Source organism: Loxodonta africana, chromosome 7, assembly GCF_030014295.1.
Source record: "Loxodonta africana isolate mLoxAfr1 chromosome 7, mLoxAfr1.hap2, whole genome shotgun sequence".
In the NCBI taxonomy this organism is placed as follows: Eukaryota; Metazoa; Chordata; class Mammalia; order Proboscidea; family Elephantidae; genus Loxodonta; species Loxodonta africana.
Window position 1 is genome coordinate 49,087,832 of NC_087348.1, and position 144,179 is coordinate 49,232,010.

Genomic DNA, 144,179 nt, shown 5'->3' on the forward strand with positions numbered 1-144,179 from the left:
CTTACACTAGGAACCCGGAGCGCGTATCAGGATTGGGGAAAGATGCTATGGACTGAGGATTCTTTGGCTTCAGAGAAGACCATCCATTAATCCAAGAGCAAAAAGCCAAGGTAGATTAGTAAGCAATGTCACCACATGAATCTTGAAAGATAGAGTACAAGCTGAAGACTGAGGCAGCCAGACTGACAAAGATGGTCACCCACTCACACAGCTGTGGCAGGGACAGGGCAGATGGAAACGAGCACAACTGTGCGGGCTCCCACCTTGTACTTTTCTAGCACTTACATGACCTGGATGGAACATTCCTCTAGAAACCAGCAGGACCTTCAGGATCATGATTTCAATAACATGGCATGGAATTTGGGACTGAAAACTGGATACCACCAAACAAATGTAATGAAGTATGTGTGACGCCACCAGATAATTCCTGCCCCCAACAAATGGAAGGGACCAAATGACCTGGCAGGAGCTAGGGAGGAAACGAGTCACAGAAGCTAGCTGGCTCCCAGCCGCCACACCAAGCCACTCTCAGTGGCTGCCACTTTCCCACTGGGTTCGTGGTTGGTCAGCCCTAGCCACACTGCCCACCCTTGGCCTTGATGCCAACACTGTCCAAATTCTATCTGGCAGCCGAGATTCACCAGATGAAACAAGGTACAACTTCCACATCCGTGGATTTAATGAGCCCACAGGCAGTTGGTCTTCCCTGGGTGTTTATTAAAAATAGATTCTCTATCCCTCCTTCAGCCCTGCTAGCCAAAGGGGCCTTTCCCAGCATTTGTTTCCAAGCTGATGGAGTAACAGGTCTTGGGGACTCAGATGTCACAGCCTACTTCAATTAAGGCCCAGGCTCTTCTGGGACATGGGGCAGCGGGCCTGCTGGAGCCAGGAGGGGATGGACACAGCATCAGCAGATGATGTGCACTCCGGCAACAGTGGCCGCCACGGCCGCCTGGCTAGAAGAGTTGCTGCTGCTGCTCCAGGCTGCAGGGTCAGTTTGTTTGTCATCAAGTCCATGATGAGAGACCCAACAGTCCATCAGCAGCCCCCTGAGCATCACCAGAAAGCTGTGCACTTAAGGGTAGGAGGAGGGACAATGGTTGGCATGGGAATGAGCCAGAAAAGCTGGGCCTGGAGCAAAATATTAACTAATGGTGCCACTGGTAGGAGAGGAGAGACGGATCCTTGGCAGTGCTAGAGGAGTCTGCCCAACCCACTGAGTCCTAGGCAGACCACTCCCTCCGGGAGTGACATTGCCTTAAGCTGAGCTCGGCCCACTCAAGGATGTGCCCGTAAACTGAATTCATGGCCAGCTTCCTGGTTTGATGGGGGCCCTGGCTGCTCTTAACCATCAGGCCACGACCCACTCCACTCAGGGACAGTTCAGGAAGCCAGGCTATCTCCTTAGGAGTATGCCGACTGATGTTCAAGTTTTATCTCCACTATTTCTTCCGCTTCAGTTTCATATCTTTTTTGTTCTTTGTATCTCTGTTTTTCTTCAACTTTTTGATCTGTTTGGGTTCTTGTTTGGCTTCCAACTTCCTTTTCTTGTCGCTGGAGAAAAAAACAGGAGTAGAAAGAGAGAGGATGAAAAATGCAGAGATCAAAAACATCTTTCAGGCTACTTTGCTTTGTCTGAAAAGTCAGTATTTCCATCACCTACAACTTGAGGTGAAGCTGAACCAGACAAATGTCATCTGCACGCCTATTAAGTGCCAAGCATTGTGCTGGGTCCAGTTCCTGCCCTCACCCAGCTCTCAGTCTGGAGGAACAAATCTCTATCTTACACCTGAAATCTGAGTTCTCTCCAAAGTACTGTGCATTCCCCTCACCCAAGACCTCAAGAAAAACCTGAAGCATCACAGAGAAGAGTCCTTCCCACCACCCTGACCACTCAGGGCTGCCCTAGAAACCAGACATATTATTCCAATGATCCTGAAGACAGCGCCTTCTACAAAGCATGAGACGCCAAGGAAAACCTGGCAATGCTTTCTGTTGTACTGCTGTTTTTATTATTTTTCCTAAATGAACAGAAGAAACACAAAGGAAGAGCAACTCAGGTTACACATTTCAGGTGGCCATTGGATTCCAACACTAGGAGTCTCTCAGCAGGTGGCCACACTCCTTTCCCCCTTAGAGGTTAAAGATTCTCTCCAATGGCCTTTTGCTCTGGGAACAAATACCTCCCTGTGAGAGGGTGAAGAGTTCAGTCCAGAGGCGATTAACAAATCCCATGAATAAAATAACCTCTCAGAAAAAACAAGGACTCAAAGAATAAGGACAGATATTAGTGCTTTTGCCTCAAAAACCGCAAACTTTCACATCTACTCAGAGCCTTCAGGTATAGGAACTACCACACGTGCTGGTTTCCATTCAGGAGGCTCCTCACTGGCAGCAACAGTCAAAGGAATAGCTGGGAAGACCAAGCTCTGGAAAGAGTACGGAACTGGGCCATCTCAACACCAGTCAAAGCCACCATGTTCCAGATTGTAGCCACCACGGGCCCTGTGCTGCATTAACCAGTCTACAGACCACAAATCACAACACACTGACGATGGCCCTTTGCGTCACTTCAGAGAGCATCTATGACACGAGGCAAGCACCGAGGCTGGAACTTTCAAGATCCTGCAGTGGCTCATGGAGTGTCCAGAAGAGAATATCTGTGTGGTTCCTACAGTCACAAAATTTCTTCTTTCCAATAAGCTCTTCAGGAGACCCTGTTGGTAACTAGGACAATGCCAAGAACTCACCCTGCTCACCAACCCCTAAGCCAGCTATGGAAGCCTCAGCTCCAGGGGCTCAAGAGCCTCTTTCCAGGGAAAGCGTCAATGAACCATTCTGATCCACAAATTTACCTCTCTGCAAATAACAAGCTTAAGTGAAAGTTTTCAGAGAGGGCGGCCCCCAAGACCTTTTCAGAAGGTTTGGAAGGTCAGAACTATTTTCATAATCCGAAGACATTATTACCTTTAAAACTTTCATTCTCTCACAAATGTGCAGAGTCCCCGAGGCTATGAGATGAGTGATGGCACAACCAACCGAATGTAGAGGCAGACATGCAAATCCAACAGCCTTTGATGCAGCCAGGCAGTAAAGGGATTTGCAAGTATGTAGCTGAAACAGTGCCACTCTTCTCATTAAAATTTTTATGAACAACAAAGAGCCATGAGTCTATATCATGGTTAATTCTGCATATTTTTTAAGTTTCTCAATTTTTAATTTCTAATATAGAAAACAGAAATAGATATAACCCACATAAACAAAAGCTTGTTGGAGTCCTCAATAATTTTTAAGAGTATAAAGAAACTCCAAGAGCAGAAACATCGAGAGCTGCTGGCTAAGAAGGATAGTGTAAAACAATGGCTTTGAGTTGGACAAGCCTTGGTTCCGATCCTGGCTCCACCTCTTACTGGCTGTCTGATCCTCAGACAAGTCATTTAACTGCTTAGAGCCTTGGTTCCTTCATCTTCAAAGTGATGGTAACTAATGGCCACCTCCTGGTGCTGTTCTGAGGATGGGACGGGACAGCGCACGGAAGGCACACAGGGACGTGCTCAGTAGATGGTGGCTCGCAGACAATTCTCTCAAACCCGCACTGACAGACCCAAGGCCCCACATGTCTGGTCAGTGTGTGAAATGCAGAGGCCCAGGCCTAAGTGATGGTCCTGCCTGACCTGTGGGAGACATGCTGCAAAAGCAGAGAGCTGGGGACCCTAAAAGGAAGAGACCGTGACTTTTGTTTCAAAGCTTCTGCTCCACCGTCCTACTTCCTAGTAACATTGCCTCAGAGAAGCAGAGAAGCTGGAAGGCCTCTCCTGTCAGATGTACAGCAGACTTGAGGCCCTCACCTCTTCAGGCTGACAATGGAGGCATTCTGCCCAGCTTTGTTCAAAACTTCATTCCACTCTTCGTCATCCCCACGGATTATGTATCTAAAAAAAGAAGGGAAATATCAAAGCCTGTGTGAAAGAAGAGGGAAGTGTCTAAAAGAAACAAAACATAACAACATTCTTATCAGACACTTCCTGCCATGAAGGCCTGCCTGGGCGAACCGTGTCAGCGTTTGAAGAGCAGAAGGAACACAGGCTGGTGGAATGGTTGAGAGATATGTGTCTTAGCTCTAGGTCACAGGACAGAAACTTCACAGGAGCGAGGATGGTCACCAGGACAGCCAGCAGGAAGTGAGAGGGCAGTTGTGTACAGAGGCATTAACGCCCACCAAAGCAGCCTTCAGCCACCACCCCCCACCCCCCACCAATCTCCTTGCTCACGCCTATCTCCAGGCCTTTGCCCACATGCCCCCTGAATCATGCCCCTACCCTGCCTCTTTCTGATCTAGCAACTCCGGTAAGTCAAGATTTTAAAACTGCAAAGCTGAGGGCAGACACTGGAGCTCACTGCCCCAACCAAGGACCTCCTCGGACACCTCCGCCTCACTTGTCCAACAACAGTCATCACTAACGACCTACTGAAAGAGGCTCAGAGGCCACTCATTCTGGAGCTATTACTCACATCAATCCATGGGGGTCGGGGGACAAAGACAGTTCAGAGCCAGGGTTTTTTCTTCTTCAAAAAAATTCACACACAAAAGCCAAATATAGAAAAACCAAAACCAAACCCATTGCCACCCAGTCTATCTGTGACCATTAAAAGTGGGTGCCCGTTCACTCAGCATCCCCTTTCCCAAGGGACCCCTGAGGCATGAGTGTGGAACCCTAATGATCTTGGGAACACAATGTGAAAATCCAAGTGGCAGAGTTGATTATTCCAATTCTAGGAAAACCAAGTCCTCCAAAATCATGCAAACAGTGAACTAGGAAGTTTTTAGCTGTTAAAAACCAAAAAACCAAACCCAGTGCAGTCGAGTCAATTCCGACTCATAGCAACCCTATGGGACAGAGTAGAACTGGCCTGTAGAGTTTCTAAGGAGCGTCTGGCGGATTCGAACTGCCAACCTTTTGGTTAGCAGCCGTAGCACTTAAACCACTATGCCACCAGGGTTTCGTGCTTCTAAAACCAATCCCGTGAAACACAGCTTCCAGGAAACCCAGGATGTGGATAAGAAGACAGCTGCAGACAGATCTGAAGCCAAGGCCGAGCACCGGAAGGGGCCTTACTCAGAGAGGTCCATGTTCTTCAGCTTTCCCACTTCTTTCTTATGTTTCTCCTGGAACTCCTTTGCTGCTTCATCCTATGGTCAAGGACCCCATTGACAGAGTAAGTCAAACAGTGAACCAAAACACAGAAAAAAGTGCGGAGGGGAGTGGGCACAGAGTTTAACAATGACAATAAAACATTCCCTTCTCTTCAGTTTACCCTCAAAACCACTGTAAACCAGACCAGTTGCCATGGAGTTGATTCTGACCCGTGGTGGCCCCGTGTGTCAGAGCAGAACTGTGCCCCACAGGGTTTCCAATGGCTGTGAACCCTGGAAGCAGATCACCAGGACTTTCTCCCACGGCGCCTCTGGATGGATTCAAACCACCAACATCTCAGTTAGTAGCCGGGGGTTTAACCATGTGTGCCACCCAGGAACTCCATCAAAATCATTATAGGCAGCTCTTATTGTTTTAAAGTATAGAAGCATGTAAAAAATGCACCTGGAAAAGTCTAAAGGACGAAGAGAATGCTGACAGCACTGCACTCCCACACAGGGCAGGGGGACAGAGAACCCGCAGTGACGTCCCCGGAGCATGATGCCCACTCAGACCTCTGAACACCACTCAGCTCCGTCCGTGCAGAGGACAGGCTGCATCCACAAGCCAAAACTGACTGAGGGGCCCGCTGGGATTCTCAAGGCCTACGGCAGGATCGTACCAGGTCATCAGTCAGTGTCTTCATTGTCGGCTCCATGACCACATCCTTCACGGCCACCATCTGCTCCTCAATGGCCTTTTCTTGCACTTCACTAAAGAGCTACAAAAGACAGGGCCAAGAAGCAGAAGATGAAGGAGAAGCAGGGGCTCAGTCACTCCTTGCCGGGTCATTTAGTGTCTTAAAGGGAAGTGTGCATTCTAAATACACAAAGCACCGCTCTACATCATCTATGAGGGCACGCACTCATAGTAAAAGAATAAATGCACAGACTGGACACACATCAAATTCCTAACAGTGGGGGCCTCTGGGAGAACACAGAACATTACGGATACAGGTGAAGTCCCCTATTTTGGGGGGACGTGACTGTGTGTGAAGATCTGAAGCAAGTATGGCAACTGCTAACATCTGTTCATCTCAGGGGCCGGAGTTTATTATATTATTTAAAGCAGACCAAGATCCTGCCCTCAGGCAGGAGTTACCTTCACGACTTTGCGTATGATCCGGTTGAAAAGTCCCATCAGCTGGCCCGACGGCAGGTCAATCTCCTTTTCCAGCTGGTCCACAGACTTATGCTGCAGGCCAACCCCCAACAGAAGGGCCTGGAGGGTGAGAACCTGCTGCAGCGGCCGCCAGGACAGGCTTCCCCCATCAAGGGGTACTCAGAACCAGTTATTCTCTTTTGACCACAGCTATCTGGTACAAAACAAACTGGCACTGCCTATTTTGGAATCTTCTCTTTTATCCTGTTACTGAAAATACCAAGAAAGGTTCCCACTTACTGAGACCCACGAACTAACTTCTTTTATCCTCACAAATACCTGCTTCGCAACGACATTAAGAGTTCAGCGTGTTTCTGACCCTCTACTAAAGGATCGGAATAAGTATCAAGGCAACGTGGTGGGGTGGAAAGAATATGGACTCAAACTGCAGCTCTCCCACTCACTCACGTGTGGCTGGGGCACATTACTCGACTTCAGACCCCAGGTTTCCTGATCTGTAAAACAGGCAGACCACTACCCACCTAAAACTGTTAGAAATTAAACACACAGCACAAAATTGTGAAAAAGCACCTAATCCAACGAACACCAGCTCCACAAACACCAGCTTCTCTATTCCTCCACATAAGCACCAGATAACCTACCGACTGGGCAGCAGACAGGGACAGGTCCCCCAGCTGGTTCAGGAAGTACATCCGTGAGATGGCTGGGATCATGTCCATGATGAGATGGTAGTCCACCATGTTCCGAGAATACATCTCCAGCCTCTTCAGGTCATAGGGGAGGAAAAGCGCCTCCAGCTCCTCCCGCCTCAGGGCTAGACACACAACACTGGTTAGCCTGACACCCCAGGGCCTGACGGGATGCATGACATTGCGCACATAACAGCCCCCCAGACGGTACCTTAAAAACTGCCCCTACACAGGGCGTTCATCCAAAGGAGGGCAGCACGGCAGCCGTCAGGCCTGCCCGGCGATCTAACGACCCCGCCCCGCAGCACACCACCCCATCCCTGCCAAAGGGGGAGGCAGCTCTGGGCACACAGGGAGAGGGACAGCTGGCATGTGACCCTTGCTCAGAGCTCTCGCACCAACACATCAGACACAGGAAAGGACGCCCATGCTCCAGGGTCAGAGGAACACCACGGTACTTTTCCCCACTGGGCCACTTCTCCTCAGGACCCAGCTTCACGGAGACCGTGTGTGCTCTACAGAGCTCCAGAATCACAGATTTTCCCACCAAAATATAACTGCAAAAATACATGCACGCACACAGACAGCAACACAAAGAAACCCACGTTGTAAATACTAATAATCCCTAACACGTTTGTTTGTACTTAAATATTCAAACACAGTGTACACGCCCAGGCCACTTCGTGTGGCCACAGACAGCTGGCATCTCCTTACTACAGTTTCACAGATGAGAAACCGAGCCTCAGAGATTCAGTGAGTCACCCAAGATCACAGGGTTTAAATGGGTTCCAAAATGAACCACCTTTTTGAACTTATTTAACATCTCTGAACTCAAATCACATCCCCCAAGGCTTGTCATGAAGAAGGGACACGGGTGACAGCGCATCTCGGGCCAGGTCTGAGCCACCGCAGGGGGCTGATGAGTAGGACGTGGTCAGTGAAGGGGCAGGACCAGAACCAGGTCCAGCACTCTGCCTAGAACACCAGGCCTGCCTTTCGTAGAACCAAGCCACCACCAAGGCCTCCACCACAATGCCTAGCCAGCTCACCTGGCTGGGCCGGTTTCCCAATATTCCTGTTCTGAATGATGTTCAGAGCCAGCGCAGGAGAGAAGGTGCTGAACTGGTAGGAAAGCAAGGACAGGAAGCGCCTTCGGAAATCTGTCAGTAGAACCACGCAGAGTTAGAGGTCTGGTGACCGCACCCATCACCACGCATCCCCCACTCCTCGGTCACCTTTCCAAAAGGCCGAGAGCCAGGCTCCCTGGTCAGTCTCGTCCTCTTCGGTCAGTGTCTTCAGCATGATGCAGGAGTGTTCTCCGGTCAGGTCATTCTGGGAAACACACATTCCTAACTGGCACCAAAAAGCCCCTTCTGTGAAAGCTCCCTCACTGGGAAAGGGCAAGCGTGCCGAGAAGGTAGGCTCAGGTTCCACAGCCTCTCGGCTGGAGACACGCCCTTCACAGGACAGCCCTCATCTTCACACTCCCACTGACTCACTTCAGACACCCTGCAGCTTCCTTAAAGGTGCTACAGAAACACCATGTAGCTACTCTCATCTTCAGGGCGGGACTTTTGCCCTGGACCCAATGAAGGAGCCAACACGGATCCCAACTCTGGCCACTTAGCTCCATCTTCTCCTATCCCAGCCCAAACCACCATATCTTCTCTCACCCATTGTCCCACTGGTCTCCTTGCCACCACTCTTATGCCACGACACCCATGTCTACCCAGGAGCCACAGGGTCTCTCCTGTGTCCCCACCTACACCCCTCTGCCCCTTCCATGAACCACCCCTCTCCCTCCGAAGGACTCCCCCCACTGGCCTTTTGTTCCCTTCAGTTCACCAAGTTCATTTCCACCTCAGGTCCTTACATGTGCTGCCCCCTCTGCCTGGAAATGCTCTTTTCCTCAAGACTGTCACATGGCGGGTTCATTCTGATCATCCAAGTCGTGGTTTGAAGGGTAACCCCCTCAGAAGCTCAATCATCTTGTAATTTTCGTGTTTTTTCTTCATGGCACATATCACTATCCATTCGTTCACCTCTGTCGTGTACTTCCGCCCGTGAGGAAATAAGCTCACGGTTTACCTTGCTCACTGCCTGATTCACTGCAGGTGCTAAATATTTTTTTAATGAACTGCAAGTCACATGACTCTTACGTTCCTTCAATAATCCTCTGTGGATCTCTGTCATCCACATATTTATATCCCTTCTTCAGATACTAACCAGTCCGCACAACTGACCTCCTTGCCTAAATCCACCTTTTTACAAATTCAAGAGAAGCCTCCAGGCCCCAAGATTCCAGAATCTCATGAACAAATGAGTGCATGTGCTCCTTGCCACTCTGTAAGGAAGCACCAAGCCCGGCACACACCAAGCACGCGTTGCCCAGTTGTGGAACAGATGTGTGGTCAGGTGGTCTTTCACTGAGGATGGGTATTTGGGTGTCCATCAGAATAACCCTCTTCAGAAGCACAGGAGCCATTCCTGCTTGGAGCAGCGCAGGAAAGAGGTGCCAGTGCTCCATCAGCAACCGTAATTGCAAACCCTCCTCTGCCAGACGCCTCACTCACCGGGGTCTGCCTCAGATACACAGGAACAAATCCAGCTCGTTTCCAGAACCTGCGAAGATGCAAACAGAGTAGGTCACTGTATGCGCCTTTGGGAGGGGCTGGCAGGTAAAGATGACAAGGCCCAGGAGGAACAGGCAGTCAACAGAGAGCTGACAGACACACCAGCTAGAAAGAGAGCCCCAGACACAGGTCACAGAACTCTTCTTTTTCACGACACCAGTGCCAAGGGGGTGGAGCCAGGGGGAGAAGGGCTAGCAGGCACTTACTTGAGGAGCCTGGGGGTCAGGCCATAGGAAACACCCAGGTAGTCCAGGCGCTCGGCAGGCCTCTCATTCAGCTTGAGGAGTAAGGGAGGCAGGTCCTTCCGCGGAGTGATGACCTCTTCCAACAAGCTGACGGCCTGGGAGATGCCAAGGAGAGAACACAGTTCACTCAGCAGGGGGTGAGGATGGTTAGGGACAATCTCAAGCACCCGTGCCACACCAGGCTCTGAACTAAACACAGCAAAAATCCAGCAGTTCCTTGGTTTGTACCCGTGTTTTTAATAATGTGAGTCAAGGTCCCTGGGCGGTACAAAAACCAAAAGGTTGGCAGTTCAAACCCATTCAGTGGCTCTGTGAAGAAAGAGGCCCTGATGATCTCCTTCAGTAAAGATTACAGCCGAGAAAACCCTATAGGACAGTTCTACTGTGTAACACAAGGGTCTCCTGAGTCACAAATCGGCAACAAAAATGTGAGTCAAGTGGCCACTGCCAATAATACCAAACACCTAAACACTCATGAAATGACGCTGCTCTGGCTGTGGAACGCAGGAAAATGGCTACACAGCCGAGAAAAGCTTCATAGATTCCCAAAGAGGCAGAGGTAGGGTTCTGAGGATGGAATCTGAAGATCCAGCATTAAGTCCGGTTTCTGTCCCCCGACAGCTCCGTGACCTTGGGAAGTGGCAAAGCTCTGAGCCTGAACTTAAATATAAGCCCCCTCCTCTCTCCCAAACAGGCACATTGTGAGAATCAAACGAAAGAATGCATGTGAAAAGCTGCCCCGCTGTCACAGCTACCAGAGCTCTCCATTCCTATACCATCATCCTGTCCACCCGCCCAAGGAAAACAACCCCTTACTAATGACAGAACTGCCTTAGTCTGGGCCTCTGACTAAAAAGGGGAGTGACTGTGGCAGTGGCTTTCAGAGTCAGGTGAGCATCAGAATCGCTCGGGGGCTTGTTAACACAGACTGCTGGGCGCCACCCTACAGTTCCTGATTCAACAGGTTTGGGAAGAAGTTCAAGAACTTGCATCTTCAACATGTTTCCAGGGGACGCTGGGGATGCTGATCTGGGGCCACACTTTGAGAGCCACTGGTCTAGGGATCTCAGCTTAAGGGCTAGGCTGGAAAAAGGACAGCTTCCCCCAAATGGGAGGAAACCTGCTACTGCTCAGAGGGTCCAGGCCACAGGACAGTTCTTTCTGATGCTCCTCAAGACAGAGAATGAGCCTCCCAAGAGCCAGGAAACACAAGTTTTGCCAAAAGACACTTACCTCGCTACTTATGGTGCGAATTTCTTGTGACGTCTCAATGACTTTCTCCTCAAGACAAGGGAATTTGCCTTCATAGTACATCTGCAGCAGCTGCAGGGCTCGACTGCCATAACCCATCTATGAGCAAACGTGGAGGGAAGCAAGCAAAGGCAGAGAGATGCTCTGAGTCTGCCTCAGCCATTTCTGCTCCCCTAGATTACTTCTAGAAAGCCTTCACTCCATGTCAAACTGCACTTGGCAAAGAGAACTGATGAAATCTCTCAATGATGTCAAAGCAGAGACCTCAAAATGGAAAGTAGTGTGACCCCAGCTCTTACACTTGTCCAGCCCAGCAAGAAGAGCCTATTTGGCACTCGAGGGCAAGGATGGCTGGTTGCGCTTTCTGGTTCATCTATCAGCAAGCCCCAAAGAGGAACAGTTTCTGTGCCTCTGTCAGGAACTCAGGTTTGTACACCTGACTCCTCAGTGGGGATTTCCAAGACATAGAGAGTAACTATGGAAAGTAGGTCTGGCTCACAAGTCCCCTGTTCTCACAAAGGAAAAGTGTCTGTACCATCATCCTCTCCACCCACCCACCCACCCCGGCCGAATTCTCCATGGCAGAGAAGTGCCTGCTTGCTCCTCAACAGGCTTCCTGGTCAGACAACAGAGTGTGGCTGCCCCCAAGAGCTGACAGCATGATAGCGGAAGCTAATGATGGCATGCCCAGTTCAAGAGGCATGAGGACACGTTACCCCTTGATAATCTGGGTGAACGGCGATGCGAACAACCCTTCCACCAGAAAGACCACCGAAGTCTGGGTCTTGGAACTGTGTGGGAGACATAAGCCAGTAACTTAGCATCACAAAGCATCCTCTGACACCGCCAGCTTCACTGACTCAGGCATGCCTGGGAAAGGGCGTCACCTGTTCTGACACCGTCCACGGGATCAGGTCCCCCGAAGCCTTCTTGCCTCGAGACAAACTGCTCAAGATGGACTGGCGTGAGATCTCCCCTTCGAGGCACACCTGTGGGGGAAGCAGGGCAGTGCAGACCCCAAGGTGGCTCCAGAGCAGATATCGTCCCCGTTTTGGTTTTTCTCTGACTAGATGGCTGTTTCCACCAGCCTTCAGGCTTAACCCTGTAAATGACCCATCCATTCCAACAGAGGTCTTGTGGGGATCCTGACCACTGGTTACTAACAAGGCAGAACACTGCCGTCCTCCTGGCCCAAAGTGTGAAAGCCTACATTGTGCCTCTGTGCCCAAGTGGGATGCAGGGAGGCTCACGCAGCTCTGCAGAGTGGAGGTTCATAGTAACTTACACGTCCAGTGGGGGAGAGGTCAAACAATTTACAGTACTGCATATATATCAAACACCGTGCAGCCTTTCAAAATTACGTAGATAATATTTTATAAACTTTTTTAAAAAAAAGGAAGATTATAAAACACTATGCACCCATATTTGTTAAAATATATATATATAGAAAAGCATAAATACATGTATGACTATACTTAAAAGTAGGATTCTAGGTGTTAAAAAATTGTTTTTTCTCAACTTTACCTTCTAATTTTACAATAATCACGTATTGCTTTTTTAACAAAGGGATGAAAACAAACCAATACAAAAGTTCTGTTTGTGCGAAGAGCTGTTAAGTCAAAATTAAGAGTGGCCAGTTCTGATTTTAACCATCAATGAACAGTGGGGCTTTGGGTTTCTGTTGGTGGTGGTTTCCTTCAGCATACCCTAATCACCTGCCTAGATAATCCCAGCCACATGGCTTCAAGCCAGGTATTGACAGCTGCCCATCCCACCCTGAAGTTACTGTCATTAATCCTTTATGCATAAGTGGGTCCCAAAATCAATGCCACAAGGAGGCCCTGCTTCTGTACCTGGATGACGGCCAGCACCTCTGGCAGGGCATTCTGGGTGGGGGGCACAGGAGGCAGAAGGCAGAAGAGGTGGTGGGCAGGTGCATCTGAGAGCATCTGGAGGTCATTGGGAGAGTTCTGTGGGGCACAAACGCCAGTCAGTGAGAACCTTCTCTTGTCCTTTGGATGATGCAAGAGGCTGGATTGAGACTCATCTGACACCTGGAGGACCGCCTTCCCCGAAACCAACTGATGAGCTGGAGCCCAGCAAAGCGCCTTTCTACTACCTTGGCAAGCCTGGGATTCTTCATACTTGCTTAAGTGGGACTTAGCCTCAAATGCTACTGTCATCTCACCACGGGGCTGAGGCTGCAGTGGTAGAAGAGAGCATCTTACTTAGCACTGCTCATTTCACAGCCGGGAATGGAACTTTGTCCAGATAAGAGGCTGCTATTTCAGGAAAAGCTGTCACCACTTCTAACACCAACTCCTTAGCCTCCCGCTAAAGGCTGTTCATAAAAATGCTACTTGAACACTCAGAAAGTACCCTTTCCAACATGCCCTTTAGTTTTCCAGAGTTTTAGATACTCTAAACCATCAAACTCGTTATTCTTTAAAAAAGACCTAGAGGCCCAAAGCTGGTCTCGGGCCACGCAGCATCATGGGGTAGTGACTGATGTAGCTCAGTCTAATGGTTTAGTGGACAGGCAAGAAATGCAAGGATGCCAGGAGGGGACAAAACTTCACAGTCTGTACAGCTAACACACACAGAACCACATGCAGGAGTTCCCTGCTCTGTATGCAAAGCTGGAAGCCCCAGACAAGCCGAAACAACAGGAAACGCAACCCCTCCAGCCAGATCACAGCCCTCGCTGTAATCACAATCTTCAAGTCCCAACCAGCAGGTAACGCAAGATGTGAAAGCAAGTAAAAGGGGACTGCCAAGTGCGGAAGCTCACAGCTGAAATTCACCCAAGGGTGAGCTGCAGTTACCTTGTAGTGAGAAGCCACATACAGGGCCATAAGCCGTTGGAGGAAAACTTCGGAGGCCTTGTGGTAGCAAAAGAGGGTATCTCTATTAACAAAGTAGCTGGGTCTAGAGTTAAGCAACCAAAACAAACCAGAGAAATTCCGAAACAGGACATAGCATTTCCAGTGGTCACCAGGATGTGTGGGCTTCCCTCAGCTTTGGAGGAGCACAGTGTCCTAAGCAGAAAAATGACACTGGGGCAGGAAGAAATGGGAAACTGAAAAGGTTTGACTCTCCCCTTTCACTAGAGCAGTGTCTTATGGGACAAAGGGCAAACCCCTTTTGTTTAATGCTTTCATCGCTCCTCTCCCTTCCGCAGGGCAAGTCAGACTCAGAGGAGGATACAGTTCACAGGCTTCAGGCAAGGGGCAGCCTGAGATGATCCGAGTAATGTTGAGACAGTCCAGGCACAACACGTCATTGAGCCACTTCTCCACCGCGTCCCCAGGGGCATATCGGATTGACTCCTGGAGGGAAACCTCATGCAGCATTCGCACTGTTACACACACACACACACACACACACACACACACACACACAGAGGGGAAACAATTATTAAGTATGTATTGTCTAAACTATTCCAGTTTATCTCTGTCACATGGCACCCAGATAAATACAGCTCCAAAGTATAAACAGGGCAGTTTCAGACTGTTTCAGTAGATGTGCAACATGTTACCAACCCCACAGGGACCTCACTAAGTCAACGCAACCACACCTAGAGACAGTGACAAACATGGGCTTGCAGCCCCTGTAAGAAAAGCTACTTCTCCTACTGGGGACTCAGCCTTTGTGCCTGATGGGGGGAAGGTTTGGTACCACCCGCTGCGTCATGAGGGGCAGCAAGGGTCCAGCAGGAGTCTGAGGGGACTTGCTGTGAATGGCAGGGCCCAGTTCAGAGGTCAGGGGGTACCTGATGCCAGTCTGGCTGTTGTCGTGGTCTTGTTCTCAGCCGTTGTGCTAACCTGGCTCTGGGCACTCTGTTGGCGAAGCTGCTGAATTAGCTTGAGGGACAGTGACCGGCCGGTGCCCTCATAGCTAGGAGTAAAGGCAAAGGTAATCAGGCACCAGGTCCCAAATCCACTCTCCAGGAGGGGACAGAGCCTCCGTTCTCATCCTGCTGACACACCAGACTCCTGCTCCCCAAGGATAGCCTTGTCCATCTGAGGACTACCAGCACAGCACACACAAGCCCCATGAGGTAAGGCGGTGTGGAGCCTCGGCTCAGATTTCTCCTTTTGCTTACTGGATTTTTTTTTCTTTCTAATTTTCTATAGCAAACATGAACTAATTATTTCAAATCAAAAAAGATTTTGTGCTACTATAAGCCTGCTTCCTTACGTTAATTAGTTACTTAAACACTGTATTTTCACATAACTCTAAGATACAAGACATTGGTACTGTTGCCATCCACATATGTTAAAAAACTTGAATGCGGCCTAAAGACAGAAGGAGAGACATTCAGCACATGGGTTACGAAACTTTTGGTCTTATGTTGCCCATTTCATGTCAGGCCAGAGGCAAATTACAATTTATTATGAAGAGGCAGGCTCCTATTTGCAGAAGGCCCAGGAGAGACTGAAGCCATCCCAAAGAAGGGTTCCAACTTGCCTTCCCCAGCCAGGCCATATTCATTACATGCCACCTAATCTGCACTAACCAACCATGGGATCAACAGCTCTTGCCAGAGGGCCTTACCCATTGATGGTGGATGCCATGAAAACGAGGTATGGGCCAAGCAGGCTTTTTACCAGGGGGAGGGGGATCGCAGCTGCTTCATCGATCACAACAAGTTCAGCCTGGCCCAGTTTCACAGCATCTGCAGGGTGTATATACTGCAGGGAGGAAAAGTTTAGATCATTAGCTTGGCCAACAAACAGCATGTCTGTGACTACTGGTGACTCATCATAAAGCCTCTCTCTTTCCTCCCTCTCCCCTTTCCCATTTCTTCTTTCTCCCATTCCTCTTTTCCATTTTTCCTTGCCAGGGCAAAATGGAATGGGCTTAGAGTTAGACACCAGAGTCAATCAGAGTTCAACCACTTATTGTGTGACCCTGGAAAGGTCACTTCATCTCAGAGAGCCTTGGATTCCTCTTTTGTACAACGGAGGACATACCTATCTTATGGTTGCTACTAGAGAAAAAAACAAGGTAAATACAGTCATGTGCCACATACCATCCGTTTGGGCAATGTCCATCTGTATATACACTATGGTCCCATAAGATTTTTTTTAAAAAAAGGGGAAGCAGTTCTTTTATTATTTCCTCCTAATGACTTTAAAGACTCTAAACCCAGAATCTTGCAGCACTGGACCACAGGTGGGACACAAGCAGGGAAGGCAGAAGACAAGGTTCTGGGCGCAGGCACAGGCTCTTGGGCTTTGTCAGGAGGGCAGGCAGGCAGGCAGGCGGCAGCAGCGCCCTGCAGAGCCAGGGATGCTCCTGTTCCTCAGACAGGTATAACAGCTGGCGGGGTGGGGCGCTCTTGGCTTCCTCCTCACACACTTTCTCTTGCTCCGCTCCCGGAGGCTGCTGCCCATTCCTCCAGCAGATCCAGCAGCAGCAGCGGCAAAGGGGACAACTGGAAGGAGGCTCCCACAAGGTTTTAATATAAAAGGCTTTACAGGGGTTGGTTCATGACTACAGGTTTTACGTAAGTCGGACATTCTTAACCCAGGGATTGCCTATGTATAACATGGTCCTCACACAACAGCCACATCACATGACATCCTATTTCACAAAACGTATCATGGACGTTAAGTGACACATGACTCTATATAAAAACGCTTTGCCCAATGGCTGGCTTTAGTGTAGCTAGATGGTTGCTCCCTTTCCTTTCCCTCTTCTTTATCCTCTCTCATGTTTCTCCTCAACCTCAGATTAGCTGCTGGTGAAGACTTGGGAAACAAAAACTCAACAAAACAAAAAATGCTGGCATTAAGGTAAATCAGTACAAACACTTGAAGGGGCAATTTGACAAAATCCAGGAAAGCTGGAAATCTGCATATCCTAAAACCAAACAATTCCACTTCCAGAAATATAGAAACAATCTGTAGTATATTTATCTAGTGCTTACAAGTCAATCAACTAGATCTACAAACTTCAATCTGGACAAATCTTGAAAACAAAATTTTGAGTAAAAAAAGGCAAGCTGGAGAAAGGCAAGTATGGTATGTTACCATTTACAGATACATAATTAGTAAGAATATAAACAAATGGATTGGAAGAAACACATCAATCTCAAAATGGCAGCGACCTATGAGAAGAGAGAAGGAATGCGACAGGGTAGGGTACAAGACGGACTTCAACTGCATCTGTGACACTTTAGCTCTTTAAAACAAAAATTAAATGAGTTTTTAAAATATGAAACGAATACAGCAAAATGTCAACATTTCTTAAATCTGAGTGTTGGGTGCCTGGTGTTATACTGGTCTCTGCACCGTGCATTTGAAATATTTTGCTACAAGTAAGATTTTTTAACTGCTTTGCTAGAAGTTGATGCATCAGGGAGGCAGCAGCCTCACTCATTTCTTGAAGCAAGATACATATCCTCAATAGGGCCCCACATCTTGGATACTGATGGGGGAAAAACTAAACAAGCGCCTGACAAAAGCAGCAGAGAGCAGCCGTCTAGGCGAGGCACTGCAGACTTTAATCTAATATTCTTCTGTTTTTCAATCTCCAGCAAGAAGAAAGAGGCCCCAAAGGGACACAAATGGTGCCTCATAAAGTAAGGTCACCTCCTCTCTGTTTAAACTCCAGTCTAGAAACAAAAGGACTCTGGTAATACGAGAGGCCATTTGATTACAAATCCAAGGAGGAGAGAGGGCTGAGCCAGGGCATTTCAGGCAAGTGTTTTCCTTCTTCATTTTGTATATTTTTCTTGCGTTTTAACAGGTCTCCATATTCTCGTTGGCCTCACCCCCACATCTCCTTTCAGCTGAGAAAATCAGGCAAAAGTGGGAAGAAATGTACAGAATGAAGAGATTCTAGAAAGAGACCTTGAAGGAGATTAAAATAAAAAAAAAAAAAAGGAAGATTCTTAAGGTCAAGGGCATAGACATTCAGCATTATTTTTAATTTGGACTCCTTGACAGGCACATCCACATTTAAATTGTGAGGGCAGAAACTGCCAAGTTCCCGTGGCCTACTTCCCACCCAATCCGAATCCAAAAATAATCGATGAACCCACTCCAAGGGCACACAGTTCTCAGTCCCTTCTGCAGGCCTGTCACACTGATGCCTCTTTTACAGATTTAACCAAATGGAGCCTTTGGACAAGTACAGACCGTTCAGGCTTACACAGCACTGGAGATTTACAGAGCTTTCAGCAAAAAAAAGCAAAGCACTGTTTAAAAAGGAAAATGGGCCACTGGCTGAAGCACAAATTCAGAGAATATTTTGCAAAGCTTTTTTTTCTTTTAAATGGCGAGGTTAATGTTCTAGTTATAGACAAACCACTTTAGAACTTTCAGTAACAAAGCAAAACTACAGCTGATGTCAGAACAATGCCTTTTTAAAAAAAAAAAAAAAGCTAATCAGCACACTCACAATCCCACTTATTCGATTTTAGAGGGACAACCTTTTAGCCTGGCTACGTGCATTTCTAGTTTGCTTGAAAGGTTTTCTTTAGGAGAGGCTGAAAATCAGCAAGAGGTCTAAAGGAAACCAACAACACTCTCTAAAGGGCATGAACTTACACGGGACATAACATCTTAGAACCACTTAAATACAGCAGGACGCAGGTCCACACCACAGGGCGGCAGAGCAAGCCTCACCTGAATAGTCTGCCTGTGTTCCCGGAACACGTTCACTCTGATGACTGCTTTGTTAAATTCAGGGTTTAACGACTGAACAATCTCATAATCCAGGTGCTCCTGAAGGGCAGAGAGTCAAAACAATGACAAGCTTTAGAACCTAAATATTAAGAAAAGTAAGAAGGCTCTCTAAAGATTTCACCTGGATTTAAACCCAGCACTGAATCCAAGTAAGATCCTCGTGTCCTACCTGATACTGCAGGGCATCAAATCCTTTAAATACAAATTCAAACAGAGTGTGGAGATTGTCAGGGCTTGGGGAGGTTACAAAGACATTGGAGTACCTACAAAAGAAAAGGAGGATTTTTAAGAAATTAAAAATAAATAAATAAAAGTCTGCTCCCTTCAAGGAGAGCAGTGGGATGCAGGCCCCAAATTCTCATAAAAAGACTAGACTTAATGGTCTGACTGAGACTAGAAGGACCCCGGTGGTCATGGCTTCCAGACCTTCTGTTAGCCCAAGACAGGAACCATTCCCAAAGCCAACTCTTCACACAAGGATTGGACTGGACAATGGGATAGAACAAGATGCTGGTGAAGAGTGAGCTTGTTGGATCAAGTAGACACTTGAGACTATGCTGGCATCTCCTATTTGGAGGGGAGATGAGAGGGCGGAGGGGGTCAGAAGCTGGCGGAATGGACACAAAAAAAGAGTGGAGGGAAGGAGCAGGCTGTCTCATCAGGGGGAGAGCAATTAGAAGTATATAGCAAGGAGTATATAAATTTTTGTATGAAAGACTGACATGATTTGTAAACTTTCACTTAAAGCACAATAAAAATTAAAAAAAAAAAGTCTGCTCCCTTCACACAGGTTAACCTGAGATAATGGCAGGAAATAAAGTCAAGGTATCTTCTGAGGAGAAAAAGTAAAGTAACTCCAGACCTCCCTATATTTTTCTTCCCAAAGAAACATGTTAACAACTTGAAGGCAGCAAGTCCCAGCAATTAGCTTCTGATAACTGTCAAAGCAGATTGCAGAGAGGAGCTGAGGGGAAAACTCCCTCAGTCTGCCCTGCTGGCAGGCTGCTCACCAATCCAGGGCCCTGTTACAAGAGCGACTGCTTCACAGTCATCGCCAGCTATGTCAAGAGGGTTTCAAACCAGGGAGCCAGAGAGCTCAGTGGGTCCGGAGGCCGAGGCCACAGCTCCACGTCCAGACGATCCATGTTAAGTGTAAAGGACTGCTAATGGCTAAGAGGCTAAGTGGTAGCTACTTCACTGGAGTAGCAGAAAGAACAAAGAACACACTCAGCTCTACTTGTGGGGGACCTTGGGTAAGTGACTGGAGCTCCCTGATCCTAGACTGATCCACCTACAAAATGCTCACAGAGCTATTAGGAGCAGCGAGGGAGATAATGCATACAGAAGGAATTACTATATCTACAAAGTTGGAAGCACGTACATTTATCGATAGGTGTGTAAATCTGCCCAGGGCAAAGAACAGAGAGTAACAGCACACTCAAAGGCAGCTTGTGAGAAGAAAACAAGGCCTTCTATATTGATCAAAATGATTAAGATGTCAAATTTGTACTTTTCTCAGTCCACAAAGCTGATCGCATACCTTCTTATCCTCTGAGAGTTTTAACATTTCTTAACCCATTTCTTTGCTTTTGTGTGTGTCTGTGTATGTACACACACATATCTGTGCATACTTAGGGTGGGGTGGGAGAAACAGTGTTGCTGTTTCCAAGTAGGAACCTGAGACCCAGAAAAATCACACAGCGAGCCCAGTCAGTCAGGAACCGTCTTCCAGTCTCCTGACCGCTAGCCCTGCACACTGCCCCCCTCAGAGCCCAGAGTTTCTAAAGGTGGGGAACTGGACCCCCTTACCCAAATGCCACAGCCCCAGCAATGGCCAATCCCAGGGCCGCAGATTTTCCCCTTCCTCGGGCAGCTGTGAGCGCAACGGTACTCCTCAGGGTCTTTTCAGAGATCCCTTCAATGAATTTCAAGATGGCTTTGGCCTATAAAAAAGAGAAACGCTGTTAGGTGAGCCCTGAGAAAGGCTCGTTTCAGCCATTTCTCACCATTTCTCAGCACTGTCGCTGTGGAGAAGTGAGGTTGAGGCCAAGGCTAATTAAAGGAGGCGATTCTTACAGGCCAGGAAGCAGTGGTCAGTATTGGATTTCCCAATCCCCTGGTGATAGCATCTCAATCTCAAGGCTTTAAATACCCATATATGCTGAAAACACCCAAATTTCCATCTCGAGTCCAGGCCTCTTCCCCTGCACACCAGACTTGTATATACATCAACTGCTTTCTGTACATCTCCACATGGATGTCTAACAGATATCGCAAACTCAAACGAATGTCTAATGTTCCCGCAAACCTTCTCCACCTTCCCCATCTCAGTTAACTCTGTTCCACTGCTTAGGCCGAAAGCTCCTGTGTTATCCCCATGCCTCGTTCATCAGCAAATGAGGTTGATACGACCTTCAAAACACACAAAATCCTACCACCATTCCTCACCATCTCCTCCTCTCCCACTTTGGCCAAAGCCACCAGCCTGTCTCGTGTCAGTTATCATGGCAGCCTAATTAGCCTTCCTGCCTCCACTCTTGTTCCCCTACAGTCTATGCCCAATACTACAGTCACGACGATTCTTTAAAAACCAGGCCTGGCGATCCCTCTGGCAGCCGTGCTGAGAAGAGACTACCAGCATAAAACCCTCCACCGGCCCCGTCTCTCGCTACATGGCCTGCACAGCCCTGTGCTGTCTGACCACCATCCTCTCTGCCGCCTCAGCTCCTCCTATCCATCCCCCCACCCCCCCACCCCCTCGCTCTGCTTCAGTCCCATCAGCCTCCTTGCTAGCCCTGGAGCACACGAGGAACACTTCTACCTCAGGCCTACGTGCCTGCTGTTCCTTCCACCTGCAACATCTTCCCTCCCCAGAGAGCCACATGGCTGAGCTCCTCACCTCCTTCAAATTTTTGCTCAAATATCACCTTCGAAGTCAGCCTTCCCTGACTGCTGTCTAAAACAGCAGTGTCTCAGTTTCATCTTGGGACTCTCCTATCCCTCTCTGCTGCTTTCTCCTTTTCTCCACTGTACACACCTCCTTCCACTACACCATGTAATTGACTTGTTCACTTTATTCCCCGCTTGTTTACTGCTGGAGCCTGGTGCCTGGCACCTAGAAGGGAAAGCAAATGCCAGTGGCACCGAGTGAGAGGCTGAGCCACAGTACTGCTCAGGGGCCAAGTTGTGCCCCCTCCTGGGAAGAGGCCTTTGAGACTGGGAAGGCGGCCAGATAGTCCATCCTGGCTTGTTGGGTCCTGAAGAAATTAAGTTGCCCCACTCGCCTAGGCAGTGACAGTCAGAAGACACTGAAGAGATGCAGCCCAGAGCGGATGGAAAGGAAGGAAAGGGAGAAGCTGCAGGAAGCCAGAGTCTCTCCAGATGGAAACACTCAAAGGGATCCAAGTCCTACTTGTCTTAACTTGGCCTTTATGGAACACTGTATTTCACCCTTTTGTTTGTTGCTTAGAGTAGGGAAGTTATAAACTCTGATAAACTATATCTGAAAAAACTCACTGTCACAAAAGGATACCACATATGAACTAAATTTCCTAAAATAAAAAGTCAATACAGAAAAGACAAGCAACCCAAATAAAACATGGGCAGAAGAGCAGATTAGTTCATACACCCAAAAAATACAGATGGCCAACAATTACATGAAAACAGTACCTGGCTCTCTCATATTTAAGGATACATAAAACAACAATGTTATGTTCTCACACTAGATTGGTGAAGGTTTAGAAGTTTAATAGTACCCAGCATTGGCAAGGCTGCAAGGAAAAAGGCATTTTTTTCATGCATTGTTGGCAGTTCCAGACTGGTGGGACACTCACTTTAATGTAGTCACTCTCTGATCCAGCAATTCCTGGACACTTATGCTAGATACACTGCCCAAGTGTCCAGAGATGTACCTGTAAGAACGTCCTAACAGCGCTGTTTGTAACAGCAAAAAAAGCTGGCATCACTCCAAATGTCCGCTAGGGGACCAGTTACACCCTACACAGTGTGGCTTCTTCGCATGTTTAAAAAATATCCATTTATAGGCATAGAAAAAGATTCAGAAGGATAAACAGTAAGCTGTTAATAGTAGTTATCTCCAAGGAGTGAAACTGCCAAGTGGAAACGTCACAGTTTTCCATTTTTTCCTTTTGTACTTACTACTTTTTGTTGTTGTTGTTGTTAAACCACAGGCCATTTATTAGTTTTATAATAATACTACTAGCATTACAGGTTCTTCTCCTCTTCTCTCACCCCTCTCTTCTCTGGTGATGAAGAGAGCCCCAGAAAATAATTTAAAGCAGCCTAGGGACCGCAGCCTGACTACATCGAGAGCTGTGTAGCTGGTGATTATGTTTCCACATGAAACGGGAAACCAGCCTGTTGAGAGTCAGCCCCGAGTGCGACGTGTCACTACAGCTGTTTTCCATCATGAGAGCAGAGCCCCAGAGCCCAGAGGCCTGTGCTACTCATCTGGCTGAAGCTGGACCAGAACCCTGAACACACCTAGCAGCCTCAACAGCCTCTGAGCCGTGCCCAGTCAGGTCCTGCTATGGCCCAGGAACCAGAGAGGCTGAGCTTACCAGCACCTGCCACCTCAGGTGAACACTGAAAGGCATCCTGGAAGCTCCCACCCAGCCTGCTGCTGCTCCCAAAGACCAGGTACTGACCACCACTGAGGGCCCTCATGTGGCCTCACATGGGGACTGGGGCAAGTACAGGAAGCCTCAAAATCTCACTTCTGTAAAAGTCACAATCAACTGGGGTTTAACATGTATCTTTATGTCATCCAAGTTTATCTGAGACTAGGGCATACTAATATATCACTTTCTCTTAGGAAAAACGCTGATGGGGTTCCTCTCCAAAATTAATCCACGTCTCCCTGACCCTCAGCATCCTGAGCTGTTAAGTTGAGGTGGGGTGGAGGTCTTTCCTGGAATTCTGTGAATCCAGACAACACTGAGGAGCCCTGCTATTGCCAGGCAGGCATGAGTGCAAGCAAAAGAAAGGGGCCCTTTCCCCAGGCAGGATCCAAGTCTTGTCTTCACTTGGCTTCTGCTGCTTTCTGCCTGCTGCGTTTTACTTGTGTTGTCAGTACTGGGATGAGGAGTTCTGAACACCACCCTCACCTGGTCTAGGGTCTTGCAGCAGTCCACAAGCACGCCCACAGGCTGGGTGTCCTGCAAACTCTCCTTCAACTCCTTCAGCTCCAGATCAGAGGGCCCGAGACTCTCATCCTACCAGAGAGAAGAGAAAGAGAGGGTTTGCCACAGGAGCATCAACACAGCAAACACAGCCTCCCCCAGATTCCTGGGCCCCTGAGACAGACTCACCGGAGTCTGTGGAGGTAGTGCCTCAATGCTGGCAATGTGGGAGGACAGGGGCAGAATGTTGAGCTGGTCATCGATGACAAGACACTTCTTACAAGAGGCCAGAGACAGAATAAACCTGAGGAGCAAAACCACCGTAATGAGGTGTGGATGAAGGGGGGCAGCAGTGTCTACACAAGAAGGGTGTTTGTTTTTCTTCAAGAAAATCATTTGGCCCCATATGACTAAGAAAGCCAGCATGAGGAGTGAGAGATGACTCAGCCTCCTCTGTAACGAACGTGCTTCATAAAGCAAACAAGAAAACCAAAAACTCCTCACAAGAGACTGATTACAAGCCTTCCTGCTATACACAACCGCCTCAGTTCTCGAAGTCACTTGGCCCTTCCCACATCCTCCCAGGCTCACCCTTTAACACTAAGGTGTCTCATTTTGCTGTTGTTAGCAACCGTTGAGTTGGTTCCAACTCATAGCGACCCTATGTACAACAGAACAAAACACTGCCTGGTGCTGTCTCAGGCCATCCGTATATGGGGAACTCCAAACCCAAGGGCCACCAGTGACATGGGGAAATAAACACACAAATGGATTTACCTTCTATCCCATGGAGAAAAAAACAAGTAAAAGGGAGAAGGGGAGAGGAAAACCCCCTTCGGAAATATAATACAAATGTTCTCACCTGTAGAAAAAGGCGTGTTTGGATGTAAAATTCAAACATCCTCCCACAGCTGCAAAAAAAAGTCTCACCGGCTACTTCCACAGGCTTCTGTTCTATTCAGCAGCACATGGCTTCTCCTTTGGTCTACTCAACCCACTGAGTTAAAGTATCAGATTATTAAAATTAGAAAAAGCTCTAAGGTTCATTGAGATCAGGGTTTCCAAACCTTAGAACTACTGACATTTCGGACCAGATAATTCTTTGTTGTGGAGGAGGAGGCGGCTGTGCTGTAGCATTGCAGGCTGTTTAGCAGCATCTCTGGCCTCTACCCACCAGATGCCACTAGCACCCCCCAGCCCCGGCCCTCCCGCCACTACCCCAGCCATAACAATCAAAATTTCTCCAGACACTGCCACATGTCCCTACGGGGCGAAATCACTCTGGTTGAGAACCACTGATCTAGGCCACAGTTTCTTAAGGTACTGGGGTACTGACTCTGTGGTCAATTAAAACTGGGTAATAGTCAGTTAAACAGGTCTCTGCCTCTGCAATGCTTTTCAGAAGCTACAAGAGGATAATGAAACTCTTCATAAAGGAAAAACAGTAGCAGCGTTTCCTAAAGGTATTTGACTAGAACACCCTTTTGTAACAAGGTCCCTCTTAAAACACTAGTGTTCTGTGAAACACATTTCAGGAAGCAGAGCTTGAAACAAATCCCCCCTTTAAAAGGTAAGCAAGCTAAGAGCAGGGAGGTAAAGCGACTTAGTTAAGGCCTATGAACTAGCCAGCACCAGAACTAAGACAGAAAGATCTAGGTCTCTGGTTCCAACTTTCCACTCCATCTCACCCCTTCCAGCTAGTTTCCCAACTACTGCTGTCAAGAATCCCACCGCTTTGGACTCCTGTACCACCTTCCTCACACAAAAACAAAGCTTTCAGTTGGATCCAAGACGAAAATATTCCTCCCACTATGGCTGATGGCACAGTGATTAAGCACTCGGCTGCTAACCAGGAGGTTGATGGTTCAAACCCACCAGCTGCTCTGCAGGAGACAGATGTGGCAGTCTGTTTCCATAAAGATTTACAGCCTTGGAAGCCCTATGGGGCAGTTCTACCCTGTCCTATAGGGTCGTTAAGAGTCAGAATCAACTCAACGGCAACGAGTTTGGCTTTTTTTTTTTTTTCATGGCTCCCCCACAATTGTAAGGGACTGAGAAGTATGCTACAGACCTAGAGACCTACCGCTCATTAAATCTTCCCACCACATCCTGATGGGCCTCAGTTCTGTATCTTGAATGCACGTCCTAAAAAAGCAAGGCGATACCCGTGAGCATCCAAACAGTGCTAAGGCTCAGGTTACAAACATGAAGATGTTCTGTCAAGCAACCCCGGGAGAAAGGGGATGTCAGAGATGCTGCTGGAAACAAAATCCACTCCTACACACCATGCTGTGCTAACACAGCCAAAAACCATTTGCTGGAACTGGGAGCAGAAACATCCATCGGGGGGAACAGCAGGTGCAGAGGCCCCGAGGTGACAGCAAGCAGGGCGTAACTGAGGAACTTCAAGGAGGCCAGAGTATGAGTGATGGTAGAGGTGGTAGTGACAGGAAGCAGCCACTGAGATGTGAGGAAAGTCCATCTCATCAGATGAATGCAGCTCATCAAACCTTGAGCCCAGTTCTAACGCCACTGCCAAGCGGCTGGGCCATGGGCATGACCCAACACCTGCTTCTCAGAGCACAAATGTGGCAGGGATGATGGAGTCAGCAGACAAGCTCCCCATCAGGGGAGACATGCCGACCTCTAACCATGTCCTCAAAGTGGCCCTTGCTTTGGGAGAAAGCTATTTCTCCCAGAGTCAAAGTTCTCTCTTGCCGAACAGGGAGTGGAACTGCCAAATGTTTCTTCATTATCCATTAAGATGAGGGTCAGCGCAGAAGTTTGCACAGGGTCTCTCTTTTTGCAATAAATGCAATGCAGAACACCATTCTAGAAAATCTAACTGTATAAAAGCTGCATCATATCTGAATCTCACTGGTGTCGGATTTGCAAATGCCTGAATGCAAATGAGAAATTCAGATTGTAGGCAGGCTTGGTGCCACCGATACTCATCTGCAGTGACTTTATGATTACCTGCAGTCAGTGAGCTCCAAGTCCAGAGACTGTACTGACTGCCCAACAGCAGTTCTTACAAGAAAGTGGCCTGCCACAAAAACACACATTGATTTGAACCTCCACAGTTAACTTAAAAAACAGACACTTACCATGGTCATCGTGTACAACTGCCTGAGTGAATTCATGGTCCGCAGGAGGATGACCACCAGCCCACCGCCTTCTACTGTTTCTACAGTCCTGGCCAGCAAGTTTGGAGTTAAGGCTTCAAAGTCCTAGAAAACGGAGGCCTTAGAAAGGGCTGGTCATGCAAATGGTACCCCCCAGGGACATCAAAACAAGGACATGATGATAAAGTAAAAAGAGGGCTTCAGTGCACAAAAGAAGACCACGTCTTCTCACCCGCCAACTGACCAGGACACACAGAAAACACATTCATGGCCCTTAGTCAGGGGCACTACAGAAGACAGCCTAGCCCTTGAGTACAGGTGTGCCTGGTTTTATATGTCAAAAATGTTTCTACTCAACTCCGATAAAATCCTACTTGGAAACAAGTCCTCCAAGTCCATCATGGACTCAACACTTGAATTTCAGATACATCCCACGTGCATTTTCTGACATGTGCATAGATCTACCATGTTTGACAAAACTATACCACATGTGGGAGCAACTGCTTAAAGGAGCCCATCACTGAGGTAACAGCTAAGGGCAATGAGTAAATACTTCCCACCAATCAGTGATCACACCACGTTTCCCTGGATGAAAATGAGGAGGCAAATATTCTCTTTCCTGGCCTGGGGGGCGCGGTGTGCAAGCCAGCACTGTACCAGACAACTCAGGAATAAAACACTGGAACTTCTAGTCATAATTTACCCCCTCATTTCTTAATTTGTATTTTGCAAAGGTATGTTTTATAATTTACATAATCATGAATACATTAGTACATATATACAACACACACAAAAAAAATTTTAGGGTTTATCTTTAATTTTTTTGGTCTTTTTTGTGGAGGGTTAGGTGTCAAAGTAGGAGCCCTAGTGGTACAACGGCTAAATGCTCAACTGCTAACCAAAAGTTTGGTGTTTAAACCCACCTAGCAGTTGCAGACCTGGCAACCTGCTCCCATAAAGATAACAAGCTAGAAAACCCAATGGGGCAGTTCTGTTCTGTCACATGGGGTCACTGTGAGTCAAAGATGGACTCAAAGCCACCTAACAACAAAAGGTGTCAAAGAATAAAACAAATGCGACCAGAGCTGAAAACAAGGACTAATGCAAAGCTTCCTCAGTTAACTTGCCAGGCCAGAGAATACTTACCAGTGTATGTACTCTTAAGGACAAGAAAGTGAGTGTGGGGGAGTGGGAATGCCCTAACAGTTATGCTAATGAAGCACTCTGGATAGGCCATTTGCATCCACAGGTGTGTACCCAGTTGATTAAAACAAATTCCACTGCTCATTGGTCAGGAGTCTTTGGTTAGGTCCAGTAAGGGTCTGGGGTCCTAGGGTCACTTAAAGCTCAGTCCCTGCTTTATCAACTTCAGCTGGCTAGAACCAGTTCTGATAAAACTTACACCATGTTTAGTATCTCCAGGAAAAAGCCCTGGTGGTACAGTGGTTAAGCTCAGCTGCCTAACCGAAAGGTCGGTGGTTCAAACCCACCAGCCGCTCTGCAGGAGAAAGATGTAGCAGTCTGTTCCCATAAAGATTTACAGCCTCAGAAACCCCGTGGGGCAGTTCTACTCTGTCTTATAGGGTCACTATGAGCCAGAATTGGCTCAGCAAGAGTGGGTCTGGTTTTGGTTTTCAGTATCTCCAGACAAGTGCTGCCTTAAATACAATGTTTTGCTTTCATATAGAAGTAAGTGATCAAGTATCCTTTGGAAAAGTAGCCAAGTCTTCCATTAATAATGCTGGGGACGGGGATGTGCAACCTTTCACCTTCCTGTACCACCTGTACCACCTGAGTGTTCTGGGTCCACCTGCTGGTCCCACAGGCTGAAGGAGGTCACCCACCTGGAGGACACACATGCCAAAGGTATTGCCCAGGATCTTGTGGGTCTCGTTGTAGTAGCAGTAGCGAATGTTTGTGGCTGCTACAAAGAGTTCGAAGGGGTCATCTTGCTTTATGCTCAGTGTCCCATTCTTTATTTTCTTCTGCAGCTGTCGCATCCTTTTCTTCCGGTGGCTGCAATCATCCCCATCCCATAAGAGCCAGTTAGCCAGAGGGGCTGGAGAGCTGGGGACAGGGTAAAGCCTCAATGATCACCCAAATAGACCTTCAGAGCTAGTGGGGAACTTGGAAACTGTGAGGCCAATTCCCTCACATGAAAGCTGAAGAGATATTACAGCAGAAAGGTTACTAAGATGGGCTTCAGAGTGAACAGTGACGTGTCTGTGTGTAAACTCTACTGTTATGCTCTGTGACCTTGGGCAAATGTTTCACTTTAAAAGAGGAGCAATGGGAGTATCTAAACCTCACAGCATTTGGCCAGAGCCACAGCTTGAAACCAAACCTAGGTAGCCTTGTTTCCTGACTCTCAAGCCAGTGCTTCCACTACACCATGCTGCTCCCCAGAGGGCTTGGGAAAAGCAGAGAGATGATGGAGTCCTTTAAGAATGAAGATCTTTTCTGAATACATTCATCTCTTTCCTGACTCAGACTGTGGAAGTAAGTCCTCAAGGGCAGTTCTGACCTTGATAGCACTGACAGAAGATACAAGTCTGCAAAGGAATTGGTGAGCCTCTCAGAAATCCCTGAAGGTTTTATTTCGATTTTTCTCTTAAAAACCCTGAATCTCCAACTGTTATTTACCTTTTTCTTTTACAGGAGGAGAGAATAAGAGTGCTCTAGAATTAAGGATTATCGCTGATCAGAACTTTACCATAATTTTCTAACTTAATAGCCAGAACCAAGGCTCTGCACACCCTGGGCCTTCACTTCTTCATCTGTGAACCAAGGCAGTCAGTGAATTCATCTCTACCATCCCTTCTGGCTCGCACCTGAAGTCCATGACTTAGAAGGCAGCATCAGCTTTACCACGATGCACTGCCAGCTCAAGGACCTGACAGTAATGGGGTGGGAAGGCCCCAACAGAAGAGACCCTTCAAAGTAAAATCAGCGGGTTAAATTCGAAAGGCAAGTCTGCCCAGGGAACTGTGAACTGCCTACTTCTGCACCCATCTCACATTTACCAAGGGGTCACTAGTGAGAATCAGAAGCCTGAGGAGCATTAAATTCTGTCAACAAGCGAGAGGCATTATTCTCCATTTATAGTAAAGGTGCTCGCGTGCCCAAGTTGGAAAGACTACATACCACAAAAAAACAAATTATGTTTTAAAACTATGTATCAGTGATAGACACAGAAATGCTAACAGTGCCTGGGTGCTGAGATTACAGGTTATTTTATTTTCATCTTTGTGATTTTTCTGTATTTTTCATATTTTCTACAATGTGACATTTATATTTGTTTTACAGAAAAATTATTTACTCAAAATCTGGTTTATTTTAGGCAGAGTCAGATTTCTTTCAAGCTGGAGGATAGGCACTAGCCAAGTTCAGCCTTTAGTGCCAATTAAAATCAAAATAATTTTAGAGTCTGTTAACAACAAACTCAAATCAACACATATGAACTGAGTTATCTACTATAAACATGTTAGAGCATTTGAAAGTATAGAAACAAAAGGACAAGCAGGAGAGGCCTCCTAACTAATGGAGCTTACCACCTGGGCATAAAAGCCCAGTATAGAGGCAACTACATCCCAAGGCAGAGTGTCACCAGCATCATATGAGGAGGGCAAGTACAAAAGAGGGTACAGGAGCCATCAGGTATGACTGAGGGGCCTAGGAAAAGCTTCCTAGGGGAGGCAGGCCCTGAAAATTGGGGAGGATTTCAGTAGGGAACACAGAGAGGAGAAAGGGGCATTCCAAGCAGAGTAGACAGCAAGAGCTAAGACACAGAGTTGAGCCAGAGCACAGGGTCTGAAGCTCTAAGGTGGCAATTCCAGGATGTGAAACGGAGAAGACGATAAAAGAAGAGATGAGGAATGCATATTTAAGGTGTGTTAAATATGGGCAACTGACTAGTCACAAAGGGAGTACAGAAGCTGGGAGAGCAATCAGAGCAGGAGACAGACACACATTTGGGAATAAAGGAGGGTGAAGAGGGCCACAGCTAAGTTTAGGGACAGAGATAAGATCGAGGGAAAGAGAAGAACTTGGAAAGGTGGTCTGATCGTCACAGAGGTCAAGAAAGAAGACTGTTTCTGAGGTGGACACATGGTGAGTTACAACTCAAGGACTAGCACTAGCCCCCGTCCCACCCAAAACTCCTCATACAGGGTTGTAGGTAGAGATACCAGGTCCTTTCATTGAGAATCTGGAAGAAAGCCAATTTCCAGATGTTGGGGCCTGTCAGATGTAAAACTCAAGTGCTGTTTCTGCCATGGGGACAACAGAAAACAGCCTGTCTGCAGTGAGAAAGAATGGAGCAGATATGTAAAGAGAAGCAGAGATGACAGACTAAGAACTGGGAACATCAGCAAGCACTCTGGCTCTAAATCACCTGAGGTGGAGGTGAAATTATACTCTTTTGGGTTTCATGGACTATTCCCTATATACTTCAGTAAACTTCCTTTGCGCCTAAGCGTGTTTGTGTTGGAGGTCTGATACTTACAACCAAAAGTCTTGATTACTACAACTTCAAAAAATGAGACAATAGCCAGCTGTCACAGACAGCAGTGAACTGTTAGAGGAAGAAGACAGGAGACAAGTTTTTGCATCAGGCACCACTCGAAGAGCACAGCTTGATCACAGTGGTAGAAGCAGAAGGCAGACAGTAACAGGAGTGGCTAGGAAGTGTAAAAGGCTTCTGTCTTAAGGTGTTTAGCAACAAAAATGAGAAAATACTAGCCTGAGGACAAGGCTGGATATGCAGCTAATCATTTCGAGAATGGGGAAAGCTGAGGCATGCTTATATGAAAAAGAAAAAAGTTAAAAAGGTGTATAGAGTGGTCAGAAGAAAGAAGATAGAAGTCTGAGAGGTGAGAGAAGAGATCCAGAGTAGATAAAGGGGTATGTTTCAGACATGGGGAGGCAAATCCTTCTCAGACAAAAAAAAAAGGGAAGAATGAAAACAGAGTAGGGAAAGGCAATTGAAAGAATTCGCATAACATGGGCTTGGTCAGCTTAGACAAGTAGAAAGCAAAACTGTGTGCAGAGAACATGGCAATGGGCTGGGGACCCAAAGAGCAGGAAAATGATGTGAAACTTACTGCCAAGAATAAAGAAGGGATGTCAGTTCTATTTATTTCTCCATTTGGAAGTGTCCTCAGAGACAGCACCTCCACTAATGATCCCTAAAAAACCATCAAGGAATCATTTCCTGGCACTTAACAGGCAGGAATTTTAAGCGGGGTAAGACACACAAAGGGCCAAGCTTACCTGCTAAACCCCAGCTCTTTCTTATAACACCACAGTACTGAGGGACGAGCCTTCACAGTTGCTTTGGACAACATGTGATGGAGTATCACCACCTGCCAAAGAAAGAAGTTACAGAATCTCAGAACCAAAAGAGAGTATTCATCATTTCCAAAAAACAAAGGAAGGTTCCCATTAGGCATTTTACTTAAAGAAAACCAGCTCAAGGGGCCTTAATGTCACTATAGGCTGAAACCCCAGAGGGACACAAAGTAACACAGGTGTGTTTACCAAGTCTTACCTGATCCTTTCCTCGATCCCCGACTACAACAAAAAGAGACCTCTGCCGCTCAGCTACCCCATTCTCAATGAGAATCCGGATTCGGTTATCTACCTTCTTCCGATGCATGGCGAAAGGCTGTCACTAAAACGGACAGAATGGAAACACAAATGGATGTGAACGCCAGATTCTGGATTAGGAACGTTAACTGGCTTCCTCCTATGGGGCTCAGGGGCTGTGCTAGGCATATGTATAAGTTTCATCTTACTTAATTCTCAAAACAGTGGCATAGGGAAGAAATCAGCCTCACGTTGAAAATTAGGAAACTGAGGTTTGGGAGGTGAAGAAAACACTTCTTCAGCCTAGGAAGTCAGCAGGGAAACTGGAATTCACAACTCTACTGAGAAGTTAAAAAAATCGGAAACTTAAACATCAAAAAATATGTATATGTAGGAGAACGACTTAAATGTATAATGGTATATCCATGAAATAATAACGGGCAGTTATTCCAAAAACTACCTAAAAATATTATATAGATGCTTAGAGAAAACAACACAGCAAGAGAAAGTATGATACTTTTTTTTTTATATACATATATATACAATATACAGAGAAAAAAAAAACTGGATAAAAATGCCACAATGTTGTTATTTCCAGATGGTGGGATTGCAAGTGATTTTTATTTGTTCTTTTAGTTTTTTAATTCATGTTATTAACAAAATTAGGAGAAAAAAAGCAAAGACTATTTCTGTGATGAAATGTGTTTCATTGTTTCTTCAAGAGAGGGAAAACCTAATAAAGACTCATACAAACAAATCTCTAAAGTTAAGTGATTATACAAAAAAAAAAAACTGCACAATTACTATAATAAGTACACCAAAGAGACATCAAGAAATCAATTCTATTACTGCAATATAAAGGTAAACATAATACACTTCTTAAAACTTACAATTCCTGCTGCATTCTAAGTGTTGTTGGGTACCACTGAGTCAATTCCAACTCATAGCAACCCCATGTGACAGAGCAGAACTGCCCCATAGGGTTTTCTAGGCTGTAATCTTTATGAGAGCAGAGGTCTTTCTGCTGAGGAGCTGCTGGGTGGGTTTGAACTGCCAACTTTTCAGTTAGCAGTTGACCACTTAACCTAAACCTTAACCTTAACCATACCTTAAGTGTCCCCTGTAGCCTCCCAATCCAAGTATAAATCTTTAGCAGCTCTGTCTTTACTAGAAAACACTATGTCACCATCAACAGTCCCTGCTTTATCAGGAAAGATTCAAGTATAAAGAATTCAAGTATCACAAGGCAGACAAGTGATGGAGACAGAATCACACTCAGGTATGCCTGACTTCAAAGCCCGAGCTCTTTCCTGTTCACCACCTTGTCCTGCTTGGAGATCTTGTGTTGAGGGCCACAAAAAGATTCCACAAAACTCAGTCAACACCTCATTACAGAGGACTGCTTTTTGCTCTAGTTGCTGTGCTTCAGAAGCAGTACCAGATAAGGTCCTTAGCTTCAAGGTACTTTCATTCTCCTTGGAGGAGGTATTTAAGAGAAAGAGATGAGAGACAACTGAAGACACATAAAATAAGATGTAAAAATAATAGCTACAGCCAGCGGTCTGATGAAGGAGAGATTAGTGTGGATGGAGTTGCCATGGAAGGCTTAATGGACAAGGAGGGCCTTGAAGTAGAGGAACGATGATTATTTCTCCTTCACTCATCTATCGTTTAACAAATACAGATGACACACCAGTCTAGAAGTACTAGTAAACAATCTTGAATGTGACTACTGAAAAAATGATATAAAGAACAAGCAGAGTAGCAAAGGGCGCGAAATCAACAGACCGCCTCAGTTCAACGCCCAGCGCTGCAACTAGGAACTGTTGGAACGCTCCGCGGAGGGCGAAGTGCTGTCACCCACCTACCTCGCTCCTCCAGCTAATGATCCCTTAAGGATAGGATTCTAGCAGCGCTGCCTCCCCACCCCCACCCTCGAGCGACAATCAGCCCGCCCGAGAGTGGCTACACTTTGGGGAAGAAGGGATCCTGTCATCTGGAAGCGCCCGATGGTCGGCGTTGGCCGGTGCTCGGATACAGGCTTCGTCCTCGGGACGGTTCTCTCCCGGCTGCGGGAGGACACGGACGCCGACCTCGGCACCCCTCCCCAACCTTCCCGTGATGGGGTACCTGAGGCTGCAGCCCAGAGGATCCTAGTCAGCGGCGAAGCGGAAGCACGTGAGAGCAGTGCAGCCCCAGAAGTGAGGAGGGTTAGCGGATGCCCGGCCGCCTGCTCTCGGATGTCAAGAGCGACGAACATTCAGCTCAGGCGTTGGAAGGCAGTAAAAGCACGCGAGGTAACACGCGGAGAGCGAAAGGGACCTTCCTCGAACCCTGTCGCAGAGTGATGACGTCAGAAACCAGCGAGACGCTGCTGCCACTCAACTCCCGCTTTGCAGTTTGGGCCACTTCTCGCGATAGCTGTGGTGCCGAGGCAACTTGTGTCTTTAGTGTGTCATTCCTAACTAAACCAAAAAAAATCTGATGCTGTCGAGTGATTCTGATTCATAGAGACACTATAGGGCCGAGTAGAACCGCCCCATGGGTTTCCTAAGCTAATCTTTACAGAAGCAAACCGCCACATCTTTCTCCCACGGGGCGGCTGATGGGTTCAAGTCTCCAACCTTTCCGTTAGCGGCCAAGAGCTTTAACCACTGTACCACCATGGCGCCTTATACCCTAGCTACTAAGGGCAAAACACAGATGTGAAATTTAGATTTATCTTCCGCATCCCAAAGCATGTCGTTGTGCTGGGGCTAGTGTGGGTGTCCTGACACGGTTGGGTGCAGCACCCGCTTCTTGTGACCCAGGGTTTCACTGTTAACCTCATTGTGCGAGACGACTGGCTCCAAGAATATGTGCACCATTTTTTGATCCCCTTATTTCACCTCCCATTGTGACGTGAGATACGGAAACTCATTGATTTCACCTGATCCTCCCTCTACCCCGCAATATTGACACCTTGTGGAACCGTCTGGAATTCCGTAGTTTTCCATCCATTACAGCTGCTATACTTTGCGCGCTTTCCTTAGAACTCAAACTGGCCCTCAAATGACGCGATTCCTCTGAAAGCCAGCTCTGGGGGTATTCCGTTGTACAATTACTTTCCCCAGGCAAACTCGTTGAAGCCCTTGACTCAAAGTGCCTCCAACACATATTCTGTACTTTTACATTTTTGTCTTCGTCAGATTACTCAACTTCAGTTACACATATCCAACTGCTTGGATACTTCAAACTCATAATGTACAAATAAATTCATTATTCCCCCTCATCCCTGTAAACCCCTTCCCCAACCACCCACACCCCTAACTCTTCATGTATTTGTGGCCACCACTCATCTAGTCCAACTCCGTTATCAAACTCTTTTCTAATCAATTGTCAGTATGCCAGATACTATTTTGTCCACGAGATAGTGACCAAAAGTACTAGGTTTACATGGTCCTACTTTTAAATGCTATTAACCAAGTACCAAGTAAAATGTGAGATTCTGTAGAGGGGCAAGAAAGGCCCCCAAGATGGTGACAATGGAGCAAAAGACCTCAATGAATAAAGAAGGAGCCCCAAGAATATTTGAGTGAAAAGCCTTCAAGGCTTAACAGACATATGACAAAGGCCAAGATGGGAAAAATCTTAACAATGCAGCCAGTGCGGCCACAGTCCAGTGAGCAAAAGGGAAAAGGGCAGAAAATTAGGCCACATAATACAAGGCTTTCTTGAACACAGATCGAGAACTTATTCTAGATTTGATGGAAAACCACTGGCGTTCAGGGAGCAGGTGTGACAAGACCTAATTAGCCCTCTTTTAAAAAGCTTGCTCTGGCTGTGGTATAAAAACTACACTACAGAAGGGTAAAAGTAGGAGCAGGGAGAACCAGAACCATTTTAAGTTATTGCAGTTATCTGTTCTAGGATGGTAATGCTGTCTGGCAGTCACAAGTGCTACATGACACCCCATGTATTTTAAAGGTAGAACCATGTGCTTTTGATGGCGGATTAGATACAGGGTATGAGAAAATCAGTTTCAATCTGAAATCCTCGAACATTCTGATCAAGATGTTGACTCTGGAGTTCAGGGCCTAGAAATATTTAGAAGTTGCTAAAATGCTAATGAATTCAAAGCCATGGGATTGGATGACATCACCTAGACAAGTCTGACAACCCAGACGTTAAGAATTCAAAGGATAATGAGCAGTGGCCAGGTTTGAGGCAATTTGTAGAATCCATTCACCCCACCCTACCCATTTGTGTTATAAGCATCTCACATGGGCTTCACTGCAACAGCCTCCCTACAACTCCTACCCATACACTCAGTTCTCAACACTACACCATGTTTTTTAACGGCAATTTTATTAGGTAACCCATCAACTTCCCACCCGCCACAGCTTAAAAACCTTCGTTTCCAATTGTTAAGCGACAAAACTTAACATGGAATGTAAAACATAAAGCCCTGATTGCAGGCCTTACCTGTTTCTCCAGCCTGTTTATAATCTTTACTTTCTTTCCACTTGGGCCAAGTAGCCTTCCCAGTCACTGGAGGTAAGCCTTGGGACATGTTCTTCTCTTCCCCTCTTTGCTTAGTTTATTACATTTCTCCTTCAAGTCTTAGCTCAATTATCCCTTTCGACCAAGTCTTTCCTGATCATTTTAACATTGTGGTCTGTAATGTCATGGCCTTCACATTTATCATAAACCATTTTTTGTGTCACCAGTATCTCTGAGCAGGAACCACCGTGATTTTGTCCACTCAATGTCTAGCACTGAGCCTGACTGGCAAATAGATAGCCAAAATTGTTTAAGTCTTAGTGGTTCATTACAAAAGTTCCCGAATATAAACACTAGAAAGAAAACCAGTACTTAGAAAAAAGGAATATACTAAAAACTTGACCACATCAGGGACAAATCCCTGATCTTTCACAGCCTACACTCAAAAAGCAGGCTGCTACGTGGACTGGATTGGGCTTCAGAACAGTTTAAGAAGATATTAAAATCCTGACTGAGAGAATGTAGTAGGAGCCTAACTTTCTCTTGAGACTAGGCTACCAAACAGATTTCTTTAATCCTTTTCTTCCCCCCTCAAAAGTAATATTACTTCTTAAGACATTTGCTGGTTGGTTGGTATACACAATTGAAACAGCTCTCTCTCAAGGACAATAAGGAATCAGATTTTAACATGATTTAATGTAATGCGCGAGTCCTGGTGGTGCAGTGGTTAACAGCTCGGTGGCTAACCAAAAGGTCGGCAGTTTGAATCTACCGGACGCTCTTTGGGAACAGTATGAGGCTGTTCTACTCTGTCCTATGGGGTTGCTAGGAGTTGGAATCAACTTGATGGCCAACAGGTTTGGTTTTATATGGGGGGTTTAATCTAATGTGATTTAAAACATTGACTAGTTTTTTCCAATACTTCTGCAGAATTCAAAATGTGAAAAGACACAGAGATGAGTCTTAACAACTTAAAATCATTTTCCTAAGCTTTCTTTCCTTTTCCATTCTATAGAAGGGAAAAGCTCAAGGGCAATACTGATTCTTTACAATTTATAGTTTTTAAAACAAAGTGCTTAGTAAGAACTCAAGTGGCATGTGGATCAGGAGCTTAAAGATGAAGTAAAAGGTTTGAAGTTAGTGCTTACCTGCATCCCATTTTCCCTAATACTGATATGTTCTTGAAAAAATAGTAAACAATCCAAAAAATGTTAAGACACTTAGGAGGCCACCTGCTCCACTACCTTCTACATTTTATGAATTGGTTGTCAACTGCATCTCAGTTAATAAGCCTTCTGAGAAGCAGCCCACATTCTCTTGTCTCCTCTAAATGGGAAAAGTCTCCATGCAAAAGAGCTGCATGTGTAAGAAGACAAAAGAACTATATATGCTAATACATTTTAAGGGTATTTAGTTTAATAACAAGATATATTAACTGGAAAAAAAAACTTATATTCTTAGGAATATTAAACAAAAACCAAACCCATTGCCTTCAAGTCGATTCCAATTCATAGCGACTCTACAGGACACAGTAGGACTCCTCCAGAGTTTCCAAGGAGTGCCAGGTGGGTCCGAACTGCCAACCTTTTGGTTAGCAGCTGTAGCTCTTAACCACTACGCCACCAAGGTTTAGGATCTGGAAATAAAACTGTCCTAACCAAGATAAATGATGACGTCCTATCCTAAATTTTAAAAAAGAAATTCATTACCCATGTGAGATGATTGATACTGTGCATCTATAAAAGTCTTCTGTATGGGGAGTCTTACTACAAGAAGAAGCTACACAGACATGTGTGACAATTACTCCCTTACAATTCTGCTAAAATATGTATTTGATCAAACAAAGGCTCTCTGCATCTAGGATGAGCACTCACATATTATAAAGGACACTTAATACCAAGACTCACATCTTGATGAGATAAAAAGTTCTCTGCTCCATAATGAGGCACTTCTTTAAAAAATATAGTCTGAATTGAGACATAAAAGCTTTACATTTAGACTATGATGACAGAATGCAAAAAAAGTATACTATTTGAAAAAGAACACTTCTTTTAAAAATTCACATAGAAATAAATCAATTAGCTACTAAACTTTTACACATTCACATCTTCACTAAGGTACAGAAGTTTGAAAGCTGAAAGGAATTTCTTCCCATCCCACCTCGAAACTGATTCATAAAGAACGTCACTATATGAAGAACTTATTTACTTCAACTTTGTAATGTTAAATGTAATTATTTTCTACACAGACAATTAGCATAACATCAACTAGAGATTACCTACTAAACTACAAATATTTTATCCGCTCCCCTAAAATACAGCTAATACATGGTTGTGGTACATCCCAGGCAGATGTCATATAAAGCACGCAAGAGGAGGTGCTAGCAAAAGAAATACTCATTTACAAAAGTAAACAGAAAACCCTTCCAATATGATGTACCACAACCACACAAGAAAAGTCAAGAACTCATTTTATTTTAAAATAAACATTGAAAGATCTGCCCCCAACTCCCCTACAAAACTTTTGAATGTGGAACGTTCAACAGCCTATCATTTTAATAGGGTATAAAACCAGCAGAAACTCCAGCAGTCTAATGGTGAGTATATGAGAATAGTTTTGTCTTTTTAAAGAAGCTAGAAATGGAAAACCATTCCATGCTCATGGACTGAAAGACAACAATACTACCAAAAAATCTACAGATATAATGAAATCCTGATCCAAATCCCAACAACATCCTCTAATTGGAAAAACTAATCTCCAATTTTATATGGAAAGGGAGGAGGCCTTGAATAGCTAAAGCAACACTGAAGAACGAAGTAGGAGGCCTCACACTTCCAGAACTCAAAATTTACAGCCAAGGTAATCAGAACAGCCTGGTACTGTTTCCACGACAGACACACAGACCAAGAGAAGAGAAATGAGAACCCAGAAGTAAATTCACTCATCTATTGGTAGCTGATCTTCAACAAAGGGTCAAAGTCTTTTTAACAGGGGAAGAACAGCCTCTTCAACAAATGGTGCTGGCAAAGCTGGATACCCATATGCAGAAAAATGAATCAGGGTCCACACCTCACATCATGCACAAAAACTAAGTCAAAATAGATTAAAGACCTAAATGTTAAAGCTAAAACTGTTCAAAGTTCCTGGAAGATAACAGGGTCAAAGCTAAGAGACCTACTTTTCAGCATAGTTTATCAAACAAAACTAAAAATGCACAAATGACAGAAAATAAATTAGGTAATTGTGACCTCCTAAAAATTAAATATTTATGTTCATCAAAAGGCTTTACCAAGAGTAAAAAAAGAACCTACAGACTGGGAAAAAAAATTTGGTAACGACGTATCTAAAATACATAGAAAACTTCAACAATTCAACAACAAAAAGACAAACAATTCAATCAAAAAATGGGCAAAGGACACGGACACTCGCCAAAGAGGAAGTTCAGGTTCCAACAAATACATGAAAGGATGATCGCTATAATTAGCCATTTAAAATGCAAATCAAAACTACAACGAGATACCATCTCACCCCTGCAAAAATGGCAATTATCAAAAAAAACAGAAAACAACAAATGCTGGCAAGGTTGTAGGGGGATTATAACACTCTTATACATTGCTGGTGAGGCTGGAAAATGGTACAATCACTATGGAAAACAGTATGGCACTTCTTCAAAAAGCTAGAAAGAGAAATACCTTATGATCCAGCAATCCTACTCCTAGGTATATATCCTAGAGATATAAAAGCAGTAACAGGAATAGACATAAGCACACACATATTCACTGCAGTATTATTCACAATAGCAAAATGATGGAACCAACGTAAGTGCCCATCAACGGATGGATGGATAAACAAACTATGGTGCATACATACAATGGAATACTTCACAACTATAATGAGGTGTCCAAGAAACATAACATGGATGAATCTAGAGGACATCAGGCGAGTGAAATAAGTCAATCACAAAAAGAGAAATATTGTATGGTCCCACTATTATAAAAAGTCAAGAATAGATATACACACGGAAGCAAAGTTCTTTGATGGTTACCAAGGATGGGAAGGAGAGGGAGGGGGAATCGTTTCCTAGATAGTAGATACTTGTTACATGTGGTGATAGGAAAGGCAATCCCAAATATGGATGAAGTCAGCACAACTTGACCAAAGTAAATAAGGACACCAAGAGGTACACAGGAAAAAGGGACAATTTTGGTAAATGCCGTAACATATACAATTTTACAACAGTAAAAACAACCAAAAAATATGGACGCATGTATGTGTACAGGAAGGCATATGCGAGTAAGTGTAGGTGCATATATAGGTGTATCTGTAGGCATATGTATACACACGTTTGTGTGTGCTGCATATATATCCACATATATAAAAAACCACATATGGGGCACAGTTACAGAGGCTTCCTAGACACATCTGAACAATTCACAAGAATGGTTTACTGGCATAACATAATTCACGAAGATAATGTTCTACATCCTAGCTTGGTGAGCAGCATCCGGGGTCTTAAAAACTTGTGAGTGGCCATCTAAAATACAACTATTGGTCTCTACTTGTGTGGTGCAAAAGAGAATGAAAGAAATCAAAAGCTCAAAGAATAAAACTAGTCCACGGGACTAACAGCCCACACGAAGAACAACCTCTTCTAATCTGAGACCAGAAGAACTAGATGGAGCCCAGCTACCACGACTCACCGTTCTGACGAAGGACACAATATAAGGTCCCAGACAGAATGGGAGAAAAATGTAGATCAAAACTCAAATTTCTAAAAAACACCAGACCTACTGGACTGATAAGAGAATAGAGGAACCCCCAAGACTATCACCCTAAGATACCCTTTGAACTTGGAATTTAACAATATCACCCGTGAGTAATGTGCTCCCTTCAACAATTAACTCTATGAGACCAAGCGGTCAACAAATCACCCAAAAGCAAAGATGAGAAAATGAGGAGAAGGGAAGCTAGGTCAACAGAAACAGAACAGAATGGAAAAAATGCCAACGTCGACACACTGTAAAAACTGTAACCAATGGCATGGAACAATCTGTATAAAAATTCTTAAAGGGAAACCTAATTTGCTGTGTAAACTTTCACCTAAAACACAGTATTATTAAAACAAAATAGCTGAGCATCTACTGGGAAAAATCCTTAGCTAAAGGCTGAAAATAAAATTCAATTTCTGCACAGAAAATAACATTATCTTAGTAGCCTTTCCTTCATAGATGGGATTCACTCTCCACGAAGTCCAAAGGGGATTCAACAAAAGCAGCATCAAGTCCATAGGCACACAGAACTAGTGCTCAAACTGCTAGCACAAATTCCAACACAGTACATAAAACTAAACTACTGAACTGTCCATCTTCATCAAACCTGTGATTCTCTCTATGCATCTAAGGAAAAAAATGACCACTTTGAATCTGAATGCCTCCACAAGAAAAGAATTCAATTAGGGTTAAATTAGAGAAAAGATAATAAGCACAAGTACTACAGGAAGAAAAAAAAAAAAAAAAAACAAATAGCTGCTAGAAATAACCATAAAATTTGTGACACTAACAATGCATGGGGGTAAATCACATAAGCTGCTAGCTGTTGAACACCAGTGTTTCAAGATACAACTTTTATAAACATGTTTTATTTGTTTTGCTTATACCATCAGAACTGAAACTACTGACTTGTCATTTCCCTAAAACAGGGAAACCAATCTAAAACATACTGGTGCTTTTCAAAAGATAGCAATTTAAAAGGGTGGTAGCAGCAGGCATTTGATATCTCTTTCTTTTAAAAACCTTCAGGCTGCAGGAAAGACATGTGACCAAAAGTGTTATGATTATCCATCAGAGATTTTCATCAGTACCTGTACCAATTTAGGTGACAATACAGCAAGATTCAAGGATTAGTGACAGACAATGTACATGTCATAAGGAATGATATAAAGTACCAATCCTTACAAAAGTCATTGTCAAAGAAACTGTTAAGTGTTCAAAAGGTATCTAAATACTTCACATTAAATACAGAAGAGGCCATCCAGATTATATCCCATATTTGTTGCATATTTTTCAAAAAGTGCCAATCAAAGCCTCATTTTGCATTTTGGCTTTGTCTTATACAATACCAGCTGTTAAAAAGCAATTTACATGTTTCTGTTTTTAACCACAGTCGTTTGGCCAGATGATGAATAGTGCGGTGTCAAAGCTGGGAGCCAGCCTTATGTGTGTGATTAAGGGCCCATGCATAATTTGGTATGCATCTAAATGTCTAGCGCTCCAATTTAACTGGAAAAGTTCCTTCCATCTTCCTTTCATAGGAAATGTTTTAGTTTTGTCAATTACCACTGAGCAACACTAGGGCTGATTTGTAGATTTTATCCAATGTCAAAAAAGTCAATCTTGCTTTTTCCACTTCTACTATGGAGATATTATCACCCTGTAAGGTGTATGTTTTACTCCTAAGCAAGGGTGAGGTGTTTAAGACTCAAGATGACGCTTAGGACAGAACATGCAGAGTAAAAATAGTTTCCTTCCATATCCAGGTAATATAAAGCTGACAATTGTAGTAGTCCTGTCTTTATGGGATGAAAACAGTCCCTTTACAATAAGTTTCCTGAAAGGGAGAACAAATAGATAATAACTCTTCTGGTAACATTATGGTACACTGGCCAGTGTGTTTTTGGCGATTAAACATAATCCTGTGAATCAGATTAATTCACTTGCTGAGTGTTCATTTGCGGCATCCCTCTGTTGGGTCTTGGGGGCCCTCCACGACCTAGAAGACAAAAATGGCATTTGGTTTTTCTTTCAAATATTACTTGTTTTGCCTTCAAGCAGATTTTCATCTGAAGTCAAGAAGCATGTGGGCAGCCTGTCACCACATTATTAGGTTTAAGAAGTCAATTCTTCAGTGTTCAAGTTTCACCTGTCCTGGAAGTTGTCATGCGTAAATTTGCTCATGTTCTCTACTAGAAGAAGAGTAGAACTAATGGAGTATTCCACCAGTACTCATTCATTCATTCATTCAACAAGTATTTATTGAGTGCCTACTATGTGCCAGGCACTGTCATCAGGCGTTGGGAATAGATACAGCAGTGAAGACAGACAAGGTACCTGCTCTCATGGAGCTTACATTCTAGTGTACACTCTAGCTTACATTTCAGTAGTAACACCACACTATCAAAATTAATAAAAGCACCAGAATGAAAACAGACCTTATTATCTAAACTGTTAAAAAGAAACTACATAACATTCAAAATTGTATAATGACTTGTAACAGATAAAATAACTTTTTACATGCTGTTAAAACAGATTTTTCGCTATCAGTTAACTCAACTTTCATAGAATATGCTACAAGGTGGGAAAGAACATAACCTACATTCACATGCAAGTATTCTTTGATACTTCAAGTCAGTAATTCCGAAGTGATCCATTTAATTAAAAAAAAAAAAAAAAATGCACCTTTTTGCTGATCAATTTCTCCTGGTATTCAAATCAAAATACTTTGTAATTCCTCCTTAATATACATTGTATACATGTTATGGCCAATATCTAGAGGAATTCTGTTCAATAATTAACTGCCCACAAATCAGAGAACCATTTAGAACTTTAGATTATGAAATGCTAGCTCTGTTAAGTAGGTTAACTTCGTTCCCAAATAGGAAGTAGTTTTCCTACCTCAAAAGGTAAACAAAACAAAGCAAAAAGCTCTAAAAGACTACAACTTTTAATTATGGTTCAATAAGTTAGTTAGGAAGCTGGGAATTTTGTTTACAAGTGAGAAATAACTTGATACTTATATCACTAATAATAATCCAAAAAGCAATGAAATTTCAATTTGTTCTATCACTTCTAAATGGTTCTCTAAATATAACTACACCTTATCTGGCCATTAATGGGTTTCTGGCCCTAAAATATGCATGTTTCAAAAATGAAAGAGGAATAATAAATTTATATAAATGTTCATTCTCATTCCAAAAATGTCTTACAAAAATGTTTAAGTACTTCCTAAAAACATTTAGCAGGTTTCTGGACCTGAAAAATAATTTCCTGTTGGAAAAACACTTTTTCTGACAAGAAGAAAATGTTTTAGTTTTCAAGACAGTTTATATAGTAACAGGGAAAATCATTCAAAAAATTAAAATTTGGGTTCGAGATTAAGTTTTAGAAACAGATCATTTCATTTTATCCCTAAGCAACAAATGTGGAAAGGATAAATGTACTCCTAACATGTAACCTACATGCAGACTATGAACAGCTCTTCCAAGGCCAGAACAGAAGCTCCAGTTAGGAGCTAGGATCACCACCACAAAATATTACCTCGTGGGGCTCCCCGTGGTCCACTCTGCCCAGAGCCTCGCTTGAAATTCTGCTGATATCCATCCTAAAAGACAAACTAGTTAGTACTGAAAAGAAAATCTTATTTTTTTTTGAAAGCTTACCCATCTATCTCTATTCTTAAGAGTTACACTTGCAGAATATAGAATCATTCTTCCTTAATCTCCCAGACATTTCAGTTTATTACAGATAAAAAGCTATTAATTGTACTTCTATTATTCTTATGAACATTTATTTCTCTGCTATTAAAAAAAAAAAATTGCTGTTTAAGACTTCATTATGAGTACCTACTGAGTGCTAAGAAAAGGAAAAGCCATCATTTCCCACAACAAAATATCATGTAAAAGGTACAAATTTAGTCCCAAGTTACTTCACGTAACTGAGGTCCATCATGCAACATCATTCTTGTTCATTAGAGTATGCAGGTTAGATTTATATTTTAAAACTGCTTCACCTACCCGCTGATAGCCAGAGTAGTCCCGGGGAGCACTGAATTGAGACTGCGTATAACCACTGTTTGGAGTGTTAGAGAACGATGGACGGTAACCATCATATCCTCCTAAAATTTAGGACAAGAAAATAATTTTCTTATCTTCACAAAGATATTGTGCTTTTTAATTATTAAGCAAAGGAAGAACCGAAAAATTTTTAAGGTCATGCTCATTACCCAAATTAATCTGTGATTTCCTATCCTGAGCCAATCTTTATAAATTTCTGAGTACTATCTTAGAAAATAAAATTTTCACCTAACCATGTACACATAAAGAAAAAAAAATTAAACCAACCAACAGAAAATACAACCCCTACCCCCCAGAGGATAGCAGTAGATGTTTGACCCTAAATAAACTTACCCCCAATATTATCATATAAGCAACTATTACAACATACCAAAAATACTTAGGTTATACGTAAGAGACTAAGGCAGAGATACCTATCTTTCCCCAACATAGTTCTATTTATTTTGCAAATCAGAAAAGAAATTGAAATAGTAAAAGGTCATCAAACTTGATTTTTTTTTTTTTTTACCTCTGAATCCATTGGCAGGGCCTCTGTATCCATTCATCAAGCCTCTAGCACCACGGGAGCCTCCACGAGATACACCACGGCTATTGTAATAGGGCTGATTGCTACGTGGAAATCCAGTGTTCTGCTGGGGAGGCTGCTGGTGGTTACCAGTCACTTGGTGGGGCTGGTCCTGGGAACCATGGTAAGTGCCAACCACTACAAGAAAAAAAATATATATATACATATATACACACACACACGCAGCTCGCTATTATTTGTTCTCTCACACTCTTTCTGATTAAGAAATGTATCATTCATATACATGTGTGTGTATATATATGTATATATATTAAAAAAAAAAAGAAAAAAACCAAACTCGTTGCTGTTGAGTCAATGCTGACTCACAGTGACCCTATGGGACAGAGTAAAACTGCCTCACGAGGTTTCCAAGGAGAAACTGGTGGATTTGAACTGCTGGCCTTCTGGCTAACAGCCAAACTCTTTAAAGTCCTCAAAATTTAATTCTGTCTTTAAAGAAATGTATTAACAATAAGGAAAGTGACACACTAATGAAGCCCCTATCTTTCTCATACTCATACATCAAACTAAAGGGGGATAAAATTACCTAACGACATCAAACTTCCGAAAGCATGACAGACTATTATCTATTTCCAAACAAATGAATTCAAAGGCTATAAGCAATTTTACACCTTCTTCCCCCCAAGGGAGGAGATTTGGCAGTATCTGGAGACGTGTCTGGTTGTCACAACTGAAAGCGTGCCACTAGTGTCTAATGAGCCCTGTTGGTGCACAGGTGAAGCACTTGGCTGCTAACCTAGAGGTCAGCAGTTCAAACATACCCAGTCAACCATATGCAACCACCTTGAGATTTTTGCAGGTTTTACTAATTGTGAGTACCGTGCCAACTCCTCATTACTTCTTGCCCGACTTCCTGCCAGGTATCATGTTGGCAAGCTTGAATCAATTAGCAACTAAAAGTATACGTACTTCAAATAACAAATTTAATTCCACTAAAAATACACAATGAAACAAGGGTATTATAGAAAGTTACTGGCCCAAAGAAAATGGGTATAAGGCCTCCAAAACATACATAATTCATATACAGTTAAGTATGAACTTGATTTAACTCAGGATCAGCAATGAAAAATTCCTATATTCTACTAAAAACAAAAATAACTCTTGGACACCGCCACTCTAATGTCTAAATAGTCTTAACACTGTCACTAACTGCTGGAATGCAAGTAGCCAATAAAATGACAGTGATTTTCCTACCCGTTTGAAGCTGCTCCTGCTGAAGCTCTGTTTGTTCTACTTGGTGAGGTTGGCTGGAAAAGCTCTGGTTATAACTGGCCTGGTACTGATTTTGCTGCTTTAAAGTTTCTGGTTCATTAACAGGAGGAACTGGGGCATTCATATTGAACACCTGTAAGTGAATAAAATAAATGATTAGTTCATCCCTACGTTTCACATAGCAGACAGCAATACTGGTTTTACTACAAACATAAAAAGCATCTCAAAAATCTGAAACACAGCATCACCAAAAAAATTCCCCAATTAATGCACTTGAATGTGGGAAACAATACATACCACACAACCCAAAATAGCAATTAACAAACAGTATAACAGTATGTTGTGAAATAAAGTCAGAATTAAAAATCTTAAAAAAAAAAAGACTAAAAGAAAACCAAAAATACAGCAATAAGTGGCATTAGAAATGTTATTATGCATACGAGAAATCTTTTTAAAAGGTGCATACTCCTCATACAATACCACTTACAAAAATTTATTCTATCAAGAACACCGAAGACACAAGGAAAATATTAGCCCCAGAGACATACAGAGCCACATAAACCAGAGACTCCATCAGCCTGAGACCAGAACTAGATGATGTCCAACTACCACAAATGACTGCCCTGACAGGGAACACAACAGACAGTCCCTAATGGACCAGGAAAAAAGTGGAGTATAGAACTCAAATTCTAGTAAAAAGACCAGACTTAACGATCTGAGACTGAAGGGATCCCAGAAGACATGACCCCTGGACTCCCTGTTAACCCAAAACTAAAACCATTCTCGAAGCCAACTCTTCAGAAAAAGATCGACTGGCCTGTAAAACATAAAATGATACTCGCGAAGAGTATGCTTCTTAGATCATATAGACACGAGACTAAATGCACAGGTCCTGTCTAGACATGAGATAAGAAGGCAGAAAGGGATAGGAGTTGGTCTGAATGGACACAGGAAATTCAGGGTGGAAAGGAGGAGTGTGCTGTCACATTACAGGGAGAGCAACTAGGGTCACAGAGTATGAACTTTTGTATGAGAAACTGAACTGTAAACTTTCGCTTAAAGCACAAACAAAAAAAGTAATAATTCTAAATACTTTTGAGTTAAATATTTTCATTGAAATTTAAAGTTATATTTTAAGTAACTCTATGAGCTTTCTTCTGAGCATAGACTTAGCTATAGTTCTGTAATTTTGATATGTAATGTTCACACTATCATTATTTTCTAGAAAGCCTGCAATTTAGAGATGCTTATCGAAGAATCAAAGTATCCTAACATCTAAAATTTACTTTAAAATCAGTAAAATTGAGCAAATATGGAAAAATGTAAATAATTGTTAAATCTAGGTAATGATTATATGAATGTTATTCTACTTTTCTGTGTATTTATAATTTTAGTAAGCAACAAAAAAGGTGAAAACTCTGAAACAAGATGACGCAGGACAACATAGTGAACCTAAGTTGCTATCACTGAACTGTACCTGTGACGAATGTTTTGTTGCTTATATATCTACTATAATTAAAACAAAAAAACAACACAGGTACGTAACTCGTAAGACTCAGATTTTTCTCTGGGACCTGGAATAGCCAGTCTATGTTCCATTAAATCAAGCACAAAGTTAAATCAAGACTTTTTGTTCAGAATCTAGCATGATGCACCATATATACTAAAACCGCACCGGCACTTCTTATCAGTTGAATTAATTCGCTTACCGTCTGCATGGATTGGAATGGAGCTGCATTTACATTGATCCCACTGCTGTGTAAAGGCTTGCTTGTCCCAGCCTGGAAAACCTGGGGCTGAGACGCAGCAGGAAGAGATGATGATGCTGTAGTCTGGTCTGTATTTAAAGAGATTGTTGCCTAAACAAAGCGAACAGATGCACTTGAGTGGTAAACTATACTCAGCCAAGCCTACAATTCCTAAATATATTTACATATACAACTATTTCATGAAAGCAAATATTGCAGTGCACGAGTTAGGTCATAAATAAGAGTTACTATATTAACAGTAATTTACCTCTGCCCAATTCATGATTAAGTGCCTCATCCCGTTTATAGGACCTGGTAACAGAACTTGCCTGAATCTGGTCAATTGGCTCCTTTTGTGGTCGTTGCTCTGTAGCATGAGAAGGCTGGTACAAGGGCTGAGATGATGTGTATCCCTCACTTGTAGATGAAACCAAAGGAACCTTGACAGAAATAAAGAAATTAATGCTTCTTTTTGTTTATGAAATAGACTTTTAAAAAAGAAACAAGCTAGTTTTGCAGTGTATATTTTCACCAAAAAATAAACACGCCAACTCTAACACAGATAAGGCTAAGAAACAGATACACTTGTTAAACACGAGAATTCAGAGACTGTAAAACTGAACTACAAAAGACATATATTTTAAAGCTCAAAATTAAAGTCCTTCACAACTGCTTATAAAATGGCAATATCTGCACTAAATTTTAGAATCATGGTGTCTAAAACATGTCTTCTGAAATTTTCAGTTTGGAATTTAAAAAAAGTTCTTCCTACATTATAATAAAGAATTAAAACCCAAGAATTTAGGAGAAAAATATGAAGGTCACCAAAAAAAAAAAAAAAAAAAACATGAACACGGGATGAAAGGCTGATAGCTCCCCATACCAAAAAATTTGTAACAGAAGCCTTGGAGAAGTGATCAAATTTGTACCTCACTTTCATACACCAACTAAGAAAGAGAACTAATTAAAAACAAACCTAAAAAAAATTTTACATCACCCTTACCTGGGTAGCTTCTGGTTGTACAGAAACTTGATTAGGTTGAGCAAGTCTAGATTCAGAATGAACTACAAAATTGACAAAAAATAGTTATACAAAAATCAAATATCTTAAGCAATATCTAAATACCTTTTACTTGGATGCTAAAGGCTGATTTCTATAGCCATAATAAGTATTTTAGCGATCATGAAAATAAATTGGGAAATTTAAGTAAGATTTTGACTATCAAGTGGGTATTTGGTTTACCGGGGAGTGATTTATTCGTCAACACTCACAATTGCTTTGGTTTTGTGTTCTGCAAGGGTAAAGTAAAATGTGAAAAAGTACTAAGAGGTATAGGATATAATCGACAAGAATCAGTGCCAGTATCATCAATAAGAAAGAACCTTTTGAAGCAAAAAGTATAAAGGAGAATTACTCTTACTCAAGCTCTTAGATAATATTCAGTTAATATTTTAACATTATTCAAATAAAATTTCAAATGTTTCCACAGGAAAATAATTAAAAGCATAAATATATCTTTAAAAAGGCCTACTACTGTCAACTCCCACTATGTTTGCTTCACCATGATTAAATAATATAAAATATAGGATCTTTGGTCAGTCATTTAGAAATTACCCATTTCTGTTGGAAAGCCTAATGAACTTGGCATTACCTGAATCATCTAAGTTCTTATAGGTTGTCTCAGTACTACATGTATTGACTTTGGCACAACTTTAACAGCTCAGAAAATGAACACTATTGATTTTCTAGACTCCTATCTAGAAGGCCTAACCTTGATGTTTAACTCTTAGTAGAGATATGAGATCCCTTTTATTTTAAAGGGATCCTAACTATTCAACATTAAAGGTGTTACTTTATATAGTTCCACTTTTTTGCCATTACTGTTGACATGTTCTAGTAAAAAAACCAAGATTCTAAATCACTAATGGTCCTAGAGAGAAGGTCCACTTAACCAATGCAAGGCATTAACTCTATTTAGTACTGCTACTTCAAATAATGGTGTTTAAGACCAGTAAGAGTTTGGAACTGCAACTGTCTTCTGGTCTCTCTCCTCCCCTTTCCTCTTAAGCATTCCCTAACCTACTCTGTTATTGCATTTCCTTTTTACTTAGGTTCAAGGGAACACAAGGTGGGCTTCTAGGGTACTACTGATGTCTGGGTGTTGATGTGTTCAGTTTGTAAAAACTCACTGAGCTGTATACTTGTGTGAACTTTTCTGTATGTCTACATTCCAATAAATAATTATAAAAAATAAAATTATAAAAATACAGTTAAGGAGGGAGAGAGCTGGCTGACTCATTAGGGGGAGAGTAAATGGGAGTATGTAGTAAGGCTTGTATATAGGCTTATGTGTGACAGACTGATTTGATTTATAAACTTTCATTTAAAGCACAATAAAAACTATTTTAAAAAATACAGTTAAAATTCGTATTACAGAAAACACAATATACCATTTCTTATTAAAAGATACAAGATTCAAAAGTTAAGCAAGCTTTAAAAGACAAAATTAATTTTTACACACTTTATAATACCTGAAAGCACTGGCCCTATACTTTAATAATCAATATAATATAAAAATGTACCATTACTAACCTGGAGGACAAACCAGCTGGGGTATGTCCATGTTTTGTGTAGGATTCATGGGTTGTGCAGATACAATGGCAGGATCAAGTGTCTGGTTTTCAAAATCCAACATTGAATCCTGCAAATTAAGTTAGGATATAACGAATTTAAGTCAAATGTAAACTCTTAAACCTTCTGTTATAGTCTTTGACTAAAATGTACCTACTTGTATGAAATTATAGGGACCCTGCATTTGCGCCATAAGGTCTTGTACTCGCTGTCTTCTCACAAGGGGATCTGCCTGAGCCACTGGAGTCAAAGAGTGGGGCTCCGGTACTGAAGGAGATGCAGCCTGTGGTTGCTGCTGGAGTGAATTTACCACCTAACATGGGAGAGGACATAATGGGGGAGTGTTTTAGTACAAGTGACTTGGTCAAAGCTAACTGTTCCAATAATTAACTGGTAGCAATCAGTTAACTAAGAAGCCCTGGTAGTACAACAGTTAAGCTGAAAAGTTGGTGTTTGAACACACCAGCCGCTCCATGGGAGAAAAGACCCGGGCAATCTGTTCCCATAAAAATTACAGCATAGAAAACTCTACGGAGCAATTTTATCGTCAAACAGGATTGCTATGAGTCAAAAGTGACTCATCGGCACCTACCAACAACCGATCGGTTAACTGGAAATCAAAGAGAATTATGATGGGGGCTAGTGAACCAGATAAGAACCTGAAAAAGGATAATGTCCATAAAGAGACAAAATTACAACACACCAAACAGCATACAGGTGAAGGAAGAATATAAGATGACACCCCACATATCCCCTGAAGGCCCACCCATTCCAATAAGTAGGCCTTTCTGAGGGCTATCCACGTGGGATCCCAGATTTTTTATAGAGAAACCTAATGTCAATAACAAATTATACACTTCAGTAGACAGATTAACCCATAGATAACTGGGCGCAAAATAATTTTTGTAATCAAATCAGCAAAGTGATTCTATTAAACATCCATAAACCAAAACCAAAAAAACTTTATCACTACACTACCAGGGTTTCCATTAAACATCCATAGGAATAAATAAACTTTTAAATACAACAGATTTAATAATGAGTTTATTATAAAAGTAATGCAAAAAATACTAACAATCTTAATTGGTTCTCAGGAGAGATCAAAATAAAAAAAGATAAAAACATCAAGCTTACAACACAAAGAACTAGAGCACTCTTACCTCCACTGTTTCGACTGTCCACTCATCTACCTGCTCCTTTTCACCACTGCTGAACTGTGTTTCTGCCATAAATTGTCTATTTACATACTGTAAAACAAAGTAAATGTTTGAGACCTCTTTATGAAAAGTAGAAAGGGAAAAGTGGCATTAAATAAAAATTATACCTCTGTTGATTCAACTTCACTTTGTTCAGTGTATTCTTCTGCTGGCTCAGGCTCTAAGAGGTAAAAACATGCAAAAAAAAAAAAAAGGAAGAAAGAAATCTTTTTAATGTTGGCAAATTCAACTTAAGACTTCAACTGAGTAAGTTATCATCGCAGTCTAAATTTATTTAAAAAGTTATAGTTATCAGTAAATTTCTACATTTTACCACCCTTACAATAACGTATTTAGAAAGAGACTTATCATTTACTCCAGAATAAATTACTTTAGTTCCAACAGTAGTTATTCTGGATCAGGTATAATGCAAATAAAAAGCTACTAAGCTAAAACCTCTCTTTTAAGTAAGAGGGTAAAGCAGCATACAGATTAAAATCTTCCTTCACTTGGTAAAAGTGGTGAAGAGGACAAAAAAAGACTGTTTAAGTTGATCTGCAACCCTAACTTCCACTAACATATAATCTTCCCTTCTAGGGTCAACCTGTTAGCTAACGCTTACAAAGCGCTTACCATGTGCCAAGCACTATACAAGCATTTCACATATTATTTCCTGATTTGCTCTGCTCAACAATCCTATGAGAAAGGTTCTATTATCCCAGGTACAGAAAAGTTTAGTCATTTACCCAAAGTTACATAGCTATTAAGTAAAAGTTCCAAGCGTTGAATTCAGGCAGTCTATGATTCTAGAATCTATGCATTTATACCATTACAAAATTTATGTTACAACAATACTCCCACTGCACTTAGAATTTTACTCATCACCTTAAGAGACATCAAAAAGTACTCAGTAAATGCTCACCGTTATGTTATTAGTGCTGTGCTAGGTGTTAAGATCCCTTTCTACTGAGGATCTTCCAGTAATAAAAATGTGTACTATTCACCCCATACACTGGCACAGTAAACAGCAATTAAGTGAGGCCACAGTCAGTCAAAAATCTATTTGAAAAGCCTTGTAACGACTCACCTTCATGCATACTCAAGATCAGTAATAACAGCGGCAAGAGAAACAGGATTTTCTAACAGTGATCAAGACCAGTAAGATAAATGACTGGTATCAAATATTTCTGAGAATTCATCTTTTCGTGTTTCATCTTAATATTCTGTCACACCTAGAGTTTCTTTAAAAATCTGAGTGTGTGTATGTAACAACTAAGTAAGTCTACATCTTAAGCTTGTGACAAAGGAGCATAAAACCAAGCCCCTAATTAAACTAAAGCTCATATCCATCTAAGTACTCACCAGCTTCAGCTACCTGGTCTTCAGCTATAGGTGCTGAGGCCACCTCTTCTTCCTCACATAATCCATTTTGGTGGTTGTGGGTACTGTCAAAGTAGTTTGACTGAAAAACACGCTCAACAATTTCCTTAAGAGCTTTATCTAAAAAATAAAATAAGAGTATAAATTATAATGTTAGGACACGTGGCTTGAAAGTCAACATTCTACAAAACATTGTGGTAAGATTAAAAAACAAAACAAAACCCTCGACTGTTAATAAAACACACATAAAAAGATTAAATTATCACCAAGAACAGAAATTCATTACAGAATGATAAGCAGCAAGGAGAATTTATTCATGTTAATCTGTTACCAAAGATGTGCTTTGAGCAAATTAATTCAAAGAAGCTGACAGTTAACACTTATTCGTTTGATGACTATTTATTCAGCATCTATCATAAGCTAGGCAACATGCTAGGCACTGGGAATATAAAAAGGTAAGTAAAAAGACAGTATCTGCCTTCACTAAGCTTATAGCCTAGTAGACAAGAGTTATCAAATACAAAAACAATAAAGTTACATGTGTGAAAATCACTACAGAGAGCTACAGAGGATTGTGCCTACACTTAAGGAGACAGCAGGGAGGCTTTCCTGGGGGAAGTTTTGCAAGTGCTAAAATCTAGAAGATCAGTAGTAGAGCGGAAGGAAGTGCTTGAAGGCAGAGGCAACAGCATTTGCAATGGCCTGAACAAAAGAAGGGTATCACATATAAGAAAATCAAAGTAAGCCACTGTGGCTGAACACAAAGCATAGGGAAAGAAGAAGCTGGAGCAACTGGCAAGGGCCAGACCACAAAAAGCCCTAGAGTTAAGGACAACTGTTTTAATCCAAAACGCAATATGCAGTCATAAAAGGACTTTAAAGAGGGTAGGGGAACGTTCTCAGTTAGGAGACCTCATTAGACAAGAGAGGCAGGAAAAAAGGAGAAAAAGTAGACAAATTTTAAAAATACTTAAAAAGCAAACAAAATCGTCAGACTATGCTTGACTAAAAATAAAAATTATGGATGAATGTGTGTGTCAATGTGTGTGGAGAGAGTAACTGTCATTTTCCTGGCCTGCACAGTAGATGGATAGCAGGGTTACTCTCCGAAGGGGCACTACACAGAAAAATATAATTTCAGGCATCGTATTATCTTCAAAATACTGTAAAACTTATCCTATTAACAACACACTACTATCAAATAAAATAACTTTATGAATGCTGTACATTTCATGTTTTCCTTCACTCACACTTCAGAAGCTCATGCCTAAGAATCATTTGTTTTCAAAAACTTATGAATGAAAACTGAATGGAAATAACACTAATTTGTTTTAGTACTTTCCCTTAGCTATAAAGATGTCACGTTCCTAAAATGTGGAGCCAAGATCAGATAGAAAACCAGAAACAAGCTACAAGCTTAAATGTTTACCCCTTGTTACTTCAATGCTTGTGAAAATTTCATCAAGTTTGACTGAAAACTACTTTTTTGAGCTTACAAATCTATCCACAATTACCTTCCAATCAAACCTCAAATGGTGAGTTCAGTACACATTTCTAGCAAAACTAAGATTTCTGACAAAGAAATACAGACCACAAAAGCCAACAAACTATGAAAATGATTTCTCACAAGACACAAAATTATTTGCACTTCGTATGTGATTTATCCATTTCTTTAAGACAAATATATTTCAAATTGTATCATGCATTTTGCCAATTAAAGCTTAACATCCAATTTATTTTCAAATAGCACAAAATAAGAAATAACAGTATTAAAATCTATTTTCCTAATTCATCCTTAAAAAGGCTGTGACAAGAACCTATTCCCTGATTTGTTAAACCCATTAATCCTGCTGCCATCAAGTTGATTCCGACTCATAGAGACCCTAGAGAACAGAGTAGGACTGCCCCATACCCACATGGTTTCCAAACAGTACCTGGTAAATTTGAACTGCCGACCTTTTGGTTCGTAGCTATAGCTTTTAACCACTACGCCACCAAGGTTTCCTAACCAAAAAACCCACTGCTGTCAAGCTGATCCTGACTCACAGCGACCCTACAGGACAGAGTAGAACTGCCTCATCAAGTTTCCAAGAAGCACCTGGCAGACTCGAACTGCTGACCTTTTGGTTCACACTTAAGCACTACGCCACCAGAAAACCCAAAATTCCTGATTTACTGGAGTGCCAAAACGTATTACCTGCCACTGAGTCAGTCCCCGACTCATGGACACTCCATGTGCAATGCTGTGATCCACAAGGTTTTCATCTGCTAATTTTTGGAAACAGATCAGCAGGCCCTTCTTCCTTGACTGTCTTAGTCTGGAAGAAGCCCATTAACTCATCGCCCCCCACCCCGCCTTTTTTTAATCAACATACGGTTGCGTATTTCACGTTAAAGAGCTCTAATACAGAAAACTGGAATAGGTATCAGCTGTTTTAGGATTTAGAAAAACTGAAGGCCCCCAGATTAGCAGAAGTCTAAAAAAAAGACTAAGGCAAAAGCCAGTCCATATCTACTACCAGGAGTCCCTGGGTGGTACAGGTAACACACTCAGCTGCTAACTCAAAGGCTGGAAGTTAGAACCTACCCACAGGTGCCTCAGAGAAAGGCTTGGTGATCCACCTCTGAAAAATCAGCCACTGAAAACCTTATGGAACACACTCTACTCTGGCACGCATGGGCTCACCATGAGTCAAAATCAACTTGATGGTGCCTGGCTGCTGGTTATCTAGTACCAGTAACTCTGGTAAGTCAATTTGGTGCTATTTGTCCACTTCAAGCAGAGTAAGCTATACAATGAAACCTGTGAGAGTCGGAACAACGGGACTGCCTTGTTTTTGAGTCTTGTTAAGTTTTCCACCTTTGATAGGGTGCAGTCTTACACTTTTCCATCACTATTAGTAGAAAACATTTGTGTTTTCCTTCTGGGACAAGTTTCCGCCTTACACAAGTTCCAGCTTTCACAAATTTTACTGTATATAAACCCATGTTAAATTAACACTCTCACCTTCACCAATTTTTGGTTGGTTGTTGGTATTTTGATTTGCATACAACATACAGACAGGTGGGGATAAGATACTAAAATGAAATAGACCAAAATATAAACAGTAGATGAATTGATACACTTTTAAACAGGAAAACTATTTTTAAGATTCTTAGTTATAAAATCAAAGTATCAATGATAACTCACAGGTTGTGCCACACACAGATTTTTCTTTGCCTTCCAGCAAGTCCCACAGGTGAACAGAGGCATGTTCATACTGCTCATTCAATCTTGTAAAAATAATCAAATAGGTAATTATCTTTTCAGTTTGTCAATTTAAGGTGGTATTTAGAAATTACTATTATCAAGTATCTCTATACCTCAAGCTCATGTCCCGTTCAGGGTCCACTAACTTATAGAATTCATCCAACAATGACAATTCGTCTTCAGACAATATCGGCACTCCATTCAAACCTTGTTTCAAGTCAGTTCGCACATCCTCATCTCCCAATTTGTCCAAAACGTACTGCAGCTCAAGTACAGTTTTTAAACGTTTCTGTTCAGCTTCTTCTCGCATAAGCTGTTCCCGACGTGCTGTCTTCTTTATTGTTTTTTGAATCTAAAAAATGAATACAAAGATAAGACACCAAAGTGAGATTTATAAAACTCCTTTAGTTCAATTTCAGATAGGGTGCAAATAAGACAGATTTCACTGAGTTAGCTGTGGCCCTCTTACACAAGATGATGATTCCCAACTTATAAAAGAAGTTTTAAGAACATGATCCATTTTAAGCAGTTTTTATAAATTCAGAACATACCTTTCCCTTGAAGGTATTACACGACTGAAAAGTTACAGATGAAATGATGTTTTTGGGTCTTGCTTTAAAATAGTCCAGCAGACACGGGGTGCAAGGGAGTAGATACAGGTATAGATGAAATATGACTGGCCATGAGATAACTAGGTATGGTACATGAGAATTCATTATATTCTTTTCTCTAGTTTTCTACGTTTGAAAATTTCCATAACAGTATAAAAACCATAAATTAAAAGAATTATTTTATAAATGCTAACCTAATAAAGAGAAACCCAACCATAACCACAATGAAATTTTACCTGTTAGTATCTCCCTCAATAGGAAATGGTCCAAAGTTTTAACTTAAATACTTAATACTGGCTCTCAAGGAGATGCTGAAACCTACCACTGGCCCCCTCTCTCCAAACAATCCATGGCTGCTATAATAAAGGTAATTCAACATACTGGAAATAAAAACTAAATTTTTTTTTTTTAAAATAAGAAAGAGAATGCCGGTCGAGAAAAAGGAGATTGCAGCAAAAGATACAGAAAAGCCACGAATGAATGTATTTTTCTCACTATTTTCTTCCCTGGAAAGGTGGAAGGGAGAGCACATCAGCCAAATTCCAAATATTTCTTTCTTGCTTTCTCATGTCAAACACCAAGAGTGTGGAGACAAAGAAAAGTCAGTCTTTCCAACAGCCAAGGAAGTGTTTTCCTTCCCACCTTATCCTAGCCTCACTGGGATGAAGTGAGACAGAGAAAACTGAGACTGAGACATATGATGAAACTTACACTAAAGGGAGAAATGGGGAAGGGAGACCTAGATCTGAGAGGATGATTAAGGCTAAAATAACAAGGAAAATCTATAATGGCAGCAGAAAGAGTAATAGAATAGATTATATCTTAATAATAAATGGCAAGTGAATAGTATTCATGAGCAGGGAAATGAAATCACTCTAAGCTAGGATGGTCAGGGAAGTGTTAAAGAAGTGACATATACTCCTAAAATGGATAAGCTTTCGATCTTGGAGACAGAAGGGCAGCTTAAGGGTAGGAAGGGCTTTATACATAGCTGGAAGCAGAAAACCAAAAAAACACTACAGGAAGAAAGGCAGAAATACGAAAGAAGTCAGGAAATCAAAGGAAGTAAGATAATAAAGTCACTTTGGATGAAGTGACCAGTACCAGTAGGGAAGAAGGTCAAACCTAGAAAAGGTAGAGGAGCTGGACTGAAGCTCTTCAATGCAAAAACAAAAAAATGTGTTTAAATACTGTGGAAAGCCCCCCAGAGGATCAGAGTTAAATAAAAGAACTGCCAACGAAGTTAAAGATCCAGAGAAAAGTTGCTGAAAAAAGAAGCAAAGGATGTACAATAATTTCATTTACGGTGACAGTAGCATCAAAATTAGATACTGTACGAAATTGTATAGAAATTTTGCTTCCTATGACCCATATTTTAAAAAAAGAAAGAAACTGGGCAGAGTTCATCAAGCCTGAGGCTCTGACCCAATATAAGTGGAACAAATCCCTACCTGGGTATGAATTAAATTTCCTTTTCTCCATTTTTACGCAAATCATCAAGTTTTTCAATCTTTAATTAAATATAATAAGTAACAGCAATTTTAAATGCTTGAAATATTATCAGTTACACATCAAAACTGTTTGAAGCACAAACTTATGAGGGAGGTACTTTAAATATTAGAAAACTGAGAGAAGTAATTCATCCAAGGTCATACGACCTTTTACTAAGTGAAAGTGGCAGAATCAGAATTTAAATCTAAGCAGTCTTGTTTCAAAGTCACAATGCTTATCTCTGTGCTGTACTGTCTCTGATCATATAAAATTGCTTTGTCTATTCATTTCACCAAATCAGAGGCAACTTTACATTTCGATGTTAGCCTTTCTCCAAATAAGAGACACTTATTCAAAAGACTGAAAGTAGCATTGGTGGTGCAAGGGTTAAGCACTCTGCTAACCAAAAGGCTGGGGGTTCGAAAGCACCCAGCAATTCTGTGGAAGAAAGATCTGGCAGTCTGCCCCCATAAAGATTACAGCCTAGAAAACCCTCAGAGGCAGTTCTTATCTGTCACATGGGGGTCAGTATGAGTTGAAATTGATGCAACTGCATCTAATAACATTCAGAAGGTTAATTTTCTGGACGCAACTTTCAACAAGTTATTTGAAATTATTTTTAATTTTCCTCCTGTTCCCAAAGGCTTTTTTGTCACATCAAAAAGTATCTGGGAAATATCCACCAGTTTGTTAGATCGAGAGTTAATAAAGTGCAATATATCAGCCTGCCATATCCCTTAAAGTTCCTAATGAAGAGGGGTCACCAATTATAAAGACAAGCCTTTTTACTCTGTTAATGGAATTGTAAGACAGTCATCTGGCATAAAGGAATATATGGAAAATAAACACCCACCAATTTAATACATATATCTTTGCACAGCTCATTTTTTAAACCAATGAAATCTTCATGGTAACTATTATACATCTATCATATCTGAAACTCTGTCCTTTTAAAAGACACCTTTCAGATGTGACATTAAGCTTTACAAGAATTGGAAGGCATTTTAGATATAACTGAGTCCAATTCTCACTTTTCAGGTAATTTAACTGAGGTGCAGAGAGCTTACCAATGGTAATGCAGACTAAAACCCAAAGAAACAACAAAACTTTCCCTAAATTTTTAATACTGCATTAACACATATACCATCTTTTACTTACATCTTGACTTAATGCCATGAAACTCCTCTGCAATTCTTTTGCAAATTCCAAGTTATTTGTGACTTCCTGGTACTTAGATACTGCATCCTAAAGTAATAAAGACAGAACCCAATTATTACTGTAAGCACTACCACAAAATTAATATTCTTATTTAAAATAGTGAGCATAAAATCTCTAATAAAATATAACATCTTTACCAACTGATCTTGATTAAGCCTTTCCCCTTTGTTCATTCGTTCCTGGTAATCATCAAGCTTGCCCTAGTTTTAAAGAAAAAAAAAAGAATTATAATCCACATTGACAGTATACACCAGTTTAACCATCCTAATATGACAAAACTCACACAATTCTCAAAGTTTGTCTCAATTTTTTCCTCAAATATACTTTTTAGACATACTCCAGTTAATTAGCACATTAAAATACCTCAGTAAGTTTCATTAATAGTGAACTAAGAAATTAATTTTAATACTCCAAACATGCTGAATGATACCAAATATTGTAAACCAATGACACAACGTCGCTTATTCTTTACGTCTCGCAGAAAAGGTATGCATCAGATGGGCAAGTCACATGTTCCCACGTATATGGGTGAGGGCCACACCTTGCTGAGATTCTGTTTATTCCCCAAGTGAACATATCAGGTATTTGCAAAGTGCTAAATTTTATAAAACAGAAGTAGACAATAATCTTTAATCTATTAACACCAAGGAAAGGGTAACCATTGTGAAAGATGGGCAAAAACAAATTCAAACACTAGCTCTGCACAAGTTTATAAAATATAGCCCCCACCCCACAAGAATTCACGTGACTAGGTGGTATAAAAAGTTTGTTTTTCCTGAACAAAACCACGAACATATAGTCTTTATGCACCTCCTCATCCATTATTCTTAAACAACATGAGATACTGTCAGGCTACCCACTCCCCTATGGGCAGTACACCAGGCAGGTTTTGCTTTACTTTCTCACAAATGTCGTTAAATGTACAGTGAATAGAAGTAGAAAATTAACCTCTGCTTTAAGGTCATTTTTTTCCTAAGATAAAGAGGTTTCCCAGGCTACTACTATCAGATAAGACCCAAAGGGCAAGATATTCAGGTAAGGCAACACATTCAAGAGTTTAATTATTGCTGTTAACGGCTGTGGGGGATGCCAAATAAGTAGAAACCTAAATTAAGGGTAAAAAAAGTTAAACCAAGCCAATAAATTGTAAACATACATAGTTCCTTATCCTTACCGATAATTCACGAAAGAAACAAAATACAAACGAAGGTTGTCATAAAGGGCATGCAGAGTCACAGAAAGAAGTTAAAAAGCAATGCTAGCATAGTTCCTTTTAGTTCAAATGATCCATTTTCTGCTTACATGACCATTCTACCCTAAACTGAAAAGTCTATCACAATTTCTTATTAATATTGGAGGTAAATAAAACCAAGATAACCATTAAAGGCTGATGAAAGTATCCAATTTTAGTCTTAGGTGAACTATTTCACACCATCAACAAGCCTCCAGCTGAACAGGAGGTATAAAGTGCAAGTCTATTTCTTGAAAAAAACCAAGTTTTTTTTTACACTGATCTGGCAGCCCTAACCCAAGTACAAAAGATCTGCTCAATGACCTCCGAACATTCTGAAGAGCAACAAAGTACATTTCATTCACTTACTAGGCGTTTTTTCTTTTAGTAACTAAAAAACTAAATTTTAAGATTTGCTTTTAATTTATAACTTAGAATACTCCAAAATACTACAGTCAGAATTCCTTTACTTACAATTTACTGATAATAGAAGATCTGTGGACAGAAGAAACCCCACTGCCATCATCGATTCCAACTCACAGCAACCCTACAGGATAGAGTAGACCTGCCCCATAAAGTTTCCAAAGCTGTAATCCATACGCAAGCAGACATCCTTCCCCCACGGAGCTTCTGGTGGGTTCAAGCTGCCAACCTTTCACAGTTAGCGGCTGAGTGCTTTAACCACTGTGCCACCAGGGCTCCTAATGGGGGGAGGCTCTAAAATTCAGTGGTAGTACCATTAAAATTCTTGACTGGCATAGAAAAACTACTATAGCTTATAAAAAAAAAAAATACCTTGCATTTATTGTATTTCCCTTTTTTTCCCCTATATTACACGCTTTTCAAAAAAAAATTCATCAATATACAGTAAGCATACATGGAGCCCTGGTGGCACAATACTTAAGTGCTCAGCAGCTAAACTGAAAGGCCAGCAGTTCAAACCCACAAGTGGCTCTGTGGGAGAAAAAACCATCTGCTCCCATAAAGATCAGGGCCAAGGAAACGTACAGGGCAGTCCTAAACTGTCCTATACAGTTTGTTATGAGTCGGAATCGATCTGATGGCACACAACAAGCATACTGTATATCCTCCATGGGTTAGTTTTACATACCTTATCTTACCGCTGTTACTTAACGTCTTAAGAACTTAAAACATACATGCCAATCAAAATAGATATTACATCCAGTTCCTAAAAACATGCCTGTGAAATATATGAATATAAATCTGAAAAGATAAAACAAAAACAAAAAAAAATGCTAAGATTGGCAGAATTATGGTGGATCTTTTTTCCTTTTGCCTTGTATACTTAAATACTCTGTAATGAACACAGTTTGTATAACAAAAACAACTAGAATTCCAGATTTCAGGATATTATCAAGACTTTCACCTATAATAATCCTTGTGTATGAACACCATCCTAGAATAGAAAAGCTCTAGTTTTTTATACAACAGCAAAGTTAGTATTTATCCAACACACATTAAAAAAAAAAAAAAAAAACCCCAATGGCAAATTACATTTCCCATGCTCATCTAAAGACTTCACCAAAAGGGCAAAAAGATTACCTACAGACTAGGAAAAAGTTTTTAGCTATGACATTTCCAATCAGCCCCTGGTCTCTAAAATCTACATGATGATGCAAAAACTCAACTATAAAAAGACAAATAACCCAACTAAAAAATGGGCAAAAGATATGAACAGACAATTCACTAAAGACGACATTCAGGTCGCTAACAGATACATGAGGAAATGTCCACAATCATTAGCCATTACTAGAGAAATGCAAGTCTACAATGAGATTCCATCTCACTCCAACAAGGCTGGCATTAATCCAAAAAGCACAAAATAATAAATGCTGGAGAGGTTGTGGAGAGATTGGAACACTTATACACTGCTGGTGGGACTGTAAAATGGTACAACCACTTTGAAAATCAATTTGGCGCTTCCTTAAAAAGCTAGAAATAGAACTACCATATGATCCAGCAATCCCACTCCTTGGAATATATCCTAGAGAAATAAGAGTATTTACAGGAACAGATATGCATACCCATGTTCATTGCAGCACTGTTTACGACTGCAAAAAGACAGAAGCAACCAAGGTGCCCATCAACCGATGAATGGATAAATCAATTATGGTATATTCACACAATGGAATACTACGCCTCGATAAAGAACAGTGAGGAATCTGTGAAACACTTCGTAACGTGGAGGAATCTGGAAGTGAAATTAGTCAGTTGCAAAAGGACAAATATTATAAAAGACCATTATTATAAGAACTCAAGAAATAGTTCAAACAGAGAAGAAAATATTCTTTGATGGTTACGAGAGGGGGGAGGGAGGGTAATAGATATGAACTACATTAGATGAAGGGAAAGACAACACACAATACAGGAGAGGTCAGCACAATTGGGCTAAATCAAAAGCAAGGAAGTTTCCTGAATAAACTGAATGCTTCGAATGCCAGCTTGGCAGGGGTGGGAGTTTGAAGACCATGGTTTCAGAGGACATCTAAGTCAACTGGCGTAATAAAACCTATTCAGAAAACATTCTGCATCCCACTTTGGAGAGCGGCATCTGGGGTCTCAAACACTAGCAAGCATCCATCTAAGATGCAACAATTGGTCTCAACCCACCTGGACCAAAGAAGAATGAAGAACACCAAGGATACAAGGTAATTACGAGCCCAAGAGACACAAAGGGCCATGTAAACCAGAGACTACATCAGCCTGAGACCAGAAGAACTAGGTGGTGCCCGGCTACACCAATGACTGCCCTGACAGGGAACACAACAGAGAATCCCTGAGGGAGCAGGAGAGCAGTGGGATGCAGACCCCCAATTCTCGTAAGAAGACCAGACTTAATGGTCTGACTGAGACTAGAAGGACCCCAGTGGTCATGGCCCCCAGACCTTCTGTTGCCCCAGGACAAGAACCTTTGCCAAAGCCAACTCTTCATACACGGATTGGACTGGACAATGGGATAGAACAAGATGCTGGTGAAGAATGAGCTTCTTGGATCAAGCAGACACCTGAGACTATGTTGGCATCTCCTACCTGGAGGGCAGATGAGAGGGCAGGGGGGTTAGAAGCTGGTGGAATGGACACGGAAAGAAGAGAGTGGAGGGAAGGAGCGGGCTGTCTCATTAGGGGCAGAGCAATTAGAAGTATATAGCAAGGTGTATATAAATTTTTATATGAGAGACTGACAAGATTTGTAAACTTTCACTTAAAGCGCTATAAAAATTTTTTAAAAAATAAAAAATTACATTTCCCAAAGATGGCTACATCTGTGGTCCCAAATTCTCTTCAACAATGTGACCTAGGCACTCCCCCCATTAAGAACTAGGCCAATTCCCCTGCCCTTGTATCTGTATGGGCTTACGATTTCTTCAATCAACAGTGTACAGTGGAACGGATGCAGTATGACTTCCAAGGCAGAGTCATGACAAGAACACATCTCTGCCTTGTTTGTTTCCTACTGAAACATAAGCACTGAGAGTTCACAGCCATCATATAAAGTCCAATTACCCTGAGGTAGCCATGCTGTGAGGAAGCAAAGTCACATGGAGAGGCCACATGTTGAAGAGCTCTGAGTAAGTGAGCCTTCGTCTTCCCAGCTGAGGCCCCAACCATCATGGAGCAGAAACCAAGCCCACTTTGTGCCCTGTCTGAACCCCTGACCCATGACAATCCTGTGTGCAACGGCACAAAACACTGCCTGGTGTCCATGGAATCTGAGCAGAGATCTGTTAGCCAAGTCCCCACACCAAGTATTATCAGCATCAGGTGGGAACTTGTTAAAAATGTAAATCCTAAGACCTACTGAAAGAGAAACTCTACAGGTGAAGCCCAGCAATTGGTGCTTTAACAACCACTCTGGGTGATTCTAATAATGCATAAGCTTGATCAACAATGATCAGATCAAATACACTGTGTCACGGATTGAATTATGCCTCCCAAAAAATGTGTGTATCAATTTGGTTGGGCCACGATTTCCAGTACTGTGTGGTACTGTCCTCCATTTTGTAATTGTAATTTTATGTTAAAGAGGATTAGTGTGGGACTGTAATATCCTTACTAAGGTCACATCCCTGGATCCAATGTAAAGGCAGTTTCCCTGGGGTGTGGCCTGCACCGGCTTTTATCCTGTAAGAGATAAAAGGAGATGAATGCAAGCAGAGAGTGGGGGGCCTCATACCAACAAGATAGCAGTGCTGGGAGCAGAGCGTGACCTTTGGACCCAGGGTCCCCCAGGGAAATGCTCCTAGTCCGGGAAAGGATCGATGAGAAGGCCAACAGAGAGAGAAAGCCTTCCTCTGGAACTGATGCCCGGAATTTGGACTCGTAGCCTACTAGACTGTGAGAGAATAAATTTCTCTTTGCTAAAGCCATCCAATTGTGGTATTTGTTATAGCAGCACTAGATGACTAAGACACATTGTAATGCCCTTATCATAAGGAGTCTAGTAAAACCTGAAAATAAGAAATTATTCTGAATCAAACATCTGATAAAAAATTTTTGGCCTTAAAACTATTACATGGCAGCCTCAATTTGGAAATAAGCTGTCTAAAGGTTTAGCTTTAAACAAGTCAGAAAACTTGTCGAATGGTAGTTTGGTTTCTAGACCAACTTGTAAGTCTACTTAACCTAGTAACTTTAAGGAAAAGCAAAGATCTATTTATGACCTGAACACTCTCTAGGATGCTGTTAGGAAAACAGCAACTTTTTTCCAGGAGGGAAAGGTGACCACCGCTCATTCATCAATACTTTTTGTTAAGTCTTGCATGGTGGGCTGAAGCCTCAGAAGTTTAGAGTGTTTTACTAGTAAACTCAATGAATGCCAAAATTTGTACTAGAACCTGAAAGTCTCTTAGGACAATAAATCGATCTAATTTTCTACTTTTCAAAACAAAGGTACCTTGCCATAGCTTGCAATCCCAGCTCACTCCTGAGTAGTATTTCACGATAAGGAAAAGGATATGGTACCCACATTTGATCTCAATCTCTGAAAAAGTTGTTGTCAGGTGCCCTCAAGTCGGTTCCAACTCACAGCAACCCTATGAACAACAGAACAAAACATTGCCTGATCCTGCGCCATCCTCACAATCACAGTTATACTTGAGCCCATGGTTGCAGCTACTGTGTCAATCTATCTCGTTGAAGGTCTTCCTTTCTTTTTTGCTGACCCTCTACTTCACCAGGCATGTTGTCCTTCTCCAGGGACTGATCCCTCCTCTGAAACAATATTATCAAAGTGGCTTCATCCCTATTGTCATATTCTATTCAAATCTGCTCCCGCAAGTCGATTCCAACTCACAGCAACCCTACAGGACAGAGTAGAACTGCCCCATAGAGTTTCCAAGGCTGTAAATCCTTAGGGAAGTAGGCTGCCACATCTTTCTCCAGCACAGCAGCTGGTGGGTTCAAACCACCAACCATTTGGTTACCAGTTGAGTGCTTAAACACTGTGTTACCAGGGCTCCTTAAATTAAGAAAATTATCCATTTGCAGATAAAATTTGCAAGATGAACTAAGTCAATATATTAAAAAAGACTTGCTTATCTCACTGACTCATCTAACATTAACAAATGGGAGGAAAAGGGATCCAGACAGTTTTGTTCTTCCCTTACTTATCACATAGTTCTTCTTTAAACTAACATATATACCCAAAACCAAACCCACTGCTGTCAAGTCGATTCTGACTCACAATGAACTTATAGGACAGAGTAGAACTTCCCCATAGGGTTTCCAAGGTTGTAAATTTTTACGGAAGTAGACTGCCTCATCTTTCTCCCCACTGCTGGGTTCAAACCACCAACCTTTTGGTTACCAGCCAAGTGCTTTAATCACTGCACCACCAGGGCTCCTTTCTACTACCTTGAAACTCAAGGTAGGGCCTCTTTTTCTACTACTAAGCATCCTAAGGTATATAGTAAAAACCCACTTATACCCCCATTCGTCAGCAAGATGAAAATCAGGCCATTTCTCTGAAGGGGAACCAGGGGTAGAGGTTTAAGTGACTGTACCTGTTGTTGCCGCATGCCACTGAGTCGATTCCAACTCCTAGTGACCCTATAGGACAGAGTAGAAATGCCCTATAGGGTTTCCTAGGCTGTAACCTTTACAGGATCAGATGGCCAAATCTTTTCTCCTGCAGAGCCACTGGTGGGTTTGAGTCATTGACCTTTTGGTTAGCAACCAAGTACTTACTCGCTGCACCACCAGGCTCCTTTACCTAGTAGATGTCCAAAGACTAGTCATGTGGCACTGGGAAAAAATTACCCCAAGAAGCATTGTCCAGTCCCACTCTTGCAGCTCTATCTCCTGTTCCTTTGTTGCTTATAATTGACAGTACTCACTATGTGACATGCAAATCTAAACTACCAGATAGCCAGCCCTACTACACACCTGTCTCCCTAACAATACGTTAGAGTCCTACCATTGCTACATTTCATTTCTGCCTCTGTTTTCCTCCCTCCAAAGTATTATCATGCTGCTGAATCACAGTACATCTAGGTTTTCCATTCTTCCCAGATTCTTTCATCACCACCAAAGCTGCTTTATCGAAATGTGCAGCACTATGAGAAACCCCTGGTGGCGTCCTGGTTAAGACGTATGGCTGCTAACCAAAAGGTGAGCAGTTCAAATCCACCAGGTGCTCCTTGGAAACTCTATGGGGCAGTTCTGCTCTGTCCTATAGGGTTGCTGAGTCAGAATCGATGGCATTTGGTAAGGTTTAGTTAGGAGTACTGAAAATCTACAGAAAGACAAATGAGAGGCCTCTTTTCCTCTCAACTTCCCATCTCTTCAGTGGTCTTTCTAGGTATTATTTCAAGTTCCTTATCTCTACATTCCCCACTCTTCACCCAAAAACATCAGTTGCAACTTTGGCAGCTGTCTCCGATTCACCCCAGACAGTTCAACTGAGAATCAAAAGCTAGTAAAAATCACAGAAGACAGTAAAGGTAATCAGCAAAAATTTTACAATTGAGTACAGTCCATAAATGATCCATAACTGCTACCTTGAGATACAGGAAGCATGCTCATATATAGCAAAGTCTATCTTGTTCACAAAACAAAATATGTATTAAACAACGGGGACGGAGGGGGTGTTACCCTAACATCAAGAACCTAAGAGTTGTCCAACAATGAAACAGTCTTTCACTGAGAAATGAACATCCTACCAGGTCCTAGAAAACGAGTTACAGCAGAAACTGAACACCTGGCAGGAATGCTGGATTTATGAATGCTAATGGTAAAAGTTGGAGAGACTCATTAACAACCTGAGATATGCAAACAACACAACCTTACTTGGAGCACTTACCGATGAAAATCAAAGACTATGGCCTTCAGTATGGATTATACCTCAACATAAAGAAAACAAAAACCTTCACAATTGGACCAATAAGCAACATCACTGACAACAACAAACAAAATATTAACGTCGTCAAAGATTTCATTTTACTTAGATCCACAATCAACACCCAAGCAAGCAGCAGTCGAGCAATCAAATGACGTACTGCAACGGGCAAATGTGCTGCAAAAGACTTTTCTAAAGTGTTCAGAAGCAAAGATGTCACTTTGAGAACTAAGGTGCACCTGACCCAAGCCACATTTTCAACTGCCTCATATGCATACAAAAGCTAGAAAATGAATTAGGAAGATTAAAAAACTGATGCCTTTGCGTTACGGTGTTAGTGAGGAATACTGAGGATACCATGGACTGCCAGAGGAAAGAACAAGTCTGTCTCGGAAAAAGTACAACCACAGTGCTCCTTTTAAGACTCTGGACTTCATCTCACATACTTTGGACACGTTATCAGGAGGGACTAGTCCCTGGAGGAGTACATCATGCTTGGTAAGGTAGCAGGTCAGCGAAAAAGAGGAAAACCTTCAACGAGATGGACTAACACAGTGGCTGCAACAAAGAGCTCAAACACAGCAATGGCTGGGAGCATGGCGCAGGACTAGGCACTGTTTCTTCTGTTATACATAGATAGGGTCACTATGAGTTAAAAACTACTCGACTGCGCCTAACAATAGTAAAAGGGCGTTTAGTTAGACGTTATCTAAGGTTCTATTATAAAGTAATTTTGAAGCAGGAAGTAATCAGGAGTTTAACTTGACAAAACTTTTGTCCAATTAAAAAAAAAAAAGATAAACTATAGAAGTCCCTATTGCGTCACACGCTTAAATTATGCAGTTATCAATGAACGAATGGAAGCAACTGACTCAACTAGAAAGAGTCCTAGCACCACCTACTTTGAATTATATTCTTAAAAAGTCTAAAGCTTGTTGTATTTAAAAAAAAAAAAATTCAAATGATCATAGATAATCTTAAAAAACCCAAAACCCGTTGCTGTCGAGTTGATTTCAACTCACAGCGACCCTATAGGACAGAGTAGAACTGCCCTGTAGGGTTTCCAAGAAGCAACTTCGTGGATTCAAACTGCCGATCTCTTGGTTAGCAGCAGTAGCTCTTAACCACTACACCACCAAGGGTTTCCCATAATCTTAAAGGGTGTCTTAAATCATTAGTTGCTTAACCAGCCTACTCCTTAGGATGGGTCCTGTACAATGGTACGCTGCCTTAGGAATTCAATGTAAGAAGGCATAGGACGTAATTTAAAATGGAAACCAATAGGTTTTTTTCAAATGGTTAATGTATGTTTTAGTTGTTTGTTTATTTAACAGTATTAGTTGAGGGAAATGCAATTAAATTTCTAATAATTTACAACTGGTCTAATACCAAGAACTATGTCCTCCTTCCTAACAAGTGCTAACTCTTCAGAAATCTTGCTTATACTACACAAATTTTAAAACAAGAGTATTGCACTTGCCCATTCATCAACTTTATTTACTTCAAAAAAGTAACATTTCAAGTAACAAAGTTCCCCCCCTCATGGGGGGAACTTTAGGGTTCTGTTGTGAGGTTACAAACATATCTATGTAAAATATTTATCTAGCATACACCATGTGCGAGGCACAACAGAGTGATCTTACTAACAGTCCTTGCCCTCAAGGAGTTTACCACCAATTTAGAAAAACGCAGATAAGAACATAAGGCAATACATGAACCATCGACTACATCAACCTGAGACCAGAAGAACTAGATGGTGCCCAGCTACAACCCATGACTGCCCTGACAGGGAACACAACAGAGAACGCCTGTGGGAGCAGGAGAGCAGTGGGATGCAGACCCCAAATTCTCGTAAGAAGACCAGACTTAATGGTCTGACTGAGACTGGAAGGACCCCTGTGATCATGGCCCCCAGACCTTCTGTTGCCCCAAGACAGGAACCATTCCCGAAGCCAACTCTTCAGACACGGATTAGACTGGACAGTGGGCTGGAGAGGGATGCTGGTGAGGAGTGAGCTTCTTGGATCAGGTGGACAATTGAGACTATGTTGGCATCTCCTGCCTGGAAGGGAGATGAGAGGGTGCAGGGGTTAGAAGCTGGCGAAAAGGACATGAAAAGAGAGAGTAGAAGGAGACAGTAGGCTGTCTCATTAGGGGGAGAGTAACTGGGAGTGTGAAGCAAGGTATACATGGGTTTTTGTGTGAGAGACTGACTTGATTTGTAAACTTTCACTTAAAGTACAATAAAAATTACTTAAAATAAAAAAAAGAACATAAGGCAATACAAAAATGTCAATAGGTACTGACAATAGATAATTCACGAAGTTAGAGGAAGCAGACACTAGTTGAGTATGGTCAATAAACAGTCTTTTCCTTTCCTCGGAAGTGTGAATTTTTAACTCTGCCCTGCGAAGTCTCTTTCACCCATGTTTTTACACTCATTTTATCCAACAGCAGCACTAGTATAGCTAGTGGGAGAAACAAGAAATGAGCTGAAGTCAAGAAATTTACAGATCCCGCTTTAGCTGAATTTCTCTTTTGCTACTCCCCTCATTCTCTATTGCATTCATACCATTGATTTCCCCCAGAAAAAAAAAATCAATTACTGAAAAATATCCAGGAGTTTGGAATACAAAAATGAAGATGGAAAGTCTGTCACACCTCCTCCTTTTCTCTACTAGTAATGCTCTTCCCAAATTTTTCTGGCTTATGGCGTACTAAACTTTCGTAGAAACTAGCATATGTGCATTTGGGGCTTACCTAAGCATAAAAAAAACCTTCAGAGTTTAAACTTAAAAAGTTCATTTCATTACAATACGATGTCCCAAAGACACCTGATAGAATAGGACTTTACCTGTACTGCTACTCTTAGGACCATAACCTGGACAGCCCTCAAACACAAAGTAACAATGAGACATTGCTAACAATCTAATACGGAAAAATTGAAAACCGTTTTCTTTTGCATTCAGCTTTTTAAAATAGAGAAATTAAAAATTAAGGGTCTGAAGCAAAAGATTTAACTTGGTTCTACATGATCAGCTTAAATATGAAAAATTACATTCACGTTGCAGAGCATTAAAAATTCTAATTATTCCCATAAAACATTACAAGAGACCTTGGATATCACCCATTCTACCCGCTTCATTATTACATGAGCATATCAATTTTCTCTTCTGGAAAATGAACTCACTTAATTCTAAGATACTTTTAAGCTCTTAAAAATCTTGGATTCTTTAACAGTATGGTAATAAAATTAAGGCTGTGATAATATTGCTATATTTAACGCTGAATAAATAAAAATATTTATTTTTTAAAAAAGATGAAACATACTAATCTTACTTTTAGCTAGCCTTAAATATAAACTAAGAAACTTATAAAATTATGGCAAACTGTATGCTTATCTGTGAATCATACAAAGCGCATTCTAATTCAAATATCTACCAAATAGGAAGCATATAAATAATTATAATTTGCCCAATTTAAACAATGCACTGATTTTAATATTCAGGATTCTATTCTCACCTCAGAAAAAAGTACCCAGATTATCTCATAAGAGAACTGTTAATTTACACAATTCACAACTTTTCCTTGTTAAATTCAGATTTTAAATACTCCCCGTCATACACACACACAAAGCAGAGGAAAACAGATTAAGCGTTATAGCTTTTTTCCCCATGACAAGGTGAATACTGAACAAAATAATCTTGTCCTCTGCAATGCAGAGGAATAGTCCTTGCAACCAATGGAAAAGCTAACACACCAGAAATCCTAAATGCCAAGAAAAACTTCAAATGCTAGCCCAAGAAAAGATTTACTTTTATAAAATAGTTAAGAATGTTTTTATTTCTTAACTCTTAACACCAAAATACTGCAATGAAAATTCTAAGCAAGGTACACTGCAAAGCTCTGGAAAGAACAAATGTTATCCTCTCTCACAACTACTGCATCCTTTTTCAGAATGTTAAGTGAAAGATATATACAACATAAAAAATAGAGACTTCAGGGAATAGTATGAAAAGTACTATATTTTGGCTATCAGTTCTGGTCACATATTGGTTACAAAGCTGTCAGGCTGTTTTGCCTTGAGCAAGAGAACACTGGTTAATCTTTTACCTACCAAAGTCGCTAGAGTCTAAATCTACAGTATTTATACAAAGAACACAGCAATTTTAAAAACATCTTTTATTCTGCATCAAAACTGACTGTATCTTACAATATGAAATATATTCTCCAGTTTTCAAACATCATCTTGCATAGCCTAGAATCCAGTTCTATACAAACTAATAAAGACAAACTAGGCAGTTAATCACTCAACTCAGTATTTGTACTTTTAGTCAGAGTTAAAAGATTTGTAAATGGAGTTTTACACTTGACTATCTTTATTATAACTGCATTTCTCTTCGCTAAGCACTCATGTTGTCTTTATAAGCACAAACTTCAAAAAACCACCAAGCCACTTACTTGCATTACATAATACGATCATATTTCAACGTTAAGCATATTCATTCTCACTGACCAAACGCTTAGCTTTCCTCTAGCAGCTCAAATTATGACAAAATTAACAACTTTAAAAAATAAAACACAATAAAATTGTTTCAATTCTTTATGTCTTAATATAAGTGATACTACATATCTACTATTAATTTTTGGCAAGATACTTGATTTTAGAATCTGTGGAAAAGGCATTTTGGTCCAGAAGGCTCCAATACGATCAGGTCAAGACTGAAATACAGCTCAAATATAAGACTTCAGGAACAGGAAATCCAGTGGTAAACTGCACCTTACTTTACTCCATTCATGTTTCTAAAAAGGTTCAAACCTGATTTGTAAAGCAAATTTTAGGCGCATTAGAAATGCTCACTCACTGCTGAAAAATGAATCAAAGCTAAATCCTTTCACACAGTAAATCATCTAGATACTGAAAAAAGTTCAACTTAAACTAGAAACCAGATGTGCTTAATTTAGGAAAATACAAATACCCTGAGTTTCTCAAGAAGTAAAATGTATCATTCGAATAACACAGGTCACAACATTAGTACAGCCAACCCATTTTAACAAGTAGGTAGCTTAGTCTCCGGCTTATCAAAAAACCTCACTTAACTGTGACTTGACCTTTTCCCTGATGTCTAACACCCAAAATAGAGAAGGCAGAAATAAAGATATAAAATACATTTGTTACTTTGTGCAATTTGTTAAATCTTCTTCAGTCTATAATCTGTGTAATAATAAGTCCATTAGTCTCCCCTCAATATGAGTGGTACAGGTGCCAATGTACAGTAATACACACATAAATGTGAGTGAACTGTCATGGTTCAGGCCCTCATGAGGCTTATAAACTTACTTCTATTTTTTCCAATACACTTCAACACTGGAATCTAAGAGTATCTCACAATTAGATTAGCTGTGTATCAATATCTGACTTTATCTTAGCCCTTATGAAGTATTAGTTTCCAATCATTAAAATATGCCTGTATTAAAATGTCTACATTTAAATATGACATCATTCATATTTATTTTCTGATTCCTATCCTAGACAAAAATGGAGTTTTCCTAGAAATTCTGAAAATTAAAGTATTTAAACATCAACCAGTTTGACAGCACTGTTTAGTGTTAAAGAAATTTTAAATACCCACGTTAGTCTCAATTCCAAACAGGGTAAGCAAAAACTGAATCACGTGGCACTCAGAAGACACTGGCATTGGGCATGCTTATTCTATTCTATATCTGAATATAGCTACCTTACATCCGAAATACTTCTGTCAATTTACTGATATTAATAAATTACCCCAATCACTTAAAACAAAACATTATTGTTTATTAATACAAAGGATTGGAAAAATTGAGAAATCTCCTAATTAGTCCATCTCTCAATTTCAAATAGTCCAAGAAATTCAATTAAAATTCCCTATGTTCAATACTGAAGGTGAAACTGATAAGTATCAAATCTAAATGTTTGTTTCAAAACTCTTCAAAAATGTACATCAGTAAATAAGCAATTACAGCCATTAAGGCCTAAATATCACCAGTTATCTCCAACTTATTTCCCACAAACCAAATTTTAGTCCAAAAGTCACTATCTCAACATCTTAAATACCACTATTAAGTGGCTAGCTAAGTATTTTAAGATTTGATTTCTGCAAAATTCAAGATGTTAAACAATAAACAAACATGTACTAGGGGCAGACAAGCAGAAGTTATCCCACCAAAGTTACATTTTTTAAGGTAAAAGGCAAAAGTTAACATAATATTCAGACATAATCACTTCATATTTTGTGCTATCGGTTTGTTCACTTCCCACCTTCAAACTTGCTCAAGGCTGAATTATTCCCTCGGCCCAGGGCCTTTATACACACACACGTACGTCTCAGAGATGGTACACTGTCTTGTGCTGAAAGCGTGGAACAAAAGACCGACTTCAAGATTTATCTTACCGTGTGTCCTAGAACGACTGACTATTGAATCCAAAAACGTTGTGGGTGTGGCTCGATGGGGGGGGGGGTCCGAGGGAGGCCTTCGGGGCGGCTGCCTGGCCTCAGCCCTCCCCCCTCTGCTTTCGCTTTGTGCTCACAATGCAGCTCCTGTAAAGCGCTTCCCTCTCCCCGCAGCCGCCGCCATGTTAGACGCTCTCTCCATGTGCCCAGAGACCTAGCGATCGCCTCAGTCTAACCCCGACCCTCCCCACCGAGTCTCAATCTTTGCAGTCTCCCCTCACCCCATTTTAAAATCCCCTAGGAACAAAAAAAAAAAAATCACTGCAGAAATTCACCTCGAGTTCGCGTGGGGCGAAAGGTTCAGAGGGCACCCAGACAATTGAAACAAAGACAGAAACGTAGAGAAACCCCTGAGACTGGAGGTAGGAACAGCAAACAAACCCACTCAAAATGAGCCTACGGGAACAGCAATTCTAGTTTAAGGTTCTAAATACACTGCACTCTCAGGGAAGAAGGGACACTGAGTAAGCGGAGTGGCCAGACCCCACGGCCGACAGCACAGGCCCTCCCCGCCCCCCCTCCCCACGAGGCAGTCGGTTGGGCCCGGAGCCCCCCACCCAGGCCTCTTCACTCCTCCCGCTGGCCTCGCTAACGGACACAAGGAAACACCCAGTTAAGTCCTAGTTACACGCCCCCACCCATAACCATCCCACTCCCAAAGACCAGAAAGCTGGACCCACAGCAGGATGAGCAATCGAGGCCTAGGGGGCACCGCCGCCTCCGGGTCAGGTGACAAGCACCTCCTCTAAGACCCGTTTTCTGGGCACGAAACTGTTTACGGTGGTTACGGTGGGGAGGAAGGCGAGTGTAAGGGAACAGAGTGCTAGCGATGGGAAGAAGTGAAAGCTACCGCGATCTGGGTGGGCCCTGCCCGCTGGAGGAAGCGCCGAAGCCGGCCCGCATCGAACCCTCCCTTCCCCGCTAACTCTGGCACCTTTTTCTTCTCCAAGTTCCGGAGTTTCTTGTCGATCACCCCGAGAATCTGCTTCATGGCCTCGGTCTGGACAGCGCCGGTGCCGCTTACGGGGTGCTGAGACGCCGGCGCCGCTGCCCCGGCCCCTGCCTCGCTCCCGGAGGAACCCGACGGGAGTGGCGGTCCGGACGACTTGCTGCCGCTTCCGCTGTGGCTGGTGGCCGAAGGCATCTTTAGACCGTGAGAGAAGAAAAAGCGGGAGGAAAGAAAAGAGCGGCGAGTCAGGAGACGGACGGGGCGAGACGCGGGACAAAACGCGCAGCGGGCGGGAGGCTGCGCGAGCGGGTGGGGGAGGGGGCGGCGCGCGCCGCGAGGGCAGGAAGAGCCGGCGAGCGCGCGCGCGACCCGCCAGCCGGGCGCCCCGGGCCGCGCGCCGCCCCCTCCCCCCGCCGCCGCCAGGTGGGCCTGCCCGCCCGGGGCCACCGAGGCTCGCGCCGGGGGCGGGGCCTGGCGGCGCTAGCTGCCAACGGTCAGTGCAACGGTCCCCGCCGGAGCGGGCCGGGGACTCGTCGCCTTCTGAGAAAGGGAGGCAAGGGAAAGGTAGGGGCTAAGAGGCTGAGAAGGTGCGGAGAAAGCACTGGAAATGGCCGGGGGAGGGGAGACTTGGGGAGCAAGCCCCTCGCGAAGCTCCAGTCGATCCTGAGGTAAAGGACACTCAGGCGCAGCGGCCCTCTTCCGTTTCAGCGCTTCGTCCTGGGGTGGCGCTCACCGTGCGCGAGCAGAAGCCGCTGGAGTTCCCGAGTGGGCGGCTGAGGGGGCAAGGGTGGCGGTGCGTTCTGGGCAGTGTTGTGCGCTCCGTGGGCGTAGGCCGCTTCGCCCTGTCCCCGCTGCACCGAGAGCCGCTGCTAGTGAGGCGGAGAGCCGGGAGCGGGAGGGACTTAGCCAGCCTTCTGAGGCGGAGGGGGCGGGAGAAGCAGCTGGCGGGGGCCTTCGCGGCCGCTTGGGCTGCCCGACCCGAACGCCTGTCTGGCGGGGCCCGCCCGGTTTCCTCCCTGCCGGGCCCAAGCCCCTGCCCTGGTGGGCTGCAACTTCTCGCTGGTCAGGACGGCCCCGGGGAGGCTGATGGAGCGGCATCTCGATTTTTTAGCGAAAACGAAGCTAGGGTCCTTCAGGCGAAGTCGCTTGACGCCCAAACGGGGACAATAGGTGTCAAGCAGCTGGATCTGGAGTTGGCGACTGCCCTGTGAAGCGCCCTTATTTTGGGGGGGAGGGGGCAAAGATTTCTGCAAGTAAGGGGTGCGTGGGGTGGGTGGTGCAGTCTCAGCCTCTAGAATTCCTTCTGTATGCAGAGCAAGCAAACTCCCACACCCCAAAAGATCTTTTGAGAATAGACCTAACTCGCCGCTCCCCCACAAAACAATCACAGTAGAAGAAGCTGGTATAAACATGATTGGTGACTTTTGTAAAGTCTTAAAACTTCAGGCTCATTAAAAATAATATTCAGCCACCCTAAGATGATATTTGTCCAATAACAACAATAACAACAACAAAAAAAAACCATTGTTCTGACCCTGTAGGACCGAGTAGAACTGCCCCCCATAGGGGTTCCAAGTCTGTAAATGTTTACAGAAGCTGACTGCCCCATTTTTCTCCCACATTCATCTGATAGGCCTGATTATTACCAATTACTGGCTTTTTTTTCCCTTTTGTTTTAGATTTACCCAAAACATGTGAGAGTGTTGAATGAAATATGTAGGTGCAGGTATATGTAGATACATAGACATAAATATTTTTTTCTCCATGAGAATTATTCCAGCCTTGTAATTAACCTATAGTGGGGTATGGACCCCAGAGCAGAAAAGGAGAAACCAAGTGTAGGAAGAAAATGTAGTAAAAGATAATTAGTGGAAAATTCAGCAACATAATATTGTCTGACAAGAGTAAATGACCAATTTATAATGTAAATTCCATGAAAAGGTTTTTAGAACAGGATTCTACCCGAACCACTATTCCTTGGGGGAATAAAATGAATAATACTGTCTGGCAACTGTTCATCCCTAGGGAGCCTGGAGAAACACAACAGCAGCCTCTGGTCTAACATATTCCAGTTAGCTACAAAGTCTTTATTAAAATATTTATTGAGCACCTTACAGTGCTAGGTGTAGTGGACAAAGCAAATACCTATATTCTCATGGAGTTTACATTTTAGGTGGGGGCAAGATTAAACATGCAATGAGATAGTGAAGTGGTAGAAAAATAAAAACAAGTTGGTCAATAGAAGCCTCATGGAGTGGCATTTGAGCCAAGACCAGAAGGAAGTGAGGGAGGAGGCCAATAATTATCTTGGAAGAATTTCCTAGGTAGAGGGAATACCAAGTGCCAAGATCTGAGAGTGAGCTTGGCGAGTTTAAGAGAACAGTGAGGTTGCAAGAAGGGCTAGAGCAGAGTAGAAGATGAGATCAAAGACATAAATGGGGACCAGCGCTATAGGGACTGATGGGCCATTTTAAGGGCTTTAGTTTTTGCTGAGTGAAATGGGGAGTCACTCCATGCATAGTTTCAAGCAGAGGAGTCACATGATCAACATCTGTTTTAAAGAAATTGCTCTTCTGCTGTCTAAAAAATTTACTGTGAATGTGCATTGGGGGTGGAGGAGAGGGCAAGAACAGAGTTTGGGATTCTGACTCATGGCAACCCCATGTGTGCAGAGTAGAACTGCTCTGTAGGGTTTTCAAGGCTGTGACCTTTTAGAAGCAGATCGCCAGGGCACTTAACAATTTGCACCACCCAGGGACCAGTTACCCTTTGCTGTCGATTCCAACTTGTAGCGACCCTATAGGACAAAGTGGAACCGCCCCATAGAGTTTCTGAGGAGCAGCTGGTGGATTACAACTACCAGCCTTCTTGGTTAGCAGCCGTAACTTGCCTTAGCTCTTAACAACTGCACCACCAGGGCTCCATTAGGAGCCTATTGAAATAATCCAGCCCGTGGATGGTGGTGGCCAGGGTCAAGGTATAATCAGGAAGGTAGTGACAAATGTCTGGATTTTTTATCCAGTGCGATAGTAAGAGATATCAGAGTTGACCTAAGATTATTCAAAGATTTAAGCACTTACACTGTGTTTAACAATATTCTAAGCATTATACTAGGCCTACCCACTGCTGTGGAGTCGATTCTGACTCATAGTGACCTAGAGAATAGAAAAGTTTATAATCCTTTAGCTCCTTGCAATTGAAAGTGTGCTCAGTCCAGTCGTTATGGGTATCACTTGGGAGTTTGTTAGAAATGCAGACTTTCAAGCCCCACCCAAATGTACTGAATTAATTTGCGTTTCAACAAGATCCTCAGGTGAGTTATATACATATGAAAGTTTGAAAAGTCACTTCTTTAGTTCTCAGAACTTGACTAATGTCTTTGAGATCTGATATGAAATAATATAGCAGGCAAATTCTCCCCACACCTACAGAATCAAACTATCAGATTGGAGCCCAGCAATCTGGTTTTAACAAGCCCTCTGGGTGATTCTAACGTGTACTAAAGTATGAAAACCACTGATTTTGGAGACCTCTAATAGTTCAGGTTCGTGTTGAAGAAGGCTTGTGACAGGTGTGCCAAGGAAAGACAGAAACAACCTTTACCTGGCACATTGCCCAATAGTTAACCAAGTATAAAGATTCATTGTCAGCTAAATTAGGCCCTTTTTTAAGGAAAACAGTGGTGAGAGGGGAGCAAGACAGATGAGTCAACATATGACAAAGATTCACATTTCAAGTCCATCTCACAGCCCATCAGAATAGGCTAGCTTATGCAGCAATAACAATTCTGAAATCTGTGTTTTAAAAAAGGGGACTGCAAACAGTGGCCGTCTATTTTTCTAAATAAAGTTTATTGGGATACAGCCGTGTCCATTCATTTACATATTTTCTATGCCTGCTTTCCTGCCACAACAAAGCAGAGTTGAGTAGTGGTGACAGACAGTATGACCTTGTTGTTAGGTGCTGTGGAGTTGCTTCTAACACATAGTGACCTACATACACCATCCTCGCTTCTAAGGAGCATTCTGGCTGTATTTCTTCCAAGACAAGAGTTGTTCATTTTTTTAACAGTCCATGGTATATTCAGTGTTCTTCACGAACACCGCAATTCAAGGGCATCAGTTCTTTTTTGGTCTTCCTTATTCATTGTCCAGCTTTCACATGCATAAGAGGTGATTGAAAATACCATGGCTTAGGTCAGGCACACCTTAATGCTCAAAGTGATACCTTTGCTTTTGAACACTTTAGATAGGCCTTTTGCAGCGAATTTGCCCATCATTTGATTTCTTGACTGCAGCTTCCATGGCGTTGATTGTGGATCCAAGTAGAATGAAATCCTTGACAACTTTGCAATCTTTTCACCATTTATCATGATGTTGCTTATTGGTCCAGTTGCGAGGATTTTTATTTTCTTTATGTTGATTTTTGAGGTGTAATCTATATTGAAGGCTGTGGTCTTTGATCTTCAGTAGGTGCTTCAAGTCCTCATCACTTTCAGCAAGCAAGTTGTAACATCAGCATAATGCAGGTTGTTAATGAGTCTTCCTCCAGTCCTTATGCCGTGTTCTTCTTGATACAGTCCAGCTTCTCAGGTTATTTGCTCAGCATACAAGTTGAATAAGTACAGTGAAAGGATGCAACCTCGACACACACCTTTCCTGATTTTAAACCATGCAGGATCCCTTTGTTCTGTTTGAATGACTGCTTCTTAGTCTATGCACAGGTTCCACTTGAGCACATTTAAGTATTCTGGAATTCCTATTGCTCACAATAGTATCCGTAATTTGTTAGGATCCGCATAGTCCAGTACCTTTGTATAGGCAATACAACACAGGTAAACATCTTTATGGTGTTCTCTGTTTTAGCCAAGATCCATCTGACATCAGCAATGATACCCCTTGTTCCGAATCCGGCTTGAATTTCTGGCAGTTCCTTGTCCACGTACTGCTGCAACTGCTTTTGAATGATCTTCAGCAGAATTTTACTTGCGTGTAGTATTAATGATATTATTCGATAATTTCCACATTCTCTTGGATCAGTTTACTTTGAAATGGGCACAGATATGGATCCCTTCCAGTTGGTTGGCCAGGTAGCTGTCTTTCATATTTCTTGGCGTAGACCAGTGGGCTCTTCCAACATTGCATTCATTTCTTAAAGCATCTCAATTGGTATTCCATCAGTTCTTGGAGCTTTGATACCATCGGTTCTTGGTCATGTACTACCTCCTGAAATGATTAAAAGCTGATCAATTCTTTTTGGTACAGTGACTCTATGTATTCCATCTTCTTTTGATCCTTCCTAGCTCTTTCAATATTTTGCCTGTAGGATCCTTCAGTATTGTAACTCAAGGCTTGAGTTTTTTCTTTAGTTCTTTCAGCTTGAGAAATACCAAGTGTGTTCTTCCCTTTTGGTTTTCTAACTCCAGATCTTTGCACATTTCGTTGTAATACTTTCTACTCGAGCTGCCCATTGAAATCTTCTATTGAGCTCTCCATCATTTCTTTCATTCGCTTTAGCTCCTCTACGTGCAAGAACAAGTTTCAGAGCCTCTTCTGACATCCATTTTGGTCTTTTCTTTCTTTCCTGTCTTTTTAATGACCTTCTCCTTTCTTTATGTATGATGTCCTTGATTTCATCCCAAAACTCTCTGGTCTTTGGTCATTCGTGTTCAATGTATCAAATCTATTCTTGAGATGGATATACTCAAGGTCATATCTTGGCTCTTGGGGACTTGGTTTAATTTTCTTCAGCTTTTTTTTTTCAACTTGAACTTGCCTGTGAGTAATTGATTATCTGTTCAACAGTTAGCCCCTGGCCTGTTCTGACTGATGATATTGAACGTCTCCATCATCTCTTTCCGCAGATATAGTCAGTTTGATACCTGTGTATTCCATCTTGTTAGTTCCACGTGTATAGTTGACATGTTGTTGAAAAAAGATATTTCCAGGGAATGGGTCGTTGGTCTTGCAAAATTCTATCACATGATCTCTGGTGGTGTTTCAATCACCAAGGCCATATTTTCCAACTACTGACCCTTTTTGTTTCCAATTTTACATTCCAATCACCAGTAATTATCAATGCATCTTAATTGCGTGTTTGGTCAATTTCATACCGAAGGAGTTGGTAAAAATCTTAAATTTCTTCATCATTGGCCTTAGTGGTTGATGCATAATTTTGAATAATAGTGGAATTAAGCCGTCTTCCTTGTAGGCCTATGGGTATTATCCTATCACTGACATCGTACTTCAGGATAGATCTTGAAATGTTCCTTTTTGATGATGAATGTGATTATATTCCGCTTCAGTTTGTCATTCCCGGCATAGTAGACTGTAGGATTGTCTGATTCAGAATGACGAATACCAGTTCATTTCACCTCACTAATACCTAGGATATTGATCTTCAAGCGTTCCATCTCATTTCTGGCAACTCCCAGTTTTCCTAGATTCATACTTGGTGCGTTACACATTCTGATTATTAATGGATGCTTGCAGCTGTTTATTTTGAGTCGTGTCTCATCAGCAAATGAAGGTCCAGAAAGCTTTATTCCATCCACATCATTAAGGTCAGCTCTACTTTGAGGAAGCAGCTTTTCACTACTTGTATTTTGAGTGCCTTCCAACCTGAGGGCCGCATCTTCTGGCACTATATCAGACAGTGTTCTGCTGCCATTAATAAAGTTTTTACTGGCCAGTTTTTTTAGAACGGAAACCCTGGTGATATAGTGGTTGAGAACTACGGCTGCTAATCAAAAGGTTGGCAGTTCGAATCCACCACATGCTCCTTGGAAACTCTATGAAGCAGTTCCCTGTCCCATGGGGTCGCTATGAGTCAGAATCGATCTTACAGCAATGGGTTCAGTTTGGTTTGTTTTTTTAGAACAGATCACCAGGTCTTTCTTCTTGTCTTAGTCTGGAAGTTCTGCTGAAACCTGCCCACCATGGGCGACTGTGCTGGTATTTGAAATACTGGTGACATAGCTTCCAGCATCACAGAAACATGCAAGCCACCACAGTATGACACACTGACAGTTGAGTGGTGGAAGGTGACAGCTGTTATTGTTGTGAAGTGCCATCAAGTCGGTTTTGACTCATAGCAACCCTATGCACAACAGAACGAAACACCGCCCAGTCCTGTGCTATCCTTACAATGGTTATTATGCTTGAGCCCATTGTTGCAGCCACTGTGTCAGTCCACCTTTTTGAGGGTCTTCCTCTTTTCTGCTGACCCTGTACTTTGCCAAGCATGATGTCCTTCTCCAGGAACTGATCCCACCTGACAACATGTCCAAAGTATGTAGGACGCAGTCTTGGCATCCTTGCTTCCAAGGAGCATTCTGGTTGCACTTCTTCCAAGACAGATTTGTTTATTCTTTTGGAAGTCCCTGGCATATTCAATATTCTTCGCCAACACCACAATTCTTCTTTGGTCTTCCTTATTCGTTGTCCAGCTTTCACATGTATATGATGTGATTGAACATACCATGGCTTGGGTCAGGCGCACCTTAGTTTTCAAGGTCACGGTAGTATACTATAATATGTTTAATGCTGCTACATTTTGTTTTGTTTTGTTTTGTTTTGTTTTAAAGAGTCCAGAAGAGAAAAGATAGAAGAGGATACAGGACTGGCTAACCATACTCTACTCAGACTTTTGCTTCCAGAAGACTCTGAGGGAGGCAACCAGCAAGCTTGTCTTTAGGCCTTCCTTGTCTAAATCAAAAGTGACTTATACATAGGTGCTTAAAAACATTAGAAAGCATCGTAACAATGTAATAAGCATTATAGGTGCACACATAATAGTGAAGTGATTTGAGAACGTTACAAAAATCATACATAACAGTGTTCTAAAGGGTAGACATATATAAAGAAATAAAATTTAGTGTAATATACTCCAGTGAGGTACCATGACACAGCCATCAGTGGCTAAAATTTAAAAACTGAAATGGACAAGTAATGGCGAGAATGTACAACAACTGGAACTACTCAAAAAACCCATTGCCAGCTTTGACTCATGGTGACCGATGTGTTACAGAGTAGAACTGCTCCATAGGATTTTCCTGGCTGTAATCTTTATGGAAGCAGATAACCAGGCCTTTCTTTCACAGCATCACAGCATGGGTCAGAACTGGCAATCTTTAGGTTAGTAGCTAAGGGGAAACCATTTGCATCACCCAGGGACCTTATACTTAGTGGGAGTGTAAATTGGTCCAACCACTTTAAAACACTGTTATGTGTGCTTTTTGTAATATTCTGAAATCAACTCACTATTACATATGCACTCAAAATGCTTTTTACACTAGTATGTTTTTATAATGCTTTTAAACACCTGTATATATCACTTATAATTTCTGAACTTAGAAACATGTACACTTCTGTAATGCTTTGTAACCACACTATAAGTCATTACAAAGTTGCTCTGACCTTGCAAATAGCTAATAAAAACATGTGAAGTGATTTGTAAATAACTTCCCTAAATTGGGCTGTGCACCAGCACTCTATAATAATGGAATATAATATTAATCAAATCTCTACAATTTAGCAAAATATAAATATGTCACTAAATAATTCTGATAATTTTTAATTAATTAACTTGGCCTTGAAACACATGTATTAAGCCAGAATATAAAGATGTCATGCAGTGATTCCTTAATTGGCAGTAAGTCTAATCTCTATAAATTAACAAAATACAACAATGCCCTTAATTGACAATAAAGCATACCAATTATAGTTGAACATGACAGCAAGACATGATTTCTGCTCATTTTTTGTGAGAAGTCAGAAGCAAAAGGTGTCTCAGACTGTCTGTATGAAGACTGAAAGCCTGCTGAGATACTGGTCACCACTACCAAATTGGACCCTAGCTATGGATCAAAGAGTGATCAAGTCTTCTACCTGAGACCGCTCATTAAATGTTGTTATGGATTGAATTGTGTCACCCCAAAATGTGTGTCAACTTGGCTAGGCCATGATTCCTAGTATTGTGTGATTGTCCACCATTTTGTCATCTGGTATGATTTTCCTGTGTATTGTAAATCCTACTTCTAGGCTGGATTAAGGCAGTTATGTTAATGAGGCAGGATTCAATCTACAAGATAAGGTTGTATCTTGAGTCAGTTTCTTTTGAGATATTAAAGAAGTGAGCAGAGCGACAAGGGGACCTCATATCACCAAGAAAGTAATGCCAGGAGCAGAGTGTGTCCTTTGGACCTGGGGTCCCTGTGCTGAGAAGCTCCTAGACCAGGGAAGGATTGATGACAGGGACCTTCCTCCAAAGCCGACAGAGACAGAAAGCCTTCCCCTAACGTTGGAGCCCTGTATTTGGACTTCTAGCCTATCAGACAGTAAGAGAATAAACTTCTGTTTGTTAAAGCCATCCACTGGTGGTATTTCTGTTATAGCAGCTCTACATAACTAAGACAAAGGTAAAAGCCTGAAGTCTAAAGATTTGAGCTCTAATATTTAAACTAACTTTATAATCACTAATTCTAATTCTCCAATGCTAAATGAATGTCTTGAGGTCTTGTGTGCCTTACCATGACTACAGCAATAATCTAAATGAGTTTATGCATGACAAACCTGAGCATTTCTTTATTCTTAAGATAAAATCCTCCAGGACAAACATTACTTGCCAGTATCTACTAAAGCTGAACATTTACATGCGTTTTTTTTATAATGCAGAAATTCCACTTTTAGGTATATACCCAATAAAAATGCGTATACAATATGTATGGGAATGTTCATAACAGTATTGTTCTTAGTAGCCAAAAATGGAAACAACCCAAATGTTTATCAATAGTGGAAAAGAAAAATAAAAGGCGAATTTATACATTGAAATTCTGTGCAGCAGTGAAGATGAACAGACCACTGCTACTAGCAACGACATGGAAGAAAATCAGAAGAGCTCCTTGGAAATGTTGCCTGAGTTGAGTTTTGGGAGTTTAAGTTTTACAAGCAGACAAAAGGGAGTAGAGAAAAGGCACTGCAGGCAGAGGGAACACTATGCTCGGAAGCACATAGAGGCAAAAAAAAGTATGGATAATTTTAGGAATCATAAGCAGTTCTATATCGTTGGAGTATTAATTGGGAGGTGGGGATGGCAGAGGGAGCTGCAGGTGATAAGACTGGCCACAGAAGCAGTGACCAGGTGGTAAAAGCTCCTTTCACCCCAGCTAAACAGCTTGAACTGTAGGTCTCAGTCTTTTTATGGAAATATATTCTGCTGAAGTTCTGGTTAAAATTATAGGCCATCTTACTAGAAAAATGCACATACAAAATTGTACATACAAGTCATAGTTCCTCTGATGCTCAGCCACTGACTCCTAGTCTATGCCTCTCAGATTAAGCATTCCATCCTTGCAAGGAAAATGAGATTAAAGAGCTTTAAGCAAAACATCAGGAGCCCTGGTGGCAAAATGGTTAAGTGCTGTGCTTGGCTGCTAACCAAAAAGTCAGTAGGTAGAACCCACCAGCCGCTCCCTGGAAGAGAGATGTGGCAGTCTGCTTTTGGAAAGCCTTGGAAAGCCTATGGGGCAGTTCTACTTTCTCCTGTAGTGTCATTATGAGTCAGAATTGACTCAGTGGCAATGGGTTTTGGGTTTAAGTAGAATATCGGCATGATCACATTTATATTTGAGAAAGATCAGTGGCTGCAATATGGAGGTTGGATTGGAAGCTGAGGCAGGGTGACCAGCAGGAACTGATTAAAATGGTAAAGAACAGATAAGGGCTTGAACTAAGACTCTGTGTGTCAGAGCAGGATTGTAAGAATATTCACAGGCAGAGACACCAAGGACTGGTGGCTGATTAGATGTGAGGGTTGAAGGAGAAACTAGGTTCCGCAATTCTCCCTTGCTTCCAGCTTGAGTTAGTGGTCTGGCCACCTACCAAAGACAGGAACTAGAGCACTGGAGACATTTTGGTTAAAAATGAATTGAGGCAAAGATGTTTCTCGGAAAGGAGTAGACCACACCCTAACTGCAGAGGCTTCAAGTGCATCCTGATTGGTGTTGGGGCCTAGGCTGCTGCCCCCCACCTCCTCCCACTCCTACTCCATTTGCATTTGGGCCCTGATTTACAAAGGAATTAAGGTTTCCCCTTAGGAAATAAAAGCAGATTCTGACATCTACCAGCACTCCTTATCCATGTGTATGAACTAAAAGAGCTGTGTAAGGGAGGAGTTTCAACATTTGGGGCCCAGTCCACCATGGCTCTGAGTCATCATAGCTGAATGTAACACTTGGGAAGAAAGGTTTTTTTTTTTCTTCCCTACTTCCAGAACTGAAACAATGGTGCTGCACCATCATCAAAACACTTTCACTGAGTAAGGATCACCCTGGGCTAGCTGGTGGACATTTGTGCCAGGTCATTGTAGAGAACAGCGATGCATATGGACAGAGGACTGGGTAGAGTTTGATGTTTCGACAGTCACAGCAGTCAAGGAGAACACAAGCAGATTTTCTAGTTCCATTTATTAAGACAACCTGAACCTTTGGAATCTTGGGGTTATCACACAAGGGAGGCAAGTGGAATGCTCCAAGTCATTCGATTTGAACATTGAGAGGAGTGTGACCTCATTTTGAACCCCAGGGGAGTGAAACAGGATATATTGGTTTCATCAGATTTGCATTTTTAGAAGATCATTTTGACTGCTTTATAGAAAATAGATTTGGAAGGAGCCAAATATGGATGCAGGAATACAAGAGGCCACTGTAGTCGTTGAGGCTAGAGGTGCTGGTGGCCTGAACTAGGGACTGACAGGGGATATGGAGAGAATTTAATGCATTCAAATGTATATCACATATATTTTAGAGGTAGAATAAACAGAACATGGTAATTGACTGGATATGAGGGAATGGCAAGGGGCAGAAAGAAGTCACAGATTACTACTGGGTCATTTGGGTAGACGGTGGAACCATCCCTGCAGAAGGACCAGATGGGGAACTGGGAGATTGTGGGTTCAGTTTTTTACATGTTAAAATTTGTAGAGTTTATAAGACATTCAAATGGATTTGTTAAGTAGACAGACATGGGTCAGGTCTGGAGTTCAGAGGAAAGGTTAAACATTTATTGTGGGATCCATTCATCTCTAGATAGTAATAGAAGCTGTGAGGTGATAATAAGTGAGATCTACTGAGATATTAAAGAGAGTAGGACCTAGGACAACACCAACATTTAAAGGTTTTGTAGACAGGAAGACTCAGTAGAGGAAATTGAGAAGTAAATGAAAAAACTAAGAAGGTATAGTATTGCAGAAGTCAAAGGAAGAGGCTGTTTCAGAGAGTTGACTATGTTAACTGATTCTGAACAGTTAAAATGGAGATTGGATAATCTATTGATTTTTGCTGATGTGAGTTATATAAAAAATATTTAACAATATGGCTTGGGCACTGACCAATCAGAATTGGTGTTACCCTGATTTGGGAGCAAGGTGATGGGGACCCTTGCTGTGCCTGGCATTAGCCCTTCAGTTACTAGATGATGGGGAGGTGTGCCTCCCCTCTAGGAAGGGGCTTAAGGCAATAAGCAGGGAAGAAGTACTGGGGGCTTTGGGTGGCAGCTATTCATAAACCAGTACAAAGATATTTCAGTAATTAAAATTCAAGCATACCTGTATGACACAGTTGAATGTTATTTGTGGTTTCAGCATCAAGAGATCATCTGTGCCATTGATACGAGATTTTTCAGTGGAAATGAGGGAGCCAAAGCCAGGTTAAGTTGGTTGGGGAAGTGATTGGGGGTGGAGGGTAGAGGGAATGAATGTAGACAACTCTTCCAAGATGTTTGATTTTGGGAAAGACAGCCAACCTTGTGATAGCCAAAGTTAGAGGTGGGGAAATTGTATGTTTTTGTATGTTGGCAGAGACTTTGTTGTTGTTAAGTGCCATCAAGTCAGTTCCGACTCGTAAGGACCCTATAGGACAGAGTAGAACTGCACCATAGGGTTTCCAAGGAGCAGTTGGTGGTTTTGAACTGCCAACCTTCTGGTTAGCAGCTGAATTCTTAACCACTACTCCACCAGGGCGTGAGCACAGAAGGCTAGGCCTCGTTTAGAAGAAGGAATACCTCTTTAATATGAATAGGGTGGAAGGAAATAATTTTGTAGATATCGTGGCCAAAAATTAAAGGAATTACTTTCCAATAGACTTTTTCTTTTTTTCCCCGAGAAATAGGCAATGAGGGTTATTTGCTGAGAATGAGGAGGATGTAAGGGATCCAAAGTTTAATAAAAGTAGGTAGGTGTGTTGATTAGAGAAAAGTACAGAGAAAGCATATGGTTCCCTCGCTAGCCAAACACCTTCATCTCCCAGCTATACCACAAGAACATTCCATGCACTGTGTCCCAGCTCCATCCATGTCTCCCCCACTCCCACTCTCATTCCTTTTTCTACACAGTAGCTGGAATGTCCTTTTTAAAGGAAAGTTAGACTATTTGAATCAGCTGCTTAAAACTCTGCAGTGGCTTCTCATAGCCCTTGGAACAAAATCCCAAGTCCTCACTTGGGTCTATAAGGCCTTTATGATGTGGCCTCTTCATACCTTTTTCCAACCTCATCTTCTACCACTCTCTGCATCAAGTCATGCTGTCACATTGCTCTTCCTCTGACAGACCAATCACACTTCCACCCCAGGGTCTTTGCACTTGCTGTTCTCTAGAGTGTCCTCCCAGAGGCCCACATGACTTGATTTTCACCCTATTTGGTTCTCTGCTCAAATGTCACTTCCTCAGTGAGGCCTTCCCTGACCATTTCATCTAAAATGGCATCAGTATCCTCTTTCCTAGCTGTATTTTTCTTCATAACTCTTATTGTGATCTGAGATATTAAATATCCATCTGCCTATTGCCTGATACTCCCCTAGGATATAAACTCCACAAGGCCAGGACCATGGTCTGTCTTGTCCATTTTGTATCTTCAGTAACTATAAAAGCACCTGTCACAGAGTTGATGCTTAATGAATACCTGATTGATTGATGGTTGCTATCAACCATCATTGGGTTTTGCCAGAGTAGGGACAAATGGACCAGATGGCAAAGTAAAAGAGGATATTTGCAAAAGACTGAATGAAATAATAGACCATTAAATCAAAGCTGAGTAAGGAATCAAAGAGAGGACTACATGGCAAGAATTAAAGGGGAGTTCTTTGAACTAGATAGTCCAAAGAAGTTGGAGAATACTCATAATGGGAACAGCTAAGCAAGCAAATTGTAATGTAAGAATTTGAGGTCAAGGAATGGGATGCTTGTATTTGAGGTTTTGGAGTTGAAACTGTTTCAAGTGGCACAAGATTCTGTATGTAACTGTGGAAGTCCATGGAAGAGGACAAAGGAGAAGATCATTGGAAGTAAAGGTGGCCAAGAAATTGAGAGGCTAAGGTGTTAGCCATCATTGTGGACTTTGTAGTGACCCAGGATAAGCCTGGTACAAAGAATGAAGAGAAAGGACAAAGGCAGTATAACCACAGGGCATGGGCATCCTCAAAGGAGTAGGAATTTTTCCAAGAGGGTGAAGAAGAAGTAATGGTCTAGAAATAGTGATGGAAGGAACGGAGGACAAGGTCTGTCCTGTGGTAAGTAGATGTAAGTACAGATCCACCACCACAGAGGGCTGTTCTAAAAGAGAGCAGGTTTTAATTAAGACGAGGTATGAAGAACATTCCTAGAACGTGTGGACTATATAGTGGAATTTGCTGATCACAGAGTAGGAGTTCCAGAGGGTACACTGGAAAGCTGAGGGTGTGGGGTGGACTATAGCAGTGGAAACTGATTCAGGGACAAGGAAATATGGAATATTATGGGGATGAGGGGGTAGTGCAGTCATTCTCAAACAATGTCCATCAGAATTGAGGAGAGCTTGTTAAAACAGGTTGCTAAACCCCCCTCCAGAGTTTCTGATTAAGTAGATTTGGGGTGGGACCTGAGAATTTGCATTTCTAAGAAGCACCTAATGACGTGGATGCTGCTGGTCCAGGGACCACACTTTCAGATCGCCAATGTAATGGAAGACCAGTGACCAATGTGGCAATGAAGACAGGGATGAAAGGGGAAGTGTGGATTAGTCCCAACCATCTCCTAGAGGACATCAGGCTCTGGGCTACTGAATGGAGAGCGTGGCTGCAGTCACTCTAGGTGGTATCAGTTTGACTTTAGTGGCCTCAGTACATTGAGCTCAGTACATTACAGTGTAAGGGTCTGGTCTGAATTCAAATGGTCAGTTTAGTCCCAAAGAATGTACCTTTGTTGTTAGTTGCAGTAGAGTCTATTCTGACTCCCGGCAACCCCACATATGCAGAGTAGAACTGCTCCCTAGGGTTTTCAAGACTGTGACCTTTTGGAAACACATCGCTGAGGTGCTCTTGGTATGTTTGAACTGCCAGCCTTTTGCTAATAGTCAAGTGCTTAACCATTTGCTCCACCCAGGGACTCTGAATATACCTTGGGGCCCAGAAATATTTACTATAAGGCATCCCTTTCGGGGGCCTAGCACAGAGCATTGCAACCATGTGAACTGGAGGATATTTACACGGAGTCCAGTGGAATTAGAGACCAGACCAAAGCTCTATCGCAATGAGATTGTTGTGGCTTGGGTTGTAAAGTCAGTAGTGATATCATCGTGTCTGGCTCCACTAACAAGCAGGCATAGACAGCTTGATCAGCGCAACAATGACGTAGAACTGCCTATAGCCCTCAGGTGTCAAACTTCACAGGCTGTCTCTTATAAATGAAATCACAATTATGCCCCTAATCTGGATGCTTGCAGGCCTTACTTAATTGACTAGCAAGATTCCAATCATTTCCAGGGTTTTCCCTGAAAACATTTGGAGAGCTGAAATTTGGAATAGTCTTACAAGAATAACCTCATTGAGACTTAACTAGAATTCTGGAAATATTTCTGAACCTTAACTTCAGACTCTCAGAATCTCCAAACCCTGACTTAGTTGATTTGAAGGTAGCATGGTATCCACAGATTTTGGTGTCCATGAATTTCCTTCTCCTCTAACATTTGTGATTCCTAGGGATGATTGGAAACCCTGGTGGTGTAGTGGTTAAGAGCTACAAGAATGATTACACATGTCCCTGAGTCACTCCTGGCCCTCATTTGCTGTTAGCCTGCTAGTAGAGGGAGAAGTCATGTGTGACAAGCAACAACACTAAAGTGTGAGCCAAGTTATCTTGCTAGAAGCTCAGTCTGAACAGAATGCAGAAACCGCAATAGGAAAAGGAGCGGCAGTTTGAGTCGGAGCCAGCCAACTCTCTGGGAATTGCAGGTGGGACTCCCCCCCTGGCACCAATGTCCTAAAGAGGTACAAAGAACTCTATGGGGTTTTCCAGGGGGGTTAATGACCCAAAGTGACACTAATTTAACCTATTAAGCAAAAAAACCAAACCCATTGTCATTGAGTTGATTGCGACTCATAGCGACCTTATAGGACAGAGTAGAACTGTCCCATAAGGTTTCCAAGGAACGACTGGTGGATTCAAACTGCCAACCTTTTGGTTAGCACCTGTAGCTGTTAACCACTGTGCCACCAGGGCTCCCTAATTTAACCTATTAACCCATTGCCATTGAGTCGATTCTGGCTCCGTGAAAAGCAAAAGCTAACCTCTGTTTTGTTAAAAAAAAAAAAAAAAAAAGTTGCCGTTGAGTCAATTCCGACTCATAGTGACCCTACTTTTGTTACTTCTCAAAAAGAGACTGGATTTATGTTGGGCCTGCCCCTTTAATCTGCTGTGGGAAAGAGGTGGGGCCACCCATAAATACCTGTGTGTACCTTGGCTCCGGGCTAGGGCAGGGCAAGACTTTACAGAGCTAGGCACCTACCAGGACGTGAAATGTCTGTCTAGTAAAGTCTCAGAAGGTCTAAAGACTGTAGTGCTATGTATCCTCTGGGCATGCTAAATTAACTAGAAATTAGGACAAGTACACACAGCTTGGCAACAGAATTTGAATATGCTCTCAGAGGTTCTCCACTCTGGGGTTTAGGGGATTGGGCATCCATTCATTCAAATAAATATTTCTGAACATACCTCAGAATCACCAGGGGGCACTTTTGCCCCCAAAACACACGTCTTTATAAGTTTGCTTTCCACAGTCCTTCAGAGGCTATTTATTTCTTCCTAGACACTCTGTCTGAAATTTAGGTAACATAAAAAAGATGAGCGACCGTACCAGTATTCAATGACTACACATCAAACTAGATAATTTTTCCCAAGTTCCGGGTAACCTACTCTATTAAAACATCCTCAATAACTTGTCTGTAAAAATAGTTAATGAAGCAATGCTAATTGAAAGGCATATGTAGAAATACTATTGGCCGCCATTTATTGACCACCTCCTACCTGCCAAGCACTTCATACATGTTCTTATTTAATTCTCAGAATAACCCAGTGAGGTGGATGCTATTCTCCCCATTTTCCCAATTAAGAGAGAACTGAAACAAGAGGGTTTAAGTGATTTCTCCAAGATCCAGAGCTAAAATTTAGGTCAAAACTTTATTGGACCTAAACTTTAGTGGGCAAGAAAATTATTATTTTAGAAGACTGTACATTTTAAAGTAACTTCTTCCCTAGGAAACATTCTCTACCTTTATCTCCTTACCTCTGCTCCTAGTGGCAAGCTCTCCTGCACACTGAGACCCTGTCCTTTTGCACCTACTGAGATCTGTGTTTTTCAGAACCCTCACTCCCATTCTACTTCTGCTTTAAGGATGAACGCTAGGGTCTTTACCATGGTTCTAGATTTGAACCCAGCTCAGTGTCAGTCTTTAAAGACCAGGCAAACCACCCTTGTGCTTCTCCTCTTTCTCTTCCCCTCCCCACTTTCCTCTTTCCTTTGTAAATTAAGCCTCTGCTACTTCCCTAGAAAACAAATCTCATCTGACACTGAAACTTTACTTTGAGCCAAAGAAGCCTTTTAGGACTTGGAACATTAATTAGCACAGCTTGGCTTCAGAAGCTTTGGAGCTGGACATCACGCTGGACCATTTGAGCCTGAAGTTTTCTACATCTGCTCCTGGATGCTCCCTGCTCTCTCAGCTGAAACCTGCACCATGTGAAGAGGAGTTTCTGTTTAACACTGTCACTCTGAAACCCTAGCAGGCCAGACAGGTCTGGGACTGATGGTCTTTATCCAAGATGCTCTAAGCCAAGACCATCCTGGATTCTCTATGTCACAGCTCCCCAGCATCACTGACATGTCATTCTCTAGGGCACAGGCCTGCTTTCTCATAGACCCAACCCTTTCATTTTCCTTTACATGATACAGAGCTGAGCCCACTGGTCTGATCTCTTTCTATTATCCTGGGGAGTTTACCACAGTGGTTTATTTTTTTTTTTTTTACCTTTTCCATTACGGGTCCTTTGTAAGGCCCACCAAAGTCTACCCTGGCATGTTTCAGTAACTTCCAATTTCAGAGTAAAAGAGTTGGAGAATTGATATTTTCCAGAAGACGACAACTCCAAGAACGTATATTGAGATGAGGTAAACCCAATGGTGGCTGGTAAATGTCTAGCAACTGGCTCTCTAAGGGAAAAAGCAAGCACATGCATGTGTATGGGGATGTATGTATATATCAAATGTATGTATATGTGTATGTATATGTATATACATGTACATTTATTATACATTTTACTGATATAAAATATGCAGTTTACAAATAATAATAAAATATTCAATGCCTTTTTAAAAATTTAATACAGCCAATCGATTGTCACAGAATGCTTTTGTTGATCTTTGCCTAAGTCTCATATCCATGGTCAACCAATGGCTGCACCTGGTGAACCAGTGTAGTTCTGACATGAATATTCATTAATATTTTCTTTTATGTTAACCTGTAAGACAAAAGTGAAACAAACGAAGATGTATGTGGCAACTTCACTTATCAAAGCATGAGTAACTTCTTTGCTGAATAAGGTAATAGTTTTTTTATTAAATATTGGGAGGATGTTTCCTTAATTTTTTGTACTGTTCACAATGTAATGGTTATAGACACCACACACTTTAAAGTTAAATCTGTATTATTAACTTTTTTTCCATCACTTTCTTAAGTCTAGACAATTGGCAAAACAGTAAACAAACCCTGATTTGTATTGTTGCTGATTTCTGTGGTATAAATACTCCCACCATGGCTAATGTTAAGCTACCTATGAGATGTCACCGAACAGAGTTGGGAAGAGATGCAACTGAACCATTATATAGTATTCTCTGCTACAAAAGATGTCTTTAGGGTGTTAAAAAGCAAAGACGTCACTTTGATGACTAAGGTGCATCTGACCCAAGCCATGCAAAAGCTGGACAATGAAAAAGGAAGACCAAAGAAGAATTGACACATTCAAATTGTGGTGTTAGCAGAGAATATTGAACATATCATGTACTGCCAGAAGAACAAACAAATCTGTCTTAGAGAAAGTACAACCAGAATGCCCCTAAGAAGCGAGGACAGCAAGACTTTGTCTCGCATACTTTGGACATGTTATCAGGAAGGATCAGCCCCTGGAGAAATACATCATGCTTGGTTAAGTAGAGGGTCAGCGAAAAAGATGGATTGACCCTGTGGATGCAACAATGGGCTCAAGCATAGTAAGGATCATGAGGATGGCGCAGGACTGAACAGTGTTTCATTCTGTTGTGCACAGCATCACTACGTGTTAGAATTGACTCAACTGCTATTTATATATACGTATGTATGTATATACATACATACGTATATATAAATGTATGTATATGCCTATTCCCAGGGAGGAAACCCTGGTGGCATAGTGGTTAAGAGCTATGGTTGCTAACCAAAAGGTTGGCAGTTCAAATCCACCAGGCACTCCTTGGAAACTCTATGGGGCAGTTCTACTCTGTCCTGTAGGTTGCTATGAGTTGGAATTGACTCTAAGGCAATGTGTTTTTATCCCCAGGGATGATACTCAAAATACTTGAAGATATTTAAAAACTAGGCTTGCTTTGGGAATGACCAATCAGAAAAAAGGCTGCTCCTAAGAACTGAACAGAGTTCTGGACACTCACACATTAATCCTTTAGTTTCTGGATCATGGGGATGTCCAGGAGAGGGAAGCAGGAGAGGTGGCTATCAATCAATGATATGGAGATATTTCAGAATTTGGACCACCATGCTGGCCATGCTGGGGAGCCCACATTTCCCTGTAATGCATTCATCGTGTCGTTTTATTTATCTTAGCAAAAAAAAGGCAACACATGTTTAATTTTTCAGTGCAAATTACTGTATTCACCACAGGCTAAAGAATATGTATATATATACATACACACATACATTTGAATTTATGGAAGACTAAAGATGTAAAAAAAACCCAGCACCTCACCAAATACAAACAGGAAGGAAATCAGCCTCTGTAATAAAAAAAAAAAAAAAAAATTTTTTTTTTTTTTCTGTAATAGGACAGGCTTAATGTAACTACAAACAAGAAAGGGTGGAAAAGGAAGAAAAAATGTGCATTAAGTTGAAGATACTGTAAAATTCGAAAGTCTAGTATCTTCACATTGCTTTATAATCACTGAGTTATTCTTAGTTCTCCACCAAATATACTGTCAGCTCTTTGAAGGTGTAGACTGTGCACTTAGGTTACACAACTCTAGAGCCCAGCACAGTGCCTAGTTCAATATTTAACAAACGATGAATACATAAATGAAACTTTAGACTCCTGGGCCTGACCTTGAAGTAGCTGTGTGACCTTGAAGGTAACTCACTCTGGTGTCAGGCTCCTTTTCTGTAAAACAAGACTATTAAACCTTTTTGGTCCTTTCCAGCTCTAAAGCATCATAAAGAGTTTGCAAGAGTTCAAGATATGCAAGAATAAGGAAAGACTAGTGATAAAGCAAGAAAATCGCATTTTGGCAAATATGAGAGCACCTACCATATGCAAAAAGGAACCCTGGTGGCACAGCGGTTGAGTGCTTGGCTACTAACTAACCTAAAGGTTAGCACGCTCCGTGGGGGAAAGATGTGGCAGCCTGCTTCTGTAAAGATTTCAGCCTTAGAAACTCTATGGTTCAGTTCTACTCTGCCCTCTAGAGTCGCTGTGAATCGGAATCGACTAGACAGCAATGGGTTTTGGGTTTTTTTTTATTATTATTATATGCAAAATGTGTAATAATTTTATAAAGTCTGCTGGGAAATGAAAAATGACTAAGCTGTTCTGTTCATGAAGAAATCACAACGTAGTAAAGACCAATACCATGATACAAGAGAGAGAATGAAATGAGTGTTGTAACAGATACACAAATAAGCCATTTCAGAAGTGCAGAGGAGTGATTTATTCTAATTGCCATATTGATATAACTCCATGACATTTGTATACCAATTGTTTTCCCAAATTCCAAGATTTAATTAATAAAGATTGATATATAGTAGTAGGTGAATAAATAATTTTTTAAAGCCATTGCTGTGCCTGGCACATACTAAGTGCTTTTTTAAATGTGATTATCCCAAACCCAAAACCTTAGCAGGTCACGCAAGGCCCTTCAAGTCTCTCTTCAGCTTCCCTTTCCAGTTCTTTTTCCACACCACCTCATCTTCTCCAATCCACAGCTGACCACAGTCTAGCACATACATTGTCCCAAAGACACAAAAGCAGAAGAAATTTCAGTCCCTTTCCTCCTCGAAATAGAGCTTATTGAGAGATTTCTAATCACAAATAAGTGATCCTGGGGTTTTATGTAATTGATGAGGAAGTAAGTATGCTGCTAACCAATGTTTGTTTTGCTGCTTATGTTGCCTAGAGAAGAAGAAACATTGGCTAGAGCATCTCTATGCCTCAGAGACTTTGGACCAGCCTCTTTGGCTGCTTCCACTGGTAACTAACATTACTAGGGGCTGTCTTTACCTTTAAACACATCCCTTGAAAAAGTTCAAGTCTTTGCCATGTCACTTGCCAGCTGTGTAAACATGGGAAAGTTTCTTAACTCCTCTAACTCAGTTTTTCCGCCTATAAAATAGGGATGGCAATAAGAATGGTTTTGTTGCTGGGTACAGTCAAGTTGATTCCGACTCATAGCAACCCTATAGGACAGGGTAGAACTGCCGCATAGGGTTTCCTAGGCTATAATCTTTACGGAAGCAGATTTCCAGGTCTTTTCACCCATGGAGCCACTGGTGGGTTCAAATCACTGATCTTTGATTTAGCAACCATGCACTTAACCATTGTGCCACCAAGGCTCCTGATAATAAGAATAAAATAATAATAAAGAACCAAACCCATTGCTGTCGTGTTGATTCTGACCCATAGTGACCCTATAGGACAGTAGAACTGCTCCATAGGGTTTCTAAGGACCAGCTGGTGGATTTGAACTGCCAACATTTTGGTTAGCAGCCTTAGTGAGCTCTTAACCATTGCACCACCAAGTCTCCTTTCCATGAAGATGACAGCCTTGGAAACCCTATGGGGCATGTACTGTATTGAATTATGTTCCCCCAAAAATGTAACAGTTTGGCTGGGGGATGGTTTTCCCCAGTATTGTGAATCATGCCTCTATGACGTTAATGAGGCAGAATGGGTGGCAATTGTGTTAGTGAGGCAGGACTCAAGTCTACAAGACTGGATTGTGTCTTGAGGCAATCTCTTGAGATATAAAAGAAGTGAGCAGAGGGACAGGAGGACCTCATACTAACCACCAAGAAAGCAGTGCCAGTAGCAGAGCGAGTCCTTTGGACCTGGGGTCCTTGCACAGAGAAGCTCCTAGTCTGGGGGAAATTGGTGAGACGGCCAACAGAGAGAGAAAGCCTTCCCCTGGAGCTGACACCCTGAATTCGGACTTCTAGCCTACCTTACTGTGAAAAAATTAACTTCTCTTTGTTAAAGCCATCCACTTGTGGTATTTCTGTTATAGCAGCACTACATACTAAGACAGGGCACTTCTACTCTGTCCTACAGGGTCGCTCTGAGTCGGAATTGACTCCATGGCAGTGGGTTTGGTTTGGTTAGGTTATGTTTCAAGTTATTGAAAATTCAGATAAACAACAAAGGGAATTTATTGATTTACTTAACTGAAAGTGCAATAGTATCTGACGTGAGGTACATTTTGATCCAACAATCAATGATTTCAACTGAGGACCTGTTTCTCACCATATTTTTTCTTTGTCCTCTGCTGTCCTGGCATTATTCTCCAGCTTCACAAAGTGGATTCCTGGCAGCTCCAGGGTCCCTACTCTTGGTAATAAAACGATCACCAGTAGTTCAGGCCTCTAGTCCTTAAAAGCACTCCTTAGGGGAAGAGAGTCTCTTGTGGTACTCTCAAATGAAGAGAAAGGAAACTTCTCCCACAGATATCCCAGCAAATACATTGATCCATTTAGTTGTGTTAGATTTGCATTGTATGCCTATTTTGGAAAGACCAGGAGACCAAGGAGGCAGGGGTATAGTGACTGACTTCGGCTCATTACACCTCTACCCTAGAATTAGGGTTGGGGTCAATCCCACCTAAACCATACTGCTGACAATGGGGAAATGGTATTTTCCTCATAACAAAACGTATGGCTATTACCAAGAAAGGAAATTTCTACCATAAACACTTTGTCCTGCCTCTCCCTCCAGGAGGTCCTACCCATTATACTAGGTAGATTTCATAAGTTTTCCTGTCCTCACTCATATTCTAGCAGATTCTTCTTAGCTGGTATTCTGGCCTTATTCTCTACTGCTATTCATATAACGACTATGATGGGATGATGGGACATGGAACCATCACTGACCCTACAAATTTAAGTCTTCAACTAGTCCCAGAATGAAGGAGTCCTTTAATGAATTTGATATAAAGCTGGAATTGTCAGTCCATCCCTACAAAAGTTGAGCCACCCATATGCCCTGAAGCTCAGCTTTCAAAATCTCACTGTATGTAAAGGAAGAAAAGTTAACTTTGGATTTTAGACAAGCAAAGTCTAATGGCATGGTCTTAATCTTATTGCATACCACTTTAGAGCACTGAAAACAGGCAGCATTTTGAATTTTTACTAAGAATGTGTATGCTATTAAAAAAAATTGAGCTGCTCTTATGCTAATCTTCACAGATTTCTCTGCACACAAGGAACTTTTGTCTTTGGTTACTGACACACTTTTCTCATGCTCTATTTTTGAGTTTCAGTGCTTGCTTCTTGAAATTTTTCCAAAGAAGAGGATTAAAAAATATAACAATTAAGGACTCTCAAGAAAATAATCAAATTATACTTCTACCATTCTTATTCCTTTTAAAATTAAAACAAATGAACGTAAGCCATGTTGAATACCATTTTTAAGAGTTTTCACTCAGTCTTTTAAAGGTGAGTGCTGATTTCTGCTGCTTTCTCTGTTAACCACATCTGAAGTAGAAGACCTGAGACATAACTACCCACTGGTGACAGCATACTTTATAGTTTAAGCAAAGCATCCTAAAGGAAATAAACAGGATCTCAGGAGCTGATTGTGAAAACCTAAAAGAATGACAATATTATTACAGACCTATTTTTATATTTTAAATCTTTGAAGTTTAAGTATATAATATAGGCTATTTTTTTATATATGTATTTTTATACAAATGTTTGGCATTCCATGCTTAGGCATCTTATTACTTTGTGGGATGATCACTTTCTAATCAAGTCTAGCGAGCACGGCTTCAATGCTCTGACCATTAAAGAGTGAGGGCTTATTTGGAGTCCATATAATCATATAGGCGCATGTATCATATATGTGTGTATATGTGCATATTATGCTTGTATCTCATATACATACATATACTGTTTCTTTTTCCTTCCTGTATGCAATAACTAAGAGTTAAAATTTTTATTTCAGTATATATTGCCTACTGAAATTGACAAATGATCAATACATACAGCTCCTTTTACTTTTTAAAATAGCTTTTTTTTTTAAAGATTAAATCATGTTGCTTTATTTTTTATTGTACTTTAGACGAAGGTTTATAGAACAAACTAGTTTCTCATTAAACAGTACACATTGTTTTATGACACTGGTTAACAACCCTATGACATGTCCACATTCTCCCTTCTCAACCTGGGTTCCCTATTACCAGCTTTCCTGTTCCCTCTTGCCTTCTATTTGTTGCCCCTGGGCTGGCATGCCCCTTTAGTCTCATTTTGTTTTATGGGCCTGTCCAATCTTTGGCTGAAGGGTGAACCTCAGGAGTGACTTCATCACTGAGCTGAAAGGGTATCCAGGGCCATGCTCTCAGCGTTTCTCTGGTCTCTGTCAGGCCAGCAAGCCTGGTCTTTCTTTGTTGAGTTAGAATTTTATTCTACATTTTTATCCAGCTCTGTCTGGGACCCTCTATTGTGATCCCTGTCAGAGCAGTCGGTGGTGGTAGTCGGGCACCACCAAGTTGTACTGGACTCAGTCTGGTGGAGGCCATGGTTGATGTGGTCCATTAGTTAAAATAACTTTAAAAAAAAATGACATGCAATAAACCACACATATTTAAAATGTATAATTTCATAAGTTTGACATTTGTATACACCTGTGAAACCACTACCGACACTTGAGATAATGAACATACCCATCAATACCAAAACTTTTCTCATGTCCTTTTGTAATCCCCCTGTGCCCCTCCTTCCAAGCTGCCACTGATCTGTTTTCTGTTAATATAGACAAAAAATTTTATACAAATGGAGTCATACAGTACATGCTTTTTATGTCTGCCTCTTTTCACTCAGCACAATTATTTTAAAATTCATCCATGTTGGTATATATATTAATCATTTGTTCCTTTTTATTGTTGAGTAGTAAGGAATATAGTGTTTTTTTTTTTTAATAATTTTCTTTTTGTTGTATACACAGCAAAAACATACACCAATTCAAGTTTCAACATGTACAATTCAGTATCATTGATTACATTCTTTGGGCTGTACAACCATTATCACCTTCCTTTTCCAAATTGTTCCTCTCCAGTTAACATAAACTCATTGCCTCCTAAGCTTCCTATCTGTTCTTTCAAGTTGCTGTTGTCAGTTTGACCCCATACAGACAGATCTTAAAAGACCATAATGCTCAAGGCAGACATTCTTTACTAGCTAAGGTAAATGATCCTTTGGTTTTAAGAAGACTTCAGGGAATTTTTTTTTTTTTAAGGTTTAAAGATTATCTTAGGGCAATAGTTTTGGGGGTTCATTCAGCCTCCTTAGCTCCAGAAAGTCTGGATTCCATGAGATTTTCAAATTCTGTTTTGTATTTTCCTCCTTTTGATCAGGATTCTTCTACAGAATCATTGATCAAAATGTTCAATAATGGTAGCTGGGCACCATCTAGTTCTTCTAGGAATATAGAGTTTTAATTCTTAATATAAAAGTTTGTTAATTCTGATTAATCTTTTACTTTAATCTTTTGTCTATGGTAGAGGTATTTTAACTCTGCTGCAACTCTTAGGATCTTCTGTCTTATCCCGTCTACCCAGTGGTACACCTCTACCAGTGTTCCACCAGCTTCTGCAATGGGGGTGGGTGACCTTGCTCCATCACAACAAGCTTATTGCAGTCCCACTAACATTCAAGTTGATGCTCAAGAGAAGCTCATAAAATCTGGACTTCAAGACTGTCTCTACCTGACTGAGCTGAGCTACCAAGTTTAGTGGATGTGGCTGCTCTCCTAATTGCTTAGAACAGCTTTCAAGGTATTTCCTTCCTAGAGACCCAAATGGACAACACAGCAAAAGATCCTTGCTAGAGCCCAGAGAGGGGAAAACTGGGATGCATGATTAAACACTTTGTTTACCTCCTTTTCCTTCCTCCCACAATATCTCTGGGGGCAAGCTTCCCTCCCTTCTTCCTATATAGAACTCAACAGTCTAGCCCACAAGCCTGGACCTTGATAAATGAATTATGGAGGGAAAGGAAGGTATGCAATCCTCTCTTAATAGTCTGACTTGCAAAGGTAGAGTGGTGCAGAAAAATCCTATTTTTTGAGTGCCAGTGCTGGATTTCCTCTTTGCATTCTTCTGTAACACTTCTAATCTCCCTAGGCAGACAAGGGTGAAGATCATGTGCCCTGACAAGCTAACTATAAAAGCACATTAATACTTTTCAACATACTGGTATTACCTCCATTTTACTTGCTACTAAAGTGTTCGAATCAACACCCACCTAATGGAGTCCTGGGTGGTGCCAACGGTTAAATGCTTCACATTAACTGAAAGGTCAGTGGTTCAAACCCACCCAGAGGTACCTTGGAAGAAAGGCCTGATGATCTGCTTCCAAAAGGTCACAACCTTGAAAACGCTGTGGAGCGCAGCTCTACTCTGTCACACGTGGGGTCTTCATGAGTAGGAAATGACTCAACGGCAACTGGTTTTCTGGTTTTGGTACTCCGATTTACAATAAAGTTGCAGCTGATGGAGAATCAGAGACCCTCTCCCTTCCACAGTTTATCCCCTCTTCACCCAGTGGTGATAATGGCTAACATTTGCTGAAATTTTCCTATGTGTTATGGGGATGGTCTCATTTGAGTCTCACAAAAACCTTACATTGTAAATACTATTATTACACCCATTTTACTGAAAGAAAACTGAGGCTTAGAGAGGTGAGCTACTCAAGGTCATACATCTAGTAAGTGCTGGAGCCAAGACTTGAACCCAAGGAGTCTGAGGCTTGGATTTTAGCTACTAGTCTCCACTGCATCACTTTCAATCACTTTATATGCAAAGGTTAATTTCCTAGACCGAAGCAACCAACTCACTCTAACTGGGGGTGAGGTGGTTTTTCCGGTATCCTTCCTACCAACTGAAATTAATGTACAGTGAAATCTGAGTGGATCTGTTTTTGGCAAAACTACCCTGTTGCTGTTGAGTCAATTCCGATTCATGATGACTCTATGGGACAGAGTAGGGCTGCCCCATAGGGTTTCCTAGGTTGTAATCTTTATGGAAACAGAGTACCACATCTTTCCCCCATGGAGTGCTGGTGGGTTTGAACCTCCTACCTTTCAGTTAGCAGCTGAGTGCTTAACCACTGCACCACCAGGGCTCCTTATGGCAAAACTATAGGTGGCTAATTTAATAGATTTTATTGCTTCTAGATATCTTGACACTAGTAATAGACTCATTATCTTAAGTGAAGATACCAGTTTAAAGATAATCTATGTTTCAATGAGAACAATGCAACATACCTTGGCTTCTTCAAACCAAGGTATGTTGCAATTAAATTATAGATTAATAAATGATTGCTCCTACCCCTTATTTTTCCTCTGCCTTAATTTTCTCATCTATATTTTATCCTTTTTACCTAATGATTTTTTTAAGCTCCTGAAAATCCTCTTGAGAATGAGGTAAGAAGAGTTAGAAATTAATGAATGAATTAGTGAGTCACTATACTTAAAAGCATAAATAATAATAATTTAAATTTTGTATACCACTTTGTATTTTACAAAGTGGTTTTGTACATATTCTTTACCCATAAACTCTGAACTTTTCAGAAATCAATTCTGCATTCATCTTTCCATCACCAGGGCAACTGGGGTGGAGTATTCTGGGAATCACAGGTGATAAAAACCATGTGAATCCAGAGCTGCTGGGGCCATTTTTGCTGCCACATGGAAAAAGCCTGCTTGAGAACAAACCTAACCCAGAGGAAACCAAAATCAAAACGTAAAGAAAAAATGGCAACACTCCAGTAGAACAGAGAGGACATATAGCTAATGGTTAAGAGCACAAGATTTGGAGTCATCCAGATCTAAGTTCTAATCTTAGGTCTGCTGCTGAGCCATGCGACTTTGGGAAGTTATTTAATATCTCAAAGCCACAGATCCATCATCTGTAAAATGTGGCTGATAATAATATCTGCTCCCATAGGATTGCTGTGAGGATTAAATGCGATAATGTTTGTAATATGCTTCACAAATGACCCATTGCATATACTGAGACTGACTTGGAACCTCTTCCCATAGAGATTCTCTTTCCTGTGCTGGGACCTTCAAGGTCCCAGTAAGATTGAGTTGGAAACTCCCTAACATATAGCAAAAGGTCTTATCTGTCAGAAGTCTTCTAATTACTTTTAACATGTAAAGCCAAAAATAACCAGTGCCAGACTTTAATTGTGGGAAAAGAAAAGAACAATCTTTGATAAGTTTTATGCCTTTCTTAGGAAATGTAAGTCCTACGCCAGACAGCCTGAATAGACCAAAGAACCGTCCGACCATTAGCACATAAGCCAGAGGGCGGCCCCAGGAGAACCTATCACATTTTATTTATTCCCATAAATCTGAATCCAAATCACATATAGTTGCTTCTTAGAGGTTGTACAATTTAAGGTTTCCTTTTGATAAGCTAAAGGTCACTTTTACTTTGTCACGTACATGGCATGGATTACTTTCAACCTTCATGCGTGGTATATGCATCCAGTCAAGCCATAAAGTGAGTAGATGCCTCTCCTCTACTTCTTTTTTTTTTTTTAATAATATTTTATTGTGTTTTCAGTGAAAGTTTACACAGTAAATTAGATTTCCATTTGACAGTTTCTTTTTTATACAGATTGCTCAGTGATGTTAGTTACATTTTTCCCAAGGTGTCAACATTCTCTTTAATTGCCATTTCCAATGCCCTGATTTCCTTGCTCCCTTATCTTCTCATTTTTGCTTTATTCTCTCGTCTTTGCTTTAGAGTAGCTTTTGACCTTTTGGTCTCATGTAGATGGTTCTTTAATGGGGCACCATACTCATGGGCAATATCCTCTACTTTGTGTTCCAATCTGTTATTTTGCTAAAGGTGAAAGTTGGAAACAAAGAAGGATGGGTAGTTGGAAAATTTGGCCTTGGTGATAGAAACAATGCTGGAGATCGCATGATCGACTTTTGCAAGACCAGTGACTTCTTCATTGCCAATACCTTTTTTCACCAACATAAATGGCGACTCTACACACATACCTCGCCAGATGGAATACACAGGAACCAAATCGACTACATCTGTAGAAAGAAATGATGGAAAAGGTCAATATCATCAGTCCGAACTAGGCCAGGGGCCCACTGTGGAACAGACCATCAATTGCTCGTATGCAAGTTCAAGGTGAAACTGAAGAATATCAGAGCAAGTACATGAGAGCTGAAATACGACCTTGAGTATATCCCGCCTGAATTTAGAGACCATCTCAAGAATAGATTTGACGCGTTGAACACTAATGACTGAAGACCAGACGAGCTATGAAATGACATCAAGGACATCATCCACGAAGAAAGCAAGAGATCATTGAAAAGACAGGAAAGAAAGAAAATTCCAAGATAGATGTCAGAGGAGACTCTGAAACTTGCTCTCAAATGTCAAGCTGCTAAAGCAAAAGGAAGATATGATGAAATAAAAGAATTGAACAGATTTCAAAGGGTGGCTCGAGAAGATAAGACATATTATAATGAGATGTGCAAAGAGCTGGAGATAGAAAACCAAAAGGGAAGAGTACGCTCAGTGTTTCTCAAGCTGTAAGATCTGAAGAAAAAGTTTAAGCCTCCAGTTGCAATAGTGAAGGATTCTATGCGGAAAATATTAAATGCCGCAGGAACATCAAAAGAAGATGGAAGGGATACACAGGGTTACTATACCAAAAAGAATTAGTTGATGTTCACTCATTTCAAGAGGTAGTGTATGATCAGGAACCAATGGTACTGAAGGAAGAAGTCCGAGCTGCACATAAGGCATTGGTGAAAAACAAGGCTGCAGAAATTGACAGAATATCAATTGAGATGTTTCAACAAACAGATGCAGCGCTGGAAGTGCTCATTTGTCTATGCCAAGAAATTTGGAAGACAGCTACCTGGCCAACTGACTGGAAGATCTCCATATTTATGCCTATTCCCGAGAAAGGTGATCCAACCGAATGCAAAGATTATTCAACAATATCATTAATATCACATGTAAGAGCATTCAAAAGTAGCTGCAGCAGTATATTGACGGAACTGCCAGGAATTCAGGCTGGATTCAGAAGAGGACGTGGAACCAGGGATATCACTGCTGATATCAGATGGATCCTGGCTGAAAGCAGAGAATACCAGAAGGATGTTTACCTGTGTTTTATTGACTATGCAAAGGCATTCGACTGTGTGGATCATAATAAATTATGGATAATGTTGCAAAGAATGGGAATTCCAGAACACTTAATTGTGCTCATGAGGAGCCTGTACATAGATCAAGAAGCAGTCGTTCAAGTAGAACAAGGGGATACTGTGTGGTTTAAAGTCAGGAAAAGGTGTGCGTCAGGGTTGTATCCTTTCACCATACCTATTCGATCTGTATGCTGAGCAAATAATCCGAGAAGCTGGACTATGGGAAGGAGAATGGGGCATCAGGATTGGAAGAAGACTCATTAACAACCTGTGTTATGCAGATGACACAATCTTGTCTGCTGGAAGCAAACAGGACTTGAAGCACTTCCTGATGAAGATCAAAAACCACAACAGCCTTCAGTATGGATTACACCTCAACATAAAGAAAACAAAAATCCTCACAACTGGACCAATAAACCACATCATGATAAACAGAGGAAAGATTGAAGTTGTCAAGAATTTCATTTCACTTGGATCCACAATCAACACCCATGGAAGAAATCGAAAGATGCTTTGCATTGGGCAAATCTGCTGCAAAGGACTTCTTTAAAGTGTTCAAAAGCAAAGATGTCACCTTGAAGACTAAGGTGCACCTGACCCAATCCATGGTATTTTCAATCAAATCATATGCATGTGAAAGCTGGACAATGAATAAGGAAGACCGAAGAAGAAGTGATGCCTTTGAATTGTGGTGTTGGCAAAGAGTATTGAATATACCATGGACTGCCAAAACAACGAACAAATCTGTCTTGGAGGAAGTCCAACCAGAATGCTCCTTAGAAGGAAGGATGGCGAAACTGTGTCTTACATACTTTGGACATGTTGTAAGGAGGGATCAGTTCCTGCAGAAGGACATCATGCTTGGTAAAGTGGAGGGTCAGCGAAAAAGAGGAAGACCCTCAATGAGATGGATTGACACAGTGGCTGCAACAATGGGCTCAAGAATAACATGGATTGTAAGGATGGCAGAGGACAGGGCAGTGTTTTGTTTTGTGGCACATAGGGTCGCTATGAGTTGGAACCGACTCGTTGGCACTTAACAACAACAAAGCTTTTGACATTTTGGTCTCATGTAGATGGTTTTTTAATGGAGCACCGTATTCATGGGCAATATCCTTTACTTTGTGTGCCTATCTGTTATTTTGCTAAAAGGTGACCTCAAGGGATAGTTTTGGTTCAAGGTTTAAAAAGTATCTCAGGGTGAAGCCTCAGAAAGTCCTTTAGCCTCAACTGGTCCAGCAAGTCTGGACTTTTTAAGAATTTGAATTCTCCCGTTCTATCAGGGTCCATCTATTGTGGCCCTGATTTTTGCCGCCTCTATTTTTTTACTGGAATCATAGTTCAATTCTTTGTACCTGGGGGATTATCCTGTGAGCTTCAGGAGTTAGCCTTGTACTTTTCTCTTAATTCTGTTTTTTTTTTACCAAGTGTGAAAGCCAACTTCTTCAGTTACCTCAGTTTGTAGACCAGAGTAGAGAGAACTAAAGGAGATAACTTGAAGCCACGTGTCCTGAACGAACTGGTTTGGCAAGGCTGATAGAATCTGTGGTGACTGTCAGCAGAGGACACCAGCCCTGTTGCCTGGAAACCTCACAGTGCAGCATGTGTTGTTTGCAAAGGGACTGGCCCCTGAAAGGAGCAATTGGCTTTTGTTAATCCAGTAATTAGTATTCTCTCTCCTGACAACTACTCTGGAATAAGAAAAAAAGTCTACATTTAGTCAAACATATTGTTGCTTTTAGGCAACTGACAGTAATTGTAGAGCCATGATTTAACTATTGTTCTTAATTGGCATTGAGTAGGCTCCAATTCATGGCGACCTTACAACAGAATGAAACGTTGCCTGTTCCTGCACCATCTTCATGATCACTGGTATGTTTGAATCCATTGTTGCAGCAACTTTGTGTCAATCCATCTTATTGAGGGCTTCCCTTTTTTCCATTGGCCCTCTACTTCACCAAACATGATTCTTTTCCAGCAATTGTTCTTTCCTGATGATGTGCAAAGTCATCCTTGCTTCTAAGGAACATTCTGATTGTATTTCTTCTAAGACTGATTTGTTTGTTCTTTTGGCAGTCCATAGAATATTCAATATTCTTTGCCAACACCACAACTAACTACTACCAGCTTTTGTAAAAAACGGTCAACACTCATTAAGTGTTTCCAGTTTCAGACACCATGCTTCTAATGGACTCCTTAACATCCTTGTGGAGGAAACCTTATCATTAGCCTCATCTTGCAGATGAAGAAACAGGCTCAGAGAAGTTAAGCAACTTTTCCAAGGGCACACAGCTGGTAAATTGTAGAACCAGGTTTCAGACTCTGGCCTATTTGATCCTGGAGACCATACTCTTAACAAATGGTAAATACAGCTATTTTTACTCCACAACACAAAGCTAATGTTTGAGAAACGTAGCCTAAGTTTCAAGAGCAAGAAGCATTATTAAAAAAGCTGCCCTAACAAGTAAGATGGAACCCACGTAACTGCAAAGTAAAATTTCTAACAGTAATAATAACAATTCTGCCCTGTCCATTCCATTCTGGCCCTTTTACATAGAGCTGACCCAGTAAAAAAAAAAAAAAAAAAAAAAAACCATGTCAAAACCTACTGTGGACCTTGGCCTTTATCTCCATAATGCTTCAGGCCATCTTACTTTTCTACTGTTTAGATCCTTGAGCCCACGTTTTTGTCTTCCTGGTTCATTTTCCCTTCTTTTGGCTCCCTTCATTTCTGATTCTGACTCTCCACACACCTCTGACTTTACCCATTTTAAACATGCCACTTTAGTTCAAACCAGCATTCCCTTTTAGAAATGATCTTAATATTGACCTTCTAATTTTTTTAATAACTGCAGTCATAAAGAGTGCAACCTAGAAAATCCTACGGGGCAGTTCTACTCTGTCTCATGGGGTTGCTATGAGTCAAAAATTGTCTGGACGGCACCTAACAGTAACAATAACTGTAGGAAGGAACCCTGGTGGACAAATGATTAAGGGCTCCTCAGTTGAACAAAAGGTTGGTGTTGGAACCCACCCAGCAGCAATGCAGGAGAAAGACCTGGTGATCTGCTTCCCTGAAGATTACAGTCTAGAAAACCCTATGCAGCACTTCTACTCTGTCACACTGGGTTGCTATGAATCGAAATGGACTCCACACCACCTAACAACAACAGTATCTGCAGGTAATCGAGGCCCCCTACCTCCTGCCTCAGGCTCTACCACACAGGACACACTCAGGGTCAGGAGAGGGAAAGTGGACACCATTTCACATTTGTATGAAGCTTTGTCAGTTACAGAATATTTAAAAAAGATCCTCTAACGTTTACGTAAGAAGACAGAGCAGGTATCATTTTCCCTATTAATGCCATGAACATTTCAAGCATACAAAAAAAAATACATCGACGTCATGAAGTACAGAAACATACATGAGCATCACCCGGAAATATTTATTTTTCCCTAAAGAAATAAAATATTACAGATGACTGAACATTTCCCCGTCCATTTCATTTCCTTCTTTCCTGGAGAACACACTATCTTGGAGTTGATTTGAATCTTTCCATCCAGGTTTTAAAACTATATCTATGTATCTATTTATCTGTGTCTACATTGGGTAATACTATTTTGTTTGTTCTTAAAACTTTTGTGTAAATATACTTTATTCATCCTTTCACAACTTGCTTTCTTAGTTAAGATTTATTTTAAAATTTATCTGTTGAAACATGTATCTAAGTTCACTTATTTTACCTACTATGTAGTGTCTCTCTATGTATACATACATTATTTATTTAGTCCCTATACAAAAAAAAAAAATTTATTTTTTTTTATACATATACATAATCTGTCTTGGAAGAAGAATATCCTAAATACTCCTTAGAAGCAAGGATGGCGAAACTCTGTCTCACGTTGGGCATGTTATCAGGAGGGACCAGTCCCTGGAGAAGGAAATCATGCTTGGTAAGGTAGATGGTCAGTGAAAAAGAGATGGCGGCAACAGAGGGGTCACGTACAACAATGATCGTAAGGATGGCGCAGGATCAGACAGTGTTTTGTTCTGTTGAACACAGGGTCACTATGAGTTGGAACTGACTTAAAGACAGCACTTAACAACAACAGCATACACATATTATTATTTAGTCCCCTGCTGATGGAAATTTACATAACTTTCAGTTTTTCACCATTCCAAAGATACTGCAATGACCATTTTTGCTCATGTTTTTTTTGTAGACAGGTGCCAGACTTTTTCTAGAGCAAATTCCTGAAAGTTGAATAGCTGGGTCATAGGGTATGGGCAGGTATACATATTAGAAGACATTGCCAATTACTATCTCAAGTGGTTGTATCAATTTACATCCCCATTATCTCAGTTTGAGAATTTCTGTTCCCCTTCATCCTTGACAAAACTTGGCACTGTCAGATGATTTGGTTTTTATCAATGTGATTGCCAAGAAATAATTTCTCATTGTTGTTTTATTATGGGTAGATTTTCTTTATTATTATAAAGTTCACTGAGGTTTTCTATTTCTTCTTGACTCAGTTTTGCTACTTTATATTTTTCAATAAAAATTTGTTTACCTTTTAGCATAAAGCTGGTTATTATATTTTCTTTTTATTTTTTACATTTACTATAATTGTGTTTCCCTTTTCATTCCTAATATTGTTTATTTATGTCTTCTCTTTATTTTAATCAATCTTACTAGAGGATTGTACACTATTATGTTAATCTTTTTTTGAAAACCAGCTTTTGGTTTTGTTAGTATTCTTTATTATTCCTTTATTTTCTATTTCATTAAATTTTGTGTTTATGTTTAGTCTCTCTTTTTTCTCCTTCCTTGGTACATGCTCTGTGGTAATTTTGATAACTTCTTTAGTTGTATGATAACTTAATTTTTAATCTTTCTTTTTTCTAATATATGCAGTTAAGATTATACATTTTCCTTCAAAAACTACTTTGGCTGTTTTGATATTGTAGTGGCTTGGTTTTCATTCAGTTCTAAATATTTAATAATTTTATTATGTTGTTGTTTGATGCCATTGAGTCAGCTCCAACTCATAGGGACTCTGTGTAAAACAGAATAAAACACTGCCTGGTCCTGCACCATCGTCACAATCATTGCTATATTTGAACCCATCGTTGTAGCCACTGTGTCAGTTCATCTTGTTGAGGGTCTGGTCTTCCTCTATTTTGCTGACCCTCTACCTTACAAAGCATGATGTCTGTCTTTAGGGACTGCGTTCCATTTCGTTTTTAACGACTTCCAATTTTCCTAGGTTCATACTTTGTACGTTCCATGTTCTGATTATTAATGGATGTTTGCAGCTGTTTCTTCTCATTTTGAGTCATGCCACATCAGCAAATGAAGGCCCCAAAAGCTTTGACTCCATTCATGTCATTAAAGTTGACTCTACTTTGAGGAAGCAGCTCTTCTCAGTCGTATTTTGAGTGCCTTCCAAGCTGAGGGACTTGTCTTCTGGCACTGTATCAGACAGTGTTCTGCTGCTATTCATAAGGTTTTCACTAGCCAATTTTTTCAGAAGCAGACTGCCAGGTTCTTCTCCCTAGCCTATCTTAGTCTGGAAGCTCTACTGAAACCTATCTACTATGGGTGACCCCGCTGGTATTTGAAATACCGGTGGCATATACAGTACTACAAACTGACAGATGTGTTTCTTAATTGTCCATACATTTATTTAGAAAAGTGTTTTAAAATTTCAAAATAAATCAGGGCTGCAGTATGATTGGGTGGTTAGTTATGTTTTTGCCAAAAAGTTTTTATTTCTTTGTGTTGTGGTCAGAAAACATGGTCAAATGATACAAATTATTTTTCATTTTTTTTAGAGCTCTCTGTGGCCTAGTTTAGGGCCAGTTTTTGTAACTGTTCCATGTCTGCTTTAGAAGAATGTGTAATATTGAATTATTGAGCACAGAATTTTATATAAATCATTTCACTAAATTTTTTCAAATTTTAAGCATTCTTACTAATTTTCTTTTGTCTGCTTTATCTATCAGTTTCTAAAAGCAATGTGTTAAATTTTCCCAAATATGATTGGGTATCATCAATTTCTTTTTGTAATTCTGTCCATTTTTGCTGTCAATATTTTGAGACCCTCCACAGACTTGGGGACCATCTACATCAATTAGCACAACATAGTTCTTAAAAACAATGTTATACATCCTACTTTGGTGAGTAGCACCTGGGTCTTAAAAGCCTGCAAGTGACCATCTAAAACTATCAGTCTCTTTTAGTCCAGAGCAAAGGGGAGTGAAAAAAAAACCTACAGACTAAAGGGAGCAATTTGTCCGGAGGACTAATAGACCACATGAACCACAGCCTACATGGCTCCAAAACCGGAAGAACTAGATGGTGCCTGCCTACCACTATAGACCGCTATGACTGGGATTATAACAGAAGGTCCCAAACAAAGCAGGAGAAAAATGTTGAACAAAAGATCAAATTCACAAAAAAGACCAGACTTACTGGTCTGACAGAGGCTGGAGGAATCCTGAGACTATGGCCCCTGGACACCCTTCTAACTTTGAACTGAAGCCATCCCCAAAGTTCACCTTTCAGCCAAAGATTAGGCATACATATAAAACAAACAGTAACACAAGTGAGGAACGTGCTTCTTGGATCAGTCAAGTATACAAGATTAAAAAGGCAACACCTGCCCAAAAATAAAGACACGAAGGCAGGAAGGGACAGGAAAACTGGATGAGTGGAAATGGGGAAACGGGGGTGGAAAGGGGGAGAGTGTTTACACTTTTCGGGGATTGCAAACAATGTCCTAGAACAATTTGTGTATGAATTTTTGAATGAGAAAATAATTTGCTCTGTAAACTTTCACCTAAAGCACACACATACACACACAAAAGAAAATAAAGTGGACTGGAGAGGAAAAAAAAAAAGTTTTTTTGAGGCCCTGTTGGTAGATATATAAAGTGTTTATAACTATCTGGTAAATTATTTATTTTATCATTACATAATGACCCTCTTTATTTCTAGTAGTACTTTTTTAAAATCTATTTTGTGTGATAATAATATAGCTATATCATATTTCTTTTAGTTAGCTTTTGTCTAAGAGTTACTTAGTTTTAGTTAGTTAATCCAATTAGGTACTTTTCATCCTTTCTAAATATTATCCCTTGAAAGGAGCAAATAGTTGTTTTGTTTTTTTCCTCTTTAAAATCAATCAGAGGATCTCTGCCTTTCAACTGGTGAGTTTAATCTTTTTATATGTATTATTGATGTGTGTTGGGATACTATTTCTACCATCTTAATCTGGCCTTTAAAAATTTTTTCTATTGTGTTTTAGGTGAAAGTTTACAGTGAAAATTAATTTCTCATTCAAAAATTTATACACAAATTGTTCTGTGACATTGGTTGCAATCCCCACAATGTGTCGGCACTCTTCCCCTTTCTTTTTATACTCTGGGTTCCCCATGTCCATTCACCCAGGTTTCCTGTCCCTTCCAGCTTTCTGGTCTTTGCTTTTGGGCAGCTGTTGCCCATATGGTCTCGTATACTTGATTGAACTAAGAAGCATGTTTCTCACATGTGTTATTGTTTGTTTTATATACATGCCTAATCTTTGACTGAAAGGTGAATTTCAGGAATGGCTTCAGATCTGATTTAGCAGGGTGTTCAAGGGCCATAATCTCAGAGGTTCCTCCAGTCTCTGTCAGACCAGTAAGTCTGGTCTGTTTTTGTAAATTTGAATTTTGGTCTACATTTTTCTCCTGCTCTGTCCAGTACCCTCTATTGTGATCCCTGTCAGAGTAGTCAGTGGCGGTAGTCAGGCACCATCTAGTTCTTCTGGGTTCAGGCTGATGAAGCTGTGGTTCATGCAGTCCATTAGTTCTTTGGACTAATATTTTCCTTGTGTCTTTGGTTTTCTTCATTTTCCTTTGCTCCGAACGTGATGGTACCAATAGGTGTACCTTAGATGGCTACTTGCAAGCTTTTAAGACCCCAGATGCTACTCACCAAAGTAGGATGTAGGACAATTTCTTTATAAACTATGTTATGCCAGTAGACCTAGAGATCCCCCATGACCATGATCTCCAGCCCTCAGACCCAGTAACGCAGTCCCTCAAGGTGTTTGGAAGTATCTAAGAAGCTTCTATGGCTTTGCCTTCTTCAAGTTGTGCTGACTTCCCCTATATTATGTGTTGTCTTTCCTTTAACCAAAGTTAACACTTATCTATTATCTAGTTAACGATTTCCCGTCTTAACTCCTCCCCTCCCTGATCCATTTTCAGTTAGTATTTGTGTATGGTGTGAGGTATGAATGTTTCATTTTTTTACAGATGGGTACCAGTTTGGCCTGCACCATTTGTTAAAAAGACTATCTTTTCCTGATTTAATGGACTTTGGTCTTTTGTCAAAAAATCAGCTGACCATAGGTGAATGGATTTATGTCTGGGTTCTCAATTCCGTTCCACCATCAAAGATTCTTTCTGTGTGTAAATCTTTTCTTGAGTTTTTATAATAGTCATCTCATACAATATTTGTCCTTTTGTGATTGACCTATTTCACTCAGCATAACATAATGCCCTCCAGATTCATCCATGTTGTGAGATGTTTCATGGATTCATCATCGTTCTTTATCGTTGTGTAGTGTTCCATTGTGTGTACGTACCATAATTTATCCATTCATTTGTTGATGGACACTTAGGTTGTTTCTGTCTTTTTGCTATTGTGAATAATGCTGCAATGAACATGGGTGTGTATGTGTCTATCTGTGTGATGAGTCATTTCTCTTGGATATATTCCTAGGAGTGGGATTGCCAGATCACATGATATTTCTATTTCTAGTTTTTTAAGGAAGCTCCATATCGTTTTCCAAAATGGTTGTATCATTGTACGTTCCCACCAGCACTGCATAAGAGTTCCAATTTCCCTGCAACCTCTCCAGCACTTTTTATTTTTCATTTTTTTGATTAGTGCCAGTAATGCCCGGGTGAGATGGTATCACACTGCAGCTTTGATTTGCATTTCTTTAATGGCTAATGATCACAAGCATTTCCTCCTGTGTCTATTAGCCACCTGAATGTCTTTTTTGGTGAAGTGTCTGTTCATATCCTTTGCCCATTTTTTTTTTTTATTAACTTTTATTGAGCTTCAAGTGAACTTTTACAAATCAAGTCAGACTGTCGCATATAAGTTTATATACACCTTACTCCGTACTCCCACTTGCACTCCCCCTAATGAGTCAGCCCTTCCAGTCTCTCCTTTCGTGACAATTTTGCCAGCTTCCAACTCTCTCTATCCTCCCATCCCCCCTCCAGACAGGAGATGCCAACACAGTCTCAAGTGTCCACCTGATATAATTAGCTCACTCTTCATCAGCATCTCTCTCCTACCCACTGTCTAGTCCCTTTCATGTCTGATGAGTTGTCTTTGGGAATGGTTCCTGTCCTGGGCCAACAGAAGGTTTGGGGACCATGACCGCCGGGATTCCTCTAGTCTCAGTCAGACCATTAAGTATGGTCTTTTTGTGAGAATTTGGGATCTGCATCCCACTGATCTCCTGCCCCCTCAGGGGTTCTCTGTCGTGCTCCCTGTCAGGGCAGTCATCAATTGTGGCCGGGCACCAACTAGTTCTTCTGGTCTCCGGATGATGTAGGTCTCTGGTTCCTGTGGCCCTTTCTGTCTCTTGGGCTCTTAGTTATCGTATGACCTTGGTGTTCTTCATTCTCCTTTGATCCAGGTGGGTTGAGACCAATTGATGCATCTTAGATGGCCGCTTGTTAGCATTTAAGACCCCAGACCTTTGTCCATTTTTTTATTGGATTATTTTTGTTGTTGTTATGGAAGTGCTGAAGTTTTCTATAGATTTTAGAGACTAGACCCTTGTTGGATATGTCATAGCCAAAATTCTTCCCTAGTCTGTAGGGTCTCTCTTTACTCTTTTGGTGAAGTCTTTTGATGAGCACACATGTTGAATTTTTAGGAGCTTCCAGTTATCTAATTTCTCTTCTGGTGTTTGTATATTGTTAGGTATGGTTTGCATTGAATTCATGCCATGTATTAGGGCCCCTAGCAGTGTCCCTATTTTTTTTTTCCATGATCTTTATAATTTTATCTTTTACATTTAGGTCACTGATCCACTTTACGTTAGTGTTTGTATATGGTGTAGAATATTTCATTTTTTTTACAGATGGACATCCAGTTTTGCCTGCACCATTTGTTAAAAGACTATCTTTTCCCTATTTAATGGACTTTGGTCCTTGGTCAAAAATCAGCTGACCATAGGTGGATGAATTTATATCTGAGTTCTCAGTTCTGTTCCACTGGTCTATGTGTCTGTCATTGTACCAGTACCAGGCTGTTTTGACTATTGTGGCTATATAGCAGTTCTGAGATCAGGTAGTGTGAGGCCCCCTACTTTGTTCTTTTTCTTCAATAACGCTTTCTTTATCCAGGGCCTTTTTCCGTTTCATATAAAGTTGGTGATTAGTTTTCCATCTGGTTAAAGAATGCTGTTGGGATTTGGATTGGGATTGCATTATATCTGTAGAACAATTTGGGTAGAATTGACATTTTCACTATACTGAGACTTCTTATTCATGAGCATGGCATGTTTTTCCATTTATGTAGGTCTCTTTTGGTTTCTTGCAATAGTGTTTTGTAGTTTTCTTCATATAGGTCTTTTATGTCCCTGGTTAGATTTATTCCTAAGTATTTTATCTTTTTCAGGGTTATTATAAATGGTATTGTTTCCCTGATTTCCTTTTCAAAGTCCTCTTTGTTCGTGTATAGCAGTCCAACCCATTTTTGTATGTTGATCTTGTATACTGCTCTGCTGAATCTGTTAGTTCCAGTAGTTTTCTTGTGGAATCTTTGGGGTTTTCTATGTATAGAATCATATCATCTGCAAACAGGGATAGTTTTACTTTTCTTTTCCAATTTGGATACCCTTTACTTATTTTTCTTGCTTAATTTCTCTAGCTAGGACTTCCCTCACAATGTTAAATAGGAGTGGTGATAGAGGGCATCCTTGTCTTGTTCCCATTCTCAGGGGGAATACTTTCAGTCTCTCTCCATTGTTGGCTGTTGGTTTTGTACAGATGCCCTTTATTATGTTGAGTAATTTTCCTTCTATTTTATTGAGTTTTTTTTTTTTTTTTAACCAGGAATGGGTGTTGGACTTTATCAAATGCCTTTTCTGCATCAACTGAGATGATCATGTGATTCTTTTCTTTTGTTCCATTTATGTGGTGGATTATGTTGATTGATTTTCTAATGTTGAACCATCCTTGTGTAACTGGTATGAATCCCACTTGGTTGTGGTGTATTAATTTTTTGATATGATATTGAATTCTATTGGCTAGAATTTTATCAAGAATTTTTGCATTATATTCATTAAAGATATTGACCTGTAATATTCTTTTTTTGTTGTGTCTTTGCCAGGTTTTGGTATCATGATTATGCTGGATTCATAGAATGAATTTGGGAGTATTCCTTCCTTTTCTATGCCCTGAAATAGTCTGTGTAGTACTGGTGTGAGCTCGTCTCTGAATGTTTGGTAGAATTCTCCTGTGATTCTGTCTGGGCCAGGGCTTTTTTTTTTTTTTTTTTTTCCTTAAATTACCTTTTCAATCTCTTCTCTGTCCAGATTTTCAACCTCAGTTTGTGTTAGTTTAGGTAGGTAATGTGTTTCTAGAAATTTGTCCATTTCCTCTAGGTTGTCAAATTAGTTGGCATACAATTTCTCATAGTATTCTGTTAAGATCCTTTTTTATTTTGGCCCTTCTTACTTCTTTACACTCACTTCTTATCTTCCACTTAGTTCAGTGAGTCTTCTTTAAGCTCCCTCCCCCCTTTCTCTTTTACTCATGTAAAGTTATATATTCTATTTTCATTCTGATGTTGGTTACTCATAAAATGTATAATTATCTTAATGAAGTTTAAAGTTAATCAATAGCTTTATCTTCTTCCTAGATAACATAAAGACCCTAAAATGCAATTACCGTTCTATCTTCCAGTTATTTGCTGTTTAGTGTTATTGTTCCACCTTGTTTGTAAACTGCGCACTCCCTTTAATTGTTACTATTTTCTCTAATTTATAGACAAGGAAACTCATATTTGGACCAGGTAAGTGACTAGTGTAAGGTCATGCATCTAAGAAGTGTCAAGTTCATCTGGAAGAGTTTGAGAATGAAGTATCTGTGAACTTGAATTCACTGGGATGTGCTAATCATTTCACCGTATGGGAGTTTTGCTGTGACCAGTTTTATGGCACAAAGAGTGATACTGGAGATCTCAAATATCTTCAAATGGTAAACTGGATAAAAATGGGTGTTTTCCCTTAGCTTTGGCCATATATTGAAAATTACTCCATACTGTGCTTTGTCTTCCCCAGTGTGTTTATGGTGTTATGTGCCATCGAGTTGGTTCTTACTCATAGCGACCCTGTGTATAACAGAATGAAACACTGCCTCATCCTGTGCTATCCTCACAATTGTTGCTATGTTTGAACCCATTTTTGCAGTCACTTTATCAGTCCATATCGTTGAGGGTCTTCCTCTTTTTCATTGACCTTCTACTTTACCAAGCATGATGTCCTTCTTCAGGAACTGGTCTCTCCTGATAAGATGTCCAAAGTATGTGAGACAAAGTTTTGCCATCCTTGCTTCTAAGGAGCACTCTGACAGTACTTCTTCCAAGACAGATTTATTCATTCTTCTGGCAGTCCATGGTGTATTCATGTGTTTACAGAATCTCATTATTACCATAAAGGAATGACAAATGATAGGTGATGCACTGAGAATAGATTAATATTAAAACACGTAGGGGACTACTCCCTCCGTCCCCATGTTAGATGGTTATCATACAAAAAGAGCTATCCTTGAGATTTCTTATTTGAAATTTCAGTCTCTTTGTCCGTCCAGTCATCCTTTTATACAGGACAGTTTTATGACTAAGGTTGAAATTGTAATTGCACAAATTTCCAGCCTACTGCTTCAGTCCTCCAATCATGTTTCTTACCAATAAGGCTGAGATCTCAAGTGAAGTAGTTTGTGGATAGCTCACCACCACCTATTGTTATTCTAAGAAAGCTAACATAGCCCACGGAAGGTGAAGAATGTCACAGTGTCATCTCTGTTCATGAAAGACAGCCCAATTTTCAGTAGAGGAACAAAGAGTATATTTGAGGGTGAAAGGCTGGTGAAATAGCTTGGCTGAGTAAATGCTCCTGCAGTAGTGATTATTGCCTCATCACTCAAAGGAGAAAGAACAGGGGGAAAAAAAAAAAAGGGCACAGATTGCATCGACCAGGTAACAGATGGGAGAAAGAAGAAGACTCTTGTTAAAAAAACTAACAAGTACCCAAATGGTTTTCTGCAGACCCTGTACTAATTTTGAATTGTGCAATCATTGGACACTCCCCTCTCTCCAATTTTAAAAAATAAATGATGGATGAGTTTTGTTGCAGTTTAGATAGATTCAGAAAAAAACATTTGAGAACCACATCCCTGGCTGGCACTGGACCAAAGATAGCATTAATATTAAGAGTTAGTATTAAGTATTTAGTGTTTCCTTGTGTCAGGCACTGTGCTAAGCACTTTATATACCTTATCTTAAAATCTTCAGTTAATATTTTGGGAAAGGTTTTAATATACTTCATTTACAAGGATACGTTGAAAATCAGAGACCTGAAGTGACTTATCTAGGTTCACATATATAGTAAGTGGAAGACCTGGGATTTGAACCCAGGGCTACTTGGCTATCACTCCATATTGCTTTTAGATGAAAGTGTGACTACAAGGTGTTCATACTGGATCCATTCTTTTTCCACCACCTTGAGCCAACAAAAAGAGTTTCAGTTTTACGGCCTGTCATGGAGTGAATTGTGCCCTCCCAAAATATCTGTCAACTTGGCCAGGCCACAAGTCCCAGTATTGTGTGATTGTTCACCATTTTGTCATCTGATTTGATTTTCCTATGTGTTGTAAATCCTATCTCTACGATGTTAATGAGATGGGATTAGCAGCAGATATGTAGACTCAATCTACAAGATTAATCTACAATTTAAGCCAATCTCTTTTGAGATATGAAAGACAGAAGCAAGCAGAGAAACTGGGGGACCTCATACCACCAAGAAAACAGCACTGGGAGCAGAACGTGTCCTTTAGTCCTGAGGTTTCTGTGCTAAGAAGCTTCTAGTCCAAGAGAAGATTGATGACAGGGACCTTCCTCCAGAGCTGACAGAAAGAGAAAGTCTACCCCTGGAGTCAACGCCCTGAATCTGGACTTCCAGCCTACTGAGCTGTGAGAGAATAAACTTCTGTCTGTTGAAGCCATCCACTTGTGGTATTTCTGTTATAGCAGCACTAGATAACAAAGACATGGCCCACAAACATGATGGCACAGAGATGTTTGTCTCTGTGTTTACTGTGCAGTCCTGTGTTGCTCCCTCTTCCCCTCGGTTATATAGTCAGCACCATTTAAAAATAGGACTTCAGCTCCCTCTCACCAAGTCTCAGTCTTGAACCACTTGTCCTGACTCGTTTGGAGGGTTGCATACTGATCTGAGCTTCAACATCTCCCCTCCCTACTTTACTCTCCACCTTTCCCCTCTGTTCTCCAACCTCATTGTTTTTCTCCAGTTTCTTACCTCCCACAGACTACATGCCAGACACAGCTTTCCTGGCTGGAGGCATGATTTTCATCTCCCCCGCTGTTGTGTTGCCAGTGCTCCTTAGGCCACTCTGGCTCACCTCCATTCTTGGGACAACCCCAGCCCCGCCCCAATTCAACATAGTGTCTACCCTCCTACCTTACGTTTCTATATTCACGAGCAGGAAATGCACTGAGAAGCTCCTAGGTGCCAGGCACTAATCCAGGCACTGGATGTGCAAATACGAACAAGCAGATCATGGTGTAGGGATGGAGACAAATACGTAAACAAAGTTCTGAAACAACGTGATAAGTGTTCTAACACAGGTGTGCGGCATGCCGGTGTGGTAATGGTGGATAGTCTACTCTGAATTGGGGTGGGAATTGAAGGAGGCTTCACAGATAAAGTGAAGATTTACCTGAATCTAGGAGGATGAGTAGGAGTTTCTGTAATTTTCCACCAGCTGAGTTGCTATGGTTATAGCTATACTAGGCAACTAAAACCTAAAGAGTAAGGGTAGAAGGATAGGAGAGAAAGTAAACGAGAGGGGACTTCACGACTTTTCATTTTCTCTACACAAATCCTCTCAGGTTGAGGAAAAATTGTATTCCTGACTAGAGCTGTATTCACTTGCTAGTGGAGGACATTTCTCCTCTTCTTTCCATTTTGTGAAAACAAAATGGTGCAGGGAGTGATTATTATGTGAATATCTACCGTTCCTATAATGATAACTACTTTTTTCTTTTTTTAAGTTATTATGTACTATACTCTGTGCTGGATTGGAAACCCTGGTGGCATAGTGGTTAAGTGCTTTGGCTGCTAACCAAAAGATCAGCGGTTCGAATCCACCAGGCACTCCTTGGAAACTCTATGGGGCAGTTCTACACTCTTCTATAGGGTCACTACTACGAGTCAGAATCGACTCCACGGCAACAGGTTTCTTGGGGGTTTTATGTGCTAGATAGAGGGTTCCCTCTAATAGGATACAATGCTCTCAGTCAGTTCCCAGACTGCATTGTTTGAGGCTCCATCTGCTGGTAAGAGCAGGAAGTTCAGAAGTCCAATCAACCCCATCCCCAGGGTTCCAACCTCCTTTCCTTTCCTTTAGGCTTCTGGAACCCTGAAACCTGACATGTGTCTTAAGACAGAGAAGTTCAGACTGGTTTGGTCCTGTTTCAGTGGGTTGACTGCAGTGAAGGGCACTGAGGGCAGAGGAAGCTGGCTTTGTGGGGTAGCGGCGGAAGCACAGAAGTTAGGCCCAGTCCTCCACTTCTGCGGTAACCCCAGTTGCTACAGTGGAATCTGCTGCAGGTTGGGGTGACTCTGTAAGAATGGATGGGCACTTCCCCAATGACTACACCCAGTGAAGGGACTCACATTTTATTTCTTCACGAAGCCATATCCACAGGAGGCTGGGCTGCTCCGGGATAGTGGGGATGGGACCCAGCTTCTCAATTACTTCATAAAATGCCAGCAGCAGAGCTGATGTGCAGCCATGTTTATCCCTTGAGATGGGGGCAGAGCATAGCAGCAGAGACTGGCCCTCTGCTCCTCAGCACAGTTTCTCCCTCTAGCAGTTTTTCAAGGGTAGGGGTTCCCTCAGTGTTATACTCCATTGAGAGTCCCTTGCTGGTGGTGCAGTGGTTGAGAGCTCAGCTGCTAACCAAAAGATCGGCAGTTTGAATCCACCAGCCACTCCTTGGAAACCCTATGGAGCAGTGCTCCTCTGTCCTACAGGGTCACTGAGTCGGAATCGACTTGATGGCAGCAGGTTTGGTTTTGTTTTTGTTGTCTTTCCTAAAGGTGCCCGGGTGGCACAAGTGGTTTGCAATTGGCTGCTAACCTAAAGGTTGGCAGTTGGAACCCACCCAGAAACTCCACAAAAGAAAGGCCTGGCAATCTGCTTCTGTTAAGATTACAGCCAAGATAATTCTATGGAGCACAGTTCTGCTTTCTAATACATGGGGTTGCCATGACTCAGAATTGACTTGACGGCAACATGTTTGATTTTTGGTTTTGTATTTATGAATAGACTTCAGCCTCTAGGGTTATTGTTCTTAGCAACCAGCTTATACAGCTCAAAGAATGACCTTGAGGGACAGGCCACATTTAATTCTAGCATCCAGCACTTGAAGGATCCAGAATCCGTTTTACACTGTCCTTTCTGATTTATTGCCAGGGCTGACCCACAAGTCCCGTATCTCTTTACCCACTTGGACCCATTGCCTTTTCCTATCTGGACCCTTTTCAGGGTTGCCGACATTCAACCCAGTATATCTCCCTAACTCCAAATCTCAGAGAGAAGGTGTTGGCAGTAGTGCAAAGGACTGGTCTTTTCCCTTCCAGAAAATCCCTGGGTTTACTCTGAAAACTGACCCCTAACTCCCTCCCCAGAGCCCTGCATTCCAGGAGGGGCCTCCTCTACTCAGTTAGGCATCAGGCCTACTATAGCTTCCCTTTAGGTAAGAAAGGCTCTAAAAATCTCTTGGAAGATAATCCACACCAAACTGCTGGCAGCTTATTTTTCTGGAATCTGCTCTCCATAAACCAAAACCCATTGCCGTCAAGTCAATTTCGACTTGCAGTAACCATAAAGGACAGAATAGAACTGCCCCATAGGGTTTCCAAGGAGTGGCTGGTGAATTTGAACTGCTGATCTTTGGGCTAGTGGCCAAGCTCTTAACCACTGTGCCACCAGGGCTCTGCTATGCATAGATTATTTAATTTAATCCTTACAGTAACCCAATGAGGTAGGCATTATTATTTATATTTATAATTTATTTTATTTTTGTTGTTATTGAGAATATACACAGCAAAACATACACCAATTCGAGTTTCTACATGTACAGTTCAGTGACATTGATAATATTCTTTGAGTTGTGCAACCATTCTCACCCTCCTTTTCTGAGTTGTTCTTTCTCCGTTAACATAAACTCACTGCCCCCCAAATCACCTATCTAATCTTTCAAGTTGCTGTTGTCAATTTGATCCCATATAGACAGATCTTAAAAGAGTGTAATGCTCAAGGCAGATGTTCTTTATTAGTTAAGCTAAATTATTCTTTGGTTTTAAGAAGGCTTCAGGGGATATTTTTGGTTTAAGTTTTAAAGATTATCTCAGGGCAATAGTTTCTGGAGCCTCGGTGGCTCCAGAAAGGTCTGGATTCCAAAATGTTCTGCATTTTCCTGAGGTAGGCATTATTGTGATCCTCATTTTATAGTTGCTTCACGTTGCTGGGGCTTAGCATTCTTACCTATAAAGTGAGGATCGCGATAATAAAAAAAAATAAATAAAATTTTTATAATAGGTAGGCATTATTATGATCCTCGTTTTATAGGTAAGAACTCTAAGGCCCAGCAATGTGAAGTAACTTGCCCAAATTTTCAGAGGTGGTCAGTACAAAGATTCCAAGCCAGCTTCGTTGGACTCAAAAGCCCCTCACACATGTTGCCTACCATGGAAGGCATTCTCAATGAATAATATTCCCCTAAGAATAAATGATACATCGCAAGAATACTGAAATCAAGAATGGGTTTTATACTGACAGATGTTATTTCTGTTTGGTTTTGTCCTCTGTATTTATAGCCCTTATTACCAACAGTATTTCCCATGGTGTCAGCAGGGTACGTAGCCATAAAGAATAAACAGATCTTATGATATTTCCTGGAGCCCTGGTGGTACAGTGGTTAAGAGCTTAATTCCTTAACAAACTTGCTTTCCCTAAGAGTATTTTTTCTCCTGGATGCGAGGAAGAGAGATTGAAAAATGGGAGAGGTTGCTCATATGAAGAAGGAGGCATCCTGAATGTTTTCTTTTTCATACTGCTCTTATGCTTAGTTATTACCATTTAATCCACCACCTGTTTGTCAGTTTGCTGTACAGTGGTGGCTTGTGTGTTGCTGTGATGCTAAAAGCAAAGCTATATTATCACTGGTATTTCAAATATCAGCAGAGTCACCTGTGTTGTTGTTGTTGGGTGCCATTTAGTCAGTTCCGACTCATAGCGACGCTATGTACAACAGAGTGAAACACTGCCCGGTCCTGCGCCATCCTCACAATCATTATTATGCTTAAGCCCATTGTTGCAGCCACTGTGTCAATCCATCTTATTGAAGGTCTTCCAATTTCTCCTTGACCTTCTACCAAACATGATGTCTCCCTCCTGACAACAGGTCCAAAGTATGTGAGATATAGTCTGCCATCCTTGCTTCTAAGGACCATTCTGGTTGTACTTCTCCCAAGAGAGATTTATTTGTTCTTTTGGCAGTCCATGGTATATTCAATACTCTTCTTCAACACCACAGTTCAAAGATGTCAGTTCTTCCTCCGTCTTCTTTATTCATTGTCCAGCTTTCACATGCGTAGGAGGCGATTGAAACCACCATGGCTTGGGTCAGGTGCATCTTAGTCTTCAAGTTGACATCTTTGCTTTTCAATACTTTAAAGAGGTCTTTTGCAGCAGATTTGCCCAATACAATACGTCATTTGTTTTCTTGACTGCTGCTTCCATGGGTGTTGATTGTGGATCCAAGTAAAATGAAATCCTTGACAACTTCAATCTTTTTCCTGTTTATCATGACGTTGCTTATTGGTCTAGTTGTAAGGATTTTTGTTTTCTTTATGTTGAGATATAATCCATACTAAAGGCTGTGGACTTTGATCTTCTTCAGGAAGCGCTTCAAGTCCTCTTCACTTTCAGCAAGGAGGGTTGTATCATCTGCATAACGCAGGTTGTTAATGAGTCTTCCTCCACTCCTTATGCCCTGTTCTTCTTCATATAGTCCAGCTTCTGGGATTATTTGCTCAGCATACAGATTGAATAAGTATGGTGAAAGGATACAACCCTGACGCACACCTTTCCTGACTTTAAACCATGCAGTCTCCTTATTCTGTTCCAACGATTGCTTCTTAATCTACGTACAGGTTCCTCATGAGCACACTTAAGTGTTCTAGAATTCCCATTCTTCACAATGTTATCCATAATTTGTTATGATCCACACAGTTGAATGCCTTTGCATAGTCAATAAAACATAGGTAGGCGTCTTTCCGGTATTCTCTGCTTTCAGCCAGGATCCATCTGACATCATCAATGATATCCCCAGTTCTACGTCCTCTTCTGAGTCTCACTTGAATTTCTGGCAGTTCCCTGTCAACGTACTGCAGCAAAATTTTACTTGTGTGTGATAGTAATGATATTGTTTAATAATTTCCGCATTTTGTTGGATCACCTTTCTTTGGTGGGTGCAAATATGGCATAGAAAAGTAAATAGTTCCAGCACTGCATTCGTTTGTTGATACATCTCAATTGGTCTTCCATCAATTCCTGGAGGCTTGTTTTTCACCAATGCTTTCAGTGCAGCTTGGACTTCTTCCTTCGGTACCACTGGTTTCTGCTCATATGGTACCTCCTGAAATGGTTGAATGTCAACCAATTCTTTTTGGTATGGTAACTCTGTGTATTTCTTCCATCTTCTTTTGATGATTCCTGAGTTGTTTAATATTTTCACCATAGAATATTTCAATACTGTAACTCAAGGCTTGAGTTTTTTCTTCAGTTCCTTCAGCCTGAGAAATGCAGAGTGTGTTCTTCCCTTTTGGTTTTCCATCTCCAGGTCTTCACGCATGTCATTGTAATACTTTACTTTGTCTTCTTGAGCCGCCTTTTGAAATCTTTGTTCAGTTCTTTTACTTTATCATTTCTTCCTTTTGCTTTAGCTACTCAATGTTCAAGACCAAATTTCAGAGTCTCTTCTGACATCCATTTTGGTCTTTTCTTTCTTTCCTGTCTTTGTAATGACCTCTTGCTTTCTTCTTGTATGATGTCCTTGACGTCATTCCACAACTCGTCTGGTCTTCAGTCATTTGTGTTCAACAAGTCAAATGTATTCTTCAGATGGTCTCAAAATTCAGGTGGGATATATTCAATGTCTTATTTTGGCTCTCGTTCACTTGCTCTGATTTTCTTCAGTTTCGACTTGAACTTGCATACGGCCAGTTGATGGTCTGTTCCACAGTTGACCCCTGGCCTTTTTCTGACTTATGATATTGAGCTTTTCTATCATTTCTTCCCACAAATGTAGTCGATTTGATTTCTGGGTATTCTATCTGGCGAGGTCCATGTGTATAGTTACTGTTTATGTTGGTGAAAAAAGGTATTTGCAATAAAGAAGTCGTTGATCTTGCAAAATTCTGTCATGCAATCTCTGGCATCATTTTTATCACCAAGGCCATATTTTCCAACTACCGATCCTTCTCCCTTGTTTCCAACTTTTGCATTCCAATCTCCAGTAATTATCAATGCATCCTGATTGCATGTTCAATCAATTTCAGACTGCAGAAGTTGGTAAAAAAATCTTCAGTTTCTTCAGCTTTGGCCTTAGTGGTTGGTGCAAAAATTTGAATAATAGTAGTGTTAACTGGTCTTCCTTGTAAATGTGTGGATATTATCCTATCACTGACAGCAATTGTACTTCAGGATAGATCTTGAAATGTTCCTTTTGACGATGAATCCAGCACCATTTCTCTTCAAGTTGTTGTTCCTGGCATAGTAGACCACATGATTGTCCAATTCAAAATAGCCAATACCAGTCCATTTCAGCTCACTAATGCCCAGGATATCAATGTTTATGTGTTGTATTTCATTTCTGACGACTTCCAATTTTCCTAGGTTCATATTTTGTACATTCCATGTTCCAATTATTTATGGATTTTGCAGCTGTTTCTTCTCATTTTGAGTTGTGCCACATCAGCAGATGAAGGTTCTGAAAGCTTGACTCCATCCTGTACTTAAGGTTGACTCTAGTTTGAGGAGGCAGGTCTTCCCCAGTCGTCTTTTGAGTGCCTTCCAACCTGAGGGGCTCAACTTCTGGCACGAAATCAGACAATGTTCTGCTGCTATTCACAAGGTTTTCACTGGCTACATCTTTTCAAAAGTAGACTGCCAGGTCCTTCTTCTAGTGTGTCTTAGTCTGGAAGCTCAGCTGAAACCTGTCTGCCACAGATGACCTGATGATATTTGAATACCAGTGGCGTAGCTTCCAGCATCACAGCAACACGCAAGCCCCCATAGTTTGATAAACTGACAGACACATGGGGGACAGTCACCTATGGTAGACAGATTTCAGCAGAGCTTCTAGGCTAAGATAGACTAGGAGGAAAAGCCTGGCGATCTACTTCTGAAAATTAGCCAGTGAAAACTTACAGCTCACAGGAAAATATGGTCCCATATAGTGCTGGAAGATGAGCTCCCTAGGTAGGAAGGCACTCAAAGCACACAGTGACCACAACAATAGACTTAACCATATCAATGATCATTACGATGGCTCAGGACAGGGCAACATTTCATTCTGTTATATGTAAGGTTGCCATGAGTTGGAGCTGACTCGGCAGCAGCTGATACCACCACCACTGCTTTTTCAAAGTACTAAAGTAATTAACTTTATTGAACATTCTGCATGCGAGAGTCTTTACACGCATTTAATCCTCACAACTATCCTATGAGGTGACTGTTATCCCTATTTTGCAGATGGGGAATCTGAGTCATGAGGATAAGTAATTTGTGCAATTTTACAGGGTATTATACACATATATGCAATTATACGTTGTTGTCGTTAGGTGCAGTCAAGTCGGTTCTGACTCATAGTGACTCTGTATACAACAGAATGAAACACTGCCTGGTCCTGTGGCATCCTCACAATTGTTTTTTTTCTTTTGGTATTAATTTAAAAATATATATATTTATGTATGTGTGTACAGTACAAATACACATATATAGACATATATTTCTGATTATAAAAGTTAAACATGTCTACTACCACCACTACCTATCCCCAAAAAGGAATCCTGGTAGCACAATGGTTAAGCGCTCAACTGCTAACCAAAAAGTTGGCAGTTTGAACCCACCCAGCAGCTCTGTTCGAGAAAGACCTGGCAATCTGCTCACACAAAGATTGCAGCCTAGAAGCCCTATGGAGCAGTTCTATTCTGTCACATGAGGTTGTTAAGAGTTGGAATCAACTAGATGGCACGTGTCTTAGGCTGGGTTCTCTCTCTATATATATACATGCATATATATACAGAGAGGAAACCCTGGTGGTATAGCGGTTAAGTGCTACAGCTGCTAACCAAGAGATCGGCAGTTTAAATCCTCCAGGCACTCCTTGGAAACTCTATGAGGCAGTTCTACTCTGTTCTATAGGGTCGCTATGAGTAGGAATCGACTTGGGTTTTTTGGGTTATCTACAGAGAGGAAATGGCTCACATGGATGGTTGTAGAGGCTGGCAAGTCCCAAATTCATGGGTCAGGCGTCAGGCTGGAGCCTTCTTCTGACTCATATAGCTGCAGGGGCTGACAAATCCAAGATCAGCAAATCAGATAGCAGGCAGCTGGCTCACAGGCTGCAGAGGCTCATGAATCCCAAGATTAGCAGGCAATATGGGAGACAGCTGGCTCAAGCCCGAAGAACTGATGCTCAGATGATGATGAGCTGAATGCAGGATCCAGAGCAAGCAAGCAAGTTTTGCCAGAATGCCCATATAAATATTGGATGCAAGCCACACCCCTGAGGAAACTTCCCTTACAACTGATTGGCTGATCACATCATGGAGGATGACTACATCATCACATAACTGCCAAACTACATCATTACATAGCTGCCAAGCCACTGGGAATCATGGCTCAGCCAAGTTGACATGCAACCCTAACCATCAGAGCACCTAATAACAACATCAGCAACACCCCTACCCCCGCAAAGCCCCACATGTGCTCTTTCCTAATCACATCCCTTCCTTACCTCCAATTCTTCTGACTTTTGTTATCATCATTCCCTTGCTTTTCTTCATACATTTCGTTCCCTACATGTATTTCCCTAAACAATGTGTTGCTTAGTTTTGCCTTTTCAAACTTTATATAAATGGCATCTTATTGTAATGTTTTCTTCTGTGACTTCCTTCTTTTACTCAGCATGTTTTTGGTAAACTTTTTTCTGTTAAAGACATCTTATTAGGGGGAAAAAAAGTTAAACATGCTTATTGTTAAAAATTCAAATATTAGAGAAAGTATGGCTTTGTAATTGAAAGTTTCCTGTCATCTCCTGCCACCACCACAGTGGAAAGAACAGAAAACAAACAAAAAAACATTCCTAAGAGTTTGGTGTTTTTGCTATGACTGTAGTAACTAGCTGGCTAAGTAACTGTGTACTAGGACACATGCCCACATATTTTTACATAAATACAAATGCCAACATTTAAATCCACAATGATGATTAAGAGCTGTACAAAGGAGATTTGAAAACTCGAGCTGTGCTACCCAGGGCACACTCTCCACTTGAGCATGCAGCACGGAAAGTCAAATTATCAGAAATTTACAAGTTGAATGTGGAAACAAAACAAGAGGAATGAGTTAGTCTTTAGAAATATCTCTCAATTAAGTGAGTGCCCTCTTCCCCTACCCATCAACACCTCAGGGAACTAGTATCTCACATAACACATTTTGGAAAACGTTGATCTTTTCTGCGTATGTCATTCTGAGGCTACCTTAAAACAGAAATTAAGTATCAAAACCACCAAGCCTGTTGCCATCGAGTTGATTCCAACTCATAGCGACCCTATAGGACAGAGTAGAACTGCCCCGTGGGGTTTCCAAGGAGCAGCTGGTGGATTTGAACTGCTGACCTTTTGGTTAACTGCCAGCCTCTTAAAAAAAATAAAATAAAATAACGACTATAAATTACATGTAACTGGATTATATTGTTCCTTTTAAAATTCTTTACATTTGGGGGAAATTAACTAGTTTTCTTTAGCCTACCTATGAGTTCTTTGAAAGAGTGTTAAATGATCTGTTCATGAGATTAGGATAATTATGCTGATTTTTATTCATATTTCAAAAGAGAGTGGTAAAAGGAAAATTTTCTGTAGTAGTAACTTTAAACCAACAGACAAAACACCTATTAATATTAATAAACCTAAAAACCTAATAAACCCTGCAATCAGCTGTAACTATGAATACATAAAGTGTTCCTTAAAAAATTTATTGTTATTCCTATATCCTTCATGTATACCTAGAAGAATGAGTCATGATTACTTTTGGGTTTATAATACATGAAGAGATAAAAAATGGTACCTCTGGCGCCAAAGTGTTCATCTCATCCACTAGAGGGTACCTGAGAGTTATTCAACAACAGCACTCAGGAAACCAAATTCAAAGCAAAGAACTGAACTAGAAACCAGACAGAAACTGTTATATATATATTTGAACACTTCTGGTATATTATTGGAGACCTGGTGGTGCAGTACCACTGGGTTTGTTGTGGGTGGTACAATGGTTAAGAGTTCAGCTACTAACCAAAAGGTTGGCACTTTGAATCCAACAGCTGCTCCTTGGAAACCCTATGGGGCAGTTTTACTCTGTCCTACAGGGTTGCTATGAGTCGGAATCGACTCGACAGCAATGGGTTTAGTTTTTAGTATATTCTTAACCAAACTCAGTTTGCTGAAAGTTAGTCACACGGTTTTTCCCGTATTTTATAGAACGTTGACACTTCATTTATATATTGATATTCACTTAAAAAAAATATGAATCTTACCTAGATGGGGGTTGGGGAGATAGGAAAGAGGATACTATGCAGCAGCTAAGAGCTCCGCTGCTAACCAAAAGGTCAGTAGTTCAAATCCACCAGCTGTTCCTTTGAAACCCTATGGGGCAATTCTACTTTGTCCTATAGGGTCGCTATGAGTTGGAATAGACTCAACTGCAATGGATTTTTTTTGGAGGGGGTTTGACTGTGTATTTTATAATATATTAAACGTGAGTGATTTTCTAATGAAAATTGTGGTATTTATGTAAGTCTGGTAATTTTATTATCCTAAATTTAATGCCTGAATTGTTTCTCTGTTATGTGCAATTATTATAGTACTTAATAGAATTCAACTTGAATTGTCTCATGAAAGACGCAGATTGTTATTTTTCTTTTATTGGGCTCATATTATACTCCTTGTCCCCATTCCATATTCCAGCAATAGCAAATTACTGTATTGCACATTAAAACTAAAAACTGGGAATAGTCTAAGTGGCCAATAGTAGGGAAAAGGAAAGCCAACAGTGATGTGTTATGGCAATGGGCATTTATATTAATGTACCGATTATAATATGCATAAAATCACAATATGGATATGCAAATACAATAGTGTTAAGAATTCATTTACAAAAATGCATTGACCACCTACTAAGTATCAGTCCTTGTGCTGGGAGACAGATTACCTAATAAGCAAGGTGGGCATGGCTTACTTGTGCTTGCTTACTCATCTGTAGTGAACAATTTCTTTGATGGCGGTGAAAAACAGGTGAAAGTGTTCACTACAGATCAGTAAGTAAGCACAAGTAAGCCCGTGTGTAGCTTGCTTACTGGTTGTTATGGATTGAATTGTGTCCCCCCAAAATGCGTATCAATTTGGTTAGGCCACGATTCCCAATATTATGTGGTTGTCCACTGTTTTGTGATCTGATTATCCTATGTGTTGTAAATCCTAACCTCTATGATGTTAATGAGGCAGGACTCAATCTATAGGATTAGGTTGTATCTTGAGTCAATCTTTTTTGAGATATAAAATTGAGAATGGAGCAGGAACCTCATGCCACCAAGAAGAAGTGCCAGAAGTAGAGCTAGTGTCCCTGTGCTGAGAAGCTCCTAGACCAGGGAAAGATTGATGATAAGGACCTTCCTCCAGAACTGACAGAGTAAGAAATATTTCCCCTGTAGCTGGTACTCTAATTTGGACTTCTAGCCTCCTAGACTGGGAGAGAATAAATTTCTGTTTGTTAAAGCCATCCACTTGCGGTATTTCTGGTATAATAGCACCAGATAACTAAGGCAATGGTTAATTTGCCCCTGCGTTGTGCTATGCTATGTGGATAATGAAAAAGAAAAAAAAAAAAAATCCTAGCTTTTAAGGAGCATATCATTTGGTTTATGTAGGGGGTACAAAGAGACCCATCATCAAACACTTAGAGAGTAAGGATTATGAGTATGGGCTTATGGAGTCAGAAATTCAGAGTCTGCCACTCATTTATTATATGACTTTGAGCAAATTATTTCACCCTCCTCTGAGCTTTGATTTTCTCATCTGTTAAATGGAAATAAAAACCTATCTTTAAATTAATGTGAGAATTAAGTGAGATCATGACTATTAAGCACCTCACATCTAGTAGGAGTTTAGTAAACAGTAGTAGTAATAGTGGTTTTTGGCAGGAAGCAGGGCTGCAGACCACTGTGGACTGACATTCCCTGAGCTCTGACTGAGAGCAAGCCCCACTTATCTCCAAACAGAAAAGCAAAGGGAAGGACCCTAATCAGACTGAATCAGCTCATGTGCCCACCTCTTAGACTACTTTCTGTGATCACTACCATGATTGGCCTGGGCCATGTGCCTCTCCTTCAGCCAAAAGAAAGTGGGGGCACTGTGACTGACAGTCTCCACCAGAGTCTCATGTTTGGAGCTGGGGAGTAGTAGTTCCTCAAAATAAGGGGTATTTTTTGTTTTGGAGAGACAAATCATGTCCACTGCATTGCATGAAGAACCCCTCTTACCATCCTAAGAAAAGAGTAATATTTGGTGGAAGACACATTGTGGAAAATGGTGCAGGACCGGGCAACGTTTCATTCTGTTGTACATGGAGTTGCCACAAATTGGCGCTGACTCAACAGCAACTAATAACAACAACCCAGTGCTGTGTTTTAGTGGACTGGAGTGATCCTGCAGCTCCTCTTTAGTAGTGACCTGAACAACATCTAGAGCAATGAAGGTGTTCAAGTTGCAGGAAAAGATAGTTACATTGAAAGATGCAAGCCTGTTTAGAGTAGTATGATGAATGAGTGAAGACTCAGAGGTGGCTTGGAGAAAGGCCAGCTATATGGGCTATGGATTATTGCAGTGGGCATGCTCCTCCTGTGGGACCAGGTAATGGGCAGGTGAGATGTTGTCTCAGGGCTCTTCAGGGGTTGGGTGGGGTACAAGACTCTCACTTCCCTCAGTCTGGTCTTTATGGGGACTCAGATACTTGCATTCCAGAAAGCATCATGTTGTAGTTCGGTATGGTAGATAACCTTTGGATTCCTCTTTGGTCATGATCCCTTTCTATGATAATTTCCCCTCACAGACAAGAATGGGGCATGGAGACATGCTGGTACCATGTCATTCTGTTTCTCTCTGGTATCAATGGAGAAAGGGTAGATAGCTGACCTATGCTGGGGCAGTCATATTATTTCTGCATGAAATTCAGAGTTGGGGCCCAGTGACTGTGGGTGGGAGGGTCATGCTAAGGTGGGGTTGGAATGACCACATTTGTATTGTGCCAGGGAAAGTTGGTCACCAGATAGGGGTTAAAGGAGACATGCACGAAGAACAAGGGATAAGAAAACCATGTGGACTTTGAGAGACAGAGAGAGGGGATCCTTGTTTCCAACTTTCTTGTTCCTGGTTCCAGGCCCTCATGAGGTCGAATTGTATTTCCCTGTCATTAGCTTCTGTGAAATACTACTGTATTCCTCCTCTTTTTAACTTAAGCTACATGGTGTGACTTTCCAACTCTTGTAACTCCAAAATTCCAACTAAGGGAGTGAGGCAATCAGAAGTCTCTCTGGGTGGTTGTCAGGTCTAGAATAGTCCATTCTAGCCTTATATGGTGATTTCATGCGGAAGTTATAACATTTGGGGGTACATTTCTCTCCAGGCGCAAACAACCACCTCTTTTCATAGACAAGATCCTCTCTTTTTTCTATATTTTTGGGGCCTATAAAAAAATTTTTTTTTTTTTTTTTATAGCTGCAATGACCCTGGACTCCACCAAGTGCCACCGTTGACCATGTTTGATGGACTGTCCCAGCCAGCCCATCAGGATGAGATGGAAACACTCTTCCAGGGCCAGATAATTTCTCTGGTCAGGAAAGCTTCTACCACTTCCTGGCAGTCCAGTTTCTTGGATAGTCCAGTAGTTTTGGCTGTCTGGCGTGTAGAAACCACTGAAGAAATCTCACCTCCCTTGGAGTGGTCTGAGTTTCTGTTTTTGCTTTGGTTGCTTCAAGGAACCGTGGTGAAAGTGAAACTTTTCAAGGTAAAGCCTTATAGTCTTAGAGCCAATGTAGACTGCTGCTGTCCTATGAGCTGGCTGACCTCAGATGGAATTCTCTTTGCAGAGAAACAGGCCCAGGGCCCAGGATGGCAGAGGATGTGACTCTCAAGCAAAGCTTCGAGAGAGGCTGAAGTCCAGAGAACCTGCAGAGCCAAGAACCAAATGGGGAGCCGAGGTCAGACAACCAGATAACGAAATCCAAACAGGTCGTCAAGCCAAGGTAGGCCAGAAGCTGAGCTTGAAATCCAAGATATACAGCAGGGATTGAGAACCAGGGAGATGAGTGCAGAGAACAGTGAGTACCTTCTATTCACCAGATACTTTACCAGATATTCAGAGCTTCTATTTTAATGAGACAAAATGAGTAAATAAGCTAATTTCAGATGCAGATAAGGTGTCTAAAAATATATGGCATAGGGTAATATAATAGAGTAGAGCTCTGGTGGTGCAGTGGTTAAGAGCTCTGCTGCTAACTAAAAGGTCTGCATTTTGAATTCACCAGCCGCTCCTTGGAAACCCTATGGGGCAGTTCTATTCTGTCCTATAAGGTCGCTATAAGTTGGAATCAATTCCACAGCAACAGGTTTGGTTTTGATGTAATGTAATAGAGAGTACCTGGGGAGATTGTTTTAGCTAGGCTGTTGTTCTAGGCAGGAGTAACAGCAAGGGCAAAGGCCCTGAGTCAGGAATGACAGAAGAAGGTCACTGTAGCTAGAGAGTAGCAAACGATGGAAAGGCAGGAAGGACATAGGGTTAGAGAGCCAGGCAGGGGCCATCTCATGTATGTCATGGTCAAGAGTTTGGATTTTATCATCAAAGCAATGGGAAGCTGTTAGAAGTTCTAAGTAGGGAAGAGGGGTTGATGGGATCTGATTTACATGTTAGAAAGACCACTCCATTTGCTGTGTGGAGGATATTTTATAGTAAGATAAGAGCTATGGTTGTGAGACCAATTAGGAGGTTGATGAAGTAGGACAAGCAGGAAAGGCTTGTTAGGGATAAAATGGGGGAGATAGAAAGAAGTTGGATCTATTTTGGAGGCTGACTTGTCAGGATTTACTGGCCCGTTGGAACAGGGCCGTAAAGGGAAGAAAAATTAAGAGTGACTCTTGGGTTTGAGGCCTAAGCAAGCACATGGGTGGTGGTACCATTTTCCCAGATGGTTAAGGATTGAAGGGAGTGGATTTGTGGGAAAGAACATGCTTCAAGTTTAAAAAAATAGACTTTATATTTTAGGGAAGTTTTAGGTTTACAGAAAAATTGTGCTGAGAGTATAGAGAGTTGCCATATAACTCCTTCCCTGGTGCATTGTTTCTCCTGTAAGCACCATGCTTCTATTTTGACTCTGTTGAATTTGAGGTGCCTCTTAGACATTGTTCTAAGCGTAGCTGTATAGTGGGCAGTAGTATCTGAATCTGGAGTTTGAGAAGAGGTCTGGGCAACAGAAATACATTTGAGAGGCTTCAGTGTCTATGCAGCATCAGTGGTGTTTAAAGAGGGGTTGAGGGTGGTAGGTGAAATTAACTGGGGAGTAGTGTATGAACTAGTTGTGGGTGGAGACTGGGGCACTCCAACATTTAGAGGTCTGATGGTGAATGAGGATGAACCAGCAAGTAGATGGAGAAAGAGCCCTCAGGCAAAGCAGGAGAAGATAAGCAAACACAGAAGTCATGAAAACCACAGGAAGAAGGAAAGACTAACTGGGCCAGGTGCTGCTAATAAGCAAGATACAGACAGAGAATTGGACATTGGGAGCCTTGTTTAGAGCTCTTTTAGTGGAATGGGGGTTGGGGCGGGACCCAAAAGCCTGATCTGAGTGGGTGGAGAAAATGATAGGAGGTAAGAAATATGCAACACTTTCCGAGATTTACTGTGCAAAGGAGCAGAGTGCAGGACAAGTGGTCTACAGAAGTTCTGTTGTGTTTTGTTTTTAAAGATATTTGCATATAGAGAGCAGTGATGCAGAGGAGACAAAGTTGATGCTGCAGGAGGGAAAAGAATAATCTGTAGAAGCAACATTCTTGAGAAAGTGGTAGCAGATGAGTTCCAGAGCACAGGAGCCAGGTCACTTCTTCGACTGAAACAGGAGGGAAGGAGGAAAGTCTGGTGCAGAAATGGGTACTTCTCTTCTGATGGTGTTGGTCCCATGAGTCCCTAGCTAGCCCACTCCCAGCCTTCGTAACAGAAATCAACGTTAATATTTACTCATGCAGAAAAAGCCTTGGATCAAGGAAAAAGGAAGAACTGCTGGAACAAATCGGACATAAATTCCCTTGAGCTGGGCCAGTGGAAAACGTGTGTGTCAAATACCCACCTTTCCTCTCCAATCCCAAGGCTGTACTTGAACCAGGCTGGTGGGCCTAATCTCTTGAGTTCCTTCCCAGGAGAGCCTTGGCCTCTACGGGTTTGTATTTAGATTTCCAGATAGGCATGTGAGACATGCAGCATGGGCTTGGCAAATGGAAAGGGCTCAATAAATGTTAGTTATTATTATAATATACCATGTCAGCCTCTGAGAGGGGTTCTTTGGCGTCTGTCTGAACCCATCTTACTACCAGCACCAGAAATGTACACCCTGTCTTGGAAAATGTCTTCCATAATAGATTGTGTCCACTTAACTCACTCTGTGCTATGCTTCAAACACCGAGCATCTAAGAAGTGCTTTGGATGATGATATAGCCCAACTGCATGAATGAGTTTGATAGCTTTTCCAAAGAGCTGGTATTTCAGTTGTGTAACTGTAACTGCTTCCTGGCAATAGAAAAGATTTATTTTCTGGACCCCAATCAACCCTCAGCCCCATTTCTCAAACTCTAGCTACATCACAAGATGTCAAAATTGTGCAGTTTGGTCAAAGGCGCTAGTGGCATTTTGCAGACATAATGAAGAACCCGTACTGTCTAAGATTACTTTGCAATGCCTTCTGCCCTGAGTCCTGCCTGCCCTTTAAGACCCAGTGGTGGAAAAATTCAGCTGGAAGGCAGTGGAAGGAAAAAAAACCGATTTGTTCAACTTTGCAGGAGTTTGTGACTTTGGGACAGGGAAAATGTGCCATCCAGTGAGAGAAAAAGTCTAATAACCATCTTCTTTCAGATTCAAAGAGAGCAAGAAAAAGATGCCCCATGATTAAAAAAAAAAAAAAAAACTGAACATAAATAAATGGTTTTCTAATGTGGATAATCGCCTGGCTCCTAAAGGGGGCAGGGGGATAGGTGTAGAAAAAGTGATTTTCTGTTAAAGAGTTCCTGCTGTCAGGAGCCCTGGTGACACAAGTAAGCTCTGTGGGAGAAAGACCTGGCAATCTGCTCCCATGAAGACTGTAGCCTGGAAAACCCCATGGGGCAGTTCAATTCTGTCGCATGGGGTCATTATGAGTTGAAATCAAGTCCATGGTACTTAGTGACAAGAACAACAAGCTGTCAGTGAGGTAAGACAGTTAAATCTTTAATTGGTTTGTGGGCCCATATTTTTTTTTTTACCTGAAGCGTGAATATTTGTGTGTTTGCTTCAAGCGGGGTGTCGTCTAACTAGTCTGTTCTTATTTACATTGAAGAAATTGAGCCAGCTTGATATGTTTTTTGTAGTATAAGAGCTGTTTCCTTGGGAGAGTTTGTTTTTGTAGACGTTCTGCACTCAGAGTGTCCCCTCTCATCTCTAAATCCTGGTGACACGAGCTGTGGAGTCAAGCAGGCCTAGGCTCAAACAGTGCTCCAGCCACTTAACTGTGTTGGTGCCTTGGGCAAGTTACTTGACCTCAGTTTCTTCATCTGTAAAATGGAGTTAATAAAAGAACCTCCTTCAACAACTTATGTGTAGAGATAATAAAAACCGTATTTTAAATCAAAACTGATTATAGCCACTTCTGCATTTTAAGGGGAGTATTTTTTGTGTGTGTTTTAGGTGTGCTTCATATCAGTGAGGAAATAAATTTTCCTTTTGTGCCTTTCTTAAAGAGAGAGAGAGAGAAAGCGGGAGAGCAAGAACAAGTGGGCTAGCATATGATTGGAGTAGAAGACTGCTGTTTAACATGTTAATGGTCTTTGGACACACCAAGGTGGGATTAAAGCAAAGTATTGACTGAACTGTTCTACCCAAGAAAGTCAAGGGAATAAATAGTTTCTGGGGTTTCACAGATCACTAGAAACTCCAAAAAACTATTCCCTCCACTTTTGGGGGTAGAACAGTTCAGCCGTCTCTAGCCTGTAGTGATCAGTGATGAGGCCTAGTGGTGCAGTGGTTAAGCTCTTGTCTGCTAACTGAAAAGTCAGTGGTTCGAACCCACCAGCCAAAAGATGTGGCAGCCTGCTTCTGTGAAGATTACAGCCTTGGAAACCCTATGGGGCAGTTCTACTTTGTCCTGTAGAGTCGCTATGAATCAGAATTGACTTGACTTGATGGCACACAAAAAGGAAGGAAGATGAGAGAGATGGCCCGAACAATACTGCAGAAGGCAAATCTTAAAGGGCTAGGAGAGCCTAGCTGATATCTGGCTTACGTTTATGTCTGTAGAAACACTTAGAATAATTCTTGGCACCGGTGAACATTTAATAAATGGCAACTAGTAGCTCTATAGCAAAGCTTTCTCGTTATTACCCTCTAATAGCCTCTCTCTGGAGGAATGGCATCACTTTTCTCTTTATGTTGTGTGTGTGTGTGTGTGTTAGCTGGCGAAGAGGGATGTAATGTGTTCAAATTCTGGCTCTACTGGGTTTATTTCTCTCTTTCATCAATTTTTCATCTGGGGCAAAAACGGTACCTCATTTTGTAGGATTTATGTGACGTTTTAAATGAAATAATCTAGATAATTCACATGCTAGGCACTTACTTAGCCTTCAGTAAATGTTGGCTCTTACATTATTCTATAGTAATTGCCATATGAAAATGATATACTGTCCTAGAACAGGTGCTATGTGTTTTTATTTTTAATTTACATATATATTCACTGCAGAAACTTGGAAAATTAGAAAGGACACACAGTAAAACAAAGAGCAATAATTCCAACAAAAAGATCATCACTGTTAACATTTTGGTTCATGTCCTTCCTTGCTTTTTCCCCCATTACATGTACACCTGTGTTCTTTTTCAAAATGGGATGCTGTTCCATGGTCTGCTTCCTTGTTTACTTAGCAATAGACTGTGAACCTTTCCCAGTGGAGGTGTGTGCTTCTTAAAATAGATGTTCCTGTGGAAATAGCCATTCCCTGGGCCAGCAGATTCATCCCTATTCTTCTTTAAAAGCAGGGAAGAAGGTCTCTATGGCCATCCAAGTTCAGGAAACACTGCACATTCCGTTTCCTTCTCGGAAAATTAACAGTGCATCTTAGCATATTAAAGGCTCTGAGAAGCCCTCCAGGAAAGAACCCATTTGACTTCGATTAGCTCAGTGTTTCCCAAACGAATTTAACACTATGGAGCCATTTATTCTCATAACTCGTATTAATGTGTCAGGAATCATTTTGGGAAACGCTGCTGTAGACTGAAGATTCCTTAGGAGTTGGGAGCAGGTCTTGTTCATCTTTGTTGTTTCCACACTGTTTTACATTGGATTTTTAAGAAATTTTTAGAAGTAATGAAAAATGGGATTGGAGTGATGAATCCATTTTCTAAGCAACAGCCACACATGTGTGAACTGGGGAGCTAAGTGTAGAGGCTGGGGCTGTGCTCCAAAGCGTGTCTTGGTGTAAAGCTAATTGGCCCCTTTGGGGATGAGCCTGTGAACTGGGCCTTGTTAGCACCAGTGCAAAACAGCTGAGTTAGTGTGTCTGGGGCCCTGTAATTGCTTTCTTACCCAGATTCTCTTGGTGTCCTCCAGGTGGCGGTGCTGGTTTGTTAACCTTTAGAGAGCCTGCAGCTTGGGCCATGAAAAGCTTGAAATTCAGAAGGTGCAGATGAAGAATAGAGTTGGGAGTGGAGTGATTATTGAAAACTTTAGAAGGCACACTGTCATGTTTGAAATTGATGCACAACCTCATGCACTGGGTGTCCACGCATGAGGTTTTATGGAATCTTCATGAACCAGTAAACCAAGAATAAAATGTCGCTAGCTTTATGGATCTCCAACTGTGGGGCGGGTAATATGCTAGATGATTTCATCCATTATCTCACTTAATCTTCAGAACGAGCCTATAAGGTAGATCCCACAGCTAGAGGTAGCAGATCTGGAATTTGAACCCTGTTTTTTTTTTTCCCCTAGGCCTGATGCTGTATCTGAGGGCTTTCTTTGCTAGGCAGAAATGAGAGGATATTTACCAATGGTGAATAAGTGTAAAATGTTTCTCTGTCTGTCTGTCGAACTTTTATCTGTTTTTCATTTCAATCGTATAGGATGGGCCCAAAACAGTTCATGAAATTATACTAGTAGTTTTTAGTTAGCTACCAGCTAAATAAATTATAGTTCTTGGGTGCATTCTTACAATTATAGCATTCAGATTGGAGGTTCCATTGTATTCTTTTTAGTTTTGATGGCCACACTGCAAGATGAACATGGCCAGATGGAACGACTCCAGAGAAGAGTAACCTGTTTAAAAGTCAGTTGTAGGATATGATACACCTATCATATCCCTATTATAGCGCTTGCCACATAGGACACATTGAAAATGTTTTTAATGCTTCCCTTCCCCAGTGGACCATGTATTTCTTGAGGGAAAGAGCTATGTCCTTTATGTCTCTACTTCTAGGGTCTAGCAAAGTACCTGATACACTGTAAGTCATTAAAAAAAAGTCATTAGTCAAGTTTAAATGAATGAGTTGGAGCCGACTCCAAGGCAGCTAACGAGTAAAATGAACAGGTTTGCAATTTTAGAAAGCACAACCTAGTGATGGAAAAGAGGTTAGAGGGGATGGGTGTATGTTCATGGGTGTGCACACTGCAGCTTGCATATGCTGGGGAAGGGGCGGAGTGGTGGCTAACACTGGAAGCAGGGACAACAATTAGCAGTGTGTTGCAATAATACAGGCAAGAGATGAGGAAGGTACAGCATTGTAAATGGAGGACGCTGTGGACACATTTAGAATTAACAGGACTTGGTTACTGATTGGATACTGGGGGTAGTACC

The 144,179-nt window shown here is 41.5% G+C and overlaps 2 protein-coding genes across 4 annotated transcripts; both read right to left on the bottom strand.

The window, feature by feature from the left end:
• Positions 1-696: 696 nt before the first annotated feature.
• NAT10 (N-acetyltransferase 10) lies at positions 697-39,510 on the bottom strand. 2 transcript variants are annotated; one of them, XM_003412288.4, is made up of 29 exons: positions 34,815-39,510; positions 32,647-32,769; positions 32,370-32,461; positions 28,943-29,114; positions 27,081-27,203; positions 26,057-26,118; positions 24,163-24,277; positions 23,959-24,066; positions 20,642-20,775; positions 19,002-19,095; positions 18,773-18,871; positions 15,693-15,829; positions 14,908-15,032; positions 14,343-14,493; positions 13,961-14,057; positions 12,989-13,105; positions 12,023-12,124; positions 11,852-11,926; positions 11,118-11,234; positions 9,846-9,979; positions 9,580-9,628; positions 8,242-8,338; positions 8,056-8,166; positions 6,959-7,131; positions 6,297-6,416; positions 5,818-5,916; positions 5,118-5,191; positions 3,849-3,932; positions 697-1,554 (listed from the first exon to the last, which is right to left on the bottom strand). In XM_003412288.4, the coding sequence occupies exons 2-29, from the start codon at positions 32,752-32,754 to the stop codon at positions 1,443-1,445; spliced, it is 3,081 nt and encodes a 1,026-aa protein (XP_003412336.1). In that variant the 5' UTR covers positions 32,755-32,769; positions 34,815-39,510; the 3' UTR covers positions 697-1,442. The 2 variants fall into 2 exon arrangements, with proteins under 2 accessions (XP_003412336.1, XP_023406508.1); XM_023550740.2 differs by having other exon boundaries at positions 28,943-29,165.
• Positions 39,511-42,774: 3,264 nt separating this feature from the next.
• Positions 42,775-78,233, bottom strand: CAPRIN1 (cell cycle associated protein 1). Of its 2 annotated transcripts, XM_003412289.4 has the most exons (19): positions 78,100-78,233; positions 77,352-77,561; positions 61,476-61,538; positions 61,279-61,365; positions 58,132-58,370; positions 57,959-58,041; positions 54,751-54,888; positions 53,517-53,569; positions 53,353-53,439; positions 52,350-52,505; positions 52,154-52,262; positions 50,564-50,625; positions 49,890-50,000; positions 49,522-49,671; positions 47,795-47,945; positions 46,523-46,717; positions 45,955-46,055; positions 45,479-45,542; positions 42,775-43,934 (listed from the first exon to the last, which is right to left on the bottom strand). In XM_003412289.4, exons 2-19 carry the CDS (start codon positions 77,559-77,561, stop codon positions 43,870-43,872), a joined length of 2,124 nt encoding a protein of 707 aa, XP_003412337.1. In that variant the 5' UTR covers positions 78,100-78,233; the 3' UTR covers positions 42,775-43,869. The 2 variants fall into 2 exon arrangements, with proteins under 2 accessions (XP_003412337.1, XP_064144379.1); XM_064288309.1 differs by lacking the exons at positions 77,352-77,561; positions 78,100-78,233 and adding an exon at positions 71,844-76,300.
• Between the last annotated feature and the right edge of the window lie 65,946 nt (positions 78,234-144,179).

Excerpts from the sequence above, each read along its gene's own strand:
- NAT10 (XM_023550740.2), bottom strand. The coding sequence starts at position 32,754 with ATGCATCGGAAGAAGGTAGATAACCGAATCCGGATTCTCATTGAGAAT. Across the intron at positions 32,462-32,646 it reads GGGATCGAGGAAAGGATCAG|GTGGTGATACTCCATCACAT; the intron begins GTAAGACTTGGT and ends TTTCTTTGGCAG. Across the intron at positions 11,927-12,022 it reads CGTGGACGGTGTCAGAACAG|TTCCAAGACCCAGACTTCGG; the intron begins GTGACGCCCTTT and ends TCTCCCACACAG.
- CAPRIN1 (XM_003412289.4), bottom strand. The coding sequence starts at position 77,561 with ATGCCTTCGGCCACCAGCCACAGCGGAAGCGGCAGCAAGTCGTCCGGA. Across the intron at positions 50,626-52,153 it reads CCAGCTGGTTTGTCCTCCAG|TTCATTCTGAATCTAGACTT; the intron begins GTTAGTAATGGT and ends TCAATTTTGTAG. Across the intron at positions 46,718-47,794 it reads GCAGGAGCAGCTTCAAACGG|TGGTTGGCACTTACCATGGT; the intron begins GTAGGAAAATCA and ends TTTTTCTTGTAG.